Here is a 144,179-nt window from a genome sequence, read left to right on the forward strand (position 1 = left end):
TTATAGCCAAGTTCTAAAAACAAAAGGAGGGTATATGTAAGGATATTTGGCATGTTACAGCACAGAGTACAGCACTACTGCACAAGTAGCACATTTTTTTTGCAGCACCACCACAAGGGTGCGGTGCATTGCTATATGGGTTACCAGATTAACAAGGAAAGACAGGCTATTCAGTCAAAAACGATTTTAACATATAAGATGCAAATCTATTTTTACAGTTAAAAGCACACGTGCTCATTTAAAAATGCACACTATTTTTCACCTGAAATGCCTATGGTGCGAGAGACACATTTGAAAATTAACAGCTAACCTATTAACCATTAACCTGACTAATAAAACCTTATTTAACATAACCCACTAATGAAATGTGTTCTCCACTGCAGAATTAGGCATACTCTGAAAACCATTTAAATGTGTGTGCAGATTTTTTTTTCTTCTCTTCTTTGTCTGCTTCTCCATGTTTTTGTGCACAGTAACTGCAGGAAGAAGGAAGTCAGATTTGCAACAATTGCAAATGTATAAGCGAAGCTATTGTTGAGAGTAGGAGGATGAGAGATGATGGATTTCATTGGGACACGTCATACAGAGGGCTGAGATGAAAGTTTTAGTGGGCAGTATCGGGGAAAAAGACAGGCAGACATTTTTCTGCACTACTGGGGAGAGGACCTGGCTGTGGGACTCCTGACGGAATGCAGATCCCTGAGTCCTGCTACAGTCAAGATTGTGCAGTCGAGATTGGGGAGAGCTGAAAGAAGGACCTTTCCACTGGCTGAGGCATTCCTATCTGCAAAAGCTGAGAATTCCAGGCAATGACCCCGGTTTGAGAAGGCAAGCGTTCCTTTTTGCTGGAGTTAATCCAAGGGAGCCACATTCACAAAGAGAACAGCCAAAGAGAACAACTAAAAAGATAAGGTAATGAGAAGTGTGGGAGCTGAGTGTGTACGGTAATATGCAGTCAGTGTAGGATTCCTGTGCATGCCTTAATCAAATGCTAATGTTGCAATTTGAGTTCTGTTCTCCGCCACGCTCTTCGCAGTGTGTCATAGACAATGCTTTTACTGTACCATTTTATTTATTTCTGTAAAGAATGAGATCGTGTTTAAATGCAACTTTTATAATACAGAAAAATATTTGAAAACAGACGGGTGGTGTATTTAATATTTACCATTACAATGCCGATGATGTGGGGAGATTTTTAAACAGTGCAATGGTCATTTTAAGACAGATGTGTGCATGTCAGAATCAGTTTGAACAGTTGTGAGTGACCGTAGCATAGCTTGTTGGAGGTACATGAGCCAACGGGAAGAGAGACTCTCTGAACATAGCTCCCTACCGTATATAAGGTAGTGGAAATTACCACAAGACTACCATATATAGCTCTCTGTCGTAAATAAGTCAGTGAGTTCGCCCATGTTGGCACACCATCACTATTACTGAAAAATGTGGTCTTCCTAAAATGTAGGTCTGAGGTCTCTAGTGATCACACGAAAAATCTAAGCAAAGATAAGGGATTTTGGACATTGGGGCCACAAATAAAACAAGGGAATTATGCTCACCAAAATACCACCAACCGCGCCTACCACCCACGCATACCAAATATGCATGCCTGGGTGCTGAAATAATGCATGTTCACTGTATTATTGTCGTACATGGCCAAATCTGAATATAAGGAGTGATTGTTGCTAAGTTATATTTCGGCGGTAAGAAAATACCGTCAGGCCCCAAATCTCCACAAAATACCCTACAGGATCTAGTAGCGGTTCGTAAAGTCTGGTTAGCCTAGAATTTCTATAGGCTAGGCTGCAGGGATTACTGTGGAGATGGCTCGGTAGACTCAATGTAGGGTGATCCATGGTGATTGGACTGTTTAGTAGTCTGTCCGCCAAACTTGGTCAGGCTCGCTCCTTAATGGTTAGGAGGCTAAGATGAAACAGCAGCAGGGTTATAAGGGTGCAAAGGCTATAGCCTATGATGAGCATGATGTGATGTAACTTTTAATATGGCTTGCTCTATGGTAAGAGATGCTCTAGATTGGGGTGCACCTTGTGTGTAGAGGCAGTTAGTTAGGCTAGATTGGTCTCATGGATTAGTCTAAGTGGGGCGCGGAATGGTCGCTGGATCAGGTCTTAAGAGGAGCGGCTGGTCCAACATTTGTCTGGAAGGGGCACACAATAATCACTGATGCACTTAATGCAGATAGAAAGATAGACTAGTTCCACTATGTCTAGTTGGGGTGCACAATAATCACTAATGCAACTAGAACAACTATGCTGGTTCAATAATCATCAGTACAATTAGTACACGTAGGCTAGATCCATTAATGACTAGGTGAAGGGCACAGTAATCACTAATGCTATTAATACAGATAGAAAAATGGGATATATCCACTTTGTCTAGATGGTGCACACAGTGATCAACAATACAATTGGCATGAGTAGGCTAGATCAACTTTGTCTATATGTAGCACACAGTAAATACTAATGTAAATAATACAAATAGGCAGGTTCCATTAATTGTCTAGGTGGGGCACACAGTAATCACTATTACTATTAATATAAATAAAGGATAATAATTGACTAGTTCCAGATTAGTCTGGATGAAGTAAGCAGTAGTACAATAACAATTGTAGTAGTTATGAAAAGGCAGGGGGGCAACTATGTAGATGGATGGTAATTGTAGTCGGGCATCTAGTAGCTGATAGGCAGACAGCACGTGGTCTGATGGGCTAAAGTAATTATAAGGGAATATTTGCAGTGTACTTAAGGCATAAGGCACATTCAAATAAGACAGTTTACTAAGGCACTCTACGCATGAGTACTTGAGGGATGCATTAGGCTACACGTCATAGTAGTCATCCTTGCCTGGACATGTAATGGAGGAGGTGCAGCAGTGGTGTAGCTAGTGATCGTACTCACGTAGGTAGCAGTCCAATGTTTATTGGTCTGGCTGGACCTGGGGCATTCGAAGTGATCTGCAGGCTGGCAGTGGGTCCAGTGGGGGAATAAGTCTGGTTGGAATGCTTAGGTGCTCCCGGTGCGAACAGGGGCAAAAGAGGCTGCGGCCTTATAATGGCCTTGGGATGGCCGCCGGCTATTCTGCCTGCCGGTGGATGTTTGCACTTGAAAAGAAAAATTAAGCAAGCATTGCCTAGCAACTACAAGGAAGCTTAGCCTCGTTTTCAGGCCTTTTGAGCCTTCATAGAGTAAGATGAATCAGGCATTGTGGCTATATAATCGGTACTTCTTGTGGTACTAGAACCGTGCGTGCCCCCAATGCGTGTAGTATTAATGAGCACACGTAGCAACTGCTATTAGTTGTTTGTCTGGCCACCGCGCTCATGTCGGTGTATCAACTATTCGAGTGCCCCGGATGACAAATATCTTCAACTGCATGCAGGCCTCGAGCATGGTATGCTTCATATTTGAGCCTACATGCTTGTCTTTTCATTCTGTCATGGCGTGATATATATCTTCTTGGTGCTATACTTCTGCTAACTGTGGTATTATGACTATTATTTGTGCTACAAAAAAGCATTTTAATAGTTGGAAGTAATATTTCAAACATTTTACTTGTGCATACAGTCAGATAGGCACTGGTGTCATTTGTGTGGCACGTATAATACATGTATACAGTCGCGTTTACTGGTTCAGTTAAATTAAAGGGTGTACTTTCAGGTATTACCCAAATTGTTCGTTTACAATTGTTTGAATGAACAATTGACCGAATTTAAAGGGTCACAATTGACCTTTTCACAATTGACCGCATATATATATATATATTCAGTGAAAAAAACTTTGTTAAAGGGACGTTATGGTTAAGTTGCGCTACTAAAAACCTATGAAATTCAGTGAAAAAACTTTGTTAAAGGGACGTTATGGTTCCAAGTAAAACCGAAAAACCCTTGAAATTCGCCAGTTATGGTAAGCTAAGCAACCATAACTCGCGCCACCACCGTGCACTGCTAAGACTAACACCCAGGACATCAAAGATGACATCACAAATGTCATTGATGACAGCACTGATGACATCACATGTCTGGCTCACTATTTTTTCTTTTGCTGACATATCTAGGCCACATGGTTTTCTTCAGTAACAGTCAGAAACTAAGAATTTTATTTTATTTGTAGAAATATCCTTCTAGTAGGTTCTTACAGTAATTCCCTTAGAGTACAGTCACATCATATGAAACATATACATATGGGAAAACACAAGCTTGAAAGACAGCAATCCTTTTTGTGCATAAAGATAATCACTAGACTTATGAGCACTTTCTGATAGTTCTGTTTTTTTTTATGGCTGTACTTTCCCTGTATATGGTCATATTTGTATACATTGTACTCACACTACTTTCCTTAGGGTCCAATCACATCAAGTGATACATATACATAGGGTAGATAGCAGCTTTGAAACAGAGCAATCATTTATTTGCATGAAACTAATCAGTTAAGTTATGAATTGTTTCTGCTACTACTTGTGCTTTTTTGCTAACTTCACTTTCCCTGTATATACCCATATTGGTATGTGTTCTTGTGTCTTTGTGTTTTGTCTATAGTAATGCAATTATGTAATACATGGGTTTTATTAGCTACTTATTACATATTTCACAGTATACAAAAATCTATTAAGAAAACAATTATCATTTCATTATTCAACATATTAACATTACGAATATCATACCTTCATCTTGTACGCTGCACACAATGTTATGTTTCTGTATGAGTAGCTTAGTATACTAGATAGAACCCCATAATAGGATGCTATTTATATCAATGCATCGTTCAATGCACTTATTACCGTATATTTCTTGCAATGATTCTTGACACTTTTTTTGCAACATAATAAGAATCCCTTCTACACATATTTCATGAGAAGTACATACACATGTGATGTCATCAGTGATGTCATCAATGACATTTGTGATGTCATCTTTGATGTCCTGGGTGTTAGTCTTAGCAGTGCACGGTGGTGGCGCGAGTTATGGTTGCTTAGCTTACCATAACTGGCGAATTTCAAGGGTTTTTCGGTTTTACTTGGAAACATAACGTCCCTTTAACAAAGTTTTTTCACTGAATTTCATAGGTTTTTAGTAGCGCAACTTAACCATAACTTCCCTTTAACAAAGTTTTTTTCACTGAATTTCATAGGTTTTTAGTAGCGCAACTGAACCATAACGTCCCTTTAACAAAGTTTTTTCACTGAATTTCATAGTTTTTTAGTAGCACAACTTAACAATAATGACTTTGACTTTATATACATGTCATATGGAACTGACTAGATCTCTTCTTATGAAATTGATGTCCGCGAACTTATTTAATGTTCCCGGACATGTTCGGAGAACAGTACCACTACCTAAAAACTGTGGGGGGTGGGGGAGGGTGGTGGGGTATGTTTGATTGTTATATCATAATATAGGAACATTTAACAAATTCAAAAAGCAGCACACAAACACATTATATATAGTAATACATAAGAAATGTAACCCATATATGTAACACACTAACCATTCATTTAAATACAATATGTTCTGAAATGGAATATACCACAAGAAGATAAATTGGCTTCCAACATAATTACCTCACAGACACAACAGAACTGAGAACAAGACCAGACCCACTGAATAAATAGGATTTATCTTACCAGAAATAGTAAGTGTACTTCATTTTACTCATATATTTATAAACTTTCTGTATTAGATAAAAAAATATATTATCTTTTTTTTTTTTTCTCACAGAAATGTCTAGTACTCTGGAATGGCTAGAGGACAATTTTCCACATGAAGAAATGTCACAAGATAGTGAAACTAATGGTAAACACTTTATAATATAAACCATTTATTTATTATTTTTTTTATATACATTTAACATATATATTATTTTTTTGTACAGAGCATAACAGAATAGAAAAAACTTCAGAAAACCCTGTTATGGATAACAGTCTTCACAATATAGAAGAAAAAATGGATGTATTGTTGGCTAATTTTAATAATTTAAAAACTTTTGTAGAAAATCATTTCAAACCAAAAACCTCGTACCATTGTCCCACATGTACTTGTCCCTCCTCACCATATCCCAGTCAATTATCCCCAAAACCTCTCTATAATCCAAAACGTTTTGATGAGATTTCCATCCCTTCTTCACCTAATACCAATCATGTTGAAACCCCAAATTCTCCTGTTTTTGTTTCTGTTTCTGCATCACCTTCTCTTTCATAAATTATTAATATATGTTAAATAAAGTTTAATTTTTATATTGTATTGTGAATAGTTTCCATTTTTTTATTTTTTAAAACAATAAAAGTTTCCGCGGACAGTGCGAGTGTTCTGAAATATTCGTACATAAATGAAAATGGAGGTGTCCTGAAGAACACCACACCTGTTCGTACTGTTCGCTAGCAAGTTGAAACTGTTCTAAGAACACACGTGGTGTCCTGAAATGTTTGTAAAGAAACAAAAATTAAAGTGTTCTAAAGAACACTATATCTGTCCGTAATGTTCGCTATCAACTTAAAATTGTCCTAAGAACACAATTGGTGTCCTGAAATGTTCGTAAATAAACAAAAATTATGTGTCCTGATCAACAGTACAACTGTTCGTAGTGTTCGCTAGCAACAAGAAACTGTACTAAGAACACACGCGGTGTCCTGAATTGTTCGTAAACAAACAAAAATTAAAGTGTCCTAAAGAACACTATACCTGTCCGGTACTGTTCGCTAGCAACTTCAAACTGTTCTAAGAACGCTATTGGTGTCCTGAAATGTTCGTATGTAAACGAAAATGGAGGTGTCCTGAAGAACACTATACCTGTTCGTAGTGTTCGCTACCCAATTGAAACTGTTCTAAGAACACAATTGGTGTCCTGAAATGTTCGTACTTAAACTAAATTACACGTGTCCTGAAGAACACTATATCTGTCCTTACTGTTCGCTACCAAGTTTAAACTGTTCTAAGAACACACGCGGTGTCCTGAAATGTTCGTTTCACGTGTGACGCACTTTTAATTACTTCAGAACCCGAACAGTGTCCGCATGCGCTAACCAATCTCCGTGCACTTGGTGTCCTGCGGACAGGCGCTTCCTTCGCGGACTAGTTCGCGAACGGATCATATGACCGCGCCCACGATCATCGTGTGTCCTGAAATGCGGACACTGTTCGTGTCCCTGAACAATTTAAAAGTACATTTTCAGTTAATCCATAATATTTTTCAATAAAATCTCACCATGGCACAAGTCCCACATAGCAATCTTGAGTTTCTATATACCTTTTGAAACTTTCCGATCCTTTTTTTGTGTTCGATCTGTCCGCGGACAGTGCGCATGTCCGCGGACCACGCACAAGCACCCCTATAAAAGACCACGCCCAAGAGCTTATTCCCATTGTGTTTCTGGCTATTCTTCAGAACACAGTGATTTTTGCTGCCACCTGCAGACTACACCATCATCGAGATGGCATCCTTGGCTGCTGAACTGCCACTTGGTGCTGCACCTGCTTCAGCACCACCCCCACCCTCTCCACCACCACCACCTCCCCAAGGGCCTGAAGAGGAGAACAGGAGTGAGGATGCGGAGGAGGAAGAAGAGGATGATGAGAATGAGGTAGAGGAAATCCCTATTACCTGCACTAGGCGTGAGTCTTGGGTGTGGCGGTTATTTACCATTCATGGGAATGGTCCTAAGGCTCGTGCGAACCGTGTTACCTGCAATGAGTGCAAAATGATACTCAGTTGCGAGAAGCACGGTAAGTACAGCTTTGGGACCACTACTATGAAGCGACACCTGAGGTCATTTCACTCTGGGGCTATTCGCAGGGTTGTACCTTGCGAAGAACGTAACAGGTTGATTTCCTCTACTTCATCCTCTGTTTCTGATCCTGTCACCACAAGGACCACCTCTGTGGGACAGCGTCTTTCTCAAGCTGCCTCACAGGCCATACAGAATGCTGATGACCCTTACCTTTCGAGGGTCACAGTTGTATGTATGTACTGTGACACAGTACTCTACAGGGGGGAGCGACTTCGGAGTGCTTTTGAGACTATCGTCTCAGAGCACGAGAAGACCTGCTCACTACCCAAATAAAACCCACTCTACATCTTCCTCTCTCAGCTCGCCCTTTCTTATCCCTGTGGTTGGTGTCCCCCCCTTTACCCTCCTTTACCCTCCTCTCCTAGTGTGTCGTGTCTGAAAAACCAAAAAAAAAATACAAAATTACAAAAATCAAAAAAAAAGAAGGCTCTTTTCAGAGCCGCCTTTCCCAGTTAAAAAATAGAAGTGAAAATAAATGAAGCAGGGCTCTTTGTATTTTTTAGAAGTCCGCGGACAGTTCGCGAACATTAAAAAAATTGGGTTGCTACTCCATCACAAACATTGTAATTTTCTCTCTCTGGAAAGAAGTGGTGGCTCTGAAAAGAGCCTTTGGGTGGTGTTTGTAAGTCAAAAATTGTAAATGTTTAACATCTACTTCAAAATCGTTGATGTAATTCCAAAAAAGGTCGCAATGCATTTTGTACATTTCTCAGAAAAATCTGATTGCCAGCATAAGTAAGATGGACTCCATCTCTGTGAAAAATGTATGTACTACAAAACATAATATTTTCATTGTGAAAAGAAGACATGCCAAAATCTCTTAGAAAGCCACAAACAGACTTATTAACATTGCGCCTTGCTTTTTCCATTTGTGGACCAAATGAAGAAGAACGAAGCCACATTTGTCTCTGCGCAATCCGTGAAAATATCACTTGAGAATTAGGAAACATGTCCATAACCTTCCTAAGTCCTTCTTTCATAGCAAATTGCAAAAAAAATCCAGTCACATGTCCTAAACTGTTCCCTCCACAATGAATTACAATTATGTCTGGATGTTGCTCTGTCTCCAAAGTAGCACAGAGAGGAAGCAAGTCCAACTACTTCATTCCACGTACTCCATGCCAGTGTACTTCCACATGTGGGAATCCAAGATCTACAGCTACTCCACAGCTTTCTGCATGCACCGTCAACCAATGTATCCACAAATCTCCTAAAATCCAAACAATCTGTTTTCTGAAATACTCAGCCATAGCTATCTTTTGTTCTCTCATCAAAAAGAGTATCTGAGAAAATCTCTCCTGGCACAACACACCCACCAAACTTTCCTGACCAATCCCTTTCAGTGCTTATTCTCATTTGCATGACTTCTGAACCCAAAAATCCCCGGATGTAACTCCCGATGTCTGCGAACTACCGCCATGTCCGCGGACATATCGTAACATGAACAGCCCTTCTACCATTTCCACTACACTCTCTCTGCCGTTCCCTCATTGGATGTACCTCAAAAATCACATGACCATGCACCAATCACATTCAAGACCCCTACATCTAACTGCATCATCATAGATCAGGACTGCAAATGTACTCTGAATCTCTCTGAGTACAAGTGTCATATCATTGGCAAGCAGCATCTACCAGAAATACTGTACAAGTCTTCAAGATTTCTACTTGCAGCTCCATGCATATCCATATGCATGAACACAAACTTCAGGTATGCATATTTTCTGTATAGTAGATGAACACATTTTCAAACAGACTTTTACCTTGTAAAATCTGTAAAATGAATTTACTGTACTTTTTTCAATTTCCTAAAATCAACTATCACTTATAAACCTTTATACTTTTTACTTTCTTTATACACACACACTCAAATCATGTTAAACTAACATTTTTTAAATGAAATATATAGACTACATATATTCAACCAAAATTGCATGCAAACACAATCTATGTTTAAACCTTTATAAAAATACTTATACAATTTCATATTTTTTGTTTTTATTTATTTATTTACTTAATTACTTTAAATTAGACATGACATTGAGGCACTATTACCTAGAACAATTTACTTACAGAAATAGTGGTATTAACTAATATATTATAAATTTCACAAGACATAGTAAAGATATTTTTTTTTGTTGCTACAGTTAGTCATTCAATACAATTTGTTCATTAAGAACATATCATATGTACTGAACTGATGCAATGTATCTTATGTAAATAAATTAGTTTAATGGTTTTACAGAAGGCACTGAGGATTTCAATTAAAAAAATCAATATCTAAATTAAAAAAAGTGCTATATACAAACAAAGTTACTAATTTGAAGCTTTTACAATTGCAGTGAAGACCAGTTTCCTGAAAAGAAGCAGCCGAATTCGAAGAAGAAAGAAAAACTAAGAAGTTACCTGTTAATTTTAAAAAAAAGTAAGTAAAATATCACCATAATATTTGTATTATTAATCAAATATACTATAACATTAATATGAGCTATTTCGGTTTCTAAAAATAGAGATTTTGTACCATTTTGTCCAATCATTTCCATGTCTTAAACAGCGATTTACAGTCAAAATGGCCCACAAATTTCTATTTTTGGACACACAAATTACCCAACTGAACCGCTACAATTTTCATATTATAGAACAAACAACTGTTTTAAATGTATACATTAGATTTACTATTTGTACTTTTCCACACCACTAGCTTACTTTTTTTTGTCATCTGAACCCCAGTTTAGTAACACATGAATTCAAGAATACCTATCCCTACTAGTTTTAGTTCCCAATGCACAATCACACACCATTACATACATCTTTATCATCTTACTCAAACACTCATGCACACAGCACACATACATTCCAGAACACCCCAACCCATATCTTCTTTATTTTTTTCAACAGACCCTAAAGAATGCCTACCAAAAGTCAAGTCCGTAGAAAGCAACGCAAAAGTTGAGCACATGAAAATAAAGGTGTCCAACATAAGCATCCATCTCTAGCAGAATGTGTAAAAAAAGTTGAAACAAAACAGCTAATACAATCATTTAGTGAAACACAAGAAGTTTCAAGTACAACAACTTCGCTTCCTCTATCAAAATGTAAAACAAACCAAAAACAATTAACAGAAAATCAGCTATCAGTACAGATAAAACTACTTCTTCAAATTTTAATATAGTGCAAAGTAAGCATACCAAGAAAAGTATTTTAGCCAAAATATACCGTCACAAAGTCCTTCAAAATCTTATAAAAACAGGAGAGAAATCAGGTTCAAAGCTTAAAACCTATCGTAGGAAATTAATCTTAGAAGCATTGATGGACAGTGCAATTCTTCTTAAAAGAAATGTATTTATTTTACTGTTAAACAAAATGAAACCACTAACAAAACTAATAACTAAATTACAAAAAAGACTTCTCAATAAGCGAAATATCAACAGAAAGAACTTCTTAAGTATCAGCGGAGGTGAATGGAATCACACTACAAGCACAGAACCATATTTTAATGAAGAAGCGTACAAACAAAAGCAAACTAACACAATTGCCATGCATAGCAGTGGTCGAGGTTATGAAAAAGTGAATAATACCATAATGGAACAAGAAGTACTTCTTACAAAAATATGCCCTGAAAACTTAGAATTACCCCTCCATTCAACTGAATCAGAATGTCTAGTGTACAAATGGCCAGGCACGTCAATGTGTAACATTCCCAAACAATGTTTCAAATCTTTACGCCAATTCCTCAATAAATATGTAAAAAGCAAAGACAAAATCAAAATTAAATTACTGCAAAATATAGATACCTGTCCAGTGCGCAAGTACACAGGACTACAAGGACATTCATTGGCCTGCATTACAGGACCTACTTGTAAAACCACTTTCCATGATATCAAAAGGATATCAACACATCATTCAACTATAAGAAATCTAGTCTATAAACTGTACTATGCTAAAAGTCCTGCTTTAGCACTAGCAAAGTTAAATAACATCCTTCTTCATGGTACAGCAAAAGACCTACTTGAAGAAATTCACTATATCCAGAAAAAATGTTTTGGAAGTGAAAGCCATTTACAGAATGAAATAGCTTTAAACCAATTAAGCAACATTTCTACACATGGGAACCTTTTGCTAAACACATACAAAAAAGAAATACTAAAATTTAAAAGTACATCAGCTGAAGTACCAAACCATGTATGTGTATGTTGCCGTAGAATTTTTTATAAAAGTAACACAAAAACTGTGGACCTATCATACAAAATAGAAGACAATGAAGATTCTAAATGGTTTGAATTAGCTCTCTACCTTGTAGCAGAAAACAAACATGAAATAACTGAGCCCTTAATACTTTGCAGTTATTGCACTACAAAACTTGACAACAACCAAACTCCTTCACGTTCTATCACAAATAATTTGGAATTATACCCAGTACCAAAACCTCTACAACAACTTAATTTATATGAGAGCATCATAATTCAAACAGTACACCCATTTCAAGCAATAATACGCCTTCAACCAAAAACAGCAAAATTACCTCCCTCTGAATTGGTAAAAGGCATTCGTGGAAAAGTAGTTTATTTACCATTAAATCTAAAAGAAAATGTGCATACTCTAGGAGTGCAACGTCCAATGCAGCAATCTTTAATTATATTAGTAAATGGAGTACCTACAAAAGACAAACAAATATGGCAACAGCTGGTAGATTTATATAAAGTTAGACAAGCCTTCCAATATCTTAAAGAGAATAATGAATATTACAAAGAAATTAATATTGAAGAAAACTTGAAAGATACATCTGAAATAATTCAAGAAACACAAGAAGCTGGTCAATTTGAGCTACTAGATCCCGCTACAATATCAAATACTTTAGACCATTATACAGTTCATCCTGTGCACTGTAATGACACCGTACAAGATGTACTGGAAACTTACCAAATGCGTCAAACAAAAGGATCGCCAATCAGTATATGGGAAAAAAGTATAGAAGCACATGCTTTTCCTCTACTCTTTCCTACTGGCAAAGGAGGAAGGTATGATGATAGACCTATTCAAATATCAGCTTCAGAATACCGCTCATTACGGGTGTATTCTGAAGATCCCAGATTTAGACAAAATGTGGAATACATATTCCACCTACTCTTTGAAAGTGAACTAGCAACTTTATGTTACGGAGTTGCACACATATTAAAATCAGGATCACACTTTCAAAATATGACAGCTACACAATTATTAGAGAAAGTGCAACAAAAGGATGAGGTTTTACAATCAAATATTACAAATCTATTAGCAAATATGCATGGTACTAAAGAGTACTGGTTTCGACGTCATGGAGATGTACGTTGTATGATCAGAAACCTTGGTCCACCCACTTGGTTTGTTACATTAAGTTGTGCAGAATATGCATGGGAAGATTTACATGATTTCCTACGCATATCAAATAAAAACAAAACAAACATAGATATTCTAACACCTGGAGAACTTTGTTCTTTGGATCCTGTTAATGTTTCAAGATATTTTCACCATCGCTTCATTGCTATGCTACATTTTATTTGTAATAAAACTGTTCCTCCCCTTGGAGAAGTGCAACACTTCTTTTGGAGAAAAGAATACCAAGCCAGAGGAGCACCACATATCCACATGCTTTTATGGATTAAAGATGCTCCTAAATTTGGTCAAGACAGTGATGCCACTGTTTTACACTTTATTGAAAAATATGTCACTTGTGAAATTCCATCAGAAGCCACAAATAGTGATCTTCGTGCACAAATTTTACAATTTCAAAGACACAAATGTGGAAAATATTGTCGTCGCAAATACAAAAACAAAGGCAAATACTACACCAAATGCGGATTTGGTTTCCCTAGACCAGTTACAAATACAGGTCAAGTAAACAACCTCATGTCTTCAGTTAGACATAGTGTTAAAGGTAAGTCACGTAAAAATACATATTACATAAAAAGAAAAGAAGAAGAAAAATATATCAATGATTATAATGCAATCATTGCCCACTTATGGAATGCAAACATAGATGTGCAGTACATTGCAGACAATTCTACTGCCGTTGCATGATATGTCACAGCATACTTAACTAAAGCAGAAAAGACAGAGCTCCAAGACCTCTGGAATGACCTGTCATCAGATAAAACAGTATCTCAGAAATTATATAGCTTGGGCATAAAAATGCTCACCCATAGAGAATGTGGATTTTTTGAAGCAGCTGATCGTTTAACTGGTACTTCATTGTATGGTAAATCTGAAAATATAGTATGGCTAAGTCTTGGTTCAGCTAAATCTAGAAAAGGAGTTCTAAAATCATATGAAGATATAGAAACAAAAGCCAAACATGATCCCAACAGCCAAGACATTTTAAAAAACTATTTATTGGACACATACTACCCAAACAGAAGTAATACTTTGGAAAACATGTGTCTATACCAAATAGCCCAAAACTACACATACAAAAATAATAAGAAACCTGATGAAAAAAAAGGTAAATATAGAGTGACAGACTGTGAAGGCAGCTTAGTTAAACTCACTAAACCAAATTTAATTAATCATACCAAATTGTCATTGAAGACTCCTCAACATAAAGAAGTATATTACATGTCCCTGCTACAACTCTTCAAACCATGGAGAAAAGAAGAACAATTAATAGATAACTATGACTCATATGAGGATTCTTTCAAAGCAAATGAAAGCACTATAACTGATGTAAACTTTACACAGTACAAAACAATGTTGCACAATGAACAGCAACATGAAGAAGAACTCCAAGCCCAACTAGATAAGGATACTCCTGACAGTAGTCAACCTTCTGTAACAGGAAGCCAAGAACCACTGGGAGAACCACTAATAACAAATGAGGCAGAATTAGCTATGATAGAAGTAGAAAACACCATGTGTCAGTATGAAGATAAGGAAGACTTAACTATACTACAATCAAAACTAAACAATGAGCAAAGTAGCATTTTTCAAGAAGTAACAACGCAAATTGCACATGGTGTAAAACATGAAAATAAAGAATGTTCCTGCCATAATTATAAACCTATACTACTGTACGTCAGTGGTGAAGCTGGTTCTGGCAAAACATTCCTAATCAAAATCATTAGTAAGTTCCTTCAACAATTGACAAACAACAAACTGTCAGCTGTTGTCACTGCCCCCACAGGTTTAGCTGCCTACAACATAGGTGGTGTTACATTACACCGATTACTACTATTACCAGTAGAACACCAGAACAAATTAGACTATTACAAACTTCCTGCAGAAGCTGCAATGGAATTACGCAGAGTGTTGAAACAAATGAAAATGCTACTAATAGATGAAGTGAGCATGGTCTTCAACCTGATATCAGCTTTGATTCACCTCAGATTACAAGAAGTACTCAAAACAGACTATGAAGAGCTCTTTGCAGGAAAACACATTATTGTTTTTGGAGATCTGCTTCAATTAACACCAGTAAAAGGTGAACCTATTTTTAAAACATTAGGGCACAAACCCTGCCGTAAAACTGTTGGCAGCATTGGAAATGTCAACCTTTGGCAACATTTCCAATACAGAGAATTAACAGAAAACATGCGCCAATCTGCAGATCTAACTTATGCCAACATTTTAAAAAGTTTGAGAGTTGGTATACTTTCTAAAGAAGGAGAAGCCACATTGAAAACCCGGCACATTAATGCACTTTATGGCGATAATGCATGTGCTACAGATGTTATGGAACAATTAGCCCACAAAAATGTCAATTGTATGGCCTTAATGCCAACTCTTGCAAGCTGTCTCAAATTCAATGAAATAATGTTAAGTAAAGAAATGCAACCAATAATGGAAATTAGCGCCACAGACAAACTAGATGTACATGGTATGACACTACCCATGTGTGACCAGGCCACAACAAGACTAAATAATTTAGAAAAATCAATCTCAAACACAGCAGGCTTAGAAAAGATGTTAAAATTATCCTTAAATTGCAGAGTAATGCTTAAACATAACCTTGACGTGGACCAAGGACTAGTTAATGGAGTACTGGGTACAGTTGTTGGCTTTCAAACATACACACGTGACAACAAAATTCAGTTTGTCAATATACTCTTTGACAAACTTTCAGAAGTAAAACGGATAGGACGCTCAACAGCTAGATTCCTTCTCTTCAAAGATATGTATGTATGCAGAGAACCATTTTCTCTAACTCTTGCATACGCAGTCACGATTCATAAATCACAAGGTCTTACCCTAGACAAAGCAATGATAGATATTGGTAACACAGTCTTTAAAGAAGGCATGAGCTACGTAGCACTATCACGCTTACGTACACTTGACGGTCTATTTCTAATCAACTTTGACGCAAGTAAAGTAAACGCTGATATTCCTTGCATTTTAGAATATAATAGACTTCGCTCACAATACACTCCCCTTCTAAACACATATTCTGTTCCACAAAAACTAAAACGTTGTAAAAGAAAACTAAATCAAACAGAAATGCAACAGGACGTCACTGCAAATCCTCCAAAGAGAGTAAAAGAAACTAATACTTCATCAAGTACCACAAACAAAAAAGAATCAATTAGAGAAAGTAAACCAGGTTCTTCTTTAAAGAAGGAAGACAAACTCCAAAAAAAGCAGTTAGATACAGAACTACCTGGACCATTTAAATTCTGAAATATAGTTGGTGTAAGTTGCTATGCAAATGTAGCAATGAATATTCTATTTCAATTACCACCAATTGTTGACAACATTTACTTACACAGTACAGACCCATTGTGTTTGCAAATGTTAGTACTTCACAGAAATGCAGCAAACAATCCTGACAACACATATAGTGTTTTTGGAATAAGACGACAATTGGACTACTGTGCTGGAATGGTGAAATTCACTATAAACTCACAGGAAGATCCACAAGAATTTCTAATGTACTTACTACAAGTACTGGAAAACAAAAACATACCTATAAATGAAATCTTTCAGATTTCATACATGTGGAAACATACATGCACTCTCTGCAACAATGTGACACAAGAAGAAATCCCCAATGAACGCTTCAAATATATATCAATACCAAATTGTGAATCCATTCCATTTCAGCAATTTGTACAAAATGCAAACCATGGTAGATTATGCTCTACCTGCAATTCAGAAAATCGCTCCACGTTAGTAATACAAACACATAGTAAATACGTAATACTAATGCTTCTACGTTACAATGCAGATGGTACCAAAAACAACTGCAAGCTGACTGGATTCACACATGGTCAAATATCACTTGGTAAGAAAACCTTCACAACAATAGGTATAATCTACCACGCAGGAGCCACAACCAATTCAGGGCACTACACTGCATATATAAAAAAGAAATGTGGATGGTTTGAATGTAATGATAGTACCATTACTCTAAAGCAGAGATTACCAGCAAATCTTACAAACGCTTATTTGATGTTCTTAAAACCAAAATTTGGTAAATAAACTGTATTCAAACCTTTAAGTAAATTTGTGTTAAAAAAATATAAACTGTTAGAATACTCCAAAAGCTATCTAACTGCTCAAAGATTCTACAACAACTAATCAGATAAATGAATACCACTAAATTAGGCCAGAAAAATACACAGTTAGAATACGCCAATTGGTATCTAACTGTCCCAAAATTTAACAATATCCAAATAGATAAATCAAAACCACTAAAATATATTAAAAAATAGACAGTTAGAATACGCCAATTGGTATCTAACTGCTCCAAAATTTTATAATAGCAAAACAAATGAAGAATCTGTTACTGCTCCAAAAAAATACAACAAAGTTAAGTATAAAGCATTAGCCAGAAACAACAAGTGAACACTGAAAACAAACAAACAAATAAACTGTAGCATAACAGAAAAAGGTTTTTTTTTAATCCAACATGGATTTTTTTTTTCTCTCACAGACCCAATGATTTTAGCAACAAATACAGAAACTGAGCAAATTGCACAGTACTCTGATTTGTACTCTACTAAATATGAGGGTCGAAAAAAAATAAAAGTATATTGCTTATACAATGTAATAAGTCATTACAAAATACTAATACTAACATGCTATTTTCTTTTTATCACAGAAATGAAGAAGAAAAACATGGACTCCCATTACTAGACCAAACAGTAAGTATACAATAATAAGGACAACCATAGCAGCATATCACATCCATAGTATCTAATACCTTTGTTCCTTATACATTTGTTTTTCACCCAAAGTTATAAGCAAATATGAATGTGATATGCTGCGGTGGTTGTTGCCAGGGCATAGAGTCTTGGGTGCATGGCCAAATGGCCATGCACCCAAGACTCTATGCCCTGGCAACAACCACCGCAGCATATCACATCCATAGAGTCAAACATTTCAACTATGATCTATGGGAAACTTTTAATGTCTGCGAACAATGTGAGTGTTCTTAGAACACTTTGAACTTGCCAGCGAACAATACGAACACCGTTTTCAGGACACCCCCTACGAACATTTCAGAACAACGCGATAGTTCTTAGAACACTTTCAACTTAACAACGAACAATACGGACAGCGTCCTAAGGACACCCCCTACGAACATTCCAGGACACCGGGAGTGTTCTCAAAAACGTCTTCAGAACACCCCCATTTTGTTTATTTGTGAACATTTCAGGACACCGCGGGTGTTCTTAGAACACATTCAACTTGACAGAGAACAATACGGACAGCGTCCTCAGGACACCCCCTAAGAACACTCCCCAGACACGGCGAGTGTTCTTAGAAGCGTCTTCAGAACACCACCATCTTGTTTATTTGCGAACATTTCAGGACACCGCGAGTGTTCTTAGGACACATTCAACTTGACAGAGAACAATACGGACAGCGTCCTCAGGACACCCCCTACGAACATTCCAGGACACCGGGAGTGTTCTTAGAAGCTTCTTCAGAACACCACCATCTTGTTTATTTGCGAACATTTCAGGACACCGCGAGTGTTCTTAAGACACATTCATCTTGACAGAGAACAATACGGACAGCGTCCTCAGGACACCCCCTACGAACACTCCTCGGACACCGCGAGTGTTCTTAGAAGCGTCTTCAGAACACCCCCATTTTGTTTATTTGCGATCATTTCGGGACACCGCGGGTGTTCTTAGAACACATTCAACTTGACAGAGAACAATACGGACAGCGTCCTCAGACACCCCCTACGAACATTTCAGGACACCGGGAGTGTTCTCAAAAACGTCTTCAGAACACCCCCATTTTGTTTATTTGCGAACATTTCAGGACACCGCGGGTGTTCTTAGAACACATTCAACTTGACAGAGAACAATACGGACAGCGTCCTCAGGACACCCCCTACGAACACTCCCCGGACACCGCGAGTGTTCTTAGAACAGTTTCACTTTGTTTGCGAACAAAACTGACACATATTGAGTCCTTAGAACACCCCCTAGTCAGTTTATTTAGAACATTTCAGAACACCCGTAATGTCCGCAAACAAATCGAACACAAAAAGAACATCTAACACATAAAAAACACAACTTTCATCCTATCTCATACACTCCCACCCTCCCCAAACACTCCTACACACCAACACACTCTACAAAATACACATTTTGAACAAAGTTTCACCGCACTGTCCGCGATGGCGGGCGCTACCGAAAAATCTGACGCGCTTCACGCTCCACGCCGTCCAATCAGCGAACACGTTGCATGTCCACGAACATCACGCAAGACGATTGGTCAATCAGGACATTGTCCGCGGAGCGAACAGGGAAGTGTGTCCGCGAACCGAACACAGATATCACAATTTTTTTTTTACCTACTTTTTGGTCATTTAAAAAAAAACTACTGGACGGATTTTCACCAAATTTGCAAAAGCACGCTTTCGGGACCAAGCCGCTGCTCCTGGTCCAAATTTGGTGGAAATCCGTCCAGCGGTTTGGGCTGTAAGCGCGAGCAAAATTTTTTTCCCATTCAGTCTATGGGAAAAAAAAAGTTTTGGGAACCCCCCTATAACTTTGGCCCCCCTGGCCGAATCCTCACCAAATTCAGAGTGACCCAAATACTTTTTTTGCAAAGTTTGGTGAGGATCCGTCCAGGGAGAGCGAAGTTATAAGCCACCCAAAAAGTGTTCTTCCTATGGAAACAGCAACTTAACCATAACTACATGGCCACTACCGTGGCCATGTAATATATATCGCTTTGGTAATATATATATATATGTTACAATTGACCTTCACAATTCGGTCAATTGTGAAAAGGTCAATTGTCATTCGAACAGTTGTAATACGAACAATTTGTATACAACCTACTTTCATTCAAGCTCAGGTTCAGTCTCCCTCTGACCCCCTCTTTTAGATGGCTTGCCCAAATAAAAGATGCTCTCCAATATATTCCCAATAGAAACATAATGAAGGTGAACAGAATGGTCAATAAATGCAGGCCACACTGGTACAAATACATTCTAGTAGAACTAATAACATTACTATCGCTATGTAATTAACAATTTGATGATGCACTCTTCATCTTAATTTCACCTGTAATGGGAACAAGAACGGGTATGACAAAGGGATGGTTGGCAAGGGGAGAGGTTTAAAGCAGGGAAACAATGGGGGAGGAAGAAAGAGAGAGAGAGAGATAGAGAGTTTTAATTTGCATAGCTTATGTTTCTAGCAGCAATGCATGTTTGTCTTTCTTTTGTACATGCATTTAGATTGTCAGCATTAAGCTAAGTAAGATGAGGTAGACTAATTGCGTAGGCTTTAAGTGACTGGCGTGGAATTTGGTGGGGCCCTGCAAATGTCTGAGAGTTGTATCCAATATCAAATCCCCTTCATCTTTACTGTGAGAGGGGTGGAAAACACGGCTTCGAAGGGCCCATGGAACCTGGGATTGTTTCATTTTTGCACAAAACTATCTGATATGCACCAACTCCCCCTGGCAACACTCATTGGGTGGGAGCTGCATTAGTTGGTGGATCCGTAGCATTTTGGGTGTCATATGGGTGGGGTTCTATGATTTGTCATGAGACACATTTGAACGCATGTGTTAAGTTTGTTAAATAATCCCTGAATTCCTCTCCCAGAATTATTGCAGCCCTATGAGCATTTGGGGCCCTCCTCATAGGGGAGATGGGCGTTTGCATGCGTCTGCCTGTCGCTATCTCATGGGGTGAGAGGTGGTGGTACTCCTGGTTTGAGTGTGTAAATTGAACAGGGCCAGTGGCAGACAGTGTACCCAGTTCTTTTTCTTGGTGTTACACGATTTAGAAGGCCTAATTTTGAGAAGGCCATTCATTTGTTCCACAACACCATTCACTTGGGAGTCATAAATTGAACACACGCAGTGCTTAATGCCTAACAGTGCTGTGATTTCCTTAAAGAGGTAATTAAAAAAGTGAGTACAGTTGTCTGACCTCAAAACATCACACACCCCCCAGCGGGGGAACACATCATGTCTGAGGAATTTTGCTGCGCACTTGGCATCTGGGTGGGCACAATGGCCAGCCTCAACCCACCTCGAGAATGGACACACCACCACAATGAGGGATTGAGCTACATTGCATTTCTCGCCCATGTCCATATAATCAATTTGGAGCTTGCGGAATAGGCAGATGGGGCAGGCAGAGTGTCTTGCAATGTTCGAAGGGTCATTCATTTGCTAAACACTCAGCAGGTGGTGCACTGCACAACCTTTGTTGAGAGGCATACTTGTAGATTTGGTATAAACCAATCTTCCCGTATGTCTGCTGCACTGTGTTTTTTGGAGCTGTGAGAGTGGTAGTGCAACTGCTCAAAAGCCATGCGCAATAGTTGTATTGCTCTCCTCTGAAAAGTGCACGGAACTACCATAAATCACCAATGCAATTATAGAGCAAATACTTCAACCCAAAAACAGACACAATAATATCTTCACAGCCACGCACGCTTTAGAAGATAATCAGCTCTTTATGGCTATTTATTCAAAGATTACAAGTACAACTCATAAAACTAACATGGACATAGTGTTAGGCAGAAACCTGTGCAGTTCCCTCTGGGACCACTGCAAAAAGTTTAAGTCTACAGGAGTTACACTAAACCATATTGGTAGCAGTCTGTACCACCCAGATTTACCTGGTAGCTGTGGCTGAGCAGTCAGACTTCTCTCAAGACGAGTTAGGCCGTATTTGGAGTATACAAGATAGGGCAATTTACACAATAGAACAAGCAGACACGGATCAGAGCTTGGGTGTAAAGATATAGCATTATTTATTTAAAAACACATCTATGGAAAACACACTGGCACTAATATGGCAAACAACTTCAATCACAGTTACTATAAGTATATATCAATCCCATAACAATATTTCGACAAGTCTAGGTTCAACAGCACCACTTATTTGCAGACAGAGGTGACTGCTTTAACCTAGATGGCACTCTAGTATTCGTTAGAAAGGGAGAGAAAAAGGCAGGGTATGAAACCAATTCAGTACCAACACTTTTACGAAACAAATGCAAGGTGAGCAAGGCAGGGTCTACTGTAAATCCCAAAGTTCAGAGGCCAGGCCCGCTCGGAGAGAGGCAAGGCTGTATGTCCCAAAAGTATCACAGTGGAAATGCACTTCAAGTCTTTGTAGCAAAATGTCACAGAAAGGTTGGACCAGTTTTAGAACAAAAAGTTAAGAAGGTCTGGAGGCGACCGAATCGAAAGGTAAGGATTTAAGACACCTCACGCTAACCATTTCAAGGGAAGCCAGGTGGACACAGTACCTTGCAAGTGAAGAGACAGCTCTGGCGGGGGCAGTTGTTCCTGGTGGTGGATGCAAGTCGGGGCTTTGCCAGAAGATGAGAGGATCCCGTCATCGAGGAAAAGTTGAAGATCATTGCACCACCAGGGAAGAGACCGGCCGCGGAGTGCTCCGTCACAAGGCACCACCTTTTGGTCACAGTACTGTGGTTAGTGGCTATCCGGTTGCCGGGGTGCTCAGCACGGGCAATTCGACCACTAGACGTCCTGGAAGCGAAGAAAAAGCAAGGGACTGGTTGTTCCCACCAGTCAGGGGAAGAAGACTCTCCAGCAGGGAGATCTCCTCTGTCGTTGGGAAGTGGTGAGTCGGTTCAGCAGGCCTCCACCGGAGGTGTCGTCGTTGCAAGTCGGCTCAGCTTTACCCTCGTTGGATTCTTAGGTCCTGTGGCGACTTCTGAAGTTCCAGTCCCAAAAGCCCTGCTTTTATGCAGAAAACCCCCATTCATTCAGCCTAGCTGTCAATCAAACATGCTAAGTGGTGAGCGGGGCGGCTCACCACTCGGGCCAATCACACCAGAGTGCGACTTGAGTTGGCAAGGCAACTCAGTCCAGGGTGCCTAAACCCCCTCCCACACCCCCTGTGGTACCCAGACAGAATGGCACCACTCTGGAGGGCTTCTGTGCAGAAGCCCGCCAAAAGTGGAACAAAGGGCTCAGCCTTTGGTTCGGAGTTACAGAGGCGAACACATACGCCATTTTAAAAACCGAGTTCTGGCAGAAAATACCAACCGGTGGATTTATTTAAGACAAATAAACCGGCGGTATGTTAGAGACTAATGTGAAAAAGTATTAGCCTCCAACAATGTAGGTTAGGAAATTCAGCCTAAACAGAGAATTCTCCCTAACACATAGATCACAGAAAAAGTAAAGAAGTCAAAGAAAGAATACATCACCGTGAGCGTATTATCATTCTTCATCTCGCCCATTTACGGCTGGTAGACCCCGAGGACAGCCAGGACGAGAGTGCCACAGCTCACAGGAAGGCCAGACGGAGCGTCCTTCTCTGGCTGAAGTCTCACCTGACCCCTCCAGGTTTCCGCCTATATAGGCACTCCAAAAAAAGGAGTTAATTCTCTAACCTTCTGGAATTGCACCTGTGCCGTTGAGGGACAGCCGTCGGTTGCCAGCTGGGTCAATAGAGAGCTCCCCCCCAAGGAATGCAGGGCCTCCCTGCTCTAAAAACATGCTCCACGGAGAACAGTTTCCCAGCATAAATGGCCTTGACTGCATACCAAGTTTGAAAAAAACATGTTTGTCTCAGCACTGTGAATCTAACACTTCAGCAAAATATGTGCAGCCTTTCACTGCGGAGTGAAGTAAATATCCAACATGGCTCCGAGCACTCCCAGAATGCATTGTGCTCCTGCGCCATTTTGAACTAAGCATAAATTGAGCAGAACAATAGTTCCACAGGCATCATTACTTTACCAGTGCATTGTTGCCTCCATAAGAGGTCAGTTGGAGACTGCAAGCACCCACGTTTGAGCCAGATCTCTCATTCTTCCTGAGCTGCCCTACGCTTAAGCTCTATTATCGCGCTAGGGGCAATGCTGTGTACGGGTCGGTGTCTAGCCTTGTGGTGACGGCTGTGATGACATACTCAGCAGATGTGGGCACCGGGAGATATACTGCTGCTTTTTCTGCTGCACCAGTGGCTGCATTCCCCAGTGAAATTTCATCAGTGTTATTTTTGTGGGCACCGCATTTGATAACCGCCACCACACATGGTTCTGCCATACGTAATGCTGCATGCTGTACTGGGACCCATCAGCCCTTCTGAAGCCCCTCCTTCTCCAGCATGAATGACCTGCATGCACCATTGTTGTAAAGTATGCAGAGTCTTAATAAATGGTGGCATAACATCCCTGTGACACCCAAGCACTTCGATGAGTGCTATGAGTCCTGCCGCTTGTGCCGAGTAATGCATAGGTAATCTTTTAATTACTAGTGTCTCATAGTCTCCCGCTTCCAGGCATACCACTGCTGCCCCAACATGTCTCAGCCCTGTGCCCTGGTCAATTGTGGCTGACCTATCAACAAAAAGTACTTTGCCCTCCTCCAATGGGCTGTCTTGGCTCTGAGGATATCATCCTCCTTGCCCTCATAAGTGACACAGTCATGCCATGGATTGGTAGCATGCATCTTGGGACAAGCAGATTCCATTACCTTAACCAGACAAGTTCTAAAGCAATTGAAAACTAATTTTGAGAATTTCAACCTCTAAATCCAGTGAGGACGTGGTGGCACTCAGCGCAAAATAATAGGATTCTCTCTTGATGACCCAATATAATTTACTGGAGAAACACGTGTTGAGAGAAAATATATGAGAACAGATTGTGTCTAGCATTGGAAAAATTAAAGACATGGTGGAAAAGAAATCTATGGTGCTGTGGTGTTATTGAAACAAATCATCTCACTATTGTGTAAAAAGGAATTTATAACTACAGCTGGCGCATTAAGGAATATACCATTTGCAAAAACAGTTAATACATGTTAATGGTCAATCACAATACTGGTATAACCTATGCAGACAACTGTTGACTAATTAAACAAACAATTGATGACAGATTTGCTGGCTGGAGAGCCTTTTTGACTGAACATTCTACGGACAAACAGTGGCACAGTCATGTTGCTACAAGTCTACGTCTGTGCATGGTTCCATCAGGAACCTGACAGGGTTCCCAATTTTATACCTTAAAACATGGATATGTGGGCTCAAGAGGATAATCTTGTACGCTTATGCCCGCTGGGTGGTGAGAGTGGACTTAGGTCATTCTAGGATGGCAAATACTGAGTGCTCCACATACAAAGTCACTGAGCACCCCATCACAATTGTGGAACTCTTCTCAATTGCAAAGGTAGCTGCCGTAAGAGCTTGCTCACATGCTAATTGTCCCTGACTCACTAATTCTAGTGTACCACTGTAGTAGGCCAGTGGCTTGTCATGAGCGTACCATTTAAATGTGAAAATATGCAGAACTCCTGCATATAGTCTAGGGTGGCAAGAATGGGGGCTGTTGAAATTACTGCTCACTGAAGCTCTGAACCATAGCTGCGGCCCACTCTATTTTACTGATCTCCTTTTGTGCTTCCTTGAGGACCTTCCCTCCTATCTTCACACCCAAATCTTTGTGTGAGGAACCATTAAAACAGCCCCAGAGAATCCCTACGTGTTGAGATTTTTGCCTGACAACGGGAAGTCACCTTCGCTAATGCACGACCTCTCGGCTCTTCAGTCCACCATAAAGATTAATTGTTTGTTCCCTATCTCTGTCCCATCAAGGTTTCCTCTTCTGGGTTTAGGTTATTGACAGGACTGGACACACAAGTGCTCTCTGTGGGCTGTTCTGGTCAGGTTATTTGTCTGTCCCAGGGAATGAAAAAAGGTTTGCCCCTACCACTGCACCTTGAAACAGAGCCAAAGGCGTTCATGTTCCCTGCTTGCTGCATGTTGGGGCAGGGCTAATAATGCTGTAGTGCTTGTTTTGGGTGCTGAGGTGGAGGAGGGCTGGATATTTGTAAGGGTAACTGCGTGTAGGCTTGATAAATATCATACGGTATTGAGGTTGTATTGGGGTACGATCCCTGTGGGGTCCCTTGCGGTGGGAGGCTATAATTTTGTTGACTGTAGTTGTACCCCATACCCAGTTTACTCCAACACTCTCTTGAAAAATGGCTCTATTTCCCGCATTTCCAACACTGCCGTGTTCCTCCTCCTCTTGGCCCATATCCCAAACCCACCTCCTCTCAGTCCTCAAAACCCACCTTGGCCTCATAGTTGCCCTCCTTGCCACTGTGGACCATAAGATTGCGGGTTTCTGCCTAATCTGGCATTAATAGCATTAGAGACGTGCGCTCCCTCTGCCGTCTGTGTTGGTGTTGGCCCCAATGCCTCCTCAGCAACTTTAGATAATTTGTTTTGCACTAGTTTTGCTTCCTCTGCCTGTCACCTCTGAATGGTTTCTTTTTCACGCTCTTTTATTCTCCTACAATGGTGAACTATAATGCTTTGAATCTCGGGCCACACTTTGCCTTTGATCACTACTATTTTATTGAGTGCCTTCTGCACTTCCTTGGGTAGGCCTTGGTTCACTATAAAATAGAAAAAGGGAGGTGGTGGCCCCATGCGTTGCCCGTTTCTGCCCTCCGCAGCTCTTGGACACTAAGGATAAACTGTGCTATGTCTTCATCATCCCACATTGTACATTGCATAATGGACTGTAAATCTGGAGTGTCTGGGAACACTTGCTGCACCGCATCCCATACCCTGGCTCTGATCTTGTTGAATGAGGCTCAATCATGGGCATCGTTACTCAGTGTTACTCCCGGGTACCCCAACTTCACCCGCACATCTGTAGCTTGGTCCTCCACTGCGGCCACCAATAAGCTTATAATATCTCCTATTGCCAACGGCACCCCCGATGTGTTCTTTTAAAAAGCATATATCCATTTCCCCGCCCCCACCGTGAGTGGCGAGAGTGCCTTAAGGAGGTTATTCTTGTCCATCTGTGCCTATGGTACATATTGTGACCTCCCTGCTCCCTTGTGTATCAGTGGCATTTGCATTCTCATCTTGCTTTTTCCACCATTAGTTACACTTCCCTTTTTCCTTGCTAATGCTATCCTGCCAAACCTCTCCCTCAGTCTTCTGTCCCACAAACTTTCCACCCTCGAGGTGCATTGAGGTGCTTCCTCTGCGTCTCCTACATCATCATCCTCAACCTTCTCGAATTCACTCCACTCTCCTTCATCTCCTCTCCGTGACCCTACGTTTTCATAACCCAAGTTGTCGATATCTCTATCACGTTCTATGTGGATGGTTCTTACTGGTGTGTTATTTAATCTAAATAAAAAGTCCATCGACTTCCACTCATTCCCCGTGGATGGCACTGGTGTATCTGTCTTTGTTACATCACATGCTGCCTGTAGTCTGGCTAACTCATTTTGTGTCAATTCCAGTGCTACTTCTAAGTCTCTTGCACTCACCCCAGTATGTGTGGTAACTTCCGGAGGGGACACATAAGGTGGAGGTGGGACCGTGGCTGGTGTTGCTACAGTCGTTCCTGTCGGTACACATGTATGCTGTGTGTACCCCTCCGCAGGGCGGGTTGCTAGTGGGTATGTTCCTTTCTCCCCGCAAAGTTCTTCCCGTCTTCTCCTGGGCCCGTATCCCTACTACTGTCATGGGTCACCCCTTCCCTCTTGTGATCCTCTGTATCCTCAAACATTTTCCAGAGGTTTAATACTTCCCTTCTATTCTGTAGTGGTCACCCCTTATTCTTAGCTGTCAGGAAGGTAGGAATGTGTTCCAACATGTTTTTGTCAAAGGAGCCCTGATCTGGCCAGGAGCAGGGTATCCCCCCTCCCCTTGTATCTGCCACCCACTGGTTGTGATACTTCTTAATCTTCTCACAGTATAATGGCAGGGCCTTGCACATGTGCTCTATGGGCCTCTCTCTACACATCGTCGCATCTCCCATGCATCTGGTCATGGGACTACGCCTATGCTGCTGCAAAACAGTTATACAATAACACACACACACACACACACACACTATACTCTCGTCATACACAACCCACACATGCCCCTCCTGGGCCTACTCTCTACACAATAAAATACACTAATAAAACAAACTAAAATAACAAACTAAAACAACAACCACTGCTATTCCTGAGCTCTCAAATTATATAGAGCTCCTGTGTATTTCCTCTTTTCCCTTATTGCTTGAACAATAATTGCGGCACCACCTTCCCCCCTCACTTGGGGAAGTTCCCTCTCTTCTGTTTTCCTTTTCCTTATTATCCTTAAAAACTGAATTAAAAAAATACAAATCAACACACTCCACAGGCATACCACACTCCCAATTTCAGTCAATGTGCATTCAAACTGTTCACACTGTTCCATACATCCAACCGCTACTTTGTTATTCCTTGCAGGCTATAATCAGGTGTGTGTGTTCACCCAAACTCCTTTGTTCAGGGGGCTCAAACCCCTAGCCTGCACCTCTCCTTGGGGCTGCACCCTGCTCCAAAGAGCAGGCAGGTTTCTGCAAAGACAACTCGTGCAGGGCTACTGGGGAGGACGCGTTTTGGGGCTACTCGCTGTATGTGGAGCGCAGCCCTTCTGGAGAGGTTGCCTGGATACCTGCTCAGGTACTGGAGCACTGGGATCACATTAGCAGGGTCACCAAATGAAGGCAAGTCCCTGTACGCTCACACCAGAAAGAATACAACCCTCTAGGGAAAAAGGCCAAGCGATTGCTTGCAAGGATAACAAGGTTTAATTGTACAAAAGACAAGAGTGCCAGCAGAGAACTCTGCTGCTCAAGAACATTCTGTCACAATCCTCATGTACAGTGCATTATGAAAGTTCACAGCATCACTAATGATGTCATACTTAGGGTCTAAACCCACACCGCTGATTGGTGAGACCATACACAATGCTCTGCCCCATAGGGGATGCCAGGCTTTGATTGGTTCCCGTCCCTGCCGTCTGTCTGTTTCCATATTGCTGTTCCAAGTCTCTTATTGTGCGCAAATGCTACTACTACATCATTGTGGCATGCACCTGGGAGGCTCTGGAACTGGCACCCAGGGGAAGGAAAGAAATACAATCATGCTCACCCACACATTCTGCGTTCTGTGTATGTTGCACTCCTCACACCCAAGGCTTCCACCCTCATTTTGATCTATAATATATCCCTCCCTGTACCTCATACTACAAAGGGTTTATTTATGGGAAGAGGTGAAATGGTTGTGCATGTTCAGATCTTTAATGACCATTGGTTCTTATCGCTGGTGGGCTGGGGTCACTTAGTATCAGAGAATGCAGAGGGTCTTGGACTGGGTCAGTGGAGGGTGCCATTACTCCTGAAGGACTGGGTGGGGGTTTGAGGCCTGCTGTTGGCCTGGCTATGATGAATTGGTGCTGCAAGGAACCTGGTGTTGTCTCATGGCCTTGCGGGGCACATTCCTTTCTGTGATACTAAGTAATTGCAATAGTAAGGGACAAGGGGAAGTGTCTGTGGAAATTAGTAGCGCAGGCTCATCTCCTCTCAGCATATTAGGCCTTTTCAGGCTTCTCCCTCGAGCCAGCTTCTTACCGCGCAGCCATGTAGGGCTGAGTGTGTCTACCATAACTACAAAATTGTGTCTCTTTATGCATGCCCTACACCTATTCATCTGTAATTCTCGCATGATTGTTTTTGTGCAAGGTTTTTAACACAGTCCTTTCGCCCCTAGCACATCGCATGGCTGCCTATTGGATTTACCACACTCTAAAGCACTTAGAGGGGTGGGATAGACTAATTTCCATCTAAACAGGTTCCAGGGCACCTCAGCAGGGTCCCCGTCCTTTCCCAGAGGGAGAACCTGTAACGCAACCCAGTCATAGTTCCAGGATAGTTGGGGGTCATGTCTCTGGCCTTGGGCGGCTGTCTCCCTTGTGGGTTGACTGTCCCCAAACCTAGCAGAGGTTCCAGGGAGTCCCGGTACAGTCATGTGCTTTCCTTGAGTGAGAAGCTGTAACGCTGGCCAGCCAGAGCTCCAGGATGGTCGGGGTGATATCCTTGGCCTTTTGCATCTGTCTTCCATTTGGGTTGACCATCCCCAAACTCAGCCTGGAGCTTGTGGACGGTTGAAACTTTTTCTTTTCCGCCCAGGTAGGTGCCCCCACAGATATGAGGTACTGTTTTTATCAGGACAATAGTGGGAATGTGGGAAGGTAGGACATGTGTTGTTGCTTGTGTGTTTCAAAGATTTTGTGGTGGAAAATGTCTGAAAACTGTGTTTTTCCCCTACATTTTCCCTACATTTTGGATTCTGCCGGCCTTGTGGGTTATACATTCTTGGGTGATTCGCATAAATCAGACCCCATTGGATTCCCACGGGTGTCTTCTTTTCAGAAATGCATGGGGTTGCCTGTTTTCCTTGTTGGCTGCAACACTGCATGCCCAAATCTGTAGGTTATCCACAAGAACTAAATCCTAAAAATGTCCTCTCCCAAAACCCTTTGGGATACCAGTGGTTTAGCCTTTTCCCTTTGCGCCCAGGTAGGTGCACCCACACATGTGAGGTACCATTTTTGTCAGGACATTGGTGGGAACGTGGGAATGTAGGATATGTGTTGTTGGAAGTGTGTTCATTTTGCTGAACCCATAAGGACACCCCAGAGATGTAATCTAACTCACCCAGACCCCATCATCAGGGTGATTCGTGTCCTTCGTTGGTGCTGCAGAAAAGGTGCCAATCCTGAAAGAGTGAACCAAGAAGTTGCTGAAAGTCATGCCTCAGGTCCTCAATTGAGACTGCTGTCCATTATCCTGACTTCAGTCATCAGACTAAGGAATCCAGAGGTCTGGTCCAGAGCTGCAGCAGTGCGGATCATCCAGCGCAAATATTTTCTTCTAACCTACGGTACTGTGGGGACAAAGGTATTGGTTACCTGATTCCAAGAACTCGCTCCAGCGCATTGGAGTGCACCTAGAGGTGTCCAGGGTCACCCCACTATTACCTCTGACTCAAGCTGCAGCTTGTGTTCCTTCATCAAGTCCTTTTACAGGTCTCCCTTGTTAGTTATTAACTTTCTGCTTCTATAACACTAGAGACTGGAGGAAATCCTCAGGAACTCTTCCTATTCTGCTGCTTGTCAAGACTTTGAGCCCTCTCTGAACTGCCTTTAGCTGGGTTTGCATTTTGGGACTTAAAAGACTTACTTGGCAAAGAAACCCTCTCTAGAGCCTTGAACCAGACCAATGTTACATTAACTAACCATTTTCCTCCCTTTAAGGGACTTTACTATATATATGTTTGCAGAGTAAATCTGTTACCGAATGAACTGTTAAAAACCTCAGGTGCATGTAGTAACCGATAATACGATAATATTGTCTTTTCTTTTTCTAACTTTGCTACAAATGTAACCACGAACAAACACAAAAGTGAAAGTGTCCTTTGAAGTGTATTCTCAAGTATTCCAAAGTGTTCTAGTGTAAACATCTAAAGTATTTAAAGTGATTCTGGTGTGTATAATTCATAAATATATAATTTTATAGAAATAATAAGTGTAAGACTTTCTTTGATGTGCATGTCTAGCTAAGATTCACTGTACCTACCTACAGCTCACATATTCCTCTTAAGACTTAAGATAAGCCTGACTGCTCTGCCACGCTATCAAGGTCCTGAGTTAGTACTGATACTATGGGGGTCATTACGAGTTTGGAGGTAGCCATGGTGCTATTACTGCCATGGCTGCCTCCAAAGTCATGTCCGGGTCTGGGTTCCTTGAAAGGGGACTTACCAGGCCATTCCAACCTTGGAGGACCCGGTAAGTCCCCATTCATAATACCAATCCCCATTCCCATTCGAGCCCCCATAGGGCTCAATGGGAATGGGGAGGGAGCTAATAACGGGCCGTTAATAACAGGCCCGTTATTAGCTACCTGGTCCTCTTGCGGGACCCGCAAAGGATATCTGGTCTGACCAGACGTTCTGAGTGGGTCCCGCGAGGGAACCTCGAAATGCGGCGGTAAGGGGTTAACGGCACTGGCATCGTTACCGGTGCCGTTAGCCCCTTACCGCGGCACTCGTAATGACCCCCTATGAGTTGGAGATCTATAAACCACTGTGATAGTTTACTAAAGTCTTACTACCTGTAGGACTTTAGGGAAACTCCCCTAACAAATACCACAAAAAGAGAACTATATATTAAGCAAACTACTAAAATGGATGACACATTCACTGCAATCTATCAAGTACACAATTACAAAACCAACATCAACCAATTACAAACACTGAAACACACACATCATACAAACCCTACTTTTACCATTACTAAATATTCAAACTAGTAGTCATTTTCCTGGAAACAGAGAAAGACTGCACATATCATGGGGGTCGTTACAAGTTTGCCGGTCCGTAGTTCCCAGACCGGAAAACTACGAGTTCTGCTCGTGGGTGCCATTATGCCCTCTATGGGGCACAAATGGGGAGTAATGCATTCCGGCGCTGGCGAATGAGTAATTACCGGGTCCGGCTGGGCCGTAATAACCCGGTAATTGCCCATTCGCAGGTGCCAGAAAAAATTGCAAGTTTGGCAGCAGCCTGACGGTTTTACCGGCAAGGCTACCGCCAAACTTGTAATGAGGCCCATCATGTCTTGTATTAAAGCTGTGTGGCTGATCAGAGACAGTTGGGTGTTTTGGTGACTGACGTTTTATGAGAAACATGGACCGAGGTTTCAGTGATTTTACAAATAAATGGTTTGGATTGCGGGGAAATGCATTGGTACCAAGTATTTCCTAAATTGTTCTGTCTGAGAAGAACATGGCAGCCAGACATCATACTAATTCACTCTGGGGGCAATGATTTCGGTAATATACAAAGTGTGTCCCTTACTTTCATGATGAAACAAGACTTGGAAAAATGTATGGAACATTTTCCTCACCCCATCTTTATATGTTCCCATCTGACTCAGAGGCAAAAGTGGAGATGGACCACCAGATTTAATGGTAAAACTGAAAAATCCCTGGAAAATGTTAATAAAGTTGTTTCAGCATTCATCATAGACTGCAACCAATTATGGATCTCAAACAACAACATACAGATCTATATGACTAATTTGTATAGACATGATGGAGTACACCTAACCGATTAAGTAAATGCAGTGTTGTTTCATAACATCAAAGAAGTACTCCAAATGTGCTAAGGAACTACCCACATCTATGAAATAATCATGTAAAAATCTATTTGAACCTCAGTGTGTGGTAGTATCTGGATTTCTTTTTCTCAAATCTTAACACAGGTTGGTTTATAGTGTCACAACCGCCAGATAATCCACGCAGCAGAGGTGTTGCATTAGAAGTAGTTAGAGATTAGAGTGAAGAAAAATAATTCTAAAATATAGGAGCGCTAAATCAAGGCATTTAACACTTATACTTGTATGTTCATATGCAAATTCGGCTTGGTCCTTCCGCAAAAAGAGCAGTGCAGTCCAAACTACTGCTAGGTCACATTCCTTCTACTGGTAGACCACATGCAACCCCACACGTTTCAGGCTCATTGGCCAATTCAGTGAGGCATAGCTTGGGTCTTTTGGAATGGCAAGCTTGGCGCCTCCGCCTGAGCAAAGCCGCCCACTTGGGATGACTTTTCAAAACAGAAGAGCGATGGCTGGAAGGTTTTGAATGAACCAGAACCTGTGGCGTTGCTCATGGCAACTGTTCAGACCACCAGTATTCAGCCTGCAAAGCAACCGGAATTACAAACGTTATTGATCATTTCTGTTGCTAGTTACATAGAAAACTGTTTCATGCATAAAGGATTATTGTGAAATATCCTCAGGATATGCACTGTAGAGTTATCCATGAATTACATTCTCATTTAACAAGGAAAATGATTTAGCACAGAACTATTACTGATTTGCCTAAATCTACCTCTTCTTTTGTAAACAATATCCACATATTTGCATTTAAATGCCTGAGTTTTATAATACTCAAATCTGAAATGGGAATATGTAAAAATCAGCCTGATCAAATACATTGTTTAAAGAACAATGAAGGTATGGATAGTTTATTGCAGTTGCAGCTCAATTTCTCATATTCAAACCAGACAAAAAGGTTTATAATAAACAATCACTTCCCTTCAGTACTTTACATGTGCAGGTTTCCTTGGTGTTTCAGTTCCATATCCTACCGTGCCTTTTATGCAGTGAAGTAGTATTGGGCATGCCTCGTCCACTAAGGCTGCCAACATCTGGAACAATGTGGTGTCTCTCCCAGGTCCTGAAAAACATAGTGGGCCTGATTTACATATAAATGTGTAAATCTTGAGCAAAAATGGTTGCACTTGTGCTAGGATTGTGATGCACAAATGCATCGCACGAGAAAGCAATCTACACAAATAAGCGCAAGCAGAGACCGACAGTGCAAAGAAAATAGGATTGCACCTGACACGCCCACAGCATGCACTTAGTGCAAACCAAGGAGGCACCAAAACCGACCATTTTGTGCTCATTCCGACCTGTGACACCAGATGCAGCGAAGAAAATACAAGCAATCACCATTAGCTGCACCCATACCAACCATCAATGACCCTATGAGTGAAATAAATCTGTGCAACCCAAATGCAGCATGCACCTACAACCACCATTCCAACTCCCTGTCGACCCACCAAACAAAACCACCTACATGCACAGTGCACCAACACCCACTATTCCCACTCCCCGTACACCCACCAAACAGAGCCACCCACATGCAAAGGGCACCTACACCCACCATTCCTAATCCCTGTACATCCACCAAACTAAACCACCCACGTGCACCGTGCACCTACACCCACTATTTCTACTGCCTATACACCCACAAAACAGAGCCTCACACATGCAAAGGGTTACCCACACCCAATAAACCTAACCCCTGTACTTCCACCAATCAACACACCACACACATAACCCCACCCCCTGCACCCCCTCAAAGGAACAACAGACCCCTTGAATTAAAAAATAGGGCACATGTCCAAACCAAATATATGTCACTTGGCTGTCACCATCATCACACACCAGTGGGGGCACAAGAGTGGATGAGAACTCTCCACCCCAGCTAGCGTTTGTGTGGCACAGCATGCAGATGCCTCACCTGCACCTGTATGTTCTAAGGGGAAGAACTTGATGTTCACTGTGAGGTGGACCATGGCACAAAGTGGCCAGAATTAAATGTGAGTCACAACTAAGCACATCAGCTGGATGCAGAGGCAAGGAGAAAGCAGTGAGGGCTGGACCGTGGGCCTGGACAGGGCCTGGAGAGATTATGTAAGTTAAAATTGTATCTCATGTTATTTTGTACATCTCCGTCAGGTAGTGTCCTCCTGGGACTGCACCCCACAAGAGCTCAGCCCTGTGCCCAAATGAAAATTCCACTGCATGCCAGAAAAATCACCACCTCCAGTGTGTAACCACAACACCCTACTGTAACCTGTTGAAGGACATTGAGCAAACATCATCTAAACTACAACCAGTTTGTGTTTCTCTACAAATGAGTGTCCTCAATCACTGACACAACTAGTATTTGTCACCACCTGAATTACTGACATTGCCACTGTATGGCCGGTTTGAATACAGGTCCACCATAACACCCCTCCTTAGTAAATTGACTCTTCATGTCCCACCACAAATAATATGGTGGAGGACTACCACCTGAGTGTATCTGCACATCCACATGAATGTGTTGTCACACCCTCGCTAGAAATGTGAGTGATCAGTAGTCCATTACATACCCTCCCACCCTAGTACACCAGTTGGATAGATACAAATAATATATAGATGTGTCTCACATGATGTACGCCATGGAGAAATCATTGACCACATACATCAGAGCCATCCGTGCTGGTGTTGACATTCATTCACCTGAAGCACATGTACAGCTACAAACACCCTTATACACACACCCATCAGACCTACAGAGGTCAGAGTGCCGTCTGGTGAGTAACACATGCATTAGCATTAATGGTTCATGAAAAGAATGCAGCCCTGCAAATAAATCCAAATCCGTCAGCACAGACATTCTCAATACATATACTGAGCATGACAGTGACCATCACTGCGATCATCAAAATCAGCGAGCAACAAACACCATCACTGGCAAGATAACCACAACCAACATACCTGTGACACACATGCAACATCGACAAAGACTTGGCGATAGTTGCATCACCCATGAGAGCACACCCACATCCATGACACAATCCCCAAAAAATATGAGTAGTGGGGCCTTATGCACCAACCACATCACATGTAGACATACGTCTACAGTGTAACATCCATGTGCACTGCAAGACACACTCATTAATCATCAAGATAGTTAAACATAGACCCATACAGGCAACACACATGGATAAATGACCATTTGTGCAAGTAATATAACGTATGACAAAACTGACAACCACAATGACGAACAATAAAAATACCCCACCAGCACCACCCTCACATGCATACAGCCAGAGATGCACATGACAGTTTGCACACCACACAAATACATGTACCAATCCCATGCACATGCGTTGACTACATGCATGGACTGAGAAGGCCAAAATGAATACATCCACATATGCTGCCCCATCGGTGCATGTCTGTGAAGCTGGCACCTGCATACAGCACACATGTTGTTTGTTGGCAATGTGCACACGTAACCCCAAATCCTACATGCACAGGCATCAGATGCATGTACAAATGCTACACAGAACCTTGTCAACACAAAACCATGATAAGATGAGTGATGGCACATGAATCCCAAGAAGCATACCACATAATTATGTGGCATGCAAGCTAAAAAACAGACCAGTGTGACATGCAATACAAAAGATGACTGCACACACACAAAAGCGTTGTAGAAAGTGGATATCACAAAAAAAGACAAAATAACCACATGAATCTGATAGAAGCAAAGACACAACTGTTTTGGAATGGAAACTGAACAAAAACCATGGAACATTTAGTCAAAAATAAAGTCACAGGAATACTTCTTAAAAGACGAACAATAATGAGGCCAACACACACATAAAATCTTCAACAGTCACTGCTGCAGGCCAATTCCTGACAACTCAAGCTCCAATGCTGCTTCTGTCTCCACATGCTGAAGGTGTGCCTTTGTGTAGTCCCTCGGGGGATGCAGGGTCTCATGAGTGGACTGCTCAATTTGCTGTGCAGCCCTCAAGCTGTCCCCCAGAATGGCAGCATGTAACTCATCCAGCCTGCCACGTGCTGCATCTCTGACCCTGGCAGCTGCCTCCTCCATAGCATGCAGCTTCTCTTCCTCCTGCTGCCACTTGTGTTGCAGTTGGCATGTTGTGGCCACATCAATCCATTGCCTTGACACCTGCCTCCCCTGCCAGACCAAGAATGCCTGCTGTGCAACTGCTCCTTCAGGCTGGCAGCCCCCCTCTGGCTCTGGGCTACCCTCCGGAGAGATGACCGACTCCTGGAGGGGAGTACTGCCCCACCACTTTCCTCAAGTGCCATGTCCACCTGCACTGCCTGATCTTGTGTGACTGACATACCAGAGCCTGGAGCCACCAGAATGTCGTCTGTGGCCACTTGCAACCCCACTGACCATGAGGCAGGCTTCAGACATGCAAATGGGTGTACGTGTGCAGAGGAGCCTGGGGTGGTTGCAAGCATGGAGGCCACATCTGTGGGTGCCTGCAGCACAGTTGCTGAGTGGGAGGTGGGTGTTACTTGTGTTGCCTGTGCCAAGTTTACCATAACCAGCAGGGCACCAGCTATCTGCGAAATCATGTGGCACAACTGCCCGTGAATCATGTCAAGGGCCTCCAGTGCAGCCACCTGTTAGCCACGGCCTGATATGAGCATGGGCAACACAGCATCCCGAATGGCCTCATCAGCAGTCACTGCTGGGGTAGTTTGTGTTGTGGTGGCAACGTAGGTGTGAAGCCCGGTAAACGATGACCCTGTAAAAGTGTGAATAGCTGACCCAACCACTGTGTCCTGCACAACCTCTAGTACCAGGCACATGGCCCCAGCCTGCACATCTGATGATGTACCTCCACCAGACACTATGGACAGGCCCACAATTGTGCCCTCTCCCTCCACAACACCTGACCCTGATATCCCAAATGACACCTCTGTGGCAATAGGTCTGTCCGTGGGGATGGCTGAATCCCCCTGCCCTTCCGCCCCAGAGGACTTACCCTCCAGTTCCTGCACAAAGATGGACCCTCAGCAGTCAATCGTCCCTCAGATAAGGTGAATTAAGGCATCCTAGGTCATGGTCTACACAACCTCTGGGAAGGTCTTGCCCTTGCAACTTGGTTGTGCTCTATGCTGGACTCCTCATCTGTGACACTGGTTGGAAAGGGAGAGAGGAGAGGCAGTTCAGCATGTGTATACAAATGTGCCTGTCTGATGATTGGCATGGTATCATGCCTCCATCTAACATACAACTGCCATGGCAAAAGTGTTAGGCAGAATCATATGCAGTACACTTTGGGAACACCACACACAATTAAGACTACAAGTGCAAGTACAAATTCACTTTTGGTACAAGCCCGTACTACACAATAAAGTGGTAGCGATGGCTGAGCAGCCAGACTTATCTCAGGAGTAAAGTGAGCAGTATCAGAAGTTACACAAAGGACAGCAATCACTAGGGTTCAAACAAACACTGACTCAAGGTTTCTGAGTAAAAGAATAAACTATAACAAGGGTGAGAAAAAGATTACACCTCTCTCTGCCTGTATAGGTCAGGTTAGGTGATGTTCTGTACTACAACGATACACCTAATTGTATCCTTCAATCAACACACAAATTCTGACACCCAATGACTATGTTCATTTTTATCACGTAACATCCCCATATCTATTGGGAAGGCTGTGACCCAGCATCGCATTAATTTCCAAATTAGTTCTGGATCTCCATTAGTCAATATTGTAATCATTATTGAATCCCATCTACTATAGTGGGAATGTAATGTCCCCTGATTTCAACATCTCTATTCTTATTTATCCCAGAATTTCGTATAAGGTCACCAGATGCTTACCTTTATTCAAAAGGTATATGTGCATGTTGAAAATATTATGTATTGTTTTTATGTCTATAAATATTTTTGATACTGAATACACCAGATGCTTACCTTCATTCAAAAGGCATATGTGCATGTTGAAAATATTATGTATTGTTTTTATGTCTATAAATATTTTTGATACTGAATAAAAAATGTTGATGAAATACAGATAAGAGTGATTAATAGGGTATGAGGTTCAAAATACTGTTTTGAATGTTGTTGTGCAACATAGTCATTGGGTGTCAGAATTTGTGTGTCAATGTAATGATACAATTATGTATATTGTTGTAGTAGAGAACATCACCTAACCTGACCTATACAGGCAGAGAGAGGGGTAATCTTTTTCTCACCCTTGTTATGGTTTAGTCTATCATTGTTCTCCCGTTTCTGAGAAATAGATCCCCCGTTAACAATATGTGGGAGATTACCTTGTGTGAGGTAACTATTTAGGACAGCCCGTGGCTTGTAGGTACAATTTGTACTAAATTTATGTTGAAACTGGTAATTAAGGAAAAACCTTTTTCCAAAAATGGAAAGCGTAAACACGCTATCCTTCTCTGAAGAATATTACCAGAGATTAATGGGTCTGCCCTCTATTGTTGCAGCAGACTCAATTGGCTAAAAGTACCTATACAAAACAATGAACTTGATCTGCTCACTCAGAAAAAGAAAAAAAATAATAAGAACTGTTTCTCATGGGCAGATGATGCTGGCATATTTGAAAGCAGGCATCATTCCAGAGGGTTTGTAAATAAAAAATATCCCCTGTGTTTCCACAGATAATCTGAAATTTAAAGGCAGTTTTAGCGCGGTCGGTAAGAAATGCTCAAGAGATTTCTTGATCTTGATCATTGATACCGCAGTTGAGGAGTCAACGAAACAGAAAATGGAAATTGAGACGTTGGAAAGTAAACTTAAAGGAGATGAACTTATAAAAGACACTAAAGAGAAACTAGAAAAAATAGATGAGGAAATAGTGAAATTTAAAAAATTAACATTGGACAAAAATATTTGGAAATAAAAAAGAGATTCAGAAACGTATAAGGAGACCAGCACATACCCATATTTGATAGAGTCCTATTGTCAAGCCCAAAACAAACTATCTCAAAATAAAGGGAGAAACACAAATAGACAAAGGAATAAGTATGCAAGTTCTCGAACACCTCGAACACCACGAGTGGTGACTCTGATATTATGTCTGCTGCGACAAATACCAATCCCAACTCCAGCCCCATTTTCCATGCGGTCGGGGGAGGAGACCGTGCAATTGGCACCAGTGCCCCCCCAGAATGCAAACCCGCAACTGGAGAGGCCCCGCACTGACTTGGTAATTCCAGTCTTTAACCTGTCCACCCATTCCCTCACTAATCCTGAAATACAGGTGCTGAAAAACGGATTAAGCTTTGTACCTACTACAAAAGCAAGAGATTTCGAAACACAGATCGAACTACAGAAATTCTTTCGCCTTATCCATCTAAAATACTTCTTCAAAGAGGAACTAACTTCTAACAAGCCGCCAAGTGTGACTGGCCTTAAACCACTGTCTAGTTTTACACCACTAAATAACATGGTCTCTCCTGCCATAGTGGCTTTCGAAAACAAGATAATTGATGAGAGCAAAACATTTTTACAACACAACAATCGACATAAAGACAATATGTCCCGTGCAGAAATAGACGCTTTAGCAGCACTACAGAATAACCACACCTTTCGTATTAAACCAGCAGACAAGGGCGCAGGTATTGTTCTTTGGGACAAACAACTCTATGACAGCCAGGTCACTATACAACTTCAAAATCAATTTTTCTACCGAAACTGGATCGAGACCCAACACCCCGTCTCGGAGATGAAATTAAGACTCTGATGGACCATGCCTTAAATGAGTCATGGATTGAACCAGAAGAACACCAATATCTGGTGAAAACTAGCTCTACCATCCCTGCCTTTTATTTACTTCCCAAAGTTCATATAAACTCACTCACCCCGCCTGGTAGACCGATTGTTTCGGCAATCAATTCTATTTTGGAACCCTTGTCAGTATATTCCGACTGGTTTATAAGACCATTTGTAAGAACGATGTGCTCTTTCGTCAAAGACACCACAAGTATGGTGAACATCATCCATAAGCAAGTTTTTGAGAACAATGTCTTACTCATGACACTAGATCTCACGGCTTTGTATACTAGTATAACGCAGGCGGAATGTTTAAAAGTGGTCGAACAATATTTGAATAAACGTACCACGACCCTAGAACAAGTCCCGACAGCATGCATACTGGAATGTATTAGAATTGCCTTGACAGAGAATTTTTTTCTATGGGAAATCCATGGAACCAGCATGAGGGCCACTATTGCCCCAGACTTAGCAAATCTTTTTATGGACAATTTTGAAAACCTATCCATATATCATTATGACAACCCTTTCAAAGAACAAATAGGGCAATGGTATTGATACATCGATGATGTGTTTATGGTGTGGAAAGGAGACAGTCGCGCACTTATAAGCTTCCTGGACTGGCTCAATAGCCGAAATGAACACATCAAATTTACTATGTCTTTCGATTCAACATCTATCCCTTTCTTTGACCTTCTCATTTGCAACTCCGATACAGGCCAGTTATTTACAAGGCTGCATCGTAAGCCTACAGATAAGAACACTCTGTTGAAATATAGCAGTTTCCATCCCCTGGCTCTACGTGATAATCTCCCTATTGGGCAATTTCTGAGGATCAGAAGAAATTGCTCACATGTATCTGACTATATCAATGAAGGAAAGGATCTGAAATCAAGACTCAAAACACGAGGATATCCAAAAAGAGTGATTCACTCCGCTTTCAAACGGGCCCAACATTCTAATAGAGAACGCTGTTTACATCCAGAACCCAAAATGAAGGAAGATAAAATAACATGTGTAACGACCTTCAGTCCAATTAGCAATAAGCTGAGAAAAAGCATCAAGAAAAATTAGCATATTTTACGAACGGCTGACTTTAACCCTACTGCACCACGTTTCGCCTTTAAGCGCCAAAAGAATTTCATAGATATTCACACATATCCTACAAAAGATGTAGATCCACCCAAAATACTCTGTGGCACCTTCCACCAGTCGTGGGCCTTTTTTTAAGTGTGGCCACTGTGTAGTGTGCCTTCTTACCAGTAATTTGAAATCCATAGAACTGAACAGAAAAAACTGGTTCATCGAGACTTTTCAAATTGTGCATCTTCCTGGGTCATTTATGGGATTAAATGCCCATGTAACCTATTGTATATAGGTAAAACAGAAAGATGTGTGAAACAAAGCGTATGTGAACACAAATCGTGTTTGAAGAATAAAGTAGTGAACAAACCTTTTGAAACACAAATATACGGAAATATTTTGGTTTGTGCTTCAATTGATTCCATCAACAGAGAGAGGTGGCGATAGAGAAAGGATGCTTAGCATGAGTGAACAACGGTGGATTTATTCACTAAACACTGCTAATTGTGGTTTAAACCTGGCCGTGGAGTGGAACTCCCTCCTGACATAATAATGTGGCCTGTATGAAAGTTGTGCCTAATCTATTCATTCTCCTGCTTTTGGTTGCTAATAACACTGCACTTTAGAGGATGAGTCTGGTGGTAATAAACTGGAAATTCATCTCGCGATAGAGCTCCTGTTTTGAACACGAAATTGAGAGAGAGAGGGTTGTATGCCCTCTCACCTTTCTTTTTAAAGCCCTTGTGATACATAGAGGGCCTCAGCCCCTATAAATATCAGATCCTTATTTCATAAAATTACATGGTTTGAACACGCCAACTTGTTCCATAAATGGAATTTAGAGAAGGATTTTTCTCCCTCTTGCTAAGTTCTGTTTTTGTAGTTGTTTTTGTAGTCCTTTACATAGTGAAAGGGCCCTGGCCCCTTTAAAAAACTTGGGCCTGAGTTAATAACATCACGTGTTTTGGGCATGGAAGCACGTTTAAATAAGTCACAGTTGTGTCTTAGATTTTTTGTGACACCCACAACTGCGGCGACCGTGAGGCCATGCGAGTGCGCCACACTACAGAAAGGTAAGCGATGCGCTTTGGATGCCCTAACAGTTTGTTTGTTTGGCTTTGTCAGTTCTCCGCCCCTTCACAATTAGCCTTCTTGCTGTTACGAGTGCTCCGTTAGCTAGTGCTAATGGCAGGCGCGAATATACAAGCCGTGCTTTTGCTTGTTTGCAAACGTGAGACCGTCTGGCAGCCTTTTGCTTTGTTAATTTACTCAAACGCAGCTATGGTGATATATTGGAGCACACAAGGATTTTGTCCGTGTGATGAACATTTTGTTTTCCGGCTTTGATAGCTGTGTGCTTTCTTTGCCCCTTCATTTACAGCCGTTGTGCTGTCACGAATGTTTAGATGGCCAGCTGTAATGGCTGGGGTGAATCAACAAGCGGTGCATTTGATGGTGTAAACACAAGACCATCTGGTATATATATATATTTTTTTTTGTGCGGTGTTAATTTACTTAGGCTCCGTTATGGTGAAACATCGGGGGACACAAGGATGTGTGCCTTGGGATGTACACTTTAAAATAAGCTACATGACATAAGCTCTCTCACATTTGATCCTAATCCCCCCTGAGTGTCTGTGTGCCCCCTAAACCCCCGTGAGTGTCTGTGTGCCCCCTAAACCCCCCCCGAGTGTCTGTGTGTCCCCTAAACCCCCCATGAGTGTCTGTGTGCCCCCTAAACCCCCGTGAGTGTCTGTGTGCCCCCTAAACCCCCCGTGAGTGTCTGAGTGCCCCCCCTAACCCCCTAACCTCCTTTCTACCCCTTACCCCCACCCATCTCTTTTTTCCTTTCACCACCTTCTTACACATCAGCCCACTATCTTTCTCACTCCTCTCTTACCCCCCCCACTTAGCACTTACTCTTATCATTGTTCCCCTGACTTTGATATCAGCTTGACTGTCTCCCCTCCTCCCCTCCTCCCCTCCTTGTCTTCTCCTTCCTCCCCATCCCCTGCTCTATTAATTTGTCGCTGACAAATTTGCATCGTAGCGTGTCTGTTATTCCCTTTCTCCCCTCTCTTATCCCCCCCGCACCCCCCTCCCACTCCTCCTCTTGTTCACCTCCTGCACTACATCAATTGCCATCAGGCATAGTGATGTTACTGCTTGTTTTGCTCTCCTTCCTTTTCCTTTCCCTCTTTCCTTATTTGTCTATGCACTTGCACTATCAGAAATGTCGTCAGGCCTATTACGATAGTTATTTTTCACATTCTGTATTGTTTCAAGGACTTTTATTGAATGTTACTGTATTTTTCCTATGTTCCCTCCCTCCTTGAAGCGCTTTGAAACACATTGTGTATAGACGCTATATAAATAATCAACAATCAACACAACAACGCTTCTCAATCTCCCTTTCCTTTTGTGTTTTACAGGCCCAGAGTGCAATTTCTAAAGCACACAAGCTGTGCAGCACAGGTTGTTTCGAGTATGTATGCAAACTATCTACGCATGCACAAGGTGCACATATGCCTTTTGAATAAAGGTATGCATCTGGTGACCTTTTTGCGAAATTCTGAGATAAATAAGAATAGAGATGTTGATCTCAGGGGACATTACATTCCCACTATAGTAGATGGGATTCAATAATGATTACAATACTGACTAATGGTGATCCAGCACTACTTTGTAAATCTTTTTAATGCGATGCTGGGTCACAGCCTTCCCAATAGGTATGGGGATGTTACGTGATAAAAATGAAATTGTAAGCGAATGCCTTGTTTTGACGTATATGAGGCTCAATTGAACAAAGAGAGTTGAGACTAGTGGCAAACTAATACTGAGGTATTGTGTTGTCCTCTTTTCTATGTTCTTCTAGGTTGCTAATTTATTGGGGGATGAAAAAAATCAAATTGTGGGTGGAATAATTCACATCTAACTGTACTGGCTATTAAGCCGGTGCCCGTTTATGCCTATATTGGATGTAAGTAACGGTTTGGGTGATGTTCTTTATTATTCTACAAATGCAGTGTTTGCAACTTAATGTGTTCTGTTGCAACATGTACAATTCTAAACTATTGTGAAACTTGTAATTAGACTAAGAGATGAAGTCATGCAATAATTAGATCTTCTCTGAACCACTATCCTATACAACTTGTTGTTTTTAAATGTCTTCTTCTTTTTTAAATTTGCGGAAATTTGTAATGGGTTATATAATGGTATTATTACCATACTGAAGAAATTAACTTGTCCTGAAGAAGGCCACTAAAGCAAGGGTTCAACAGGCACTAGAGATAGTGCCCAATTCTATCCAAGGGCCGAAACATGTCGACTACTGTTAAAAGACTAATGAACAACTGAAGTCTATCGTTGAACATCTACAATCTGATGTAGTTTGTAGTATCTAGTACAGTTAACCCCGGCACAGACAGAGTTGTGTTTTTACATATAAAAATGTTGAAAATATTATGTATTGTTTTTATGTCTATAAATATTTTTGATACTGATTAAAAAAAATGTTAATGAAATACAGATAAGAGTGGTTAATAGGTTATGTGGTTCAAAATACTGTTTTGAATGTCGTTGTGCAACATAGTCATTGGGTGTCAGAATCTGTGTGCCAATTCAATGATACAATTATGTATATCATTGTAGTAGAGAACATCACCTAACCTGACCTATACAGGCAGAGAGGGGTCATCTTTTTCTCACCCTTGTTATAGTTTAGTCTATCATTGTTCTCCTTTTCTGAGAAATCGATCCCCCGTTAACTAAAATTTGTGGGAGATTACCTTGTGTGAGGTAACTCAGTAAAATAATATACATTTATTTACACATTCATTTGTAAAACAGTTCACTTAATAAAGCAGCAGAAAAATCACACTCTTAATATTCTACACAGCACCCAATCAATTTTGGACAAATTAGGCTCAAAATGAAGTGTGAGCAAAATGGCACTCCAGCAATTAAAAAGGGAGGGAAAGACAAGGTTATACAAAATTAAGCAGCACCAACAAGTAAGTAGGCAGGGAAATCTAAAAAAAGGCTTGCTACAATGAGGATTCAAATCAATAGGCCTGGGCCAATGGTAATGGTTCAGAGTCTTTGCAGAGGATCAAACAGTTCACAGTAGGTCACAGTTAAGTCTTTGCCAAGAGTTCGAAACGAAGTTGGTCGTAAGAAACATTACTTAAAAGAGTAGAGAAGGACAAGCCCTCGGATTGGCGAAAGATTTAAAACACTTTCACGGCGGTCAGATGGAATGGACAACCGGGTTTGAACAGTACCTTAGAAGAGGAAGAATGCTGTAGCTGAGGCAGAAGTTCCTGGCAGATCCTGTAGGCTCACGGTTCCTGAGCGACTGTCAGACTGAAATGAAGGAGGAAGACTGGAGGGTCCTGTACTGCCCACGGAAGAAACCAGCAACAGAGCAAAGCAATGAATAAAAGGTGCGCTCCTTAAAATCCAAACAGGGTCCGGTCGTCCTGGCTATCCGGTTCACTGCAGCTGTGCACACCAAATTCAACCAGGGGAGGGAGGCCTTGCTCGGTGATTGGCAAACTGGTTGGTCCCACCAGCTCAAGGGAAGAAGATTCCCTGCAGATCTTCTCTGTCATCGAAGTTTGGAGATTCAGGACCGCAGCAGGGCTTCATCGGGAGGTTCAGTCGTGGTGGTGGTCCTCTTCTCTTCGGTTCTCTTGATCCAGTGGCGACTCTGCCTTCTTAAGTGACAGAGACCTGCTTTTTATGGAGTTTTCCCCAATTCACACAGCCTGGCTGTCAATCACACAGCAGGATGGCTGTCCTGGCAGGACAGTCACCTAGCCAATCAAACAAGAGTGTGATGTGCAGGGTTCCTAAAACCCCTCCCTCACATCCTGTCTATCCAGACTCTCAGGTGCCTAAAGAGGCCTTCTGTGCAGAAGCCCACCAAAGGGCAGCAAACAAAGGAACCAAACCTGGTTTTGGCACGCAGAGAAAAACACGAGAAAGACCTTTACAAAAAGAAATGGCCAATAAACCCAGCCAGAATCAAATAAAAGTAAATGGGGTCTAGGGGATTAAAGTTTGAGGCTACTAACATAGCCTAAAACAGTACCAAGGCTATTTTCATAGACTGTGGTAGGAAACATATGGTAGATACCACTGCCACCAGCCAAATCTTAAAGAAAGGGGAACGAAATAATGTTCCATGAGAGACAGAAAAAAAGGTATTAACCCTTTCCAGTATTCTATGTAAGATAGTTTGTACTGGATCTGTGACTTTAAAAAGACTAATAAAGTCATTGGCAACTTTACACAATCTGGGAGACAGTAGTCGGTCCTAGGAAATGGAGTTTAAAGTGGGAAGTCTGAAAAAGACAACCCTGTGTCATTGCACTAAACGTGCTGTATGAAACACAGTAAAAAGATGATGCCTATGGAGTAGGTGAAGCTACAGTCTATGAACACACAAATGTTAAACACACATCAAACCACATGTAAGAGTGGGAAAAAAGGCTCGCACTCTTACCAGGTGAAAAAAATAAATCTGAGAAATCCAGCAAAGCTGCTGAGGGACTCAGTAGGTGAGGGAAATTAGCCATTCTGGAAAATTCTCCCTAACACTCGACCCCACCCCCAGACTAAGAGACAGGAGGATTTAATCCACTCCTGGATGAATCTTTTCACTCTCGTCGGTTATAAACATCCTAGAGAGACCATCAGCATTTTGGTGGTGACATCCTGACCTGTGCTCAATGGGAAAATCAAACCCTTGCAGGCAGATTGACCACCTTAGTAGTTTTGGGTTCTCCCCTTTCATTTGCATGAACCATCTCAAGGGTTGGTGGTCTGTCTGAATCCCAAAAAGTAGATCCATACAAGTATGGTCTAAACTTCTTCAGAGACCACACAATGGCAAAACACTCACGCTCTATGGTTGCCCACCTTGTTTCTGGTTCCTTCCGTTTCCTACTGATGAAGAAAATGGGGTGCTTCCTACCTTTCTCATCCAGTTGACTAAGGACTGCACCTATACCTGTGTTGGATGCATATGTCTGCACAATGAAGGGTTGGTGATAATCAGGAGCTCTTAGGACTGGAGCTTGACAAAGGGCTTTCTTCAGGTTTTCAAAGGCTTGAGTGCACTCCTTTTTAGGGAATTTTGGAGAGGTAACTACATTCTAAGGAGAAGCTATGGACCCATAGTTCTCAATGAAATTCCTGTAGTACCCGGTGAGACATAGGAAGGCTTTCACTTGGGTTTGAGTAGTAGGCATGGCCCAGTTTTGTACAGCTTGTACATTGCTAGGCAATGGCCTTATTTCACCTCCTCCTGACTCATGACCAAGGTAGACCACTTTGCTCAGACCAATTTGACATTTGCTTGCCTTTATGGTCACATGGGCCTGCTCAAGAGCCTGCAACACATATCCTAAGTGATCAGCATGTTCTTTTCAAGTAGGGCTTAACACTGCAATGTCATCCAAGTATGCCATGCAGAAGTCCTCCATCCCATTCAGAACTTGATTGACCATCCTTTGGAATGTATCAGGTGCATTCTTTAATCCAAAAGTCATAACCTTAAACTGGTAGAGGCCTGCTGGGGTTGAAAATGCAGTTTCCTCCTTGCCATGGTCTGTCAGGGCTATTTGCCAATAGCCTGACATCAGATCAAATGTACTGAGGTACTTTGCTGCACCAAGTTTCTCCACTAGTTCATCTGTCCTCGGTAAAGGATGGGCATCAGTCTTAGTGACTGAATTTAGAGCTCTATACAGACCTTCCAGGATTTTGCGGCATGAAATGGCAAATTTTGCGGCATGAAATGGCAAATTTTGCGGCACAAACCTTTATTTATTGCGGCATTTTTCAGGACATTTTGTATTAACTGGAGGGTGTAAGATTGCCACATTGCAGGAAATAGGGAGAGTGCAAGGCTACAAGAGAGCCGGGGTATCATCATTATATATCTTTTGTATTCATTTAATAGGAAGAGTCGCAGATGTCTCTGGCTTGGCAGAACAGTGTTTGATTTGGCTACATTTCTGGTTTAATGTTTAATGTTTAATGTTTAATGTACATGCCTATTTAATAGTATTAACTAAATTGATCATTATCAATTGTAATGCTGACAATATTCCCCTTCTATGTTCTCCAATCCCCAAACACCCACACACCTCTCTCACCAAAACACATCTCACCAACTCTCCATCACAGCTTACATTCCTTAACCTCTCACTCTGTCATACAAATGCTCACATACTATGTCACACTGTCAAGTCACAATTTGCACTGCCCAGCCCCAGCCACACTCCAAATCATACTCCCAACTCACACCTTTACACTCTACAATTCTTCCCGCAATATACAGTCCTTCATTCTTTTGTGCTGCTTCTGCATCTTGCATCCTTTCTCATATTCTATTGCACTCTTCCCTCATCCTCTTTCCCAATCTGCAGCTCAGTGCCTCTTTCTAGCCAACCGCTTCCTCTCTGCTTTCTGGCTCGCTGACCACACGCTCCCTCTACTTTCTGTACCTCTGCTCGGTCTCAAATTTCTGGCCCACCGCATCACTGCTTCCTCTGCTTTCTTGTGCAGCGCTTCCTCCTCTCACCCATCACTCTCCCTCTCTCTCATATTGAAACCATTTTTTTAATTTTTTTAAAATGTAGATTTTGACCCAGTTCCTCAAATAATGGGGCATTTAAAAAAATAACGGAGGATATGCTATTTTTAGACCACCCGTTTTTCCAAATGAGCAGGTCACCTTATTCTCAAAGGTGACCGGTACATTTCCACAGGCTTGAGCTGTAGCGCAAATTGTGCGCTGGCCAGCTGCCTTGAATGGTGTTCTGGGTTGTTTGACCGAAGTGTAATCATTTGCGGTGGAATTGACCATAGTCAATTTCGCTGTGAATTGATTTGCATTTCAGCCAAACAACCCAAAATGTACCTTTCACCACCACCCCACCCCCTGCCCTACTTAACTGCTTGGTCACTGCCGCTTCCCATGCAACCCTGCGGTGCCAGATCCGTCCCTCTAATGTGGGTCGGATCCGACTCCGCAGGGTCCCTTTTTCGTTATTTTCTTTTTTTTTCTGTCCCCGCCTCCAATTTTGAGGAAAAAGGGGAAAACACTTCTGCAACCACCCTTTACCAAAAATACTGAACATGGGGAGCGGGTGACACCCTCGCAACGCATGTTCAGTATTTATAAAAATTGATCGAATAGTACTGGACAAAATAGGTCAAATTGTAACATTCGATAGATTTTTGTCATCAAAATGGGCAGTACTTTGAATAGAATCGCTCTCCCGACAGTGTTCTGCAGGCTCCCAGCGCCTTTCACAGGGACAGGCCCCCCAGGTGCCTGCCGCTGTAAAATGCGACCCAAAAAATGCATTTTTATCCTGTTTGAGGAACAGAAATGCAAGCGACACAGCAGCGGTTCATACCTTAAAGGAAAAGCATGACAGGGTTAGGAAAGACCCTGTCATGCAGTGGCAGCCACACATCCCGTGCGCGTAGGGTTGCCTACAATTTCTGCACATTTAAAAGTGCATCTTGCTTGGAAATGAGGGATCCGCTTTTAAATTGACAGAAACGCCACTTTATTTGATCAAGAAGGTGAAAAAGGCCATCTGGATGGGCGCGCTTATAAAATGTGCCCATTCATGTGTCCCTTGTGGATTGGGCTGCACTTTTTTGGGGCGCAAGTGATGAGATGTGTTAGCGCATTTCATGTCTTGTGTAAAGAAAGGTTGAGAACCTGGCACCCTGAGTATTATTTTTTTTAAAACAGTAATTTTTGCAGATACTTGGAAAAAAAAATGTAAAAAAATCATTTTTAAAAAAATGTTTTTACACAAAACGGCAGTTTTTGCGGTATTTTGCACAAAACGTCTGTTTTCACGGTATATTGCGGGATCGCAAAATCGCTATAAGCTGGAGGGTCTGTCTATAGTCCACACAGAATCTCAACTCTTGGATCCTGCCTATTGTACTAGAACAACTGGACTAGACCATGGACTTGTAGATGGCTCTATAACCCGAAGATAAAGCATCTTGTTGACCTCTTCCTTTATGTGGGATCTTACATGTTCTGACATTCTGTAACCTCTGCTTCTCACAGGTAAACAATCACCAGTTACAATTTCATGCTGGCCCCAATGGGTCAAGCCTGGTGAAAGTGAAAACAGGGAGGCAAATTGGTTTAACAGAAACTTGCACTCATCTTTTTGTGCAGTTGTCAGATTTGAAGAGAGTTTAACTCCTTCTATCTTCTCATCTAAAGCTTGGCCTCTGAGTAGGTCACGTAGACGTTCACTATCCTTTTCCTCTTGAGCTGAAGCTAGAAGCAAAGCTCCCACTTCTGGTCTTGAGACATATGCCTTTAAACCGATGGTGTGAAAGACTCTGGGAGCCTCCTTAGGTCTGCTTAAGTCTACCAGATAGTTCACCTCTCCAAGTTTGCCCACAACCTCGAAGGTTCCTATCCATTTCTCCTGCAAGGCCCTCTGCCTTGTTGGCACCATAACTAGTACAAGCTGGTCTTGAGTAAACTCAACCATGTTGGCCTTCTGCTCATGCCAATGTTTGACCAGAGCCTGACCTGCTTTCAGGTTATCACTTGCTTCTGCCATCATGTGTGACATTTTCCTCTGGAGACCAATCACATAGTCAGTCACTCTGACTGGCTTGGGGGAAGGAGCACTCTCCAACTCCTCCTTAATCAGGGCCAATTGACCTCTGACTGGATGGCCATAGAGAAGCTCAAAGGGACTGTAACCAACTTCCTCTTGAGGGACTTCTCTATAAGCAAAGAGAAGGCATGGCAGTAGAAGGTCCCACTTTCTTTTAATGGGTTCCTCTAAAGCACCTATCATGCTCTTCATAGTACAATTAAACCTCTCTACCAGTCCATTTGTCTGTGGATGGTAGGCTGTAGAGAACTTGCGAGTGACACCACAGTTTTTCCACATGGCTTCCATGTAGTGGGACATAAAATTGGATCCCCTGTCGGATATCACTTCCTTAGGAAACCCTACTCTGGTAAAAATACCAAGTAGAGCCTTAGCCACAGCCTGAGCCGTAACAGTCCTCATAGTATTTGTATTTTGTATTTGTATTTGTATTTTGTTTATTTATAACGCGCACCATCCGGCCCGGGGGCATCAGGGCATCTGGGTATGCCTGGGTATTCTGGGTATCCAGTAGCATGGTCTACTACAACCAGGATGAACCTGTTTCCTGTAGATGTGGGAGGGTCAAGGGGACCAACAATGTCAATTCCCACCATCTGAAAAGGAACTCCCACCACTGGGAGAGGCACCAGGGGTGCCACATTCTTGGCTCCACTCTTGCCAGTGGTTTGGCAAGTGTGACAGCTCCTACAGAATGTGTCAACTTCTGAACCCATCATAGGCCCGTAGAAGTATATGGAGAGCCTTTCCTTGGTCTTTTTGAAGATGAAATGACCAGCCAAAGGTATCTCATGGGCCAACTGTAGGAATGGGAGTCTGTTTTCTAGGGGCACTACAAGTCTTTTGCAGCCCCCAGGGATAGACTCAGTCGGTTCACTGTAGAAGAGGCCATCTACCCAGTGCAACCTATGCTTCCCAGCTTCTTGCCCATAAAGCTGAGAAGCTGCCTGTTGTCGAAGACCTTCAAGAGTAGGACACTCTCTTTGTCCTCTGCTGAAGTCTGCCCTGGTGTGTCCACCTTCTGCCAGTAAAGACTACAGCTCAGGATGGTTAACAGGATCCAGATCTCCAAGTGAAGTTATGTCTTCTTCCAGATCTGACTCTTCAGAAGCTGGCTCATCCACACAGGGTTGTACCTCACACTCCGCCTCAGCAGGTGGAGGAGTCACAGGTGTAACTTTGGACAAACCTGAGGATGTCCTTGTTGGTAGCACAGGGGTGCTATCTGCTTTCTTCTTGGAGGTCTTGGGTTTCCCCTTTGCCTCTTTCTTTCCTTAAACAGCAGTGAGCAATTCCTGTGGACTGGGGGTGATAGCTTTCTCTATCAATTCCCCTGGAGAGCCTCTCAAGGTCCTCTCCCTCGCAGGCATAGTGAGCTCCTGTTTACTTTTACTGGGAGGCCCGTGGGTACTAGACACAGCTCCAAGAGTTTTCAGGTCATTACCCAACAAAACTCTCCCAGGCACTTCACTCTGCACACTAACAGGTATTTTGACAGTCATATCATTACACTGGATGAGAGCTGGTAACTGCGGAACCATTTGCACTGGGCCTCCAGCTAACTTGGTGAGGTGTTTGGGTGCCTTAGCAACATCCTCCACCTTGAAAAATGATTCATCCACCCCAGTTATGCTGGCTCTAGTGTCTCCGATGGCAGGGGTCTCCTGGCCCTTCACAAGAACACTATCTTTGTAATACTCTTTAGTATTATCTGGGATGGAGTTATAGACATCTAAGTTCTGTGGTTCCCACAAGCCCAGGGACACTAAAGAAACACTAGCTGAGACGCTCATGGGTTCATCAGCCAGTAGGTGAAAGTTTCCACTTGCCATAGGTATTTCTTCCTCTGGAGAGAAGGCTAATGAGACAGTGTGGACCCTTGAAGGTTTACCCTTACATCTGGGATCCCCTTTCACATGGTGAGTTGACCCACAAACATAACATTTCCCAAATGTCTTGATGAATGGGGGTTTGTTTTGACCTCCATCTGGTTTGGGTCCAGATGGTGCACTATCCTGATTCGGTTTTCCTTGTGGTTTACTCTTATGTTGCTGTTTGTGGTCCTCTTTTGGATTGAAGATATTACAATTCTCCTTGTTATCTTTCTTTGGCTGCTTTCCCACATCCTTCTTCTGAGTTTCCCCAGAATCCTTGTGAGTAGCCCTGTTGGCAAACCACAAGTCAGAAGCCTTCGCTAACTTCTTTGGATCTATCTCCTTAGAATCAGCCAAGTGCTTTCTGAGCTCAGGAGAGCAGGCATCATAAATTGACTCCAACATAACAAGATTCCTCATACCTTCATAAGTGTTTACTCTGTAACCGTTAACACAACCATCTAAGTTTTTAAACATTCACATACTCAGGTAGCCCAAGGGGTACCATCATGCTTTTTGAGAGTCCTAAACCTCTTAAGGTACTGGGAAGGGGTCTTCCCAAATCTACCAATTAAAGCTCGCTTCACACTCATAATTCATCCTATCTACCTCCCCCAACTCCATCACAATATCAGATGAAACAGTGGGTAGCCTACAGAAGAGCCAAGGAAGCAACTGATTCCCTGTAATGTCTTGAATCCCATGGTGATACTCAAACATTGCCAACCAATCCAAAATATCAAGCTTAGCCTCATACATACCAACAATTATTTTAGGCTTGCAGGGTCTCTTAGGACTGGAAGACCTAGAAGACTCTGGGACATAAGCATTTTCAATAGACAATTTCTTCATTTCTAGTGCATGATTCAACTCCATTTCTCTGAGCTTAAGTTCTTGATGATTTTGTTCCGTTTGAGCATTAACACGTTTGAATTCTAATTCAAGCATCATCTTTTCTAAAGCAATGAATTCAGGACTGAGTGTAGGACCTGATGGGGTCCCAGTGGACAAAGGTTGAGGTTGCTGAGCAGGTAGAAGAGCAGTACGGCCTACATTGTGAGACACATCTGCCTCATCTAACTCAACCATAATAACTGACACACTATCATCCTCATCATTTTCCACATTTGCTGGAGGGTCAGGTATTTCAGACCCACTCTCAAGACTTTGTTTCTCTAACAACCTTTCAATTAAGTCTGACTTTTTTGCCTTTAACAGAGAGATTCCTTTCTGTACACAGATTTTTCAGATAATCCACAGTGTAACTAAGGAAGGTCTCCTGACTGTAGCTTTCCATATCAGACATGATTACAATTTGCTTTTTAGTGATGTTTAGCCTTGTGGTTAGTTGATCCAAGGTAATAGCAGCACTCTAAGTGTAATAACTATACTTTATCCTCACCACTGTACAACAGTGTTAGGCAGATTCATATGCAGTACCCTTTGGAATACCACACACAATTAAGACCACAAGTGCAAGTACAAATTCACATTTGGTACAAGCCTGTACTAGACAGTAATGTGGTAGTGATGGCTGAGCAGCCAGACATATCTCAAGAGTAAAGTGAGCAGTATCATAAGTTACACAAAGGACAGCAATTACTATGGTTCGAACAAACACTGACTCAAGGTTTCTGAGTAAAAGAATATACAATTATTTACACATTCATTTTTAAAACAGTTCACTAAATAAAGCAGCAGAAAAATCAAACTCTTAATAAACTACACAACACCCAATCAATTCTAGACGAGTTAGGCTCAAAATGAAGTGTGAGCAAAATTGCACTCCAGCAATTAAAAAGGGAGGGAAAACAAGGTTATACAAAATTAAGCAGCACCAACAAGTAAGTAGGCAGGGCAATCTAGAAAAGGCTTGCAACAATGAGCATTCAAATCAATAGGCCTGGCCCAATGTAATTTTGCAGAGGATCACACAGTTCAAAGTAGTTTGCAGTTAAGCCGTTGCCAAGAGTTTGAAACGAAGTTGGTCGGGGGAAACGTTACTTAAAAGAGTAGAGAAGGACAAGCCCTCAGATTGGTGAAAGATTTAAAATACTTTCACCGCGGTCGGATGGAACGGACAACCGGGTTTGAACAGTACCTTAGAAGAAGAAGAATGCTGTAGCTGAGGCAGAAGTTCCTGGCATATCCTGGAGGCTCACGATTCCTGAAGCGACTGTCAGACTGACATGAAGGAGGAAGACTGGAGGGTCCTGCACTACCCAGGGAAGAAACCAGCAGCAGAGCAAAGCAACGAAGAAAAGATGTGCTCCTTAAAACCCAAACAGGGTCCGGTCCTCCTGGCTATCCGGTTCATTGCAGCTGTGCACTGCAAATTTGACCAGGGGAGGGAGGCCTTGCTTGGTGTTTGGCAAACTGGTTGGTCCCACCAGCTCAAGGGTACAGATCTTCTCTGTCATCGAAGTTTGGAGATTCGGACCCGCAGCAGGGCTTCACCGGGAGGTTCAGTCGTGGTGGTGGTCCTCTTCTTTCAGCTTCTCTTCCGTTCTCTCGATCCAGTGGCGACTCTGCCCTCCATGTCCTAGAAACCTGCTTTTTATGCCGTTTTCCCACATTCACACAGCCTGGCTGTCAATCACACAGCAGGGTGGCTGTCATGGCAGGACAGTCACCCAGCCAATCAAACAAGAGTGTAACTTTGGTTTCTAAGGGAACCCTGTCCAGGGGTCCTAAAACCCCTCCTTCACAGCCTGTCTACCCAGACTCTCAGGCGCCTAAGGAGGAGAAGCCCACCAAAGGACAGTGAACAAAGGAACCAAAACCTGGTTTGGAGCGCAGAGAAAAACACGAGAAAGACCTTTACAAAAAGAATTTCCAAATAAACCAAGCCGATAAAAGTAAATAGTGTCCAGAGGATTAAAGTTTGAGGCTACTAACATACATAGACCGTGGTAGGAAAAATATGGTAGGTACCACTTCCACCAGCCAAATCTTAAAGAAAGGGGAACAAAATAATGTTGCATGAGAGACAGACAAAAAGGGATAACTACTAACCCTTTCCAGTACTCTATGTAAGATAGTTTGTACTGGGTCTGTGAATTTAAAAAGACTAATAAAGTCAATGGCAACTTTACATACTCTGGGAGACAGTAGTCAGTCCCAGAAAATGGAGTTTAAAGTGGGAAGTCTGAAAAAGGCAACCCTGTGTCACTGCCCTAAAGATGCTGTGTGACACATAGTAAAAAGATGCTGCCTATGGAGTAGGTGAAGCTCCACAGTCTTTGAACACAATCATGTTAAACACACAGCAAAACACATGTAAGAGTGGGAAAAAAGGCTCACACTCTTACCAGGTGAAAAAAATAAATCCTAGAAATCCATCAAAGCTGCTGAGGGACTCAGTAGGTAAGGACAATTTGCCATTGTGGAGAATTCTCCCTAACAAAAAGCACAACACGACTGCAACGATTCACCGAGAACAGACAGACATGTGAGCCTGAAATACAAGATGTCAACCCCCTTCAAATGCATGCATGGATCTGCAGAGAATGAGCAGTCGCCATCCCAAGGGCACAACAGTCACCATGACAAACTGGGAACATGGATGGGGCATACGTGATGACTGGAGCATATTACCAAGACTCACAGCCATCATCCACTGACCAAGGACCCTCGTCCCGCATCCAACCATGGCCCATGGACATGGTTAATGTGGACATGGCATACTCTCTGCTCCCCTCCATAGATTACCACAGCCTTCTGGCAAGTCAGCTATGCATCACCCATCCCAATCAATGTCCGTCCACGGCACAATACTCCTTCACACTCATCACATCAGCCAACAACTGACAATGCACCAGATTTATCACCTCAAATCCACCAAAGGTAAATGCACATCCTACAAAGCAGATTGTGCCCTGGGCACTCACCCCTGAATTGGACCACATGTGTCAATCCGTAAATATACCACTGGGAACTTAACGTGAAGGGTGAATATTCCATGATTTGCAACACATGGCCCAACACCATCAACGTCAACATGCAACTCCTCAAGGCCACGGCGGAATACAAGGAGCCCCTTGGTACATCCTCCCAAGGTCCTCACACCCATAGGACCCACACTGAGTGCAAACATGCATGCACCATTACCTCACACTACATTGCTGTGTCCATCAATAAGCGTCCTCCCAAAATGCATTCCCATCACATGGTATACACATTCTACCCCGTTGAACTGACAGTGGGGTCCCACCTGCAGCCTGGATCTGGTTCTGCATCATGAGGACCTGGATGTGAAGATACAAATTCACCCTCTGCAGTATTCTGAAATGGAGAGGCAAACTCCTATGGCGACGCGCCTGAGTGCACCTCTGCAGTGGGTCCTGCCTCGATGGCCACCGTGGCCTTCTTCTGACTCTGAATCCTTATATCATCCCTTCTTTTTTTAATGTTTTCTGGGTTATGTACAGAAACACCCTCAACATTCACAGCTGTGGCGAAGTCCCGCCAGATCTTCCTATGACCAAATGCACCAAGCTGCTAATCTGGGTGGAAGAGGGCGTCGTAGTGCTGCAGCACTTGTTCACAAAGTATGGCAACCTCTGCCCCAGAGAACTTATCAGCTCTCATATGCGCAACCTTTGAGGTGGACGTGGAGGTGGCTGACATGTTGGAGTTGACACTGGTGGACTGGCATAGGGTCAAGAATGCACCTGTAACCGAGATAGAAGTGTAAGAAACATATGAAGTCCCAACACTCCATTTGATCCCTATGGAGCGTGCCCACAGTTCATGGCCCCAAGTATGCTCCCAGGACGTTGCCCCTATCCCGGACCCAATATTGATTCAGCCATTTAAGGTCATTCAGTCACTGCCAATGTCAGAAGTGACACCTGGGCATGGACTGACACACTCACACATGCACACACAATAGTTCCCATATACATGAAGGTACCATTTTAAGTTAACTACTACACATTGTGACAGTGACCATGCAACATGTGCAAATAATTGCATATGTAGGCACCCACCTGCAACAAACTGTGCCCTCCACAAAAGTACCCCTTCCCCATTAGTGCCACCATCCACTCCCACCTTCTTGCATGCAGCCACAGAGCCACCAGTTGCCCTTTTGCTACTCCCCCACTCACCTCTAACGAGTAGCAGCAGGCAGCAATGAAGTGTAGTTGTATCAATGGGGAACTGGCAATGTACAACAAGCTGTCCCAAAAATCCACACTGGAGGGATTGCAGGATTGTGGGAGCAGGCCAAGCTGGGTCTTGTACCAGTGGCAGGAAGCTGTCAGGAAACTGTCAGTGGACTCATGCAACTCCAGATGGCAAAACGAGCTATGCCCGTGTCACGTAAGTTACGCGCTTCACGCCATGCAAACTGCACATGCACAGCTTACTATGAATAGAGGGCATGTGTGCAGGATGCATCTGTGCTGCATAATCATAATGGTCGTAGGACATGGAGCACATGCAGTAGCTGAGAATACGTAGAGCAAGTGCCGAACTGGAAGATTTGCAAATGACCATATTACAGACTCCTGACATGGATGGAAGGGAAACAGGCACGGCTGGGAGATCAGTGAAACGGAAGGGAAAAAGCACAACCACCATGTGCTGGGGATGCACCACTGGCACAGACAGGCACAAGCTCAGTCACTGAAAGTGCCACTGGTACCCCTACAACCCAGGGACAGCCACTAGTCACTGAGAATGGGCAGACCAAGAATTTACAGAGGAGGAATTACAAAAACTCATGGACTATGTGGACGAACACCAATCTGAGCTGTACCCCTGGGCTGGAAGCACCCTGATACTGGCCCAGCATCAGTAGAAGTGGCAGAAGGTGACTGACCTGGTAAAAGCCTGTGGGGTGGAGAGGCACACTGTGAAAGAAGTACATAAGTGGATGCAAACCAGGCGTACTAAGGAGAAGCTTTTGCGGAGGTAGCCTCTGGCCTCATCTCGAGTGAACAGGTTTATTTTCCTCTGAGACATTGGGCCTCATTACACGGACGGCGGTAAGGGTTAACGGTCACCGTCAGGCGTTAAAAACCAACCCGCAAAGGGACCAGGGAGCTAATTACGCTACCGCAATTTGCGGTGCCATAATTAGCACCTTTCCCATTCCCATTATGCCCTATGGGGCAAAAATGGGAATGTGGAAGGGCAATGGGGGAAGGGGGAATTACTGCCCCACCAACCTTGGAATAGGGCGGTAATTCCCCTTTCCTCCAAGGTGGTGCCAGTATTTTACCGGCATGGACCAAGGTGCTAATAGCACCCTGGTCCACAGCCGTCTGTGTAATGAGGCCCATTGACTCATTAGTACATGCAGCAGGTGAGTGATATGTGTGACGGATACATGTGATCATGACACCACTGTGCATGACAAAGGATGAGTGAATTAGTGTTGCACAATGGAATCCACTTCATGGGATTGACGTTTCAGCTGTACATACATGTGGGTCTAATTCCTTTAAAATGCAGTGTGGCTGTTGTATGCATAGAAGACACTTCAATGCATCCTAGAGGTGTGGATGTGAATAGCATTGCCTACATGGAAATTTGTCCATGTACTGCATATCAGCATGCACAGTATCTGTGCCATGGCTGTGTAGTGTGTACTCTCAGTGTTGCACGCACTCACATGACTCCTCCACTGACAATACACCATGCATGTGTGTGTCATTCAATGCTCAGGCCATACAGTGAACCAGGAATGGGTGCAATGCCAGTGAAATGTAGGGGGATCCCCTTCCACCATTATGCTGGTAACATTCTGCATAGTCATGTTTACTCAGGATGCAGGTGCATTTGCTGTGTCCATGCTCTGTTGTACATGAAAGTGCATACGGGTGACATTAATGTCAGTCCTTTGCATGACATGCATTTAGTGCATGTGTGCATGTGTCCCTTGTTTCAACCTTGACTGTAACCTTTGCAGGGATGATGACTGTCACCTTTGCATTGCCTGTCCACACGTGGATCGTATTTTGATTTTGCTAGCCACTGACTATACATGGCCACATCCACAAATGTAGACTTGAATTTTGGTTAGACAGGTTGCAGGGTTTCTATCCAACTTGGCCGGTCTCTTGCCAGCTTGTCACACAGGTCTTGTATTTGCAATCATGCCACTGCGTCTTTATTTCATGATCATACCTGCATCATTCACTGAATTGCTCGTCCCATTGTTCATCACATTTTGCATTTAGTACACATTCAAGCCCGGCTATATGTTGCCATGCTTTTTGCCAGTTCTGCCGCAACATCCATTTGTTGCTTGCTCTGTCATTGTAGCTACATGATGCTGGCCACATGTGTGTATACTGTAAAAGACACATACATGCACGTTTTCACATGCACATCCATTACTGATGGCAAGCTCATGACTGCTAGCTATTCAATGTCAAGATGATGGTGTCTGCTTGTATGGTCCATGGCACATGCATCTCAAGATTATGTTGTGCAGATTCATATGCATGTCACTGTCAATGTATGACATGTGCATCCTGAAGGCTTACGTGGCATGTCGGAGTTGAATGGACAACACTTTACTCGCTCATTAGTTTTAAACTGCCATCTTGTATGTACTATTCCGGGTATCTGGGGTGCCATGGTGCCCCTGCTAGAGTGGACATGTATGTGGGACAGGACTATGTGACCAGTTTGGGATTCTGATGCATGCGTCTGTAGGCCGGTTGTACTGCATGCATTTTATGCGGGGCATGAATATATGGCCCTAATTTGTGTTGTCTTACCTTTTGTAGGTGAAGCCGCAGCTGAGGGGGAGCAGGTGCCAGAGTGTCAGTCTAGAAATCTAATTCGAGACCGCAAACGTATTTTGGTGGCCGTGGGCCAACCGTCTCATGCACGATACGATAGAATATAGGTTTTCGAGTGTTCCAATGAACAGCCATTTTGATGTAACAAGAATCGCCATTTTGTTTTCTAACCATTGCTCATTGCTTTCTGTGCCTATTGCTTTGCAGTATATTTTCCGCTTACACTGCTTGACTGTGAAACATTGCTGTCTGTATATGAAAAGGACAAGGCCACAGGGCCGAGAGGATAACAAGAGCTTTGCTGAAACACAAACGTAGGCAGCGCCAGGAAGAATGCCCGGCTCCCTCCTTAATGTAGCCTTGAAGCAGAGACGCAGGGCATTTAATCATTTCACAGCTGCCAGGCAGTCTCGTTATATGGTAGAATATGTTAGAATAATACCACTAAAGGCTTGAATTATGCTTTTCTAAAGGCCCCCCTTTGCTGAGCCCGCTAAGAGCATGTCGGCTCCCAGGACGCAAATAGCACCTGATAGATAGCAAGGTCCGGAATGCAACCCCCTCTGCATGTAGCTCGCTTCCAAGAACAGAAGCGCCATGTTCTATTCAATAACCGAAAGATGCCTACGCACTCACACATTGCAAATTGTTACTAGAATAGATGTTTGAAGGTGTCATAGTGGTCGGAGATGTCCATCATCACACCAAGTTCAAAGAAACCCAATGAAGAGGGGTGTTATACATGTCATACCTGATTGTTTGATATGCATTTTGTATATATGTAACTGATGTACGTAATTCACTCTCTTGCGTCCTTCGAGGTCTAGAGATACACGTCGCGGGACATTGAGACTGAGTTGGCCAACTGAGACTTTTGCTTTGCAATAAAACCCTAGCTTTGGGAATACAACCTCGTGTCTGGCGTCTTTATCGTGTGTGGTGACTCGCCTTGTTTCCATAGAAGTCAGGGTCCCCTAGGGGCCCCTTGCCAGATGGTGCCCGAATAGGGACCCTCCCCCACTTGTTCCTTCGCGTAACATTTTAATTGAGAAAGGCAGAGAACGGCGAGGACGGGGTGATCGAGACGGGATCATGAGATGTTCGGGGCGCCCTGTAAAAGTGATGAGATACTCCTTTGCAGATCTGCACACATCTGATCCCTAATCAAAGTGCTTGGCTAGAGAACAAGGAGGCGAGAGTCCCGAAACGAGGCGGAAGCCAAGAAACGCAGACACGACGTCCTTTGGTGCGTCAGTATACAGACGACTTGATTTATCAGGTGAGTCATTCCCCGATTCATAGCATCCTGATATTGGTTGAGAGTTGACTTTGCAAAATCAAACGCCCTAGGTAAGGTTGATTAACCAAGTGGAAGGTTGAAACATGCCTGGGGTATTGTCCACCTTAGCGGGGTTTTTCCGCTGTGTTAGACAATCTTTGGAAGATGGCCAAATTGTACCACCTGGTGGAACGCCGGCATATGAGATGTATGTGAAGTATGGAGTGGGTGCGATAATATTCTGTGAGACTTGGCATAGGCAAACCAGAAAGCAACAAGACCACCAGTGGCCGATTAATGGTAGTTTTGAGATGGCGAGGATAGATAACTTGGAAAGGGTGTTGATAAGAAAGAAAGCGCATCCTGCGGCATTTGAAACTATTAAAGATTGGAGAAAGGAAGCAATGCTCCGACTTAAAAGCAGAGCAAAGTATGCCCGCAGGCATAAATCGAAAGGTGAGGTAGCGGAAGAAAAAGAAGAGGAGGAGTGGACTGAGAGTCTAAGAAGGGCAGGCAGGCGTGACCAGCTGAATATAGAAAAGATATACCCACAACGAGAATTGCACATGACAGATGAATTGATAGAAAATACATTGGCCTCATTAGGACCCTGGCGGAGTGGGTTTCCGCCAGCGCTAATCGCGGCGGACCCGTCCGCCGTACTACGAGTTCCCTTAGCGCCATGGAGGTTTTCTCCGCCTGGTTTTACCGGGCGGAGAAAACCATGGCGCTAAGGGACCTCGTTGTTAATTACGCCGCCGTACTTTACGGCGGCGTAATTAACTCCTTCCCCACTCCCATTATACCCTATGGGGCAAGAATGGGAATGGGGAAGGGTAAAATGGGGATTGGGGATTTACCGCTCCGCCAAGGTCGGCATGGGGTGGTAAATCCGCCAACCCCCATGGCGCTATCGGCGGCTTTCCGCCATGCTCCGCGGTGCATTTAGCACCGCGGATTCCGCCAGGGTCGTAATGAGGGCCATTGACTCATACAAAACAAGGCCCAAGATCAGAAGAAAGACCAGATACGTAAGTAACTATTGCCCAGACCCCGCCCGTAGCTCAAGCTCCCCCTCCGGTAGCTCAAGCCCTCCCACAGCCACAGACCGCGCACGTAACACTTCCTACTAGCCAACCAGGCCCACAACAGACACTCGGTGTTCCCATTGTCCCATCCGCACCTCCCACCTTAGACACAGACTCGGTACTGTCCGTTCCTCCCAGGGTTGAAGTTGAAACCATGGGGGCAGGAGGCGGGACTGACCAACGGCAGTGCACAAGGGTAACCCGCAGCGCAATCAGCAAGGAAAGGAAGGTGGAATTGCAGCAACACGCAGAGATGTATATAGACGGGAATGATGGGACGGCAACATTGGCTTTGATATATATCTTTCGTAGAAGCAACGAAAGACAGGTAGTGTTGGAATGCATGGGTGAATATTTGGTGGAGAGATGGAAACAGCTAATTGGGAAATTACCACTGCAGCGATTGTTAGATCTGAATGCATTAGCACGCTGTAGGGAGAGGGATGAAGAAGTAAGAGATAATGGGCCTCATTACAACTCAGGCGTTAAGGGTTAACGCCACCGTTAACCCTTAACGCCTGATTCTGATTTTAACGCCTGCTTTTAGCAGGCGTTAAAATCCATGGCGCTAACCTGCCATGGTGCTAATTACGCCGCCGTAATTTACGGCGGCGTAATTAGCGCCTTCCCCACTCCCATTATGCCCTATGGGGCAAAAATGGGAATGGGGAAGGGAAAATGGGAAATGGGGATTTACCGCCCCACTCACCTTGGAATGGGGCGGTAAATCCGCCATCCACCATAAAGTAAACAGAGTTTACACCATGGTGGTAAAGTTGGTGCACTTAGCACCAAGGTTGTAATGAGGCCCAATGTGTATAGACTTTTTGAGTTAAAGGATGAATTAGATAATGACTATGCCGAAATGTTTACTGCACCTGGATATAGGAGTAAAGATATTGGGAGAAATAGAAAGGAAACTGTAGAGCCATTTATACAGCGACGACATTCGATGTCATCAGTACAAAGGGGCGACAAGTTAAAAGTATGTATGCGAGAAGCGTCTAGACTCTAGACGGATGTCAGATCCTAGTATTCCCACAATGGAGATACACGAGATATTTGATGAATATTCCATGCCTATGAAAAGAAAAGCGCTACAATCGATGGTTGAACACTTATTAGATAAAGATATAAAAAACGATAAGGCCAGCCCGCCTGAAATAATGGCATTATATAGGAGAGCATTAGAACGAGGAACAGGAGAAACAGCCCTATCATTTGATCTGGGAATATTGTCGCATCTAAGAGAAGGGGGAGGGACAGTAAGTGGGGCATTTCCTATGAGAGAGGTCCCACCTACCTTTGTGCCCAAAGTGGAGGTTCCCACAGCGGGCAATGTAGCGGCGCAGGTAACACCAACCCATTACACCGCACAATACGTGCATGTCCCCTTTTCCAGACAAGAGGCGAACAACATAAAGCAGGCGATTCCGGATATAAGAAAGAATCCTGCAGGGTTTTACAAGGAAGTAGAGTCCTGCCTACAGTCATCCGTGCTTACCATGGGTGATATAGACCTAATATTCCCAGTGATCTTGCCAGCAGATATATGGAAACAAATAAGGAAGGTAAATGACACAACTGCCTTTGGCGCCACATGGGCGGATTTGATGATAGAGGATAGGAATAAAGCGGTTGGAGGAACACCAGGACCAAACCTGGTGGCATTACCAGCACGTATAGTACAGAAGTTAAAAACAATTGTTCCAGAGAAAAGAATCCAATGGGACAAACTGACTGCATGTGTACAAGGCAAAGATGAGTTGGCTACAGATTATTTTAATAGATTTGAAGAAGTATTCAAAGACTTCAGTGGGCAGGATGTGGGTTCAGAAGCGGGGAAGAGGTTATTTGTTGACAAATATGTGAGAGGGTTAAGACTTCCAATTCAGGATCTAATAATGACATCATGCATGGCAAGCAAAAACGTTAGGCGAAGTACTGCATATGGCCAAATATTTTGAGCGCAGAGTGACTACAGGAAAAGAAAAAGAATAGAGGGATAGGGTAAATCTAAAGACATGGGTATTAATGCAGCAAGTAACAGGGCATAATAGAGGGCGAGGGAACGCACAAGTGAGGAGTAGTTCGAATATGCATGGGGGAACAGTGGGGGCGAATAAGTGTGCATATTGTAAGGAGGAAGGACATTGGCGAGCGCAATGCCCGCATTTACAGAACAGAAATGGGTCTGGTCAGAGGAGACAGCATAGAGGACACCCAGGAGCGAATGGACCAAATAGGAATAGTATGCATCAGCATCACAATAATGGAGGTAATCAAAACCAAGGCCAAAACCAAAATGCCCCAAACCAGAGTCAGGGACAGCAAAATCAACCATATGGAAATCAGAGTGGGGAAAATAGAGGGAAGAGTGGAAATGTTTTCGATACACAGCCAAACACGTATTACAGCAATAGTAAGATTACACATCGGACGATGTGTTATTTCGCTAATAGGACAGCCCAGGACAGGGGTCGGAACCAGTGTCTATTCCCGTGAATCAGAGAGGACCCTATGTAGAAATGAGAGTCGGGAATGAGGAACACCGCTTTCTTGTAGATACAGGAGCATAGAAGTGTTCAATTGACCATCACTTGGTTCCGAATATACCACTGTCAGGGCAAAGGAATATTTCTGTAGGGTTCGCAGGTACACCAGTCATAAACCTAGTGTCCAAACCAGTCCCAGTTACCATAGGACCATTCACTGAACATTGTCCTTTCCTTCTAACAGAAAATTGTGGCGAAAATGTGTTGGGATTGAATTTGTTGAAAAAACTAGGTTCTGTTATACATTGCACGGCAGACGGAATGTTTCTAACGATATGGCCACACGAGGCCCCAGTGTCAGAATTCATGTCCGAAGCGTTACCAGGGGAACTAAGTAAAGTACCAACCTGTATATGGGCAATGCATGACAACGATGTGGGATGTTTAAAGATAGAGACAGTAAAGATTATTTTAAAAGAAGGTGTTACCCTACCGCGAATACCCCAATACAGAATTTCGGTTGAAGGTGAGAAAGGATTGAAGAGTAGTGTTACCGATTTGGTGAAATTAGGGGTAGTAGAGGAAATCACAGGCAGTACATGTAACAGCCCGATCCTTCCGGTTTATAAAAAAAGGAGGTAATGAGGTACCATACCGTTTCATAATTGATCTACGCGCATTAAACAAGGTAGTACATCCGCAATTTCCTTTAGTGTCAGACGTCACTACAATATTGACAATGATACCTGTTTCAGCAGAATATTTTAGTGTAATAGATTTGAAGAACGCATTCTTTAGTATTCCAGTCGACAAGGACAGTAGATACTTGTTCGCGTTCACATTAGGAGGACGATCATTTACATTTACACGGATTCCACAAGGTTACACGGAAAGTCCAAGTATTTACAGTAGAGCATTAAAAGAGCAGCTAGACATGCTGGAATTACCCGTGGGTTGTGTACTTTTCCAATACATAGACGATTTATTACTAGCTGCAGACATAGAGGAGATTTGTAAAGAAAGCACTGTATTACTACTGTCACACCTAGCGGCACATGGCCATAAAGCTAGTTTGAAGAAATTTCAGTATAATCGAAAGGAGGTAGCCTATTTGGGCTACCTACTTTCGAAAGGATGGAGAAGACTAACGCCAGAACGCATAGAAAGTATTCCTTGTATGCCTATTCCAAAGACACAAAAAGAAGTCAGAGCCATAATAGGCATGGCTTCATATTGCCGACAATGGATTGGTAATTTTGCGTTGATTGTGAAACCATTAGTGAATTTGACTAGAAAAGATGCGGTCATGCCTTTGCAGTGGGATGAGGAATGTCAGAGAGCATTTGATGGATTGAAAACTGCATTATGCTCGGCTCCAGTTTTGGGTACTCCAAACTATAAGAAAATGTTCAGACTATTTGTGTGTGAAAATGAAGGATGTGCATTGGCGGTTTTGACACAGGAACAAGGTGGAAGAAATAGGCTGTGCGGCTATTTTTCATCTGCGCTGGACCCTGTAGCATGCGCACTACCACGATGTTTGCGATCTGTTGCGGCGGCTGCTGCGTCAGTGAAACAAACGGAAGGGATGGTATTGGGGCACACTTTAATTCTGATGGTGCCACATGCCATAGACGTTCTATTAAGTAGGACACAGATGCAACACCTCACCTCTGCTAGATTGACAAGATATGAGATTATCTTGTTTGCGCCCCATATCCAAATGATGAGGTGTAGCGCTTTGAATCCTGCAGAATTAATGGCATTAACCATAACAGAAATTGGGAAGAATGAATCACCCCCCCACAATTGCTTAATGGTCGCTGAAGAAGAAACCAACGGGAGAGTTGATTTAAGTGATATTCCACAGAAAGAGCCGGATGGAGAGTTATTTTGTGACGGCTCATGTTTTAAATTACCAGATGGCACGACAACTGCTGCATACGCTATCAATACCCTAGAGAGTGTTGTAGAAAGTAAAAGAATCCCCTATAATTCAGCACAAGCTGCGGAAATAATAGCAGTAAGCAGAGCCTGCGAGATTTCTGAAAATTTGAACGTGAATATATATACTGACAGTCAGTAAACGTTTGGAGTGGTTCATAACTTTGGACGACTCTGGGCTGAGAGAGGGTTTCTGACATCACATGGTGCCAGAATTCCACATGGCCCTTTGATTGTACGATTGCTGCCTGCACTCAAGTTTCCAAAGCGCCTAGCAATAGTGAAATGCGAGGCACATAAAAAAGTAACATGCAAAATAGGAGAGGGAAACGCGTTTGCAGACAGGATTGCGAAACAAACTGCCACTGATTTAAATACCAAGATGATGACGGTTCAGACATAGGAAGTACCCTGTATGATAGAAGATGGAGTTGCGACTGTCAAAGAAATGCAGGCCGAGGCTACGGCCAATGAAATACAGGGATGGGCAGAGGGATCTGCTGAGTTGGATTTGGAGGGTTGTTGGGTGGACAAGGGAACTAGAAACTGGATGTTGCCAAATTCATATGTGACTGCAATGGTCACAATGGTCCACAGTCCTACGCACATCTGTGCCAAGAAAATGATACAGCACCTATCTACAGTATTGCAAAATCCAAACATAAAAAAGAATGCAGAAAGGTTGGGGCAGAACTGTATCACGTGTTTACAACACAATGTAGGAAAGGGAACAGTGACACCAACAGGAAGTTTTGGCTCGCCCTCCATGCCGTTTGAGGTAGTTCATTTTGATTTAATAGAGATGGAAATGTGCCAAAACTTAAAATACGTCTTGGTGGTAATCTGTGCATTCAGTAAGTGGGTGGAGGCATATCCTTTAAAAGACTGCACAGCGATGAGTACGGCAAAAGTGATGTTGAAGGAGTATTTTTCCAGATTTGGCTTGCCCCGTGCCCTATGGTCCGATAATGGACCACATTTTGTGGGTGCAGTGGTATTACAGATATGTGCAGGTCTCCAGATTGATAAGAGATTCCACAGTTCAGGGCATCTGAGTTCTGCCGGTCTTGTGGAGAGGCAGAACGGGATACTTAAATCAAAGATTAACAAGATTTGTGCGGGAAGCAAGTTGAGTTGGGTGGATGCATTACCAATAGCACTATTATGCATGCGTACGTCTGTACAGGCTAAAACTGGGCTCTCCCCATACGAGATCATAATGGGGAGGCCGGCAAATGTATGGTGCGCACCTCAGCCAAAACGGCTCAGTGAGATAGAACATCCTGTGCTTAGTACTTATTGTGGCCTTTTAATGCAGAAATTGCGTTTGATTCATCAGCAGGTGCAGGAGGCATTACCCGTGCGGTATACCGGTCCGGGGCACGCACTGGAGCCAGGAGACTGGGTGTTGCTAAAAAACTTCGAAAGAAAGTCATCATTAGCAGCCAGGTGGCGCGGGCCCTCTCAAGTACTTTTGGCGACGCAAACGGCAATCCGGGTGGATGGAAGGAAGTCGTGGATCCATGCCACCCATGCCAAAAAGATTCCAACTGCACTGAAAGTCTTGCCTGACACCGATGACTGGAAAAAGACAGCAGTTGCAGAGACAAAAGAAACTGTTGCCAGTGTGCAGCCACCTGATCGGCCAAAACATGAAGTGAAACTCGAAACAAGGCCTGAGACGATTGCCAAAGAGGGGGAAGGGCAAAGAGTGCCCCAACGTTGCCCAGCAGAATCAACATCACTGCTGACCGACGTGAAATCTGCCTTGCAAATACCAGCAGAAACAAATTGTGTAACCCTTTGGCACCCACCAGCACTTGCCAGCACGCCAAAGACCGAATCTGCATTATTGGCGCAGCGGACACCAGCACCTGCAGAAGAGCCGCAGGCTGACTTCAAGCCTGAATCTGAAAGTGCACCGGCACTGTTCACGGATCATACGATACCAGGAGCAAGGCGATATAACCTGCGGCCACAGAAGACAAAGTGATCCGCATTCTTTTTCTTTTGGTGTTTATGTCAACCTCTGGTTCAGCTCATGGACGGAGAAGGAACCAGGGGTGTAGAGGAGAGAAGCGTGAGAATTGTGCAAGTCGGACAATTCAAGACTCACGGCTACCGCGAATACCCCAATACAAAATTTCGGTTGAAGGTGAGAAAGGATTGAAGAGTATTGTTACCGATTTGGTGAAATTAGGGGTAATAGAGGAAATCACAGGCAGTACATGTAACAGCCCGATCCTTCCAGTTTATAAAAAAGGAGGTAATGAGGTACCATACCGTTTCATAATTGATCTACGCGCATTAAACAAGGTAGTACATCCGCAATTTCCTTTAGTGCCAGACGTCACTACAATATTGACAATGATACCTGTTTCAGCAGAATATTTTAGTGTAATAGATTTGAAGAACACATTCTTTAGTATTCCAGTCGACAAGGACAGTAGATACTTGTTCGCGTTCACATTAGGAGGACGATCATTTACATTTACACGGATTCCACAAGGTTACACGGAAAGTCCAAGTATTTACAGTAGAGCATTAAAAGAGCAGCTAGACATGCTGCAATTACCTGTGGGTTGTGTACTTTTCCAATACATAGACGATTTATTACTAGCTGCAGACACAGAGGAGATTTGTAAAGAAAGCACTGTATTACTACTGTCACACCTAGCGGCACATGGCCATAAAGCTAGTTTGAAGAAATTTCAGTATAATCGAAAGGAGGTAGCCTATTTGGGCTACCTACTTTCGAAAGGAGGGAGAACACTAACGCCAGAACGCATAGAAAGTATTTCTTGCATGCCTATTCCAAAGACAGAAAAAGAAGTCAGAGCCATAATAGGCATGGCTTCATATTGCCGACAATGGATTGGTAATTTTGCGTTGATTTTGAAACCATTAGTGAATTTGACTAGAAAAGATGCGGTCATGCCTTTGCAGTGGGATGAGGAATGTCAGAGAGCATTTGATGGATTGAAAACTGCATTATGCTCGGCTCCAGTTTTGGGTACTCCAAACTATAAGAAAATGTTCAGACTATTTGTGTGTGAAAATGAAGGATGTGCATTGGCGGTTTTGACACAGGAACAAGGTGGAAGAAATAGGCTGTGCGGCTATTTTTCATCTGCGTTGGACCCTGTAGCATGCGCACTACCACGATGTTTGCGATCTGTTGCGGCGGCTGCTGCGTCAGTGAAACAAACGGAAGGGATGGTATTGGGGCACACTTTAATTCTGATGGTGCCACATGCCATAGACGTTCTATTAAGTAGGACACAGATGCAACACCTCACCTCTGCTAGATTGACAAGATATGAGATTATCTTGTTTGCGCCCCATATCCAAATGATGAGGTGTAGCGCTTTGAATCCTGCAGATTTAATGGCATTAACCATAACAGAAATTGGGAAGAATGAATCACCCCCCCACAATTGCTTAATGGTCGCTGAGGAAGAAACCAACGGGAGAGTTGATTTAAGTGATATTCCACAGAAAGAGCCGGATGGAGAGTTATTTTGTGACGGCTCATGTTTTAAATTACCAGATGGCACGACAACTGCTGCATACGCTATCAATACCCTAGAGAGTGTTGTAGAAAGTAAAAGAATCCCCTATAATTCAGCACAAGCTGCGGAAATAATAGCAGTAAGCAGAGCCTGCGAGATTTCTGAAAATTTGAACGTGAATATATATACTGACAGTCAGTAAACGTTTGGAGTGGTTCATAACTTTGGACGACTCTGGGCTGAGAGAGGGTTTCTGACATCACATGGTGCCAGAATTCCACATGGCCCTTTGATTGTACGATTGCTGCCTGCACTCAAGTTTCCAAAGCGCCTAGAAATAGTGAAATGCGAGGCACATAAAAAAGTAACATGCAAAATAGGAGAGGGAAACGCGTTTGCAGACAGGATTGCGAAACAAACTGCCACTGATTTAAATACCAAGATGATGACGGTTCAGACGTAGGAAGTACCCTGTATGATAGAAGATGGAGTTGCGACTGTCAAAGAAATGCAGGCCGAGGCTACGGCCAATGAAATACAGGGATGGGCAGAGGGATCTGCTGAGTTGGATTTGGAGGGTTGTTGGGTGGACAAGGGAACTAGAAACTGGATGTTGCCAAATTCATATGTGACTGCAATGGTCACAATGGTCCACAGTCCTACGCACATCTGTGCCAAGAAAATGATACAGCACCTATCTACAGTATTGCAAAATCCAAACATAAAAAAGAATGCAGAAAGGTTGGGGCAGAACTGTATCACGTGTTTACAACACAATGTAGGAAAGGGAACAGTGACACCAACAGGAAGTTTTGGCTCGCCCTCCATGCCGTTTGAGGTAGTTCATTTTGATTTAATAGAGATGGAAATGTGCCAAAACTTAAAATACGTCTTGGTGGTAATCTGTGCATTCAGTAAGTGGGTGGTGGCATATCCTTTAAAAGACTGCACAGCGATGAGTACGGCAAAAGTGATGTTGAAGGAGTATTTTTCCAGATTTGGCCTTCCCCGTGCCCTATGGTCCGATAATGGACCACATTTTGTGGGTGCAGTGGTATTACAGATATGTGCAGGTCTCCAGATTGATAAGAGATTCCACAGTTCAGGGCATCCGAGTTCTGCCGGTCTTGTGGAGAGGCAGAACGGGATACTTAAATCAAAGATTAACAAGATTTGTGCGGGAAGCAAGTTGAGTTGGGTGGATGCATTACCAATAGCACTATTATGCATGCGTACGTCTGTACAGGCTAAAACTGGGCTCTCCCCATACGAGATCATAATGGGGAGGCCGGCAAATGTATGGTGCGCACCTCAGCCAAAACGGCTCAGTGAGATAGAACATCCTGTGCTTAGTACTTATTGTGGCCTTTTAATGCAGAAATTGCGTTTGATTCATCAGCAGGTGCAGGAGGCATTACCCGTGCGGTATACCGGTCCGGGGCACGCACTGGAGCCAGGAGACTGGGTGTTGCTAAAAAACTTCGAAAGAAAGTCATCATTAGCAGCCAGGTGGTGCGGGCCCTCTCAAGTACTTTTGGCGACGCAAACGGCAATCCGGGTGGATGGAAGGAAGTCGTGGATCCATGCCACCCATGCCAAAAAGATTCCAACTGCACTGAAAGTCTTGCCTGACACCGATGACTGGAAAAAGACAGCAGTTGCAGAGACAAAAGAAACTGTTGCCAGTGTGCAGCCACCTGATCGGCCAAAACATGAAGTGAAACTCGAAACAAGGCCTGAGACGATTGCCAAAGAGGGGGAAGGGCAAAGAGTGCCCCAACGTTGCCCAGCAGAATCAACATCACTGCTGACCGACGTGAAATCTGCCTTGCAAATACCAGCAGAAACAAATTGTGTAACCCTTTGGCACCCACCAGCACTTGCCAGCACGCCAAAGACCGAATCTGCATTATTGGCGCAGCGGACACCAGCACCTGCAGAAGCGCCGCAGGCTGACTTCAAGCCTGAATCTGAAAGTGCACCGGCACTGTTCACGGATCATACGATACCAGGAGCAAGGCGATATAACCTGCGGCCACAGAAGACAAAGTGATCCGCATTCTTTTTCTTTTGGTGTTTATGTCAACCTCTGGTTCAGCTCATGGACGGAGAAGGAACCAGGGGTGTAGAGGAGAGAAGCGTGAGAATTGTGCAAGTCGGACAATTCAAGACTCGCGGCTCCTCTGTGCGGTCATAAAAGTACATGTGTCTGGAACCAGAGCGGACAAGCTGGGCGCACAAGGTACTATGGCAAGTGAGATAATTGATTAACAGTACAAGTGACCGGAACCAGAGCGGACAAGCTGGGCGCGCATGATACTGAGGTGAAAACTGATCAAAGGTCCTCTGAGCAGTATAAAAAGGGACAAGTGATCTTGCCTAAAAACGAATAATCGAATCCAGGCTACAAAAAGAAAAAAAGGGACAGGCAAAACTGAACTGGGAGAATTTCATTGAACTTATAAATATCAGAGCAAAAGCGACAAAGAGAGATATCCACAACAAACTGTGATAAGGAAGAAGAAGGACGACGAGAAACATGCCGGGACCGGTTCCAGCCTCCTCCTGCACCAGCACTACTGAAAATGAGTCAGTTACAAAGACTATAACTTTAAGAAAAACGCATGGTAAAACGAATTGTATGCTGACACTAACGATAATGATGTGCTTTATGAGAGTTGTAGCGCCAATATCGACAGCCCTAATATTATGGTGGGTAGAAACAATACACCCATTAGAAATGTTTTTACCAATAATTAATATATCCACTACTGAAAGCCCGGTTCAGGTGATCACTTATACCCTACCCCTAATGGAAGAAAAACACAGGGAAGGTTTTGGAAATAATACATTATTATTAATCATGAACATGACACATGCAATCTTGAAGAAAACAAACTGCTGGGTATGTGCCCATTTACCACAGCATGCTGGGAAAGGAATAGGGTGTTATGTGCAGCCGTTACCATTAAGTTCTGCATGTAGTACATCTTTAGGTGTAATGTTCTATCGGAAGTGGAATAAGAGTAATACGGGTCAATTAGACAGAACCAACATGAATGAGTTTGAAGAAATAATAATGAAGCCTGTAGGTTGTTCCATTTTCCATAAAGCACAAGTAATAACCCCAGAGCCCACGAGGAAAAGCACACGAAAAATAACACGACAAAATAGACGAGATAGATTGTCCCCGCCAGAAAAAACATCTGTAATGACGTTTTGTGTAAGAACAGAAGGGAACAAAGATGCGATTCACACATTTTACACGGTGAATTATAGCCCAAGAACTGTCCCGTTTTGCCTGAAAAAGAAAGGATCTTTTTCGGTCGGAAAATATACTGGCTGTATGAATACGGTGGTACTAAAATGGTAAATAGAACCAGTATACGTAGGTGATCCAGTTTATTTTATATGTGGAGAGAAAGCATACCCTTGGTTGCCCAGAAACTGGGGAGGTACATGTTATCTCGGGCTATTGTTCCCAGGAGTATTCCTCTTGGAAACAGCAGCCATGGCCAAATTATCCAGAACTAGAGTCAAAAGGACTGACAAAGGTGTTTTAATAGCAACTGATGTAGCAAAATCATTCGTTCCATTCTTAGGACAGATAGTGAACTCCTATAATATAAGGCAATTGTCCAGAATCCTAAAGAATACAATAAACACAACAACAGATATATTATTCAACATGACGTTGGAAGAAAGAGGAATCAGGTTAATCACGCTGCAAAATAGAATGGCTCTCGATGTGATCCTGGTTGATCATGGGGAAATTTGCAAAATAGTGGGATCAGCATGTTGCGTTTATGTCGATGACTATTCCCCCACATTCTTTGAAGCAATAAAGAAAATACACGTTCTAAGCTCTGAACTCCCCACGGGAGAAGGGAGCTGGGAAATAGGATCTTGGTTTTGGGGAATACTACGATCTTGGGGATGGAAGCTGATCTCAATACTAGTAGTGGTGTTCGGAATATTCCTAACGTGTTGTTGTTGTATACATTGTTTACCCATAGTTTGTGCAGAGGTAACTGAGGGATGTACGGAAGGATGCATGCAAATTATAACAAAGAAAAAACAACCTCATGATCGAACTAGCCCAGACCCAAATGAGATGAGAGTAATGAAAGAGTTCATGGCAATAGATATTACTGAAGGCAATGATGACCACAATAGCATACCAGACTCAGACATAAGTACTTCAGATTCATCATCACTAGAGGAGGTTTCAATAAATAGATGAGACGTTTGGCATACGGCCAAAGGAGGGTTTGTCAGTCTAGAAATCTAATTCGAGACCGCAAACGTATTTTGGTGGCCGTGGGCCATCCGTCTCATGCATGTTACGATAGAATATAGGTTTTCGAGTGTTCCAATGAACAGCCATTTTGATGTAACAAGAATCGCCATTTTGTTTTCTAACCATTGCTCATTGCTATTTGTGACTATTGCTTCGCAGTATATTTTCCGCTTACACTGCTTGACTGTGAAACATTGCTGTCTGTATATGAAAAGGACAAGGCCACAGGGCCAAGAGGATAACAAGAGCTTTGCTGAAACACAAACGTAGGCAGCGCCAGGAAGAATGCCCGGCTCCCTCCTTAATGTAGCCTTAAAGCAGAGCCGCAGGGCATTTAATCATTTCACAGCTGCCAGCCAGTCTCGTTATATGGTAGAATATGTTAGAATAATACCGCTAAAGGCTTGAATTATGCTTTTCTAACTGCCCCCCTTTGCTGAGCCCGCTAAGAGCATGTCGGCTCCAAGGACGCGAATAGCACCTGATAGATAGCAAGGTCCGGAATGCAACCTCCTCTGCATGTAGCTTGCTTCCAAGAACAGAAGCGCCATGTTCTATTCAATAACCGAAAGATGCCTACGCACTCACAAATTGCAAATTGTTACTAGAATAGATGTTTGAAGGTGTCATAGTGGTCGGAGATGTCCATCATCACACCAAGTTCAAAGAAACCCAATGAAGAGGGGTGTTATACATGTCATAGCTGATTGTTTGATATGCATTTTGTATATATGTAACTGATGTACGTAATTCACTCTCTTGCGTCCCTCGAGGTCTAGAGATACATGTCGCGGGACGTTGAGACCGAGTTGGTCAACTGAGACTTTTGCTTTGCAATAAAACCCTAGCTTTGGGAATACAACCTCGTGTCTGGCGTCTCTATCATGTGTGGTGACTCGCCTTGTTTCCATAGACGTCAGGGTCCCCTAGGGGCCCCTTTCAAGAGGACTTGTCTGGGGATGCACAACCAGGCAACAGCAGTGGCTGGCCGGCTGTGTGTGGCGAGAACCTGCAGCTGTTGCAGACCATCCTCAGCATGCCTGCACAAGTTTCATCGGGGGGAGGATGATGATGATGATGTCACAGACATTTTGAAGCAGATGGGGGGTCAGCAACCACTCAACAGTGAGTTTGTGGAGGAAACTGAACCTGAAGGGGGGACAGTAGACCATGCCCCTGCCCGCAGTGAGCCATGCATCTTCCGACTGCACTGTGTCTGCAACCTTTCCCATATCCATCATGGAGGCAGCAGAGGTGTGTACTGGGAGTGGGATGCATGTGGACATGCAGGCTGTGCCATTGCAACCACTCAGACGGGGATGCACTGCATAATTTTGTTTTCGGCACCCATGCACATGTGGGGGACATATGCCTGCTGCCTGCTTTGACTGGGATGAGGAGATGATAGACAAAATCACGCAACAGGGCGAGGTCATGCAGGAGATTGGCAAGGACATGCATCGCCTCGCTGACATCATTACGTGCAATGCCACAATGTGCACAGAATATCAGCTATTTCATGGAGAGATCTCTGCCTTGAGGCAATGCCTGCATGGGGAGATGAAGGCCTCAAGGGAGAGTCTCTATCTTGAGATTTCCTCCCTGAAAGACACCATCAATGTCCAGATGTATTCATCAAGGGCTGCTATGCAGGCAGAAATTGCTGAGAGACACACCAGGACCTTTTTGCAATTGGCAGCCTGTTGCATGCATCTGTGTCACGCGTGGCAGCCGCACATGAGGGCCAGCCATTCTTCTTGTATGGCCATGGACTCCCTTCACATGATGATCCACAGGGTGTGTCTTAGCTAGGATTTTGCAAAGTTATGCTATTGTTTGTTATCCCTGCACTACGTTCTTATGTTGATTCTCGCCTTACCATGACCCTTCTTCATCACCCCCGCAGATTATGTGCTCTTTGATGGATATATATTTTATTATGTTTTTTGCCTTTCCAAGGTGTACTAATTTTGTTGATTGGATGGACATTGCCATGTTGCATCATGTGCAGTTGGTTCTCGCAAGATGGAACTTTAAAAGTGATGATGACGGTGTCATGTTCAGTCTCACATGTTCAGTAACGTTAACTGACATGCTGGTTTCCCGGGGTACATGATTGGATATTAAGGTAAACATTATGTTGAAACATGATGTGCATTACAAGCGTAATATGTGTGACAAAGTACATACACACTAATGGTCATGTATCTGTTGTCATTTCAGGTCACTTTGTACAGTCAGCTCACACCAACCCTGTGAATGTAAACAGGACACTCTCCTTTCATCCAAATCTCCATTCCCTCTGCTGGACACTGACCCTTCTGATACAAATGAGGAGGCACAGTGTTAGATGGAGGTGGTGGGGATGCACAGCACAACAGCAGGGACACTAGGTAACGTCGTACATGACAGGCATTTGCATGTTTGTTGTCCTATGCATTCCAGAACCGTCCTAATGTGGCACACGTAGGGTGGTGCATGATTGTGTCATTGTGATCTTATGTGGGTGATTGTCAAAGGCAGCAGACAAAGGAATGGTAATATTTGTGGTCATATTTCTGTTTTTGTGGATGTTGTTTAGGCATCTGCTTCATGCCGGTCTGAGTCTGTCCCCTTGCAGTGTTTATGTGCACGTATTTCTGGTGCTGGGCCATACACTGGCATCTTTGATTGTTGCTGGGTTTTTGGGTGTCATGTCCTTGGTTCCTTGCATGCAATGTCCTGCCATGATTGTTGTCGAGTAGCCATTCCATCATGCAATTGCATCCTGCACACCAGGGTATCGCCTTCCACATGATGGGATTTTATCAGTCACATGCAACAGCATACTTTGTGCTTCATGGTCATGATTTGTGAGTTTAGCTGTATTTTCATGGATGGGTGCAGGGCAAAGTCCGTCCTGGGTGCTGATTCACTTTGCCATGTCATGATGTAGACCTGCTGTGGGAATGCTTCCTGGCCCTGCAGCCCACAGCCATCCTAGGGTATTTCCCCCAACCACACACCCTGCACCATGGGACCAGTCCCTGTGTGCCCTATGGCCAGCCCCTGTAGTCATGTGACTGTGCCGATGAGGCACAAACACAGCCAGTGGGATGTGCAGGTGTCACACACCCACCAAGTCTGTCACTGCACACGCATTGCTGTGCTGGTGCTGTATGCATGCTGCCCCCAGCCAGTCGTGGGTGGATGCTGCCTGCCGCCTCAGGTACTCCCGCTGCCCTGGCACCTCCCAGCCCCCACTGGCCTGTGGCAACTCAGCCAGGGGAGCAGGTCTTCTTTTAGTGGCTTTTAAGTGGTACATGCTAATTATCAGGGTGACAATCAGTCATTTAGAATGTACTTATTAGGGGTTCATGCATCGTCAACCGATAATGGAAGAGCATCAATATGGGATGATGTGCCATGCTCTTAGTTTGACTTTGTTTGATGTCTCATGTCCATGTAGCTTTCTTAGTTAAGATGTGTTGCCAAGTGACCCCGTTGTCTGTATTTGTGTGCTTGTGTGTGTTGCTTTGGGTATGCAATGTGTAATACTAGTGACACTGCTCATGTTATCAGGTTTTACTCTGAGGTTGTAGATGGTGAATATGTGTGATTGTAAGGAGTATGAGGTACACACCACATGTCCACCCTGGCCTGCCATTCTCAAGAGGTTGTCTAAGGCCCAACTGGACTTGGCATGTTTCATCATCGAAGGCTATCAGGGATGTGGCTATGGTGTGACTTTCACACTGGATGGTTTTCATGTGAAGTATTATCTGGACACGCTGATTATGTATGCGCTGGCCCCTCACCCTTTGGCCTGCTATTGATATGGGTACTGCCTTTGGTTGAAACCCCTCATACACCTCTAGTGGTATGCCACAATGTGTGGCTATATTATGCAAGATGCAACTTGCCAATATGATTTTACACAACGCAGCTGGTACATACAACAGTACTCCGCTGGAATGGTCAAGGCAGTGGAACCGTGATTTCAGCACTCCAAATGTGCACGCAATTATGCCTCTGGTCGCAATGTGTGCGCCATTGAAGCGGGCCTCCTGGTATGCTTCTTGATTATTAAGCAAGCACTTACTTTGTGAAAGCGAGACACACGAGAAGAACAAAGGAAGATGATAATGAATTAAATAATTATCAAGACAATACATCACATCTGGTATCAACACATGAAAAAGTTGGGAAAGAGAATGTCCAGAGAGAGTTTCTATGTTTGTGCTCTCATACCTTATGCCACATGGACTTCCAAGATATGTATAGCTATAGAAGTAGCAGTCCAGAAACCTCATAGCCTGATGCACCTTGCACTCTGCCAGAAAAGAGGTCAGTTCCACGGTCGGACAGCATTCTTGGTATGGGTGACTGAGAAGACATCTCCAAGAGAAGATGACTATGTGCTAGATTTAAAGACAAGACAGAAATCAGAGTCAAGGAATCGAGTGATAAGATATGAACAGCCTGGAATAAATGGAGCAGGAATAAGAAGAGGAGAAAACAAAATGCTAAATTGTCAAGGAAAGAACCATGAAGAAATACGAAGATACAAGGAAAGAGGTCAGCTGCAAATCAAGGGAACGGTGCTGACTCCAGAAGGATGGATTTAAGGCCTGATCTATATGTAAAGCATTAGCACTGACAGGATATTATGAGCCAGTCATAGATACAACAGAGAATGAATGCAAGCGTCATTGGCCGATAATTGTGAAGTTGCTGACGTGGGTCGATGATAAAGGAAGACCTTTGCAGATAGTCCCTCTAGCTAGTTCATCCTTGTGTTTCAGAAACAATGGCACCAGAAAGGTTGGAATGAATCAGCAGTGTGGCTGGATTCTTGATATACCAGACACGAAGGATGGAACAGCAGTGCTAATGGATCAATACCGGGCCTGTGGATCCAGAACTTATATGAAGTTGCCCAAAGATTGGGGAGGGCTGTGTTCCATAGTACTTATTCATGTTCCAACATTAGTGATTCCAAAGAGTGACCTGAACATTGGAGAGTTTCCAAAGGCAGATGCCCACATGAGGCAGAGAAGATCATTTGGATTGCTCAATCGGACAAGAAGGGAGAAGTACTTTTCAGCTAAATCAATAGAAGCCTTTGATGCTATTCCATATGAACACCAGTTGTTCAGTCAGACTGCTGCAGTATTCAGACTATCTTTATGCCAGGGATCCAGCGATGGTGAATGCAAAGTGGTTGAAAATCACTTGCTGGGAGTTCCTGCAGACGATCAACACTACTATAAAGGGATTCAATGCGATCAAGGAAGAATTGAGAGCCTCAAGACTGATTACTACACAGAATAGATATGTTCTGGACATGATTACAGCAATGGATGGAGGTGTTTGTGCCAAAATCAGGGAATCATGTTGCACATTCATACCTTCTCATGATGACGAGAATGGGACCTTGCTAACGAACCTGCACATCAAGATGGAAGATGGAAGATGAAGTAGAACATATTGCAGACGACAGCCGGTTTGCATCGATCTTCTCATGGGTTCCTCAATGGATTGCAAATATCTTCAAGCTTCTTGGAGCCCTATTGGTGAGGAGCATGTTTGGATTCTGTGTGATCAGGATAATAATCACACAGTGTAAGAAGAAAGCAAAGAAAGCAGTAGGAATGAAGATCATAATCGATGTTGAGTCTGGGTTTTCACCCAAGGAGCTGACAGATGAAGAAATCAGAAAATATATAGAAGCAAGCATTCTAGCACCTGAGGGAACAAAGTTCCTGTATCCAAGGAACCTTAAGAAGTATGTGGGATGATGGATGTAGTGCAGCCTGAATGGACAATGTACACACATGAATTGTTGATAACCATGTTAAATCAGCAGAATCTTTGAAAGGTGTAATCAAGATATGGGGCATCATTACGAGTCCGGCAGTAATCTGCCGGTTTTTCTTGCTCGGTTACCGCCGGACTCGTCTTACCATTCTGCCTCCGTGATTCACAGAATTACCGGCGCATCACAACCCCGGTGACCCAGGAATTCCGGAGGCGGAATTCGGTAAATCCCCATTCCCATTGAGTCCAATAGGACTCAATGGGAATGGGGATCATGGAAACAACAGCACCATCTCGTGATGGTGCTGGTGTTTCCACGTCTGCCTGCAGGCGGGCGGTGTTAAACCCTCCAGCTCAGACCTGGTGGGAATGACACCTCCGCCTGCAGGACTCGTGATCACCCGGTATGGAAACAACAGTGGTGGCGGGTTTACCACCACCGTTATTGCCATACTGGGTGACATGTAATGAGGCCTATGGACTCCAAAGAAGCACTTTTTCAGACAAGGATGTCTAGATGTGGAAAACTGATGGGGGAGTGGTTGATGAATCAACCAGAGGGGGGAGTGTAGAGGAGGCCCCAAATGCCTCTACCAGAAGTCCTGCCCCTATTCTGCCTATATGTTGGAAGCTAGAAATTGCAGCATGCACAGTGCCAGTAAGGATACCCATGCCACGAAAAGACTTTGAGATAAGGTATCAATTGAGAAAGTCCTATACGAGGTACCCACGGAGAGATGACAGTCTCCTGAGAGAGAGCACTGAAGAAGTATGAAGATGTGAACAAAAGAGACTGGTGATGTCACGAGAGATGAGCGTGACGCACTTAGAAGAATGGTCAAAGAAGGGAATGTATTGACCTTATGGAATCTGATGACGAAATTAAGAATGGAGTAACCTTTCATGTACAACATGAAGTTTCCACATGCGAAGAGTGCTGAATAAAATATAAGTCATTTTATAACTGTACAGATGCTGCAACGGAAGTAGACTAAGTAATCATGAAGGCTGGCTATACGTAGTGAATAGACTGCAGGCGGTGCCACCATTATATATGTACATGTATAAAATCTGGATATTCGATGTCACAACTTTAGTAAGCCAGGACTCGTGAAAGAGGATGGATGAAAGTGAAGCGCAGCAGAGAAAACAGCTGAAAATCAATGATGGATCAAGAAGGGTGTCTGGCCCAGTGTGAAGGGTTGGGACAGCCAAGAACTGGTTATCTATTCAAGGAGATACAAAGACTGTGAGAAGCAAAGCAAGCTCTTGTCAAGGTGCAACAGAAAGACACTGTGAGTGCCAAGTTTTATTCATTTAATATCATTTAATGAGAAGAAGGAGCTAAAACGCGGTCTCTTGCCACATGGGGTAGATGGAAATAGAACATAGGCAAGCAGCACCGAGACCTGAAGATATGAACGTGCTCGCAATCCCTTCTATTCTCAGGAGCAGTGATACTTTGCAAGGCCAAGTTAAAAGACAATTCAAATGGCAGAAGGCATTAGTGATCATAGATGATGGGCTAATTGGGTGGGAAAGCATGGTCAACTCCACCCACCAGCACCTGGACTAACAGCTTGCATGCTGCTATCGGGTGAAATGTTCCAGAAGGGTACAAGCATGGCAACCAATTATAGCGGGCCATGTATTGAAGAGCCCTATAGTTTGAGAGCCAATGGTGTGTTGTCTATCTAACAAATATTGAGGATGACTTGCACAAGGGGCAGGCATAAGTTATCCACCTGACTATAGAGACCCAATCACAATCCAATCCCCTACAGAAAGTATACTTAGATGTTCCCTGTAGACCAACCACAATCCTAAATAAGATTTCTTAGTTTGCCACGTAGTATGACGTCAACTTTGATGAGCTTTTACTATAAAAGTGTTATTTTATATGTGATGCGTTGAGATTATGCTGTGAGATGTTCTTTGATGTTCGTTGTAGTCCCTGTTTTAGACAATTGAGAATAAAACAGTTTACTTTTGCCAACTTCCTGAGTCGGTCTTATTATTGGTGTAAGAGTTATTCTGTATCCCCACCCATTTAACGATGTGCTACTTCATTTAAAAGGGCCTAACGGTTCACCAGCATTGCCATGCACACCAGTCTAGAGTGTGAGCCTGATGAGTGGGAGATAACTCTAATGTCTGTCATTATTTTTGTTCTACTGCATCTGATGGAGGGCCCTAATGGTGCCAGTGCACCTGCTGGCTCAGGCAAATTGCTTGGAGAGTGAAAATGGCCAACCAAGGGACATGGCATTGGTCAATTGCATCAGTGCAGCCTTCCATTTGCATGGGAGGGTGAGAGGACGCTGGTATCATCGCCCATGGATAAGGTAAGTACATTTAAAAATGGTTTATTTGTATGTGCAAACATGGTGTGACTGATGTGTAACTGTATGTCGGTGAGTTCGAATGAGTGTGTATATGTGTGTGTGTGTGTGTGTGTGTGTCTGGTACCACAGACATCATGAATGCACTTTAAACTGGCTTGCTTTCGGGCATCTTTTGTGAACAACATCTTGTTATGTAATGGTATGTTACGTTGATTTATAGCATGGACGCTACCACCCAAGAAAAAGGACAGGGTTGGCAAGTGAGCGTAGAGTATTAGAATTGGTCCAAAACCAGGAGAAACTGATGTCTTTGTGTGTTGGCCTTGAAGATGGTAGTTTGCATGCACTAGCTTGTTGTGTCCTTACGGGTAAGATCCAGTGTCCGGGTTTGTTTGTTGTGAGTGTGTGTTACTTGTGTTGGGTGTGTGTTAGGGTATAGGTTGGCTAGCCCAGTGAGCATGTATGTTGCCTGGGAGTTGTTTTTGAGGAAGTAGGAGTGGGGTGGTTAGTACATTGGCTATTGACTAAGTTCTTTTGCAAATATGCACAATCCTTTCCAGACCTAGCAACACCCCTGGTGATACCTATGGTTAATTTTGCAATATATATAAATGTGACGTGTGGCTAATCTTCCCAATTCACTTGAAGTGTGATGCAAGGCTAAAGTTCACAATTATATCTAAGTGTGATTCATGGTTAATCTTGCCAATTCACTCTTAGTGTGACGCATGGCTAATCTTCACAATTCTATCTAAAAGTGATGCATCGCTAATCTTCACAATGCTAGCTAAGTATGATGCATGGCTAGTTTTCACAATTCTATCTAAAAGTGACTTATGGCTAAACTTCACAATTCTATTTAAGTGTGATGCATGGGTAATCTTCATAATTCTATCTAAAAGTGATGCATGGCTAAACTTCACAATTCTATCTAAGTGTGACTTGTGGTTAATCTTCACAATTCTATCTAAATAGGATTCACAAGAGTCCCCACAATGTGGGTACAGCAGCATGAAAAAGTGTTTTGCATGACAATGCTGGCATATAATGTAGACACAGGAATCTTGATCCTCTGATTTATAAAGGCTGTGTTGGCATACATTGTGGGCACCATCATCAAAGTGTGTTACAGTGGCAATGTGTAACATTAGCAGAAATGTGGGCAGAAGCAGCATGCCATATTGGAAATATGCCCGTGCACTGTTAGTGACCTGGCACCATCTCCTGGATTATTTGAAGTGTTACCCCACACAATTGATTTAAAATGGCATCATGCTTTACCTTTTTTCCTTAAAACGCCTTATTTAAAATGCATTATTTCAATCTATCATTGAAAAACCTTCTTGGGAGAAACTGCCCTTCACAATCCCACCACCCATGTGTGTTCAGGTTTCCTGTCTTCGCTCTTTGTGGTAATTAAGGGGAACTTTCAATGCACCACCAATGAAAAAATCACTAGCCACCACTGACCTAGAATAATTTATAATGGAGGTCCCCTATCGCAATCCCTCGCCCTCCCCCTCCCAGCTCCAAAGCTGCCCCCATCACTGCTCTGTACAGCGAGTGTTTTATGGCAACACGTGCTGTTTAGTTTCACTTGCTTTGCTTTATGCGAGAAATATGGCAGAACATTCAATTGTTTTCTAAAAAAAACACGTGATTGAAAGTGTATCTTTTATGATTTCTTTAAACACAGTATGCGCCCAGATTTGTTCCTTGGCTTTTATAGTAGGCTTAGTCCTGCATCATAAAACTGTCCTCAGCTTTAGAGAGCCATAAAAATCTTTGCTCACATATCAGAGAAACACGAATCTGTCAAACCCGTTATTGGATTGGCAAATCCATAACCTTGTACTTTATTAGACAATTTAAAAGGTGACTGAAACCGTGCATTATGCTTTTGTGGCAAGTAGTCTTCCATTGGGCGCGCGCCATATGCAGGCACGCTGGCGTGCTTTATTTTAACCTGCGCACTGTCTATATTGTGGGCAGTGCAGATGAAGCACGTATTTGAAATGGCAGCTCATCGAGCAAAAGGCTGAGGTTCACCTATTGTTGAAACACTTCATATGTGTTAAGTGCCAAGACAGGGCGCGTTGAATCAATATTCCGATTTGAGTTATCGTGCAAGGGCTATATAACCCAAAATCACTTTGGCATGGCACTGGCACATAAAACCTTCATTACACAGAAATCTCTCCATTACCGCGCACATAAACCTTGAGTAATTAAGCGCTCACCGATAATAAGCCCGTCACTGTTACAGAAAAAAACACGTCTGATAAAATGGATATTTATTTTATCAAACGGTTGTTTATGGAAACAAATAATTGTGCGATTTTAAAAAATATGAAAAGCTATTTCTATTCTTTCTTGATTAATTCCTCCTCTGAACAGGACAAGGAAAATAGTTGTATAAAGCAGGAAGTGGATTTTAGCTGCCCCGTGTCAGTTCTTATGTGTTCCGAGGTGAGGGATACCTCCTGGACAGACACCCCATTCCCTACCTACATACAATGTGAAATAAACCTATCCTTCACCTCATCACCTGCCCCCTCCTATATCTGTCCCGGAAGCACACCTGCTCTAATGTCTGGTAGCTTTTTCTGCTACTTCACTTCCTGTCGTACCTGCATGCTGCCTTTCTGCCAGTCCCTATAGAATACATTGCATTCAATGCCACTATGCCTCCCACGTGAGCCCTTTTGAACACGGCCGTCTTTCTGTCCAATTTTCAATGATCAGCATCCAGCTTTGCTGCATCTTTTGTGGCATTAAAGAATGGAATGGCAACTGAGTTTGTTGTGAGCGCCCCAGAATTTAATGAGCATTAATCACCGTCATGAAGCGTCCTCACAATCACACCTGTTTTTGACTGCTTCGGATGGGCAACGTGGGTCCAGTCTGGTTTAGGGTCTCATTGCAGATTCCTCTAGCTTATGCATGCTGTAATTTCCACTGTTAACATTACCCAATGTAATGTCAGTCAATGCATCACCTCTGAAGTATTAGGGCTGAGCCAGGGATGCCAGGCATTCAAACTTGCATGGTCCCAATCTACCCTTGGTCGGAGGCACACACTTAAATCATGAAATGTGCAATGCAATCGGGTACGAGACTGGTGGCTGTGGTGAAGCCTCAGGCTCTACCTCTTGGAAAGAAGGCAGAAGGCTGGCAGGAAAGGAAGCCAGGACCTCTCAGGTAAGGATCTCTTACATTATTATTGTTCTCTAGCCATCCAGGAACCCAGAGGCGTTGCTGGGGGGTGCTTAGAGGGCTACAGCCTCGGGTCGGGTCTTTTGGTTATAGCCCAGGATAGAATCTCAGGGGCTAAAACCAAAAGGCTAGCTAGCCCCGACGCCCGACAGTCCAGCCATTAGCGTAGCCCCGGATCTTTTCCAGAACTAGCAACACCCCTGCAGGAACCTTTGCACATCAGCATCCTTCAGTTCTTTGGGGCTGTGACAATTCTTTGTGAATATGAGCAGAGTTGGAAGTAGAAAGTTGCACCCTCTCTGACAGCATGTGAGATAAGCACACTCAAGTCAAGTTACTTCTTCAATTTACAAAAGTAATTATACACAATCTCTCAGTATAAAATCATGTCTTCAAATTGTCCACCAATGCTCATCCTAAGAAATAAGATAAAAAGCTATTGCTGTGAAATATTAAAAGATTTAAAAAACAAGGAAGAAGATTAAATGTAATACAAAGTCCTCCCAATTCAGTATTTTTAAAACCTAACCTAGCTGATATGAGGGACCAAGACGTGTAGAGAGACACGCCCTTTCCAAGCTTTATGAATATAGCTAGCCACCACAAAGGCCACCATCGGGCATGAGGTGGAGCATGCTGGAATGAAGGCTTTCTGTAGTTATGGTATCCGCTCTCCATTCCTATTGAATGATATTGGTCACACAATAGTAGACATCAGCAGTTTTTTCTTGTGCCTTGACAAGCGGGCAAATACACTAATCAGGACAAAGCCCAATCGAAATGTCTGGTTATAATAGTGAGTGGGAGGATTCCAAAACGAAATGGGATAGAAAGTATGTGCTTCCCAGCTCACCACATTGTCTCCAGATGAGTTTCAGTGGCAGGTAAGTATTTCAGCTTGAAATACAGACCTAACCTTTGGCTAGATGCTGAAGTCTCGAGTTTTACAACAAGCTCTGCTGCCCAAAACATATCATTGATGAGGGTGATATCAGAGCAAGGATTGTTTCAAGTGTTTCCCAAACATTTTGGTAGGGCCAGCAATGTCAGTGGACATTTATTTAGCCTAAACCACAAAGAAAGCTTACACCTCTCAACACCAGGAATCCCTATAATGATCCTTGTATACTGTGTTGCCCTTTACTCAACAATCTCAATCCTAACTCTTCATGGATCAATATGTTAGAAGAACATACTATTGAGATTAAGATTGCAGCCGTGACCTACTGTACAGTGTGAAAACCAAAGAACTGAACCACAAATGTAAACTTTGGGTCAAAGGCAAAATTATATTTGCAAAATGTAAAGAAGAAAATCCTTTACTGGAAAACACTTCTCCACATTTGTAAATGTACACAGGGCTCCTTTGATTAGATATTTACAAATATAGTCACTCAAACACTCTCTTTCAAACACCAATCTTGGGCATAAAACCCATCTGAGAAAAAACACATTTCTACTGCACTCTGAGCATTTATAGATTTTGATGGCAATGAGTACACCCGGGGCTCGATTAAGAGCTTGTGCAAAGGATAGTGTTGAAAGCTGACATTTTACCCTCCAGTTTCCAGCACCACCAGTCTGGGGTGGGTGGAAATACTAAAGTGGAAATGTGATCCCAGCAGCAAAAGCTGCATAAATATTCCATCTACATAGAAACACGTGCTCCAGTGGCACTGCGAGCATGTTCTAAAAGACTGCCATTTTTCTAGTTTAAGTTTAGGAAAGTTTCCTTAAGCTTTCATTAAACTAGAAAAGCCATGCTGCAGTCTCAGAAATGCCATTATAACAAAGGAAAAAGTGTGAGGCAGCCTTTAATGGCACGTCGCTTGTGTCATATTTTAACTTCACTTATTGCAGTGCGAAAGCCCTGCTCTTGAGAGCAGAATCTCCTCGTAGTGCCATCCCAGCATTTTACATGGTTGCTAAGGCTGTTGTCAAGCAGTAATTCAGGCTCATGCTAAAGTCGCGGCTTTGATGCAAGACTGCCACATAAGCACTTCATCAGAGTAGGGTGCTTCTGAAGAAAGTGTTCATCCGTGTTTTTGGATGTACGTTTGAATCGGGCCCTCAGTATTTCTAGAGCATACACCTCAATGTACATCATTATTTTTTTTTCCTACTCAAAAACTACTAGAAACTGTTTTCGACTCTTGTGCAAATCTTGGCACACACTTTTAGGATATTCAAAAGTAGCCGTATATTTATAGAAATGTCAGTAAGATAGAAAAAATAACTTGCTAAACACAGCATATTATCAATGAAAAGGCTCAGCAAAACAATGCGAAAGAAGTTATAAATGTAATACATTTTCTGTCACAGATAATTATAACACAACATGGAGTGCTGCTAAATTACTTTCCTTAAAACACACAAGTTGAGCAGAAAACCCTCTATTAAAAATCAAACATTTGTTTGGCGGCCCAGGGGTCCTTCCTGCTGCTTCCTGCTCTCCAGGACACACCCCCTTGGACGTATCCACCGGCACCTGTTCCCACATCGGTGAAGTCTGCAGCGGGGCAAGTGTGCAGTGCTTGGCGCCACAAGTGTTCGCACCTGTAGGTGGAGGCACAGGGCTAATGTGGGGCGAGCTCCTGAGGGGATCTCCTGTAAGTGGAAAAGCTGCAAAGAAGAAAGTGAAGTAAGTTGGGCCCTGAGCTGGGAACCTGTTGTGGGAGGAGGAGGTGGAGGGATACTGCTTGGCTACTGGTTGGGCCACCTGGACTGTCCTGAGTGTCGGGACAATACTCTGGTAAGGCAATACTCACCCATGGAGTCTCCATCACCCACCTCTCCCTTCCCTCTGCTCCTCTTCTGCACTCAGCTCGTTTCCCAGGACGCAGAAAACCACCCTGTGCACAAGGCCCAGAGCGAAATCCTGGCCCTAAGAAGGAAATTGCAACAAGGAGTGTCTAAAGGCATACCAAGCCGCCCTGTCTCTGCCTTGGGAGTGGCAATTGGGTCAATGAAGCCACCCCCACACAAGCCGGTTGATCCTGCGAGGAAGACTCATCTCTTCATGGAAGGGATTCATACAACTTTGGGTGTTGGCAGTGATGCTTTTGAAGGGGCCCTTATACTACCAACACCACCACCAGTTGACTGTTACCAGGGAGCAAGGCATTGCAATCTGTATGGGCTGTTTGACACATGCATCTCAGTCAGTAACCAAGAAGCCCCAGGTACTATTGGGACCACATCTTCCTTGGGAGGGTACCTCAATTGCAGCGTGGTGTCACTTGATAAGGTCCTTGGAAAGGATGGAGGGACTGTCATTTCCCCATCAATCGCAGAGGATACCATCCGGCCTTACAAGCCCCCCAGTCGCGCCCTAGTGTATCCACCACATGTTCCATTTTGTGATGGGTTGATGAAGCAGGGTATTACAGTTAAGGAGGTTGTCATCCTGGCCGCCCCCATTAGTAGTTGGATGCTACTAAATCCTACTCCTGCTATCCTTAGCCTTCACCCCACCACTGTACTAGCCACTGTTGTACCCCCAGAAAACCATTCCCCACCAACCCTGTCTGAAGTGGCAAGAGTGATTAACATCCGCTGCAACAAACCCCCTTCCGGCTCGACTCGAAGTGCCTGGAGCAAGTGTGTGTGCCCTACGAGCTCCGGGGGTAGCTCCTTTGACTGTCTAACTCTGCTCAGGCCCCCAAGCGCCCACAATACGTAGCTAACCTTGGTGCTGGGATAGTCATGGAGGAGGTGGAGGGATACTGCTTGGCTACTGGTTGGGCCACCAATCCGGGATGATTGCACACATGGGGAGTGCAAGTGCAATCAAGTGCTTGGGAAGTTGGCTGTTAAAAGGGAAATTATTTCAGCCCTGATGGAATCCCAGAGGAAAGGAGGAGAGAGATTGCAGGGGAAGGGGAAGCCCTGCACTGCCTCAATCGCCTCTAAAGGGTCCAAAAACCCAGCCCCAGAATACTTTATTGTCCAGGTTCCCATGGGCCTAACGAACATTGAAGTGAATGCGGTCCATCTCTCCCAGGCACCTGGGATCCAATGCCCTGCCATTTTCAACAGCTCCCGTGGAAACAATGCTATGACCAGAGATACTAAAGGGGTGCTCAAATCCAGGACTAAGCTCATTCCCCTGGTGGATTGTTAAGCAGAAACCTGTGCAGTTCCCTCTGGGACCACTGCAAAGGATTTAGGCCTACAGGGGTTTGGCAGTAAACCCACTTGGTAGCCGTCTGTACCACAGAGATTCACTGGGTAGCTGTGGCTGAGCAGTCAGACTCCTCTCAAGAAAAGTTAGGCAGTATGTGGAGTATACAAAATAGGGCAATGTACACAGTAGAACAAGCAGACACGGAACAGAGCTTGGTGTAAAGATATATAATTATTTATGTGAAGAACACATCTACGAAGAACACACTGGCACTAACACGGTAAACAACTTCACTTACAATTACTATAAGTATATCAATCCCCTAACAATATTTCGACAAGTCGAGGTTCAACAGCGCCATTTATTTGCAGACAGAGGTGAATGCTTTAACCTAGATAGCACTCTAATATTCGTTAGAACGGGAGAGAAAAGGCAGGGTATGCAACCAACTCGGTACCAACACCTTTACGAAGCAAATGCAAGGCAAGTAAGGCAGGGTCTACTGTGGATCACAAAGTTCAGAGGCCAGGCCCACTCGGAGAGAGGCAAGGCAATATGTCCCAAAAAGTATCACAGTGGAAATGCACTTCGAGTCTTTGTAGCGAATTGTCACAGAAAGGTTGGACCAGTTTAGAACAAAAAAAGTTAAGAAGGTCTGGATGCGACCCGAGGAAAAGGTAGGGATTTAAGACACCCCATGCTAACCGTCACAAGGGAAGCCAGGTTGACACAGTACCTTGTAAGAGCAGAGACAGCTCCGGTGGGGGCAGTTGTTCCTGGTGGTGGATGCAAGTCGGGGCTTTGCCAAGAGATGAGATGATCTCGTCATCGAAGGAAAGATGAAGATCGTTGCACCACCAGGGAAGAGACCAGCCGCGGAGTGCTCCGTCACAAGGCACCACCTTTTGGTCGCGGTACGGGCTAGTGGCTATCCGGTTGCCGGGGTTCTCAGCACGGGCAATTCAACCACTACGCCCTGGAAGCGAAGAAAAAGCAAAGGGACTGGTTGTTCCCACCAGTCAGGGGAAAAAGACTCTCCAGCCGGGAGATCTCCTCTGTCGTTGGGAAGTGGTGAGACGGTTCAGCAGGGCTCCACCGGAGGTGTCGTCGTTGCAGGTCGGCTCAGCTTTACCCTCGTCGGATTCTTAGGTCCTGTGGAGACTTCTGAAGATCCAGTCCCAAAAGCCCTGCTTTTATGCAGAAAACCCCCATTCATTCAGCCTACCTGTCAATCAGAACACGCTAAGTGGTGAGCGGGGTGGCTCACCACTTGGGCCAATCACACCAAAGTGCGACTTGATTTGGCAAGGCAACTCAGTCCAGGGTGCCTAAACCCCCTCCCACACCCCCTGTGGTACCCAGACAGAATGGCACCACTTTGGAGGGCTTCTGTGTAGAAGCCTGCCAAAAGTGGAACAAAGGGCTCAACCTTTGGTTCGGAGTTACAGAGGCGAACACAGACGCCATTTTAAAAACCGAGTTCTGGCAGAAAATACCAACCGGTAGATTTATTTAAGACAAATAAACCGGCGGTATGTTAGAGTCTAACGGGAAAAAGTATTAGCCCCCAACAATGGGAAGAATCCCATAGAATTATATTCAGGGTCGAATATAACAAGTAGTTTACACTGCCACCAGCCAAAACTCGACGAGGGGGGACGCGACAGTGCCCCCTCGAACAACAGACCCAGGGGTAATCGAATTACCCCTACCAGTACGTCCACAATAGGATGGTTTGTACTAGTTCTGTTAGTAAATTTAGGTCTAGTAAAGCCAATGGTGACTTTACATGCCCTGGGAGACAGTAGTCAGTCCCAGGGTATGGAGTCTATGGTGGGGATCCTCTAGGACACCCCAGTGTTACGGCATGGAGGGTGCGGTGTAACACACATAGCAAAACACATGAGATCCTATGGAGTCAAAGACCCAATATCCCATAGAACACATTGACATTCAAAGGAATTAACCACATTCATGTCCAAGAGTGGGAGAAAAGAGTCTCACTCTTGGCAGGATGGAAAAAAACAAACTCCAGAAATCCAGCAAAGCTGCTGGGGGACTCACTAGGTTAGGAAATTCAGCCTAAACAGAGAATTCTCCCTAACACTCGCCCCACCAGACTAAGGGACAGGAGGATTTAATCCACTCCTGGATGAATCTCATACCTCTAGTCGATGATATACATCCTAGAGAGACCATCAGCTTTTTGGTGGTGACACCCTGACCTGTGCTCAATGGTGAAATCAAACCCTTGCAGGCAGATCGACCACCTCGTAGTTTTGGGTTTTCCCCTTTCATTTGCATTAACCATCTCAAGGGTTGGTGGTCAGTCTGAATGACAAAAGTAGAACCATACAAGTATGGCTTAAACTTCTTCAGAGCCCACACGATAGCAAAGCACTCTCTTTCGATTGTTGCCCACCTTGTTTCAGGATCCTTCAGCTTGCGGCTGATGAAGCAAACGGGGTGCTCCCTACCTTTCCCATCCATTTGACTGAGTACTGCACCTATTCCTACATTTGAAGCATCTGTCTGCACAATGAAAGTTTGGTGGTAATCAGGAGCTCTGAGTACTGGGGCTTGGCAAAGAGGCTTTTTCAGGTTTTCAAAAGCCTGATTGACCTCCTTGTTCCATCTAACCTTTTTAGGAAATTTGGGAGAGGAGATGACATTCAGAGGAGAAGCTATGGTCCCATAGTTCTCAATGAAATTCCTGTAATACCCAGTGAGACCTAAGAAGGCTCTGACGTGGGTCTGAGTAGTAGGTGTTGTCCAATTGTGCACAGCTTCAATCTTACTGAGCAAAGGCCTTATTTCTCCACCTCCTACCTCATGTCCAAGATAGACTACCTTACTCTGTCCAATTTGGCATTTACTCGCCTTTATGGTCAGATTGGCTCATCCAAGAGCCTGTAAAACATCTCATAGGTGGGTTACATGTTCTTCCCAGGAATTGCTGAACACTGCTATGTCATGCAAGTATGCCATGCAGAAGTCCTCCATCCCATTCAGAACCTGGTTTACCATCTGTTGAAATGTAGCAGGTGAATTTTTCAATCCAAAAGGCATTACCTTAAACTGGTATAAGCCAACGGGGGTAGAAAATGCAGTTTTCTCCTTGGCATGGTCCGTCAGGGCTATTTGCCAATAGCCTGACGTCAAGTCAAATGTGCTGAGGAACTTGGCGGAACCAAGTTTATCCACCAACTCATCTGTTCTTGGCAAAGGGTGGGCATCAGTCTTGGTAACTGCATTAAGAGCTCTATAATCCATGCAGAATCTAAGTTCTTTAGATCCTGCCTTTGGTACTAACACAACTGGGCTAGACCATGGACTAGTAGAGGGCTCTATTACCCCGAGATCAAGCATCTTGCAGACCTCACCTTTGATGTGGGTTCGTACGTTTTCTGACATTCGGTATCCTCTGCTTTTGACTGGCAGACAGTCACCAGTGAGTATGTCATGCTGGCCCCAAGGGGTCAAGCCAGGTGAAAGTGAGAACAAAGAGGCAAACTGATTCAACATAGATTTGCACTCTTCTTGTTGCTCAGGTGTCAGATTTGAAGAGAGATTTACTCCTTCAATTTTTGTGTCTATAGGTAAGCCTCTGAGGAGATCAGGAAGAGCTTCACTCTCTTCTTCTTCCTCTGATGATGCTAGAAGCAACGCTCCTACATCGGGTCTTGAGACATACGCTTTGAGTCGGTTGGTGTGGAAGACTGTTGGAGCCTCCTTGGGATTGCCCAAGTCCACCAGATAGTTGACCTCTCCGAGTTTACCCACAACTCTGAAGGGTCCCATCCATTTGTCTTGCAAGGCCCTCTGCCTTGTTGGGATCATAACGAGAACTAGCTGGTCTTGAGTGAACTCAACCATGTTAGCCTTTTGATCATGCCAGTCTTTGACCAATGCTTGTCCAGCTTTCAAGTTATCACTTGCTTCTGACATCATGTGCAACATTCTCCTCCGGAGACCTATCACGTAGTCAGTCACTCTGACTAGCTTGGGGGAAGGAGCACTCTCCAACCCCTCCTTAATCAGGGCCAATGGACCTCTGACGGGATGACCATAGAGAAGCTCAAAGGGAGAATAACCTACTCCCTCCTGAGGGACTTCTCTATAAGCAAAGAGAAGGCATGGCAGTAGAAGGTCCCACTTTCGTTTAAGGGGTTCTTCTAAAGCACCTATCATGATCTTCATGGTTCGGTTGGACCTTTCTACCAACCCATTGGTTTGTGGGTGGTAAGCTGTCGAGAACTTGTAAGTAACTCCACAGGTTTTCCACATGGCTTTCATGTAGTGGGACATAAAGTTTGACCCCCTGTCAGAGATTACTTCCTTAGGAAACCCGACCCTGGTAAAAATACCAAGGAGGGCCTTAGCCACAGCCGGAGTTGTAACAGTCCTCATAGGAATTGCCTCAGGATACCTAGTAGCATGGTATACTACATCAAGTATAAACCTGTCGCCTGAGGAAGTTGGAGGATCAAGGGGACCAACAATGTCAATCCCTACTCTCTCAAATGGGACTCCCACAACGGGGAGAGGCACTAAAGGTGCCACATTCTTGGAGCCCACCTTACCAGAGGTCTGGCAGGTGTGGCAGCTTCTGCAGTGTTTTTCTACTTCGGCCCCCATCTTCGACCAATAAAAGTAGAGAGAGAGCCTTTCCTTAGTCTTCTTGAAACTCAAGTGACCAATCAAAGGAATCTCGTGGGCTAACTGCAAGAACTGTGGTCTGTTCTCTTGGGGTACTACAAGTCGTTTGTAGTCTCCAGATGCAGACTCGGTCGGTTCACTGTAGAAGAGGCCATCTTCCCAGTGCAACCTGTATTTCCCAGGCTCTTGCCCTTCAGCCTGAGCTTCTGCCTGGTGGCGAAGACCTTCCAGAGTTGGACATTCCCTCTGTCCCTTACTGAAGTCTGCCCTGTTGGGTCCACCTTCTGCCAGTAATGACTGCAGCTCAGGATGGTCAACAGGTTCCAGATCTCCAATGAGTTCCTGGCCTTCCATTAGCTCTTCTTCAGAGTCTAATTCTACCACACAGGGTTGTACCACCCTCTCAGCCTCAGCTGGAGGGGGAGTTACGGGTGTAACTTTGGACAACCGAGGGGAAGTCCTTGTTGGCTGCACTGAAATGCGGGCTGCTGGTTTCGGTATAGAAGTTTTAGGTTTCCCTTTTGCTTCTGATTTCTTTGAAACAGCAGCTGACAATTCCAGTGGAGCAGGAGTGATATCTTTCTTCATCATCTCCTGGGGAGTACCTCTCATGGTTCTCTCCCTTGCAGGTCTGGTTAGCTCCTGTAATCGTTTACTAGGAGGTCAGGGGGTATGAGACACAACTCCGAGAGTTTTTAAATCGTTACCCAACAAAACACGTCCTGGTACCTCACTCTGCATGCTGACAGGTATCTTCACAGTCATGTCGTTACACTGGATGAGAACTGGTAATTGGGGAAGCATCTGCACAGGCCCTCCAGATAACTTGGTGAGGCGTTTGGGTGCCTTACCAACATCCTCAGCCTGAAAAAAAGATGTATCCACCACAGTTATGCTGGCCCCAGTGTCCCTAATGGCAGGAGTCTCCTGACCATTCACCTGGACACTGTCCTTATAATACTCTTTAGTATTATCTGGGATAGAATTATAGACATCTAAATTCTGTTGTTCCCACAAACCCAGAGATACTAAAGAAACACTGGCTGAGACTCCAGTGGGTTCATCAGCCAGTAGTAGAAAGTTTCCACTTGCCATTTGGACTTCCTCCTCTGGAGCGAAAGCTAAGGAGACAAGCTGGACCCCTGAAGGTTTACCCTTGCATCTGGGATCTCCTTTCACATGGTCAGTCGAGCCACAAACAAAGCATATACCGAATGCTTTCTGGAATGGTGGCTTGTTCTGGCCTCCCTCCGGTTTGGCACCAGAAGGTACACTATTCTGCTGAGGTTTTCCTTGTGGCTTACCGTTATGGTTTTGTTTGGGGCCCTCTTTGGAATTTGAGTTATTAGAATTCTCTTTTGTGTCTTTTTTAGGCTGTCTTCCCTCATCCTTTTTCTGAGTTGCCCCAGAATCCTTATGAGTAGCCCTGTTGGCAACCCACAAGTAAGCAGCCTTAGCTAGCTCCCTGGAATCCAACTCCTTCGAATCAGCGAAGTGCTGTCTGAGCTCAGGAGAACAGGCATCATAAATAGACTCCAACATAAAAAGATTCTTCATACCCTCATAAGTGTTCACCTTGTAACCCCTAATCCATCCCTCTAAGTTTTTCAACCTTCACTCACCCAGGTAGCCCAAGGGGTACCATCATGCTTTTTGAGGGTTCTAAACCTCTTAAGATACTGGGAAGGGGTCTTCCTGAACCTAGCTAACAAAGTTAGTTTCACACTTTCGTAATCCTTCTTATCCACCTCCCCCAACTCCATTACCACATCAGTCGCAACAGGGGGAAGCCTAGAGAACAACCAGGGAAGTAACTCATTCCCTGTGATGTCCTGGAGCCCATGATTATATTCAAACAGTTTTAACCAATCCAACACATCCAATCTAAGTTCATACATACCCACTAATTCCTTAGGCATCCGGGGTCTTTTGGGACTGGAACTTCTAGAGGAACCAGAGGAGAGAGAAGCATTTTCCACAGACAACTTTTTATCTCTAACTCATGATTAAGTTCTATTTCTCTGAGCCTTAACTCAGCTTGCTTCTGCTCAGCCTGGGCATTCATCTGTCTGAACTCTAGCTCTTGGTTTCTTTCAGATTGGGTTAAAAAACGTTTGTACTCTAATTCGAGCTTCATTTTTTCAAGTTCAAAATAAGCAGGGTTACATGTGGGACCTGGTATGGGCCCCTCAGGTACAGTAGGTAAGGCAGACAGAGGCTCAGAGTGGCTAACTTCATTAGGTTCACTTTCCTCTTCTGACTCATTATCAAGACTTTGATTCAGATCAATACCATCACTGTTTTCTACGTTTGCTGGAGAAGTTGGTTCCTCTGAACCAGTACCCAGACTTTGGTTCACCAGCAATCTCTCTATTAGTTCTAACTTCTTGCCTCTTACAGAAAGATTCTCTTGTCTACAGAGAGCTCTCAAACTCTCAGTATTTTCACCTGACAAGGACTCTTGACTGTAAACTTCCATAGTAGACATGTTTTTTGAAAGTAGCTTTTTAGTGCTAAGCTCTGTGGTTAGTTATCCTAAAGTGTTGAAAAGCACTCTAAACTGTATACTCGATACAAATCCCACCGCTGTACACCAGTGTTAAGCAGAAACCTGTGCAGTTCCCTCTGGGACCAATGCAAAAGATTTAGGCCTACAGGTGTTTGGCAGTAAACCCACTTGGTAGCCGTCTGTACCACACAGATTCACTGGGTAGCTGTGGCTGAGCAGTCAGACTCCTCTCAAGAAAAGTTAGGGAGTATGTGGAGTATACAAAATAGGGGAATTTACACAGTAGAACAAGCAGACACGGAACAGAGCTTGGGTGTAAAGATATATAATTATTTATTTTAAGAACACATCTATGAAGAACACACTGGCACTAACACAGCAAACAACTTCACTTACAATTACTATAAGTATATCAATCCCCTAACAATATTTCGACAAGTCTAGGTTCAACGGCACCACTTATTTGCAGACAGAGGTGAATGCTTTAACCTAGATAGCACTCTAATATTCGTTAGAACGGGAGAGAAAAGGCAGGGTATGCAACCAACTCGGTACCAACACTTTTACGAAGCAAATGCAAGGCAAGTAAGGCAGGGTCTACTGTGGATCACAAAGTTCAGAGGCCAGGCAATATGTCCCAAAAAGTATCACAGTGGAAATGCACTTCGAGTCTTTGTAGCGAATTGTCACAGAAAGGTTGGACCAGTTTAGAACAAAAAAAGTTAAGAAGGTCTGGATGCGACCCAAGGAAAAGGTAGGGATTTAAGACACCCCACGCTAACCGTCACAAGGGAAGCCAGGTGGACATAGTACCTTGTAAGAGCAGAGACAGCTCCGGCGGGGGCAGTTGTTCCTGATGGTGGATGCAAGTCGGGGCTTTGCCAAGAGATGAGATGATCTCGTCGTCGAAGGAAAGTTGAAGATTGTTGCACCTCCAGGGAAGAGACCAGCCGCGGAGTACTCCGTCACAAGGCACCACCTTTTGGTCGCGGTACGGGCTAGTGGCTATCCGGTTACTGGGGTGCTCAGCACGGGCAATTCGACCACTACACCCTGGAAGCGAAGAAAAAGCAAAGGGACTGGTTGTTCCCACCAGTCAGGGGAAGAAGACTCTCCAGCCGGGAGATCTCCTCTGTCGTTGGGAAGTGGTGAGACGGTTCAGCAGGGCTCCACCGGAGGTGTCGTCGTTGCAGGTCGGTTCAGCTTTACCCTTGTCGGATTCTTAGGTCCTGTGGTGACTTCTGAAGATCCAGTCCCAAAAGCCCTGCTTTTATGCAGAAAACTCCCATTCATTCAGCCTAGCTGTCAATCAGAACACGCTAAGTGGTGAGCGGGGTGGCTCACCACTTGGGCCAATCACACCAGAGTGCGACTTGAGTTGGCAAGGCAACTCATTCCAGGGTGCCTAAACCCCCTCCCACACCCCCTGTGGTACCCAAACAGAATGGCACCACTTTGCAGAAGCCCGCCAAAAGTGGAACAAAAGGCTCAACCTTTGGTTCGGAGTTACAGAGGCGAACACAGACGCCATTTTAAAAACCGAGTTCTGGCAGAAAATACCAACCGGTAGATTTATTTAAGACAAATAAACCAGCTGTATGTTAGAGACTAATGGGAAAAAGTATTAGCCCCCAACAATCGGAAGAATCCCATAGAATTATATTCGGGGTCGAATATAACAAGTAGTTTCCACTGCCACCAGCCAAAACTCGACGAGGGGGGACGCGACAGTGAATTTAGGTCTAGTAAAGCCAATGGTGACTTTACATGCCCTGGGAGACAGTAGTCAGTCCCAGGGTATGGACTCTATGGTGGGGATCCGCTAGGACACCCCAGTGTTACGGCACAGAGGGTGCGGTGTAACACACATAGCAAAACACATGAGACCATATGGAGTAAAAGACCCCATAGCCCATAGAACACATTGACATTCAAAGGAATTAACGACATTCATGTGCAAGAGTGGGAGAAAAGAGTCTCACTCTTGGCAGGATGGAAAAAAACAAACTCCAGAAATCCAGCAAAGCTGCTGGGGGACTCACTAGGTTAGGAAATTCAGCCTAAACAGAGAATTCTCCCTAACATGTATCACTCTCCAAGCCCAGTGGACACTAATCGTTGTGGTTCAGGGGAATCTAGAACGCAAGGCACACAGTGCTGAAGGTGTGGCTTCAAGCCCTAAGACAAAGGAGGGCCTAGAAGTGCCACCTTTTATCTTCATGGGGTATCCAAACTAGCAACGGACAAATTAGAACCAAGGTATTCCCTCCTACACCTTCATTGGCTGCAGACCACTAGGTGCTGCCCCTTTGTCGGCAAGGAAGCCATGGTGGGATGTCGTAGAGTTCCAAACAAGGGAGTGAATCCTCAAGACACTATTGAACTGGCCTTCTGGGACTGGCGAGTGACCAAAGGAGTCCTGGGAAGATACAGGGGGCGTTGACAGGAGGTCCGAGAGCGTGATTTCGATCAGTGCACACCCCTGCCCTGGTCTTGATGGCATATCCAGTATATTGCCAAGGAACACCACCCTTACTGGTTCAAACCTCACACCCCTAGGACATGAGGTAGTGGGGGACAATACAGCAGGGCCTTTGGGGTGGGGGAAACCCTGAATTGGGCGGAGTCTTTGAGTCTGGTTCTAACGTCCACACTCTGACTTTTTTGTTTGTTGATATGTTGTATTGTATCTTGGTTTTGTGGTATTGTGATAGGATGAACTTTGATGGCCTGGTGGCTGATTGAAGTTATGTTGATGATGAATATTACTTTTACTAACTCAAAAGATGAACGTACTTAATATACACATCACAATGCATCAAATATGTAAATATTTACTGTTACTCACCTTCAATTTATCGAAAAGATGCACAGATATTCACATCAACTAATGACTGCTCATCTCCACCATGAATTTTCTGAAATCAGAATGGTAAAAGTATTTAAAAGGAAGCCATAATTCTTGAAAAAAATCAATGGCAAAAAACAGGACTTTACTAAGCAAAGTACCAAAATTAACCACCAGACAGGAGAACAGGGGATTGATATTCATCAGTGCATATATTGTATTGTATATATATGTTATGGGATACCTGCTGCAAGGAATACAAACAGGTTCAAAGTCCCCTAAAAAGCCTGACACTAGACAATAGGTTATGAAGAATTGTTTGGTGTATCCATTGTGCATATCCCTCAATACTTCAATGGAAAGTTATATTTAACCAGATTATTACAATCTTGTAGAAGTGGATAAATGACCACTCAACACTTAAAATAAATACAAACATTTTATGAGCAATTTACATACATATGATATCACAATGTGATTGTGTTGTGTACACCTTCTCTAATATATTAGCTGACAAAAAGTCACCCACTGTGCATTGGTGTGTCCACCACCCATTGAGAAAACAAAAATAAAAGTATCTGATTCTCAAATCAATAACCACCGAAAACCTCCCTATATCTATAATTCACATGCATAAATTGTTTCATGCGTACAATGAGCATTGGCCATCATCTTACTTAAGTGCTTGACTAATTCTTCACCCAATCTTTTGCTCCAATAGTTCTTTAAAAATTCGAGTTAATCTCATTCCTTGAACTAGATTTCTTGTTGGTAACTCCTATAACAATATTACATATTTGGATCAAAATCAACCTCACAGGCGTGTGCCAACCCTCATAATGCTTCCACAAACTTGAAATATATAGTATAACCGCGGCTACATAGACACACCTAAAGGCACAATGCCCTATTGGCTTGCTGATACCCGCAGATATAGCAGCCCTGGAGGCGGTGCAACATTTCATTGGCTGGACTTTAGCCGAGAGAATAAAGGACTCCCTCTGTAGTGCTGCAGCTGTACAGACATTTTTTACATGACAGAAACCATATATGTGCCGAGGCTTAAAATTTTAAATAACATAAGGCTAGAGGTGAGAAGGCATACAAATAATGATATGTGAAATTTCTACTTCCAACATTCAAAAACAAATAAGTTAATTTGGTTAAAATGTCACTTTACCCACAGCTATAGGTGTGGGTATAGCTTTGCCTATAGAAAAACAGACATCAGAGAACGTGTACATTTTTAATAATATCTCATAAATAATATGGTGGCTCTTAAAAGAGCCTTTGTGTTTGTGCCAATATTTAACCCAAAAGTATCCTTTCTTTCAGACAAATACTCTGCTCCTCTATTACAATTCAAAAATCTTGCAAAATCTTGCTCTGCTCTTTCCTTAGATGTCTAATTAATTTTCCCAGATAGAAAAAATCCTGTGCTTCCGGGCAAAAATATTTCTCCACAATTTGAACATGAACCTCTCACTTCAAAAACTCCAACTAATGTAATATTATACAATCAGAAAAAATGTACTAAGCCAATGCTTCATGTTTTTTTAAAACATTTTTTTCATGAACGCGGCTATGGAATAGGCTCACGGGACCCAAAGACATTCATTATATCCGTGGCTACTGTAAGGAAGGCCTGATATCAAAGTAAGACAGACACAAATGGCCAGAGTTCAAACGTGTTTATTGAACTTTCAAAGAGGGGTGATAAACGCCTATCTGAACCTAAATCTAAGATGGGAGCAAGCTACGACCATCAAATGATAAAGAATGCAGTTGTAGTGGAGTCTTGTCAAATAAAAGGAGCTATACAAAAAAAATAAAATGATTGCCTATCCTTACTACTAGTTACAAATAGTGTGGGGTGCAGTTCATTAAAAGAAGGAAGTGTTCACAAAATGATAATGAGGATACTTCGGCCGATGGCCTCCCTTCCCCCGTGTTTTCAGCACGGGGTAAGGTGGTTCACTCTGAGCTAAGCGCACACTATAGTGTCTGCAGTATGAGGATATAATAGCAGTTCCAGAATCAGGGCCTTCCATACTCAAGTCTCTTGTTTCATCAAAGTCTCTTGTTTCGGATGGCCTGATATACAAAACAAAAACATAGAAAGTTCCTTTCTTCTTGTAACTCAACAATCTTGGATGTTTCTCCCTGGATCCCCTTCAGCCAGGCTCAGATCCCTTTCCTTGCATTATTTCCAAAACTGTTCCATCTCGGGTGACTCACCGTTCACCCAGGATCCCCCTCATCCAGGCTCAGATCCCGCTTCACATTCTGCTAGTCTGCCTCAGTCGGGTTTGGACCAATTGAGGATTTTCTTTTATACGTATCGAAGACTTTTGATTGTGCACAGGTTCTAGTTCAACCCGCTGCAGGACCACTTTGTTCAAAGTTATTTTAGAACCACGCCGTTCCCCTTCATTGAGATACTCAGCACAGACCTTCAATTTAGCATCCCATTGCTGCCAGACCACTCTGTAAACGGTATCTGCTTTAGCTTTCAACGGTTCATTCACTCCTTTAGTTTCCACTTGTTCGTACCTCTTAACACATGCGCTTCAAACACAGTTCTTTGTGGAATTCTGTATACAATGTCGCTGCTTGTAAACCTTGGTTCAAATATCGGGTGATTTTGTATTGGTTTCTCCGACTCATGGGCTGTGCTGTTTTTACTGGTGCAGCTTTCTTGCAGGAGCCAAAGACAGTATCACAGTGACAATCACTCCTCCTGGCCTGGCTTATCAACATAGGAGCACTCTGGATACCTGTGCTGCACAACATAGGTCTGCTCAGCTTCATTTCCTTGTCTCAGGCTTCTTACATTCCAAGGCCCTTGAAAATAACGGTTTCGAGGTCAAGGGTAAGTCCCTCATTGCAATCCTCTCCGGTCTCGTTGCCTTTCTCCTCATGTTAAATCACCACTGTGGAACTGCTGCTTCCTTGTGTGCTTTTCCTTGCTCAGAGTGTGCTTTCTTGCTCCACCTTTTATACATTTTGGGAAGTTTGATGGGAGTCAGGTGGGTGTAATGATTAGTATTTGCATGATCTTGTCTGACTAAAGTGTTGGAACATGTTAGGTATACGGCTCTGGTGTTAGTCTGTTGTTGCTCACGATTAACTGTCCCTGTGAAGGTGTTTGTGTCGGAAAAGATGGGGGGGGGGGTGAACTTCCAAGTATCCTGCCTGGTATGATGGGGAAAAAGTGTCACAGGAAAGGGGATACTGCGTCTCACCCTCCGGTGTCCCACTTCCACTCCCCAAAGACTTCCCATCCAGGTGATCCTCGCACACTGGTCCACCACCGTGTCCTGGCCACCTGGATGACAGATCCCTGGGTACTAGCGGGTGAGACACCTTCAGGGTTTTCACACTGCACCACCCAGAAAAATGCACAAGAGTCACATTCGATTGTCGGTAGCCACATGTATTAAACCACTGAATGTGTAGCTGTGGCTTCCTAAAAGAAATGTACCTGCAGCTACAAGCACAGAGAATAAGCATATTTAAACTATGTCACAGAAAAACATACTGTGCTTGAACAAGAAGGGAAGTGCACATCATGGGGAGGGGGCCAGCTCATTTTGTGGTTTCGGGTGCTATAGAATGTTTTAAAAAGCAACTTTAATGTTTCTGGAGAAAGAAAATACAATTTTTTTTTAACATTCCACTTATAGCCGCGGCTACACAGCAGGGTGCTCATCCTAACTGTGGCTGTGAAAAAAACATTTTTAAAAGATGTTTTGACACATATTGCATAAATGGATCACATAAGGGTTATTGATCCATTTATACAGTCTGTGTTTTTGTTGTCTAATTTTATAACTGAAAACCTGGCTGTGAAAAGGGCCATTGGGTGGAGAGGCAAGGAGGAGGGTAGAACTGAAAAGGGAAGACCATTAGGATTCACACATGTGTAAAAAAGTGAACATTCATTTTTCCTTGAATTATTTTTGTTTTCTGAGTTTGTTTTTTTTTAAAGGGGGTAAAAAAAATGTATATATTCCTATTGGCAGCAGTTGGCCTAGTGTTCTGAAATGGCCTGTCCCAACCATCTAGGGTTGCATCTACCACCACAATCCAGATTTGGTGCAGGCAGGATTGGATGAGGTTGGGTGGTTGTGGATGGAAAAGAGGAAGCAACAGAAGTGCAAGACAGTGCTTTTAGCTAGCAGATACCGGCATGCAGATTGTGGACTATAAACTCTCAATTTATCATGAAAATTAGCCTTCCTGTAGAATTCCTCCAAGTCATTGCAACGGACATGGGCAAGGTTCTGAATCAAAGTGGAGGTACACAAACTGTGATGGTTTATTTGAAGGTCCCCTCCGCAACACCTTCCCAAAGAAAACACATTGAACTTCCCCAATCTCTTCTTTAATTTATTGCTCCTTATACAACACCACCTCTTCCTCACTGCTGGTCCCAGGCATACTTAAGTGTGGGACCGGGAAGAAAAAACAAAACCATTACAAAAATACAAAAAGGACTCTGCCACTTAAAATGAAAAAAGATTTTTAAAAAAATATAACAAGCTAAAATAAAGAAAACACAAACTGAAAATGACAGGACAAAGATATAGGAACAAGGGATGGTAAGAAAGAAATGGAAAAATGTGGGTACTGCTCTTTAAAGGTTCCTGGATGCTCACACGCAAGTTTACCGTCCAAGAGACAAAAAGCAATGAGAAAAAAATTAGAGGCCGATGAATAGCCGAGTCTATGCGAAAAAGCAAATCTGTGCAAGTCTATTTTAGCTGTAGCTATGCCATCGACCAACTTGGTTGTGCATAGCGCTTATGCACCTACACATGACTCATAGCCACATCAACGAGAATGGCAATTCAGACTGCACGGTACGTTAACGTGACTACACGCATTTGCGCCTTCCAAGCTCACCGATTGGATTGTGCGCACTATAAAGCAGCGTCAACCAGAAAAACCAATCAGATGTTGTGGCACGTTAACATGGCTATGATCAGGTGCAATGACGTACCCGCACATACGCCATTGGCCTAATGGATTGCGTGCTGTGCTTATGCACCTACGCATGACACATAGCTGCGTGTACAAGGTCAGCAAATTGAATGATGTGGTGCATAACACAGCTATGCTCAGGCACAATGACGTACCCACGCATACTCAAGTGGCCATTCATTTTGCGTGCTGCGTTAACGTGGTGACATATGACTCATAGCTGCATCTATACATCCTGATTTCTATTGGCTAATGCCGTAAGCACGGTTTCCGGTGGCCCACGTTCCTATTGATGAAAATACAATCCTCCCCATCTGATTGGTTGGTGAGCATAGCCACGGTTATTCACCACACCCAAAAAAACAACTCCTTTACTTTTCCTCATTGCTTTTTCTTCTCACTACTGAGCAGGTTGTCTGTAAAATAGAAGAAGGTTTTGAGCAAACTGCTCATTTTTTCCCATCCTTTTTTGCCCTCCTTTATCCCCTTAACTCTTTACTTTGTCCTGTCATAATATTTGTCAATTCATTAATTTTAGTTAGTTCTTTTCTTTAAAATATTTTTATTTTTAGTCATGTGTTTTTTTATTGTATTACAGTAAAGCAGCGGTGACATAATTAGGTTCAAAATCAATCCCCACTACAAAAAACTATTTGGGATGAATAAAACTGCAGATAGCTGGAGGTACTTAATGGTGGAGGAACACTATTTTAGGAAAGAGATCGAACCGGTGCATTGCAAGTTATGCAAAACATTTCTACTCCATGAACCTTTGAATGTGCCATTACAGATCTTAGAGATGTTGGTCCTAGCACAGACACTTACTCTGCATCCACTGGGATGACGTTCATGACGGCTATTGCAAGGCCCATCAGCAACACAAAATAAAAGTAGCTAGCCATGGGTATACCCCAAGTTATAGCCGGCTCGATGCTGTATATCCACGTGTATCTGAACAACCAATGAAACCAGTTGTTTCTCTTTTCTCATAGCCACGGCTATTGGGACAACAGCAAAACAAAAGGCTTTCCTGCTCTCCCAGGCACTCACCAAGTGAACCCCAAATCTATGCAAGCTCCACCCACTCCCCTGATGGCATCCTCGCCTCTCCTGCCCTATCTGATTCCCCCTATAACACTCATCATTTCTGAGATGCAGTTTCAGTTGAAATGTCAGCCTAACGCAGATATGCTCCAGGTGGTTATAGCTGGTGTGATGCTCTATACCCATGTGTATGCCAACAACCAATGAAACCAGATGTTTCTCGTTGGTCATAGCTCGGCTATCGGGACCATATAGCATAAAAATGCTTCCCTGCTATCTCAGGCCCTCACCAAGGGCCCCCAGCATCTATGCCAGCTCCTGGCACTCACCGGATGGCCTCCTCATCTCTCTTGCCCTCTCAAATTCCCTCTACAGCACTCATCATTTCCATGACACAGTTTTAGTTGAAGTGTCGGGGTAGCCGCAGCTATACCCCAGGTTATAGCCAAGGGTACTTGGCAAATGTTTGAGCTTTGTGTTGCAAACTTGGTCCGTGGCCTCCCTCCAAGTCCCAACTCCACAATCAGCTGCTTAACCCAGTCTAGAGCACTCGCTCTATCTAAACTCGACTACAGCAACACTCTCTTCCAGGGCTCTTCTGAACACAACCTAAATAAACTCCAGAAACCTCAGAAAAACTCTCTGAGAGCAGCCCTCAACCTTCGCAGATCCTGCCACATCTCCTCTCACAGACAGAAGGCCAATTGGCTATCCATTTGTGACAGAATCATACTACGCACTTTGGCCATCACACACAAATGCCTCAGCTCAGAAATACCTGGTGGTAAACAGATTCTACAAACACCAACCTACGTGCACTACCAGATCATGTCATTCCCACAACCTGATGGTACCAAGATTCAATCTCAAAACAGCCAGAGGAGCTAGCTTCCCAGTACATGATGCCAAATGCTGGAATTCCATTCCCATCCCCTTCGACAGGAAACGTCCTTCCTCACCTTTAAAGACAACATAAAAAATTGGCTGAGAAAGAGGTTTCTCCACTAAGAGCCCTCACCACATGAACTTACCACTGCTTATTTATGATTTGCCACTCTTTTGTCTGTCATGACTTATGATCTGTTAATCATCTGTCTGTCATACCAAACTCTATGCCTTTGATCTCATACCAGACCCACCTGTAATGAGGGTCCCTCTCTGTTTTTTATATTTGACTGTAACATGAATGTATTGCACTTCTCTGTATGTAACCACCAACTTTCTCAAGGGCCCAGTTACCCCAGGGTTTGGTGCGCAATACAAATAAGAAACAAGAAATACAAAAAAAAATGTCACTTGGTGTCTTCTTGACTCCACCACCACTAGACTATTGGCATGTGCATTGTTGTTTACCTACAAATGTCTTTTTTCTGCATATTATTTTCTGGTACCATCTGCTATAACTTGGGGTATAACCAAGGCTACTGCTCGCATCAAGAAAAAAAAAGATGGCAGCTGTTTTATTCATAAACACCAAGTTTCTTGGCAATTAACCCGAGATATATAGCTATCTATTTTGGAGAAGGGGAACTCCCGTCTCCATCAAATATTTGAAAAAAGTACTGGGCGGAATAACACCAAAACCACAAAAGGAAGGTCAATTCCTCCCGCCCAAGATGTTTTAAATCTGGTCCAAATCTTTCCAGAAGTTTTTTGCCTATGGAAAAATTGTGGAGTAGGCCAAAACTGTGTTTTTCTTTTTCTTTTTCTTAATAACATTTTTATTTTTCAAAGAATCTTTCAGAAACATTTCCTTCTTGGGGTGTGGGGACAGGGGGTGAGGCTTGACAAACTATTTTTTTGCAAACTTGCAGACAAATCTGTCACAATGTAGCTCTGTTTACCTTAACAATAGGGAGGCGACCACTGCCCTTTAATATCTATCTATCTATCTATCTATCTATCTATCTATCTATCTATCTATCTATCTATCTATCTATCTATCTATCTATCTGGATGTGTGTCTGTTCGAAATGTTGCACATACTTCCCAATATACTACAAACCAGAAATGTGGCATGTGGGTATGTTCCATGGTGTAGACAATCTATAAAGTATAAATATATAAATATACCTTTGTCTATTTTCTGGGGGGGGGGTTGTGGATATGTCTGTGCCTGTTCGAGATGTTCAGCATAATTCCCAACATGCTACAAACCTGACATTTGTCATGTGGGTAGGTTTTGTTGGATATGTTTTTTGGGGTTACTTATTACTTCATGGTAATATTATGATGGTAATATATTGTGGTAACTCAATGGGGTATTTCTATCGTGGTGAGACTATTTTCAGAATATTGCCTAGTAATTGTTATTAAACCAGGGTCACTAACAACAACACATTACTGGACTTGGTACACTCTGGGTAAATTGTTTATGCTTCCTCTTTGTATCTTATGTACAATGCCACACTATGCCCTTTTGGCTGAGTAACAACAATTATAAGGCAGGCACTTGAAACACTGCACATTCACGCAGAATCTCTCTCTATCTAGCTAAATAGCTACTTCATGTCCAGATAACTCTCATTACACTTCATTATTTTTATTCATATCAAGTAGAAGAGACTAAATGCAACATGAATGCAATACAACCACGGGTTATCTTTGAAAACAGTTTTTATTGTGTAAATAGAAATATGCAAGATACACAGAGTGGAACTTATGCCCACATCATAATTCACAGTGCAAATTCATTGCAAACATTTTCAATGATTATACTTGCAGGGGGGTTACTTGTTGGAGTCAACTTCTTCGGCTTCGCAACCTCTTAAATCAACAATGTGCCAGTGTCGCAAGTGTGGGCAAAAAGAGAAGATCGGTGGAACCACTATTCCTCCTCTGAGGTTGAATGAAGTTTTATTGTTTTCACACATAAACTGTAAAACACAAAATTCACTGGTTTCAATTGTGACTTTATCTTGTCCTCATAAAGTAAAGGATAACAATCACAGATCTCCCGAAGGAGAGCCCTTTTTTATGACACATGTTTTGGCTCTACCTGAGCCTTTTTCAAATTAGGACATATTGTATGTGAACTTCATATGCACAGACAGACATAAATACGAGCATATATTTTGTATTAGAAGAGGACATAGATTGAGGGAGGGGTGATAGGATTTAAAAGGGAGGTGTGACAATAAAGAAAAGGAAAACAAAAACGAAGATGCAAATTAATATAGTCATAGCCTAAGAGCGATACATACGATACATGAATGACACCAGTCCATGTAATATACCATACATCATTTGTCATTGTTCTGAGCTTTGCTTAAAAATGTTATATTTTCCATCAAATTATTAATTCTAGGTTCTCCATTTAGAGAATTATATCATTATGCAGATAAAGTAGCATAGATCCCACCAAACCATTAAGCTTTTTAGTCATGGTTGGCCTATAATATATCAAATGTCAATTTAATTAGCTTTGCCATTTCCCGTCCAACTGCCATCAATTTATATTAAGAGGCTCTTACCATATCTTCCATTCATATGGTATTCTGCAGTTGCAAATAAGTCTCTGTTCTGTGTATTCACTGGGTTAAAATCCCACTTGTAATGTATTAATCATGCATCATATACAGCATCCTCTCGGGCTTAACAGAGACATTCCACACTCACATCCTTAATTGTTTGTTGCTCTTTAGCTGTTTTATTGAATGTTGGCCTGTTTTGACTTCTATTTGATTAAATAATTAAGCTGGCTAATAGTTCTGGTATTTAGTAGTGCGTTGTTACCAAAATTAATTAAAATTAAAGAAAATGCCCCTTACCAATGTTTTTCAGTTAATTGGCGTTTTTATGCAGTATTAATGAAAAATATAGTTAAAAAATGTTTGTGAAGCATATTGAGTTGCCTCTTACTATTCCGGATGAAATGTGTCAGACTTAATGTTATGAATTACATCAAATCTTCTTAATCTTGTAAAAATATTTGCCTATATTACCTCTTATTGTTTATGACGCTTATTGTTTATAACAAATATGTTTTAAGAATGCATTGTTTAAGATAGACCAGTTCATCACGATCCTGTGGCAATAATGTCCCCTTATTGTATTCAGAAAGACATTGGAATAACCCCTTGATAATTGGACTTGTAGAAGCTGTGTCCCGTGTCTGATCCGCCTGTAAAGTCAGTTTCAGAGCTCACATGTAGCGTTCAGAGCTCCGTCTCCGAACGCTGCTTTGGAAATGAGAATGCCGGCAGCTGCCACGTCTCTAGTTTATGGCAGTTACCATGGTTGCATAGGCAGTCATACCTCCATTGTGACTAGCGCACACCGCCGGCCGCCATGTTATGGGAAAACTTTACGGAAGGGGCATCATTAGTATCTAGCAAACCCAACCTCTGCTTTGAGAATTCCCTGGTTATAAATTGTTAATCATCATGTTGAATTTAATGGCCAATTCATTATATAGTGTATTAGATAGCAATACAATTGCTAATGAGCAAAATAGTTTAAATATAGTTCCTTGACAAATCAAAATTCAATTATTTTTTACTACAATATTTTTCAGATTGGGGCAAGGTACAATATACTAATGGAGCATGTACATTACTGAATAGGTCAATTTATGCTGATATTACTAATTTTCCCCATGTGTAAAAGATAGACCACATTAGTATCTCGAAACTGAATGTGTTCAGGTCATGTTCTGACTGAGTCCGTGAACGGTCACCCATACAAATGGCAGAATGTGCTGACCGAAAAGTTGTTGAATAACTAGTAAGGGCAGGCTTGGCTAGTTATTACTGACTGGCCCCAATTAGGATATGGGGACCACATTCAAATCTCTGATGTGCGTGATCTGTCGCCCATGAAACAGGCAATACGTATTAACTGGAGCTTGTGAATTGCTTTTTAGGGCATACTAAATTGGGCATTGCTATTTGGCTCTAATTTAGAAAAGCCTCATTAGTATCTCTGACATGGATGTATTCAGGTCATGCTCTGACCTGAGTGCGTGATCACTCATCCATGAAATAAATTGAATTGTGTGAGCCTGTGACAATTGTTGGATTGGGAGATGTGTAGATGTTTAGCTGGTGGGATTCTCTATATACAACTGGGGGGTCTGTAATATTTCAAATCATCGCATCATGTAGTTAAGCCTATTCATAGTAATTATCAACCCTGCTTGAGATGCTTGTTAAATGATGGTTAATTAACCCCTAAACAGTATTCCATTGTCAGGTGTAATTCTAATTCTGGATACTGCTAGTATAAGTCAGCATAGTTTTTTAACGCCCCGGGTGAGCAGGGCTATACCTGGTTAATGTCAGACAGGGGTCAGTTGAAAGGAAATGCACCATCTCGTTTCTTTGTTAAGGCCATATTCAATTGATCCAAATTTGCAGATAGGACGTGCCACTGCCTGTCTCAGAGGAGTCTCTTGGTTTCCTCCTCTTTTCCCAAATTGAATTTTCCCTAATCCAATGAATCTTAAATCTTGTTTTTTCCCCATCTGATGCATGTCTTGCCAATGTTGCACCAATGGTAGTGATACATCTTGTCTACCAATTGTGGAAATGTGTTCTCTAGTTCTTGTCCAGGTTTCTCTGATAGTACTCCCAATATAAATGCGTTGACATATGCATATTAATGCATATACTTCATGCTTGGATTGACAATGTATGTTTTCTTCAATTTTCATTTTTGTTCCCCTCAAATCTTGAAAAGTCTGTGGGCATCATTCTGGGTATGGAGGTAGTCATGGCCCTATTTGTGCCATGACTACCTCCCATACCGTGTCCGGGTCCGACCTGGTTCAATGGGGACTTACCGGTCCATTCCGACCCTGGAGGGACCGGTAAGTCTTCATTGAAAAATCCATTCCCCATTCCCATTTGAGCCCCCATAGGGAATGGGGAAGTAGCTAATAACAGTACCGCAATTTGTGGTACCGTTATTAGCTCTCTGGTCTCTTAGCGGCTCCCGCTAAGGGCGCCTGGTAAAACCAGGTGCCCATTGCGGGACACGCTAAGGGACCTCGGAATAGGGCGCAAAGGGATTACTGGCACCGATGTCCCTAACGGTGCCAGTATCCCTTTGAGCCCACCTTGGAATGAGGCCCTGTGTCTTTTGGTGCATGTAAATGCACATAGTGCATGATCTGCATTTCCTAATCCTGAAACCTCCTTTGTTAACCAGGTTTCCATTCCTTTGTTAGGTACTTCTGAAAGTAATGAAGGACTCAGGTTCATTTTTGATGTTTCTTGCCTTTCTATAAATGACCCTAGGTTGGTCCTCAATGAATCTGTCTAAATGAGGGTCAAGTTTCAATAGATGCCGATTCTTTCTTAGAATTTGAATCAATTGTTGATTGTTGGCACAATATGTTGTAATAAATCTTACTGTTTCATTGTCCTGGATGTCTTTCTTATCCTTGGGTATAAGGGTTTGTTCTCTAGTCATCTTCAATGCTTTGTGACAAGCTGACATAATGTAATTTGATGAATATCCTCTTTCTCAAATCTATTGTGTAGTAGATTGTATTCTTCAGCAAATACTCTAGGGTCTTTGCAGTTCATTCTCGCTCTGATGAACTCGCCTGTTGGGACATTCCATTTAACCGGTTTATGGTGACAGCTTGTGGTGTAAAGTGTTGAATTAACCTCAGTTTCCTTGCGGTATGTTTGCGTGTATAGAATTCCTTCAGATACATAAATTATCAAATCTAAAAAGTTAATCATGGTTTCACTGTTCTGACCTGTGAATTCCACAACCAAATCATTTCCCTTCATTCTAATTGGTAATTTCTCAAGTTCAATCGTAGTGCCATTCCAAATCATATGGACATCATATATGTACCTGGCCCATAGAACTACTTGTTTCTTGATTGCAAGATCTTGATATACATGTTTATCTTCATACATACAAAAACATGTTGAAGCCCAATGTTGCCATAAGCATTTCCTTTAACATCTGTACAAAATGATAGTGAGAAGCAGAGTTGTTTCTGAATACATAGTCAATAGTCTGTATTGCTGAATCATGTCTAATTATTGTATAGAGAGCTCGCACATCCCAGGTGGCTAAGAGATATGTCAGTTTCCAATCTATCTGTTCAATAATTCTGATTGTATCAGTTGTGTCTTTGATGAAAGCCTTTAAATTTGACACTTTTGGTCATAACACATTGTCAATGTACTCAGATATCTTCTCTGTGGCCCATCCTATGACACTCATTATTGGCCGCCCTTCTGGAATTACGTCAAATGCTTTGGGAACCTTTGGAAGGAAATATATAGTTGGAGTGATGGGCTGTTTAACTTGTAAGAATGATTTCTCTTCATCCGTAATTAGTCCTTTTCTATGCCAGTTGACAATTAATTCTTCTAAGGATTTGACTATTGCACTTTTCGGGTTACCTGTCAGTTCCTCATAACACAATGGTATCCCCAGATGGTTGGTTGCCATCTGTATGTAGTTTTTCCTGTTCATTATGATGGTATTCCTGCCTTTATCTGCTTCCTTGATTACAATTTCCATGCATCTGTTAAGATTCTCTAAAGCTTTTTGTTCATTTTGCGTTAGGTTATGTCTGGAGGTTAGTAGTCTTCTTTTTTGTTTTTTTTCCCCTAAATTATCAATACACTTTACAGAAATAGAAAAAAGAATGCAGCAGCACTTTCATAGCATAGATGCAGGGTTACATGCATGTTTAAAAATAAACAACACCTAATGTGAAATATTCTACTTAGCTTTGACTAACTGATCCCATTCAACATGGCAACTCCTCACTTAACTTATAGATTTACCTAGAATATTGTCAAGCGATGTTTCACTTCAGTTTAGCATGGAAGTCCTCATCCTTATCAGTCTTTCCTGTGGCTTCACCCAGGGTCGTTCGTATAAGAACTGCCTGAACACCAGACGGTCCTGTCAACTCCATGTCTCCAGCCAGCTGCCTCAGTGCCCAAAGATGTCTGACCTGCTACTACCACTCCAATACCTTTTTAATAGATCTCCCTGTCAATCATGGCAAATCCTTCCCCTTGACCAGATCATTCCACTGAACCCACGTGAATTCATTGTTGGAGAGCAAGAAGATACATCTCTTCTTGAATTTCCTGCTCACATATTGTTTTTTTTAGTAGAATGGAACTTTGAATTTTTCAATTTTTCACCTTACCCTGTGCAAATATTCAACCTGCACATTTTATTTTCCCATATTACAAAGCATCAGCATAATTGTAAACATGAGACAAACCTGACATTTGGCATGTGGATAGGTTCCATGGTGTAGACAATGTAAAAAATATTAAATATAAATATACCCTTGTCTAACTTATTTAATTTATTTATTTTGCATTTAATCGGTAAAAGATTTTTACAAAAGGTTTTTGTCTTTTTCTATTAGCTGTTTCTGATAAACATACTTTGGACTTACTTAAGACACTGCTTTCTTTCATTTAAGTTCATTTAGTGTTCAGTAGCCCCAGTGTTTTCTTCCGACTAGGCATTGTCCATTTGAAGAGAAGGGGTTGCCAGGTTAGCGCATTTCAGGGCAATGTCTAGTAGTTTAGCTGCAGCCCTCGCCCATCGAGCTGAGTCTCCCGCAATAAGCCGATACCAACCCGACTCCTCGTTTAGAACCAACGGATAGGATAATAGCGGTGTTAAGTATGCCTCTCGTTCGGTAGCCATTGCTGGGCAAGATGTCAAGAGATGCCTCACCGTTTCGACCTGGTCAGTGTTCTCGCACAAACAACATGATGCTGCAGCAGCTTCCGATCAAATGGCCAGAATTTCTCTTGTATGTAGAATATTTAGCCGGGCTCTCATAAAAGTTCTTCTCAGGTTTTTATCAGGAAATTTTTCGCAGTATTTCAATGGAATATTTAGTTTGTTCTGACCTGGCGGAAGATCTTTTAGTAGCTTGTATGAAATAATTTTGTCATTTGTCAGTATCCAATCTTGCTGCAACAATTTTATTTTCACTCTCCCAGGGTTTGAGACCAGCAGATCTTCTGAGCAGGCTATTTCTTCCAATTTTATTTTGCGTTTCATGACCCAGTTAGTTAGGGGTTTACACCCTCCTTTCTGGATTTCTTCTGCTACCACTTGAAAAATGGGGAGGCCGTCTGGCATAAGGATTTTTCTGAATAGTTGCAGCGCCCCCTGCTCCACTGTAGAGAGGAGCGACATGAGACCAAGATCCCTTCGAATCGCCACCATTGGGGCTGACTTTGGTAGGCTAAGTACCGACTTCCACACGAAACCTTCCAATTTATGCCATATTTCTTCTGGAAGAGTTAGATTTGCACTCATTCCGTAGGTCAAGGCGGGAACTATCTTGGCCTTGTAAAAACGAAGAGCCGGTGTCTAGGAAAAATTCCCGATTTTTTTGTCAACGGCTTTTAGTTGAGCTGTCAGATTTCTAGCTTTGTCCCACAGGGCTTGCGTGGTGGAATTGTTGTTCGGGGAGTTATCTATCCACACCCTGAGGTATTTGTAGTTTTTCACCACTTCCAATTGGTTGTTTTCCAGGAACCAGGCCGATGTAACTTTGGGGTCACGTGATGCTTTAGTGAAGAGTAGAATTTTTGTTTTCTGAGTATTCATTTCAAGGTTATTTTCTTTCATGTACATAGCGAGGTTTGATAGTTGTCGTTGCAGACCAATTTTTGTCTGGTCCATCAGGATCAGGTCGTCAGCGTACCATAACCTGGAAACATTTGACAGTCCCACTCTCGGCGGAAATGAACAGATTTTATCTTCAGTGCACTGAAAATCGCCTATATAGCCGATAAACAGTGCTGGTGCCAAAGGGCAACCCTGCTTCAGTCCGTGTTCTGTTGAGATTTTATCAGACAGGAGGCCTTGCTGGCTCAGGCGAACACACAGGGATGTGTGGGTGTGCAGTGCCATGATTGGATCTAATAGAGGGGGCGGACATTTCCAGGTTCTGAGTTTTTCCCAGAATTTCTCATGGTCCACCATGTCGAAGGCCTTGGATAAATCGACCAATGCTAGGTGGGTTTTTGGGGCACCAGATTTTACCCTTGATTTAATGATGTTTAGTATTAGTAGATGTATTGCCGTCCCAGCGCCTTTTAGGAAACCCGTCTGGAAGATGTCAACTGCGGGTGATGCTCTTGCCCACTTCTGGAAGTGAGTGAGTAGCATGGTCGCAAAGATTTTACACAAGATATCCAGCAGTGCTATTGGCCTATAGTTTGACGGGTTTTCTCTGGACCCTTGTTTGAAAATTGGAATCAGTATAGCTTCTGTCCAGGACGTCGGAATCTGTCTGGCTTTGTGACAGTGTCTAAAGATTTCCCCAATAGCAGCAGCCCATTCAACTGGGTGATTTTTGATGTCGATTTTAGTTAGCCCGTCGGGTCCTGGGGCTCTTGAGGTTTTCAAATGAGATATTATTCTTAAATCTCGTCCTCATCTGTTAGCGAGATCCAACTGTTGTTGAAATTCTGGACTTTTTTAAGTACAGACAACTGGGGACGTTGAAAAAGTGTCCCAAAATAGGACACCCAGTTTTGTTCTGAGACCGCGTTTGCAATAGGGGTGGCCTTTGCCCCGCTAGCAGTTTTTAGTAAGTTCCAGAAGCTCCTGTATTTTTTGAGGTGAGGGACAGCTGCATGGCTTCGGCGTCGTGTTGGTATAGGCTCGCCGCATGATGTTTTATCCACGATTTATATTGAGCGGCTTCTTTATGGTATTCCGATCATGCCTTAGCTGTTTGGTGCCTAATTGCAAAATGTTTTAGGTTTCTTACTTTCTGTCTGTTCATCACCACCAATCGATCGTAGATGTGGTTATGTGCGGGTTTCTTACCCTTTGTTCCTGCAAAGGGCGCCCTCTGTGGAACCAATAGTGGAGTGTAGTCAGGTCTTGTGGTGACTAGACTATTAGTTGTGGGCTCGAGGTCCATACTCAGCTTGACCTTTATGGCTCTGATGTTTTTCGGCCGTAAAGCGCAGTCGTGACTGCTGCTTATTTGAATCCAGTTTCAAAGTGTATGAAGGTCTTTCCGGTGTTTGGGCTCTCCATGTTAGTTGTAACAAATTGTGATCGCTTTCCTGCGTTTTCACCACTTTGAAGGACGAAATCCATGGAATCAGGCCTTTGGTTATAAAAATATAGTCCAAGGTGGCCAAAGATGCGTCTCTTTCCCAAGTTGGAATCTGGGGGACAGAGTCTTTTATTGTGGCTGCGTTGAAAAGGTTTCTTGATTTCATCAAGTTGGACCAAGCCAATCCTCTTTTTTCTGCCAATGAGCCATTCGGTTCTGATTTTTCAGTTGTTATGTGTGTTTTGCATTTTGCGTTTAGATCACCACAGACTATGATATTGTCAGTATCAAAATCTACATTGATGGTATTGATGACCTCCGCCACATCGTTGCAAATTTGTTTTATTGCTGTTCTCTCCGCGTTCCAATAGAGGTTTAATATCGCAAGGTCCGAAGTAAGCCATAAATCCTGCAAGGAGTTGTATCGCTTCCATGTGTTGAGGGTGCCAAGCAAACCGTAGGCTTCAGTGATTTTAGATTTAGGCGTGATACCAGATCCTGTGCGAATAGCCGTTAGGAGGCCTGACGATTGTCTCCCCATCAGGGATCTGCTGGCTGGAGAGAGGTTGATTGTAAATCCATCCAGTGACGGTAGGTCACTTAGCCACGTTTCTTGTAAACATAAGATGTCAAAACTTCCCAGGTTTGTGTCACTTGGGCGGGTCAGGTGATTAAAACCTCTGGTGTTCCACAATGCCATGACCAGGTCTTTTTTGACGATTTATGGTCTAGTTTTGATTCGGTTGTTAGGTGGTTTTGAATGTTTTGTGTTAGCTGATATTTCTGATGGCATCGTCCAAACGTGTCAGCCAGCCATGGTCCTTTTGATCTTCTGCAGAGGGGTTTGGTTTATTAAGTATGCATCCCGCTTGTTCGTGGAGTGGGATCTGTCTGAAGGACTCCGCACAGTTGTATTGTGGTTGCGCTTGTAAAGGTTCTTACCGTTTCTTTCCCTGTGAGGCGGAGATTCAGTCGTTTCGTCATCACTTCTCCAGTCAGAGAGTTCATGGCCGTTTGTCGGACGGCAATGTCTGATGTCTGATAGTCCTACTCCTCGGCTGGGCTTGCCGGCGGTTTTGACTATAACGTGCTTTGGTTCTTGTGATGTAATGTACCCTGGCAGGAAGAGCTTGCGACCTTACTTTGATTTCAACCTGATTACTTGTTGGTTTGGATACTAGAAAAAAGGTGAATCCAAGTTTTTGAAGATCTTTGACAACTTCTGAAGGTACTTCTGCGAGAACTTCAGTTCTTATGTGGATAAAGGCTTTGGCTCTGTGATCTCGATGATAAGGTTCAACTAGCTTGACATTGTTTGTCGTCAGATGTTGTAACTTTTTGATTTTTGTTAGTGTTTTAAGAACCATTCTTCTATTCAAGACCATGAAACTTTCTTTAGATGACACTTGTTCCAGTTTAAAGATTATCATTCCAACAAGCTTTTCGTCAAGTTTCTTGGATCATATGGGGGGGGCCAATCGCTAAATGTATACTTCGAAGTCTTCTGGTCATCCTCACAGCGGTCTTTTATATTTTTTTCCAGGGACCGGGGCCTATTCTTGCATTCCTCTCCGAGGGTCTTGGTGGTATCCATTCGGTCTTTGGCAGCCTCAGGTAGATGATGCCTCGATTTAGATGCTACTTTACCATTTCCTGCTCCTTCATGACCATTTAATGAAATGGGTGTGTTGGTAGCTGCTCGTGTAGATTTGCCTTCTAGTTGAGGAGATATGACAATGACTTGAGGATCTTCAACGTTGTCGAAGTGCTGGAACAAGTTCATTAGGTCACTGTTTTCTTGAAATTCTTCAATTGTTTTTGGAGATGAGGGCCCAGGCCGAAGCTCTGAATTTGGAGGTGGGGTGGATTGTGGGCACTCAGTCGCCCTACCTTGTGCCTCTTCTTGTTTCTTTCCTTTTATTCCACCACCTAGGATTAGTAGAGGGTGTGGTACCTTAAGATCGGATCTCTTTGCTCCGGATATCAGGGTCTGGATTGGTTGTTGGATTAAGGTTTTGCTTGGTTCTATTTTCTGCGCCTGCCGGTCTGTTTGCTCTTTCAAAATCCTAGGATCACGTGGAGGGGCCGAGTTCCGCGATGACGTGGCACAGAAGATGGGAGCCAGCTCTGTGAGGGGGGGGTCCTTCAGTAGTCTGGGACCCAATAGAGGTTCGAGCGGGCGGAACATTCGCACCCTGATCTCTTTCCAAGATCTAGTCCTCCAGTTTGGCAATTGTAGTATCCATTGTTGTCTGTAGTAACGTAGTTTTGGTGTCCAGAGCTTTTATGAAACCTTCAATAAAGGACAGTTTGGACATCATTTAGGATGAGGTGAAAGCGTTCTCTTTCAGGGTTTCGTGAATTGACTCATAGAGCTTGGCAAAGGGATTCAGGGCAATTGTGAATGACATTATGTGTAGCAAATCTATTTTTTTTGCTGGGAGATTCATTCTGCGCCGATGATGATATTTCGCTACAACTTCGACTAGCGATCGGTGTGTGAAAGTCTTTATCTCCGGTGTGGTCCTGAGCTCTAGCCGTACCCGTTCTGTCAGCCGACAATAGGCCATTTTGTACACCACTTGCGTCCTCCATGTAGCTGCCTTTGGAGTGGCGTGAGGGATCTTGAATGTGGACTTTAGTCCATCTGTGTTAGACTTCTGTTGGGGCCTTTGCAGGTTTGGTAGGGCTCCGGTCGCCTGGAGTAATATTTTGTGGTGGAGGGCAGACTACCCCCTGTATCTGTAGAGGAAGAGGTGTTTGCTTTGTTATGCACGATAGAGGGCTCCCTGTGATTATTTGGGGGTTTGCGGAGGCCGGCAGATGGGAGAGCGTCTCAGCACAGGGGCCCAAAACTGGCGAATTTACCGGTTTTTCTGCTGTGGCCTCCAGGATCTCGGCGTCAGAGAGCTCTGAGTCCTGGTCTAGTTTCCTTTTATGTTGATTCAGAAAATATTTTTTGAGAGAAGACGATACCGAGGAAGATGAAAAGCTCTTTAGACTGCCTTGACCTTGGCTTTTGGAGCCCACTTTTCTTTGTTTTTTCATGTAGGATTTGTTAGGGGTTGGTTTCGTTTTCGTCAGACTTTTTGAATTTTGGTCTTTAATGGTGGGATCAGCGGGCACCTTTTCTGGAACCTTGGTGGGGGGCATTTCCCCATTGGGGATTATAGCCTTTCGTGCAGCCTCATTGCCCAGGACTTCGATTGCCTCGGTCCTGGACTGTAAAGGTACGGTAGTCAAATTCAAAAGCTTGTTTTTTATTATCAGAGGAGCTTCGGGCACCTCCTCGTTGGTACTCCTCGGGACAAGAGTTATAGATAAGTCCTCTTGATCCGAAATCCTGGAGTCACTCGACGCAATTCTGATGGGACAGTTGGGTGGGAGAAAGAGTGTTTGGCTTCCACTGCTGGGATTGAAACTTCTGTGGATCTGTATGGTCGTTTGAGCTTTAGTTCTTGGGGGCCCTGAGCCTGGCTGCCACCTGTTTTCAGATTCTTTATGGCCATCTCGTTGTCCTCAGTTAAGGGGTTTTCTGATAGGTATGTTGGTTCTTCTTCCGATGTAAGAGGCACGTTACCCGGCCCCCACCGTTCAGGGTCCTGCCGAGGCCGTCCTCCGACAGCTTCAGGCAAGAGCCCACTCGTTGCTACGGTACAACAGATAAAGGCCTGGAGATCTGTTTCCTCGATCGCTGGCGCTGGATCCTTGTTTGCCACTTGTGGTATGTCTGCCGCCGGTTCACCATCATCACCAGACTGCCTTTGGGCTCCCAAGGGCGCGGGACACACCTGGGCCGGTGTCCCCACCATTGCCCGATTCTTTGGCTGCGTCGGTTCCGTCAGCTAGCTGGATGGGAGATGATGAGGCTGATGTGGAGGTTTGCCTGCATTTTGTTGATAATTTTTGGTTTACAGCAGATTTAGGGGCCGATGTGTTCCTAGGTGGGTCTGTCACCGGGACTGCCACATGTGGGCTCCCCCCCAAGTCGTCGGCATGAATGTTCGAAAATACAGCCGACAACAAGCATTCACCCCCAGGTTCATTTGACAAAGTGTCACTTCGGAGCCACCGTTTCTCAATGGGTGGATCCGATGGAGAAGGCGGCGCCATCTTTATCTGTACAACTCACAGAGTCTCGTGGTGCGAGGAACAGAAAGGAACACCTGGGCCACAGTACTGGAGAACCGGATAAGGGCAAAAATCAAAGTAAGAGGATCCAGGTAGGAGATGGAGGGTGGGAAAAGGAGCAGCAAGAAATGTGTTTCTCTAGCCCTGGGAACGTTGTTTTTCAGGGTTTTTCCAGGTGTTCTCAAGTTTGTACACAGTTTTAGTGGGGAGTGTAGACAAAGTTAGTCTAGTTCATGGAGCGTAGCGACCGCTTACCGCGTCTCCCAACTCCGGACACCAGACACACTGCTCGCACACCGCGCAGCGCTCTGCGCATGCACGGTGCTTATGAAGCTGGAAGCAGAGATTTTCAGTTGCAGTAGAAAGAGGACTCTCCTCACACAGGGATCCTCACAAAACGAGCAGCAAAAACACAGTGATCTGTCCACCAGTCTTTCCACCAGACACACTGCTCGCAGTAGAAAGAGGACTCTCCTCACACAGGGATCCTTTGCAAAACGAGCAGCAAAAGCACAGCAGTCTGTCCACCAGTCTTTCCACCAGACACACTGCTCGCACACCACTAACTTTTTATGGGGTGGAATTTGTGGTTTTGTGTGTCGCATGTGGGATGTTTTTATCCATGCATCCAAGCCCTACCTCAAAACTGTGCAGTACTGACATGGAAAACATCATGATGGCCAGAGCTTCCCAGAAAATGTACAGTATGAAGAATAGGCTGCCACTCTTTTTGCCGATGTTATGGGCACAGAAGGACACTGCCTAAAACCACCATTGGACTACCCACACCGTAGTCTGAAACCATTGGGAATGGCAATGCTGATTGCCAAAAGCAACCTAGAATTGTGGGGAATTCATTTTCTTGAATCCCAAAAATGGGTGCATTACCAGTACTCACCACTATAAGAAAGCCGGCGTTTTAAAACAGCACCAGATTTTTTTTTGTGTAAAACTGAATAAATGAACCCAAAGCAGGCCAAAGAAAGACTTACTGAGAGGTGGATACAATGTAAAGTTAGATTCTGAAGTGACTTGAAGGTTTATAACAAGACTGGCTGAGGTGTGGATTTCAGCAGTTTAAGTAAATTTGTACTGAAAGACACTAAAAATCTAAATGTTTAAAAGAAATGAGTGACCTACTTTTGAGTGTTACATAGGTTGCAATTGTTTAAATGTCATAGTTTTAAACTTAGAATCAGCATTCTAGCTGCATATGTAAAAATGGTTAATTTTATTTGAAAGCAGAAAACTGGGTAACTAAAAGTGACATTAGCTGGGGCCTGGCTTAAGGAACTGAATTCTGCCCACCAGCTACCCCCGACAGGAGATGAGACTTGCACAACCGCTGTGTTCCCAGGCCTAGCTGCCCTTTTGCTGCTCCCACCAAAAGGGATATGACACTTCTCTGATTGAATTACCTGGGCTCTGCAGGAAATTGAACAAAGCCCTGTCCTGACTCAGGCAAATGTTTTATTATGGGGCCGTAAAAGGGGCTTCCTCCTGGAAGGAAAGGGGAGGAGCACTGCCTGTGAGAGCAAGCTGGCTTGGCAGAACTGGAAAAACCAGAAATTCAACCTTGTGTTGGGGGGAAACCACACCCCTGTAGCCAGAATATGGTTTTAGAAAAAGATGAATAACTCATAGTACGGACTTGTGAAAATTATTTAAATGTACCATAATTCTTGTGATTTTTCTGCCCACATTTTAAGAGGTTTTTAGAACCGGTGGTCTGATCTGGGGGCAAGCTAGCAGTTAAGTGGGTATTACTTAAAATGTATGCATGTTAAAAATCTGTAAATTTGGGGTAATGTCCGATATTACGAAATCAGTTAAAAAGTGCAAATGTTGCCATTTCTGAATGCAAGCTCCCAGGAAGAGCAGATTTGGACAGGGTATACCTCCTGTGATATGTGATGGGTGCATGTAATTTTAAACAAATGTGTACCTGTGCAAATATGTCTTTTGGGTCAAAATATAGATTGTGTGTAATTTGACAGGGATGGGTTCTCTGTACCATAAACAGACCTCATCATGATGACACTTCATTTCATTCCCCCAATCAAGGGGAAGAGGATGAAGTGGCCAATGACAAGTGGAGAGGGGTAGAGCCTAGTGATGCTGCACACACACCCATTTTCAAAACACATAAAAGCAGACAGTCAGGACAGAGAGGGACCTTCAATTCCATTTGCTGCGGAGCATGCTGCCGGACCATACCACATCCAGAGATCCAGACTTCAAATCTATCAATATTCAGAACCAGAGGCAGAGCAGAGCTGACCCAGACCGCTGTTAGCAGAACCAGAGAGCTGACCCAGATCACTGTGAAGTGCCGAGACCAGACCGGAGTACAGTCCGAAAACCTGACCAGATCTGTGGCAAGGCCTATTTCTAAATATATTGTGAGTACCTAGCAGAACGGTGCAGAACCAATCACTTAGTTAAAATAATATAATTCAATCTATTTTAATCTAACCAGAACTGTCTCCTAACTATCACCTGTCATTTTCAAAGTTGTCACCTGTCATTTTCTAGTTGCTAGCTGTCACTTGTCTTTTTGAACTTTAAAATTTCAAATCTGAAAAACGACCTTTACCATAACGCTCATATCTCCGTGACCATTTGTCCTAGAGACTTGCAGTAACTTTCCTCTGAAAGCTGGGAATCTTGGCTTTTCAAAGAACCTAGAACCGCATTCCTATTCCATACGAATTTGCCGCAATCGCGAAAAACGCACTCGCGAATTTGCCGCGATTTGCACATTTCTCCACGTGTGAAAGCAGCAGCTTTCTTGCTTTCCTTGCTAAAAATTTGTTTGCCTCTTAAGAACCATCCCTGAATCATTGCTAGAGTGAGCCTGGACTAATATTAACTTGATACCACTCACCCTGAACCTCTAGAGGGAATTAAAAGCATTTTAGCATATTTTTCACTTCATTGCCAGCACATATAAAAGCATTTTGGGCCTGTGTTTCAAACTTCTGTAGTCTAAGCTTGCTGGGGTGAACTGAATTACATTTGATTGCATTTCTGAGAACTGTGTGCTTTCCTTCCATTTCCTTGCATTGCATAAAGGGGGGAGGGGATTGCCAGAGAAAAGTGATTACATTGTTTTGTTGAAATCATATTGAGTATTTTCTGTATTGCATTTTCATTCAACATTACATCCATCTGAACTTATATAAAGCATTCTCTACCACCTTATTCTTCTGTTCCTATTCACAAGTGTGCAGTGCCAGACTATCCATTATTGATTACTGCTCATATTAAGTGCCATATTTAATTATTAATTATTATAAAGTGTGATATATATATCTATTGTTTAAATTATCAAATAAACCTTTTAAACTTGCAAAACAGAACTACTTCTTGGCTCAGTGGGGTCAGGGGGATTCCAAGAGAGGGGTGTTATATAGGGTTAGTCATCCAGAACGCATGAACTGGACATAAAGATATATCAATAAGGGTTTCCATTCAGTATCCCAGACTAGGCATTGACTTAGCTGTAGTGTTGAATTGAATCCTCTTACACTGTATGTTTGATATGTTCAGCATACTTCCCAACATGCCACAAACCTGACATTTGGCATTTGGGTAAGCTCCATGGACAATGTAAAAAGTATAAAATACACATTTTTCAAATTGTGTCTGTTCGAAATGTCCACCATACTCCTCAACATGCTACAAACCTGGAATTTGGCATGTGGAGAGGTTCCATGGTGTAGAAAATGTAAAAAGTTTAAAATACAAATATACCTTTTATTTAATAGGAATTACGATGCAAAACACAGGCACAACTCCTAGTATATATACATAGGGAGAGCGGGAGAATAGTGATCCAGAAGAAAATGAGGAGTCCATGCCCTAATTAAGCTAACAAAGTCATTTATTTTGCATATTTGGAAGCTTGTATGGAATGTCTCCACTTCCTCAGATAGAATGAAGCATTTGAAAAACATCAGAGCATTACAGCTTGCATAGCCCCTCCTGCAGTTACCCTATTATATGTGCCTATCTGTACCTGATTAGTAGTTTTCCTTAAAGAGGCATGTATTGGATGTTCAGCACCCCCACACATTGAGATCTTCAATGTCTAAATGGTGTACTGTGTTAAGTGGGGCAGGGGGGCAGTAAAACTAGAGAGCAGGGGGAAAAACAGCCCACCCTGTTAGAAGGTTTTCAGGAACGATGGTTTGGTGTCAGTCATTGTATGTGCAGGGCAGTTGAAGCTTGCTATGTCAGGCAAGTCCTTTTACAAGACCAGTGGCAGCACAATAATAAACCTATCAGGCTTGTGCCTCTGGAATTCCGAAAGAGGGTATATACAGCCAGCTTATGTGTTAGGCCTTTGTTCCCCCCTCCTCACCTCTAGCCTGATGTCATTCTATATTTTTTAACCCTCTAAACCATGGGTGCACAACCTATGGCCTGCAGGCCAGTTGTGGCCCGCCATGCAGTTTTGTCTGGCCCGCCAGCTACAAAGACTTTGCCAATGGAGGGCGGCCTGCAAGCAGCATCGGCCGCCCTCCATTAGGAAAAGTCTTTGTTGTCTTCCGGGCCGGACAAAACAGTGGCCCTCATTGGCTCAGGGCACATGCACCACATACTCCTAAGAGCCAGGTAGTGCATGTGTGCTGCACCAATGGTGTGCCAGCACTACAGCTGGCGTGGTCAGTAAGGCTTGATGCCAGAAGGCATTTCAGCCTTGCACGCCAGCCATAGTACCAGAACTCGCCAGCGTTCCAGCTAGCCTGCCTTCCAGCATGCCGCGGTAAATACAGATTTTTTTTGCGGGGGAAGTGTTTGTTTGTGTGTGTGTGTCAGCTCTTTGTGTTGATTTTATTTTGAGATGCGGGTGTGGGGAGTGTGTCAGGTCTGCCTGAATCTGTTTGTGTGCAAGTGCAGTGTGTTTTAAGATGCGGAGGGAGGGGGGTGTCAGGGCTGCCTGAATGTGTTTGTGTGCAAGTGCAGTGTATGTTGAGATGCTGGGGGAGGGGTGTGTTGGGTCTGCCTGAATGTTTGTTGTTGTGTGCACTTTCAGTGTATGTTGAGATGCGGGTGTGGGGTGTGTGTCGGGTCTGCCTGAATGTTTGTTTTTGTGTACACGTTCACTGTATGTTGAGATACAGATGGGTGGGGGGGAGGGTTGTGTGTGTTGGGTATGCCTGAATGTGCTTGTGTGCAAGTGCAGTGTAAGTTGAGATGCGGGGTGGGGTGTGTGTCGGATCTGCCTGAATGTGTTTGTGTGCAAGTGCATTGTATGTTGAGATGCAGAGGGGTTCAAACATTCAAACATTCATGCAGAGCCGACACCCCCCTCCCCTCCAGCATCTCAACATACACTGCACTTGCACACAAACAAATTCAGGAAGACCCGATACCCCCCTCTGCATCTCAACATACACTGCACTTGCACACAAAAACATTCAGACAGATCCGACACACACCCCACCCCTGCATCTCAACATACACTGAATGTGCACTCAACCACAAACATACAACAACAGGGTCTGTATGAGCGCCTGGTGTATGATTGTGAGTTTGTATGGTGATTTGGGGGTGGGAGGTACGGGTCTGTATGGGTGCATAGTGTATTGGTGTATGCTTGTGAGTGTGTGTGCTGTGTTGGGGGTGGGGGTTCGTGTCTGTATGGGTGCATGGTGTATGCTTGTGAGTTTGTGTGCTAGTTGCGGGGTGGGGGGTTCACGTCTGTATGGGTGCATAGTGTATTGGTGTATGCTTGTGAGTTTGTGTGCTGAGTTGGGGGTGGGGCTCGGGTTTGTATGGGTGCATGGTGTATGCTTGCGTGTTTCTATGTTGAGTTGGGGGGTGGGGTGCGGCCGGGTCTGTATGGTTGCATGCTTGTGAGTTTGTTTGGTGAGTTGTGGGGGGGGAGTTTGGGTCTGTATCGGTGCATGGTGTATGCTTGTGAGTTTGTATGGTGAGTTGGGGTGTGGGTCTGTATGGGTGCATGGTGTATGCTTGTGAGTTTGTGTGCTGAGTTGCGGGGTGGGGAGTTCACGTCTGTATGGGTGCATAGTATATTGGTGTATGCTTGTGAGTTTGTGTGCTGAGTTGGGGGTGGGGCTCGGGTTTGTATGGGTGCATGGTGTATGCTTGCCAGCTTCTATGTTGAGTTGGGGGGTGGGGTGGGGCTGGGTCTGTATGGTTGCATGCTTGTGAGTTTGTTTGGTGAGTTGGGGGGTGGAGGGTTTGGGTCTGTATCGGTGCATGGTGTATGCTTGTGAGTTTGTATGGTGAGTTGGGGTGTGGGTCTGTATGGGTGCATGGTGTATGCTTGTGAGTGTGTGTGCTGAGTAGGGGGTTCGGGTCTGTATGGGTGCATAGTATATTGGTGTATGCTTCTGAGTTTGTATGGTGAGTGGGGTTGAAGGTCTGTATGGGTGCATGGGTGCATGGTGTATGCTTGAGTTTGTGTGCTGAGTTGGGGGTGGGGGGTTCGCGTCTGTATGGGTGCATAGTGTATTGGTGTATGCTTGTGAATTTGTATGGTGAATTGGGGGTGCGGGTTTGTATGGGTTCATGGTGTATGCTTGTGAATTTGAGTGCTGAGTTAGGGGTGGGGAGTTCGGGTCTGCATGGGTGCATTATGTATTGGTGTATGCTTGTAAGTTTGTGTGCTGAGTTGGGGGTGGGGGGTTCGGGTCTGTATGGGTGCATGGTGTATGCTTGTGCATTTGTGTGCTGAGTTGGGGGTTGGGGGCTCGGGTTTGTATACGTGCATGGTGTATGCTTGCAAGTTTCTACGCTGAGTTGGGGATTAGGGGGGTTCGAGTCTGTATGGGTACATGGTGGTGTATGCTTGTTAGTCTGTGTGCAGGGTGGGGGGTCTGTATGGGTATGTATGCATGGTGCATGCTTGGTGGCATGGCGTATAGTGTTTGGTTGAGGGGTGGGTGTCATGGGGCATAATGTTTGCTTGAGGGGTGGTAGCCATGGGGCATAGTGTTTGCTTGAGAGGTGGGAGCCATGGGGCATAGTGTTTGCTTGAGGGGTGGGTGTCATGGGACATAGTGTTTGCTTGAGGGGTGGGTGCCATGGGGCATCGTGTTTGGTTGGGGGTGGGTGTCATGGGGCATAGTGTGTGGTTGGGGGGTGGGTGTCATGTGGCATAGTGTTTGCTTGAGGGGTGGATGTCATGGGGCATAGTGTTTGCTTGAGGGGTGGGTGTCATTGGGCGTAGTGTTTGCTTGACAGGTGGGGGCCATGGGCACAGTGTTTGGTTAGGGGTGGGAGCCATGGGGCATAGTGTTTTGTTGAGGGGCGGGTGGCATGGGGCCTAGTGTTTGGTTGAGGAGTGGGTGTCATGGGGCATAGTGTTTGCTTGAGGGCTGGGTGGCATGGGGCATAGTGTTTTCTTGAGGGGTGGGTGTCATGGGCATAGTGTTCGATTGAGGGGTGGTTGTCATGGGGCATAGTGCTTGCTTGATGGGTGGGGACCAAGGGGCATAGTGTTTGGTTGTGTTGGGAGCCATGGGGCATAGATTGCTTGAGGGGTGAGTGTCATGGGGCATAGTGTTTGCTTGAGGGGTGGGTGTCATGGGGCATAGTGTTTGGTTGAGGAGTGGGGGCCATGGGGAATAGTGTGTGGTTGGGAAGTGGGGGCCATGGGGCATAATGTTTGCTTGAGGGTGGATTTCATGGGGCATATTGTTTGCTTGTAGGGTAAGAGCCATGGGGCATAGTGTTTGGTTGAGGGGTGGGAGCCATGGGGCATTGGGCCTCATTACGACCCAGGCGGTAAGTTACCGCCTGGGCCGTGACTTTACCACCATGGCGTAAACTACGTTTACGCCATGGTGGTTGGCGGACTTACCGCCCCATTCCGAGGTCGGCGGGGCGGTAAGTCCCCAATCCCCATTTACCCTTCCCCATTCCCATTTTTGCCCCATAGGGCATAATGGGAGTGGGGAAGGCGTTAATTACGCCACCGTAAATTACGGTGGCGTAATTAACATCAAGTACCCTTACCGCCATGGTTTTTTACACCCGCTAGAAGCAGGTGTAAAATCCGCCATGGCGGAAAGGGAACTCGTGATTGGCGGTAAGGGGTCGGCGCAGCTAACGCTGGCGCTAACCCCTTACCGCCAGGGTCGTAATTGTGTTTGGTTGAGCAGTGGAGGCCACGGGTCATAGTGTTTGGTTGGGGGTGGGGACCGTGGGGCATAGTGTCGCACTCCAAAGAGTGAACCCAATAATAAAGCTAAAACAGGCACAGTTACGAGATGTACATCATTTGCTTTTTGTGGAAACCTGCCTCAACGATGGCCATAGTTCTCTTGTGCAACCCAAACAGCAAAGTATAGCAGTCCAAAATAATGGAATGTTCAATCAAGGGTTAATTAAATTCATATGATTTAATTAAACAGACGATATGCAATAACTAAATAGAAATACATTTATAACAATGGAAAATATGTAGTACAAAATGTAAGTTTGAAACACAAATAAAAATCGTTACACCTCAAAAACGTATTCTTTTTCCATGTGTTAAATAAAAATTGGGGGTTGAAAAAGCCTCCTGCCACACCCGACCGCGCCTACTGCCCCACCCACATTTACTTTTTGGCCCACTATAGCCATCATGTAAGGTACTTTCGGCCCTCTGTCAAAATCAGTTGTGCACCCCTGCCCTAAACTAAACACGTTTTTAAAGTTTGCATACCCGTACCTACAGCATGTATAGCTGCAGTTTATGTAAAAGAAATGTATATATACCTCTGGCTAAAAGCACAGGGAATTGGAAAATTGTAAACACATTACCGAAAAATATACTGTGATCGGGAAGGGAGGGTAGTGGGCATCATGGGGAGGAGGGGAACACTTGTCTTTGCTGTGGGGGTAGTGGAGGGGGACACAATAGTCTTGGATATGTGTGGAAAGAAAAAAGCCCCCCTTTTTTATTTTTTATTATACCAATGGGTACTTATTATACCTGCTGCTATAATGAAAATCACAGAGAAATTGGCTTTTTTTACACATACTGTATCAAATGGACAATATAAAGTTTATTGATCGATTCACACAGTCTGTGTTTTTTATTGTCTGTTTTTATAACTGAAAGGTTGGTCCAGAAAAGGGCCATTTTGGGGGAGAGGGAAGGAGGAGGGTGGAACCTGGGAAGGAAGAACATTAAAGGTGACACACATAACAAGGGATTAAAACAAAGGCAACATTTATTTTTGTGTTTTTTTTGCGTTAATTTTCAAAAAAGGGGGATCGCCACTTTAAAATAAAAACTAGAGATGGCAATTTACTTGGTTTTGTGTGATTGACATTTCCCATGCAGCTAGAGTGGCACCTCCTGGGACAAGATACTTGTGGAATCTGGTGCAGAGAATTCAATACACATTTAAATCGGTTGCTGGTGAGATAGCAGCAGGTGGATTGCCAGTAGTTGCAGCAGCGGGTGCTGGAGGTGATGTCATGCCAGCAGCTGTAGATGTTGATGGAGTAGAAGCAGAAGGCACTGCAGCAGGTTGATGACGTATAGATTGAGGCCCATGTGCCTTCACCTTGTAGTGTTCATGAGCCTCATCCACTTCATCCCGATGTACTCTCGAAAAGCTGGCCATCTCCCAGCTCAATCGCCACACTGAATCTGTTGGTTGTGTTCATGATCATCAGTCTGGCTTCAGAGCTGCTAGAAGCACGGAAACTGCTCTCCTGCACATCCGTGAAGACCTGCTCTCCAACCTTGACTCCAACACCCCCTGTGTCCTCATCTTGCTTGATCTTTCCTCTGCCTTTGACACTGTCAACCATGCCATCCTGCTCAACCGTCACTGTGACAACCTGGTTATCACCGGTCAGGTCTTGGCGTGGCTGGCCTCCTTTCTCTCTGATCGACCCTCCCAGGTCCAACTTTGATCCTTCCTCTCCTCTATATTTATCTCAACCTGTGGTGTTCCCATGGGGTCTAACCTCTCTCCCTGGCTGTTCAACCAATACCTGGCACTCCTTGCCCACCGCATTGCCGCTCTCTGCCCCTACTTCCAGTGCTATGCGGATGACACTCAGCTCATTTTCAGGCTACCCTCAGCCACCTCGTCTCCTTCACTCATCTCTGACTCTCTGTCCCCTGTCCAGGAGTGGTGCACCGCCAATGATCTTTGCCATAATGCGAGTAAGACTCTCCTCATCGGCACACCTGCTCCCTCCTTTCCTGCCACTCTCTGGCTGGCCTCTCTTGGCCCTCCACCTGCCCCCACCTGCAAAGCTAAAAACCTTGGGGTCATCTTCGACTCAACACTCTCCTTCTCCCCACGCATCTCTGACGTAGTCACACTACCGGCTGCACCACATGAGAGGTATTCTTCCTTTCCTCTCTTTCCCTCAGAAGCTCACTGTCTCTAGTGCTCTGGTTCTCTCTAGGTTGGACTATTGCAACAGCCTCTTTCTAAATCTGCCTGCTTCTACTCTCAGCCCTCTGCAACTCATCCAGAACATGACTGCAAGACTTGTCCTTGGCCTCAAGCCCAGGGATCATATCTCTCCAGGACTGAAATCTCAGCACTGGCTCCCAGTGACTGCAAGGATTAAGTTCAAAACCCTCTGCATTATCCACAAGGCCTTGGGGCGTCAATACCTTGAACTGTCTCTTCCTAAATATCTTCGTCCTTGAGCTCTTCGCTCATCCACCTCCAACTCTCTCGGGGTCAGCTGCTTCTGCAAGCAACAAGTTGGTGGTAGATCTCTCTCTTTGGTGGGGGCTTCCCTCTGGAACAGCCTCCCTGTCTCCCTGAAACTTGAAGAGAACCATCTCCGGTTCCAGAAGCACCTTAAAACCTTCCTCTTTTCTTCTGCTTCTGAGATTGCACTGGGTACCTGGGTACTCTTCTGATCGTGCTCTGGCCCCACCAGTTGCACACCTGCGCTGCCTCCCTGGCAACCACCACTCTTGGTGACTGTTTCAGTATCCTTACAGTCCCCCTACCAGCACTTATGTCTGCACTTACCTTGCACTTGCCCCTGTTGGCCATATTTGTATTTCTCTATTTATTCTTTTATCCCATGTACTGCACTGTCCCCTACCCCTTCCCCCTCGCTCTTTTCCCCTTCCCCCTTCCTATGCACTTGCACAATCTGAATGACACTGAGCCTTGCAAGATCGTTGTCTGTCTTCCCTCAGTTCCCCCTCCCTTGCCCCGTCGCACCTTGAAACACTTGTGTATAGGCACGTTATAAATGCCATATCATATCATATCATACCCAGGCAAGGTGCTTGATATGGACTGATGTTCCCAAGCTTTGTGATGGAACATTTGATGGCCCATGTGAGCAGTTTCTTGCAGAAGGAGCATTATACTTCCTCAATCTCCTTTCTTGTGTGATGTTCTTTCACAAGAAAATACCACCAGCTACCTGCCATCTTCTTCATCCCTCACAACTGTTTGCTGTGGGCATGGATGGGGTCAGAACCCAAATCACATCATCAGCAGTGCTGCTACTGTTGCCAGACATGGTGAAAATGTGTGGCAAAGGAAGAAAATGTAACAGTAAAAAAAGAGACAAAAAGGATGATGCCACTAAACAAAATGCTTAAAAAAGAAAATACATTAAAATAAATAATAGACAAATGTAACAATTGTCAGGGCAAGAGGTGCAGGAAGAAAGGAGGGCAAAAAAGAATGGGAAAAATGAGGAATTTGCTTTAAAAAGTGCTGGGAGTTCATCTAAGAATGATATGATATGGCATTTACAACACACCTGTACACAAGTGTTTCTGGGTGCGACAAGACAAGGAGGGGGAAACAGAGGGAGGACAAAACAATGATCTTACTAGTCCTTGTGCCATTGAGATCACGCAAGTGCTGGGAAGTGGAAGGGGAGAAGTGCTGAGGGGGGAGGATAAGTGCAGGTAACTCAAAAGTACAGCCCGCTGGTGGCTCGGTGCAGGTAACTCAGAAAGTGCAGCGAACCGGTGGCTCATAATGGCAGAGAGAAGGGACTGTAGGGTTGCAGATACAGACTACAAGTGCTGGGAGAAACTGCTCACTACCAAGGACAAAAAGCAATTATATAAATTAAAAGGTTTATTGTGGCTGTGGTGAATAACTGTGGCTACAGTACACCAACCAATCAGAGGGCATGTAATCATGTCAATAGAAGTGTATGCTGGCTGTAGGCCTGTGTATGCAGCATGCAATCTGATTGGTCAATAGTGTGTGCATGGGTGTTTGTCATCGCCTGGGCATGGCAGCATTAAAGTACTGTCCACCGGATAGGCTGATCCTGTACATGTACCTACGAGTCATGTGTTGCTGTGTAAGCGCAGCACGCATTCTGATTGGTCAATAGTACACGCTTAAATATTCACCACTGGGGCTGGGTGTAGCTGCATTGACACATCCCACCACCTGACTGACTAATCCTGTACTCACAGCTACGGGCCATTTGAAGCCACGTAACCTCAAAGTTCATTTTGATTGCTAGCCCACGACGGCACAGCTATTCTTCATCATTCTGAGTACGAAACTTGGTTCCTGATTGGCATGTGGACATATCTGCGACTGAGCAAACCCAAAGGCACTAATTTTAATTTTCCTCATTGCTTTTCATCTCTTGGTGGCTGAACTTCTTTTGAGACACCAGAAAATTTCAAATAGCATAATCCCTATTTTTCAAATCATTTACTACCATGCATTGTTCCTATACCCCTGTCCTGTCATTTGCAGTTTGTGTATACTCTTTATTTTATTTTGATATTTTCTTTTTTAAAAACCTTTTTTTTCCTTTTAAGAGGAAGGGTCCTTTTGTTTTGTCTTTTTTACGTTCTTGACTTTTACTCTTCGGTCCAACGTTTAAGTAGGTCTGAGACCAGTAGAAGTGATGAAGATGATGTTTGGATGGCTACTGCCTCAACTCCTGGGAACAATCAGTGTGCCATGAAAACTGTTGCAGACAGATGGCAGTATTTACATGTGAAGGACCATCATAATAATAAGAAGGAGGTTGAGGAGGTTATGAGAAACCTGAGGACGTTCTCAGAAGTAGCCCACATAGTTTGGTTATGTGTCTTGATTTCCTTGTTAAGTTTGCATAAACTACTTAGCAAATTTTAAATGTATTAAAAAAAAATAAAGTTTGTACTGACACACATTGACTTTATGTATGTAGTTACTTAATTATATGAAATTCTTACTGTACATATGTGCTGTAAAAAATGTTTTCTTTGTAACGTCGGATTTTATAAAGGGGAACACTTTTCATAAGGTGTGTCTATAATGCTAACTTTATCAAGTGTATGAACCAATGACATTGCTGCAAACATATTTGGAATTTGCTGATGCAAGACCAGTTTTGTTGTAAACTTGGTGCTTAGAACAGTCACCCTACCCCCATAGTGTTGTTTTCTTTCTTTTAATGATGCTTGACCAAAAAGTAGCCCCCCAAACTACTCCTCATTTTAAACACTCCTAACATTAACTACAGTTAAATATGAGGTATATATTTTTCTCATTGTCTGATTTCAAAATGGAAGTAGAGATATTTTTCATGGCAACACTGATTTTGTAAAGTCACTGCTGCAAACATAGCAGCAATTGAGAGAGGTATTAGTGTTTTGCTTTAGTATGCTAATTCCAAGAATGACACATTCTGCATGATACATTGATCCAGAAATAGCAGGAAGAACTGAAGTTAGGGTCATTCTTTCCTTGGGCCTGTAATTTGTGCCCCATGTTGTAGATGGTAGATGTAGCCATATAATGTGGATTTATTACAAAATGTTCATCCTCAGAGGTTGTGGGATCCAGTGTGGTGTTAGACGGAAAATCATATTGTGCCTCCTTTATGGTACATATTGGCCTAAGCCCAGTCGCTCTACGAAGAAATCCGCGCTTCAAGGTTCTGACCTTAGATCGATTAAGCTGCCATTTTGGGTTCATCCGCCATTTTGATTCTCGCTCCAAAGTCACCCTGTGTTCTAAAATGGTGGACAGTGTTCTTCTGTTAGTAACATGGCCGTCTTGACCTCTGCATGCACGTTAATGCTTAAACTGCCCGTAGGCCAAATGTTAGGGTCATGTACTGAGACCTTGTCCTTCATTGACCTGTGGATAAAGGATTACCTGTGCCAACAATACTAATTATAATTATGTTTTTAAAATGACATCAGCATTTATAGGGTAGTACCAATACCAATGTAAACTGTACATTTTGAAAAAATAAATCACTTCAACACCTGACAGGTAGTGGACATTTTTCTAAGTTGACAAAACTGCTTCAGAAATTTTAGTGAGAAGTACTCACTTAAATTAGCCAACAGTAATTTCCCATTTGTTTTTTAAAAATATAATACAAACATTAAAACATAATAAAATATGTGCGAGTTATCTTCAACGTGAAAATACATAACATAGGGGTGTCAATTAATCACAAAAACAATACATACAACATTAGTACAAACAGAAGAAACAGAAGAAAGAGAAGAATGTGCTTTCTACATTTTGAATCTGTTGCAGGATAGTCATGAGAACAACATAACAATTTAGAGTAAACATAAAACTATCTTTAACACATTAACAAAGGTAGCGGGCGCCCCTCTCTCGCAAGAACAGACATGATAACCTGTTCAGTGGTTATTAACCACTTGAGAGTTCGCAGCCACTGCTTTTACTCACTGTGCCTTTCACAGATGGGAAATATCCATTTGCATATCAGTCTTTGTCCTGCCCTGGGGCAGTCCAGCACCGAAATACAATGGCAATTCGAATCTGAACGAGAGTACCACCAGCAACCCCATACACGTGTTTCACCCTTGTTGGGGATCATCAGTGAGGTGAAGCTGATGCCTCTCTGAGCACAGTGAGAGGGAGACCACGTCTGGTTGCCCCCAGGAGACCTAGGGTTACCAATCCCAGGTTCCTTAAAAAATAGTTTAACAAAGGTAGCGGGCGCCCCTCTCTCGCAAGAACAGACATGATAACCTGTTCAGTGGTTATTAACCACTTGAGAGTTCGCAGCCACTGCTTTTACTCACTGTGCCTTTCACAGATGGGAAATATCCATTTGCATATCAGTCTTTGTCCTGCCCTGGGGCAGTCCAGCACCGAAATACAATGGCAATTCGAATCTGAACGAGAGTACCACCAGCAACCCCATACACGTGTTTCACCCTTGTTGGGGATCATCAGTGAGGTGAAGCTGATGCCTCTCTGAGCACAGTGAGAGGGAGACCACGTCTGGTTGCCCCCAGGAGACCTAGGGTTACCAATCCCAGGTTCCTTAAAAAATAGTTTAACAAAGGTAGCGGGCGCCCCTCTCTCGCAAGAACAGACATGACAACCTGTTCAGTGGTTATTAACCACTTGAGAGTTCGCAGCCACTGCTTTTACTCACTGTGCCTTTCACAGATGGGAAATATCCATTTGCATATCAGTCTTTGTCCTGCCCTGGGGCAGTCCAGCACCGAAATACAATGGCAATTCGAATCTGAACGAGAGTACCACCAGCAACCCCATACACGTGTTTCACCCTTGTTGGGGATCATCAGTGAGGTGAAGCTGATGCCTCTCTGAGCACAGTGAGAGGGAGACCACGTCTGGTTGCCCCCAGGAGACCTAGGGTTACCAATCCCAGGTTCCTTAAAAAATAGTTTAACAAAGGTAGCGGGCGCCCCTCTCTCGCAAGAACAGACATGATAACCTGTTCAGTGGTTATTAACCACTTGAGAGTTCGCAGCCACTGCTTTTACTCACTGTGCCTTTCACAGATGGGAAATATCCATTTGCATATCAGTCTTTGTCCTGCCCTGGGGCAGTCCAGCACCGAAATACAATGGCAATTCGAATCTGAACGAGAGTACCACCAGCAACCCCATACACGTGTTTCACCCTTGTTGGGGATCATCAGTGAGGTGAAGCTGATGCCTCTCTGAGCACAGTGAGAGGGAGACCACGTCTGGTTGCCCCCAGGAGACCTAGGGTTACCAATCCCAGGTTCCTTAAAAAATAGTTTAACAAAGGTAGCGGGCGCCCCTCTCTCGCAAGAACAGACATGATAACCTGTTCAGTGGTTATTAACCACTTGAGAGTTCGCAGCCACTGCTTTTACTCACTGTGCCTTTCACAGATGGGAAATATCCATTTGCATATCAGTCTTTGTCCTGCCCTGGGGCAGTCCAGCACCGAAATACAATGGCAATTCGAATCTGAACGAGAGTACCACCAGCAACCCCATACACGTGTTTCACCCTTGTTGGGGATCATCAGTGAGGTGAAGCTGATGCCTCTCTGAGCACAGTGAGAGGGAGACCACGTCTGGTTGCCCCCAGGAGACCTAGGGTTACCAATCCCAGGTTCCTTAAAAAATAGTTTAACAAAGGTAGCGGGCGCCCCTCTCTCGCAAGAACAGACATGATAACCTGTTCAGTGGTTATTAACCACTTGAGAGTTCGCAGCCACTGCTTTTACTCACTGTGCCTTTCACAGATGGGAATTATCCATTTGCATATCAGTCTTTGTCCTGCCCTGGGGCAGTCCAGCACCGAAATACAATGGCAATTCGAATCTGAACGAGAGTACCACCAGCAACCCCATACACGTGTTTCACCCTTGTTGGGGATCATCAGTGAGGTGAAGCTGATGCCTCTCTGAGCACAGTGAGAGGGAGACCACGTCTGGTTGCCCCCAGGAGACCTAGGGTTACCAATCCCAGGTTCCTTAAAAAATAGTTTAACAAAGGTAGCGGGCGCCCCTCTCTCGCAAGAACAGACATGATAACCTGTTCAGTGGTTATTAACCACTTGAGAGTTCGCAGCCACTGCTTTTACTCACTGTGCCTTTCACAGATGGGAAATATCCATTTGCATATCAGTCTTTGTCCTGCCCTGGGGCAGTCCAGCACCGAAATACAATGGCAATTCGAATCTGAACGAGAGTACCACCAGCAACCCCATACACGTGTTTCACCCTTGTTGGGGATCATCAGTGAGGTGAAGCTGATGCCTCTCTGAGCACAGTGAGAGGGAGACCACGTCTGGTTGCCCCCAGGAGACCTAGGGTTACCAATCCCAGGTTCCTTAAAAAATAGTTTAACAAAGGTAGCGGGCGCCCCTCTCTCGCAAGAACAGACATGATAACCTGTTCAGTGGTTATTAACCACTTGAGAGTTCGCAGCCACTGCTTTTACTCACTGTGCCTTTCACAGATGGGAAATATCCATTTGCATATCAGTCTTTGTCCTGCCCTGGGGCAGTCCAGCACCGAAATACAATGGCAATTCGAATCTGAACGAGAGTACCACCAGCAACCCCATACACGTGTTTCACCCTTGTTGGGGATCATCAGTGAGGTGAAGCTGATGCCTCTCTGAGCACAGTGAGAGGGAGACCACGTCTGGTTGCCCCCAGGAGACCTAGGGTTACCAATCCCAGGTTCCTTAAAAAATAGTTTAACAAAGGTAGCGGGCGCCCCTCTCTCGCAAGAACAGACATGATAACCTGTTCAGTGGTTATTAACCACTTGAGAGTTCGCAGCCACTGCTTTTACTCACTGTGCCTTTCACAGATGGGAAATATCCATTTGCATATCAGTCTTTGTCCTGCCCTGGGGCAGTCCAGCACCGAAATACAATGGCAATTCGAATCTGAACGAGAGTACCACCAGCAACCCCATACACGTGTTTCACCCTTGTTGGGGATCATCAGTGAGGTGAAGCTGATGCCTCTCTGAGCACAGTGAGAGGGAGACCACGTCTGGTTGCCCCCAGGAGACCTAGGGTTACCAATCCCAGGTTCCTTAAAAAATAGTTTAACAAAGGTAGCGGGCGCCCCTCTCTCGCAAGAACAGACATGATAACCTGTTCAGTGGTTATTAACCACTTGAGAGTTCGCAGCCACTGCTTTTACTCACTGTGCCTTTCACAGATGGGAAGAGAGAGGGGCGGTAGAGAGATTCCCAGACCCCCCTTTGTTTGCATACATTAACTTTGGGTTTCACCCTAAGTTAACAGGGCAATCCAGACGTGGACCCCTTGCTCACTGTTCTTAGAGAGGCAACAGTTTCACCTCACTGATGATGCCCAACAAGGCTGAAACACGTGTATGGGGTTACTGATGGTACTCTTGTTCAGAGGAGAATTGCCTAGCATTTCGGCGCTGGACTGCCCCTGGGCAGGACAAAGGCTGATATGCGGGGAAATTTCTTCTCTGTGAAAAGGACAGTGAGCTAAAGACTTGGTAGAGTCTCTCCCAGGGGTTATTCACCCAAGAACAGGTCATTGGGCTGTGTTCGTGCTGGTAGAGAGATTCCCAGACCCCCCTTTGTTTGCATACATTAACTTTGGGTTTCACCCTAAGTTAACAGGGCAATCCAGACGTGGACCCCTTGCTCACTGTTCTTAGAGAGGCAACAGTTTCACCTCACTGATGATGCCCAACAAGGCTGAAACACGTGTATGGGGTTACTGATGGTACTCTTGTTCAGAGGAGAATTGCCTAGCATTTCGGCGCTGGACTGCCCCTGGGCAGGACAAAGGCTGATATGCGGGGAAATTTCTTCTCTGTGAAAAGGACAGTGAGCTAAAGACTTGGTAGAGTCTCTCCCAGGGGTTATTCACCCAAGAACAGGTCATTGGGCTGTGTTCGTGCTGGTAGAGAGATTCCCAGACCCCCCTTTGTTTGCATACATTAACTTTGGGTTTCACCCTAAGTTAACAGGGCAATCCAGACGTGGACCCCTTGCTCACTGTTCTTAGAGAGGCAACAGTTTCACCTCACTGATGATGCCCAACAAGGCTGAAACACGTGTATGGGGTTACTGATGGTACTCTTGTTCAGAGGAGAATTGCCTAGCATTTCGGCGCTGGACTGCCCCTGGGCAGGACAAAGGCTGATATGCGGGGAAATTTCTTCTCTGTGAAAAGGACAGTGAGCTAAAGACTTGGTAGAGTCTCTCCCAGGGGTTATTCACCCAAGAACAGGTCATTGGGCTGTGTTCGTGCTGGTAGAGAGATTCCCAGACCCCCCTTTGTTTGCATACATTAACTTTGGGTTTCACCCTAAGTTAACAGGGCAATCCAGACGTGGACCCCTTGCTCACTGTTCTTAGAGAGGCAACAGTTTCACCTCACTGATGATGCCCAACAAGGCTGAAACACGTGTATGGGGTTACTGATGGTACTCTTGTTCAGAGGAGAATTGCCTAGCATTTCGGCGCTGGACTGCCCCTGGGCAGGACAAAGGCTGATATGCGGGGAAATTTCTTCTCTGTGAAAAGGACAGTGAGCTAAAGACTTGGTAGAGTCTCTCCCAGGGGTTATTCACCCAAGAACAGGTCATTGGGCTGTGTTCGTGCTGGTAGAGAGATTCCCAGACCCCCCTTTGTTTGCATACATTAACTTTGGGTTTCACCCTAAGTTAACAGGGCAATCCAGACGTGGACCCCTTGCTCACTGTTCTTAGAGAGGCAACAGTTTCACCTCACTGATGATGCCCAACAAGGCTGAAACACGTGTATGGGGTTACTGATGGTACTCTTGTTCAGAGGAGAATTGCCTAGCATTTCGGCGCTGGACTGCCCCTGGGCAGGACAAAGGCTGATATGCGGGGAAATTTCTTCTCTGTGAAAAGGACAGTGAGCTAAAGACTTGGTAGAGTCTCTCCCAGGGGTTATTCACCCAAGAACAGGTCATTGGGCTGTGTTCGTGCTGGTAGAGAGATTCCCAGACCCCCCTTTGTTTGCATACATTAACTTTGGGTTTCACCCTAAGTTAACAGGGCAATCCAGACGTGGACCCCTTGCTCACTGTTCTTAGAGAGGCAACAGTTTCACCTCACTGATGATGCCCAACAAGGCTGAAACACGTGTATGGGGTTACTGATGGTACTCTTGTTCAGAGGAGAATTGCCTAGCATTTCGGCGCTGGACTGCCCCTGGGCAGGACAAAGGCTGATATGCGGGGAAATTTCTTCTCTGTGAAAAGGACAGTGAGCTAAAGACTTGGTAGAGTCTCTCCCAGGGGTTATTCACCCAAGAACAGGTCATTGGGCTGTGTTCGTGCTGGTAGAGAGATTCCCAGACCCCCCTTTGTTTGCATACATTAACTTTGGGTTTCACCCTAAGTTAACAGGGCAATCCAGACGTGGACCCCTTGCTCACTGTTCTTAGAGAGGCAACAGTTTCACCTCACTGATGATGCCCAACAAGGCTGAAACACGTGTATGGGGTTACTGATGGTACTCTTGTTCAGAGGAGAATTGCCTAGCATTTCGGCGCTGGACTGCCCCTGGGCAGGACAAAGGCTGATATGCGGGGAAATTTCTTCTCTGTGAAAAGGACAGTGAGCTAAAGACTTGGTAGAGTCTCTCCCAGGGGTTATTCACCCAAGAACAGGTCATTGGGCTGTGTTCGTGCTGGTAGAGAGATTCCCAGACCCCCCTTTGTTTGCATACATTAACTTTGGGTTTCACCCTAAGTTAACAGGGCAATCCAGACGTGGACCCCTTGCTCACTGTTCTTAGAGAGGCAACAGTTTCACCTCACTGATGATGCCCAACAAGGCTGAAACACGTGTATGGGGTTACTGATGGTACTCTTGTTCAGAGGAGAATTGCCTAGCATTTCGGCGCTGGACTGCCCCTGGGCAGGACAAAGGCTGATATGCTGGGAAATTTCTTCTCTGTGAAAAGGACAGTGAACTAAAGACTTGGTAGAGTCTCTCCCAGGGGTTATTCACCCAAGAACAGGTCATTGGGCTGTGTTCGTGCTGGTAGAGAGATTCCCAGACCCCCCTTTGTTTGCATACATTAACTTTGGGTTTCACCCTAAGTTAACAGGGCAATCCAGACGTGGACCCCTTGCTCACTGTTCTTAGAGAGGCAACAGTTTCACCTCACTGATGATGCCCAACAAGGCTGAAACACGTGTATGGGGTTACTGATGGTACTCTTGTTCAGAGGAGAATTGCCTAGCATTTCGGCGCTGGACTGCCCCTGGGCAGGACAAAGGCTGATATGCGGGGAAATTTCTTCTCTGTGAAAAGGACAGTGAGCTAAAGACTTGGTAGAGTCTCTCCCAGGGGTTATTCACCCAAGAACAGGTCATTGGGCTGTGTTCGTGCTGGTAGAGAGATTCCCAGACCCCCCTTTGTTTGCATACATTAACTTTGGGTTTCACCCTAAGTTAACAGGGCAATCCAGACGTGGACCCCTTGCTCACTGTTCTTAGAGAGGCAACAGTTTCACCTCACTGATGATGCCCAACAAGGCTGAAACACGTGTATGGGGTTACTGATGGTACTCTTGTTCAGAGGAGAATTGCCTAGCATTTCGGCGCTGGACTGCCCCTGGGCAGGACAAAGGCTGATATGCGGGGAAATTTCTTCTCTGTGAAAAGGACAGTGAGCTAAAGACTTGGTAGAGTCTCTCCCAGGGGTTATTCACCCAAGAACAGGTCATTGGGCTGTGTTCGTGCTGGTAGAGAGATTCCCAGAC

Source organism: Ambystoma mexicanum, chromosome 4p (genome assembly GCF_040938575.1).
Source record: "Ambystoma mexicanum isolate Mex_15411 chromosome 4p, UKY_AmexF1_1, whole genome shotgun sequence".
Taxonomy (NCBI): domain Eukaryota; kingdom Metazoa; phylum Chordata; class Amphibia; order Caudata; family Ambystomatidae; genus Ambystoma; species Ambystoma mexicanum.